The following is a 120,266-nucleotide window of genomic DNA, read 5'->3' on the forward strand; positions in this document are numbered from 1 at the left end:
TAAGCATTTACTGTTGAAGCTTTTTTGGTATTCTGGCACATAGTAATATGTTAAATAACGAGATGTCAAGTGGAGGGATTTGCTACTGCTGCCGAAGAATAGCAAATTACCGATATCCTTTAAATCTCTTACCCATTTGTATGACCAAGATGTCTCCCAAGTCAACAATGGAAATTTCCAGCATTGAAAGGGAGAAAATATTTTGGATTTTACTTTGCAAAAGGACATTTTTTCAATTGTTTCACATCATTTTACTTGATTGGCTATTGAAGTAACACCTCCAGGAGAGTCATTATCCATCCAACTACACCCCGAGACTCCCCGGGCTCCATTCTAAAGATACCCATGTGATTTACGCAGCAGATCGATGATCAATGGGTAAGAAAAAGAGCCGAGGACTGACCTACAGGGGCCACCGCTTTGCCTTTGTTTCCGCCGTGCTGTTGGAGAGGAGACAATGAGAAGCACGAATGAGGAAATCTTATCACAAAAGATGTCGGTCATGTGACATATTTCCTGGGGGATAATTGTACTTTGTGTCCCGGTGGCCCACTTTTCCTTCGTATTGATGCTTTTGCTGCACACGAACGACAAAACCGCTGCATCGCATGTTACGGCCTTTTTCAGTCAAATCCATTAGCAAAGGTTCAGAGCTGTGGGTGAGAGAGCAGAATATCCTCCTTTGAGGAAATGTTTACTCTTTTTCTGTTTTAATTGTGTGAAAGGTCTCATCAAATTCGGTTTAATGAAGATCCTCGGGTTTCCCCATTTAATCCGAGCCTTAAAACCCATACCCGCACAAAAGAAAAGAAAAGAAACAGCAACCGAAAACAGTATGCATATAGACACGGGTGAAGTGGTGAATGGCCCATAGAGAACATTCGCGTAATCTTCAGGGCGCCAGGGCTGACTCAAACCCGACTCGGAGCCGCTGTTGCACAGAGAGAGGCCCGAGGACAGTGGCGCATTTTCTAAATCCCTGGTAGACACAGAAAGTTAAGACAAGCAGTGCTGCAGTAAAACAAAGCCCGACCCATTTATCTGAGCATCCCACACAACCCCTGGCCCAGCTTCCAGGCCCCCCCCCCGGGCATTCGCAGCCACCAAATCTTCTGGCAGCCCACCGCCGCAGATATTGACAAGGAAAGAGCGAGAATCCCACCAAGGAATTCTGAGCTGGAGGGGCTGACTTCCCCCCCCAAAAAAAACATGAGCTCTCCATTGACGGAGCACAATCAAACACCAAAAGTGTATGATATGAAATAGCATGTAACCATTATCACTTTGTAAATGGTCCGCCATTGATTTTTGGCTCTTTCCCTGAACTTATCCAGCAAGTATCTTGTGCCGCGTGGCATTACGAGTTTATGGATTGTTGGACAAAGCCCGGCCTTTGATGAGCATTTGTACTCTCCGGAGATATAGAACGTGGTCGACATTCCATCAAGAGCAAAAACGCCTGTTTGAAAACAAATAAAAACAGGGCTCTTCTCATCATTAGATCTAAAGCACTTAATCCTGCGGAGGCGGCTCTCCTCTTCCGCTGAAAACCTTTTCTTTGTATCCGTCACATGTGGATTTCCTCCGTCTGCATATCAAGTTGCTGATGCAAACTTCTCGAGTTTGAGGGTGATCTTCACCACCGTGGCCTTCTGTAGGTCACCCAAAGGGCCCAAAAGTCAAAAGAAGTCTTGTGCTCCCAAAGAAAAGAGAATTCATTCTACTATCAAATGTTTTTCCTTTTTTTTTTTTTTTTTCCTGAAAGAATTCCACTTCTCTCATACAAGAGCAAGCTTTGAATGGAAAAACCCGGGAATCTACTCCGGCTGAGTGAAAAATGGATCTTGATTTATATCCGCATTTTTTTTAACTGCCAAACTAATAAAACATGGAAAGGGACAATAAAAAAAAATAAAATCACCCACGCACACATAAACTCGAGCTGAGACACACCCCCACACATCCTGATCCTGGGTAATATGTGATGTGCCGCTGTAGCTCCGAGGGCTCTGTTTCAGTGGGTATAGACATCGCGGCAGGGCCTTGTAGTCACATGGTGTATTTTTCAGCAGGCGTAGAGACACTTTCATTGTTGTGTTTGCTCCTCGCAGAAGCTCCAAGGCTCCTCTGCTAGACAACAACAATGGCCTCGCTGTTCCGTCTCATCTGCGTTCATGCCTGGTAAAAGGAACATAAAAACTTGTCCCCCCCCCCCCCTGCCAGATCCTGCTTGTTGCCTTCATATCGGCACAGTTAAGGCACAGAGGAATAGTTTTTCAAAGTGTCACCGTTTAGGGCATGGGTTTGGATGTCAGCTGCTAAATGAATAAATAATGTGCCCTCAAGTTGCACTTGATGTAGTGGGATGTGATCCGATACGACTTTTCACTCAAGGTAGCTAACGTCCAGATGTTAGAGGGAAAGCTCCTCCCCCCCCCCCCCCCCGTCAGGTTGTTAATGAAACATGGAAACAAAAACATTACGAGGAATTAAAAAGAAATGACGCAGATGGCAGAAGTTGCCTCACGCTCACATACAGCATCTACAGTACGTTGCTCGCGGCTCCTTCCCCTGCAAAGTAGGGACGGGGCAGGAAGCGGAGACACCGCTGCAGCCCACAGTTCCCACTGTGTGCAGTTTCTGAAGGAAGAGCAGACAACCCGAGGCCAGATGTGCCTCCAGTGTTTGGATGTGGCCTACTTCTAAAGCGTGCAGTCATTAACGTGGTGTTCTACTCTCTTTAATGTACACAAATGGGATTTTAGTTCAAAACCCCTTAGCTCTGTATGCCTGGTGTCTGTGTGCCGAGTGGTTTCCTCCCACTAAATTCTGTGCCGTAGTTCCCCCGATGTCAATGTGTGCCAATGGCGTTCAGGTAACCTGGATCTGTGCCCGCCCCCCCCCGCCCCCCCTGTATGTGTGCCGCAGCGTCTGAGGGTGTGCGTGTTGGGCATTGTAGTGGCCTACTCTTGTCTCATGGACTTTGTGGTGCCCGTGTGTGTGTGTGTGTGTGTGTGTGTGTGTGTGTTTGAATAATGCCCGGCGGGAGACACACACTCTTTGTGTGCATCGTCTAGGACTCAGGCGTCAGCAATAATATGAGGGCAATCGCTCCTCTCCTCTCTCCTCTGTGTTGCAATGGCATGGGATATTTCACAAAATCAGAACTCATGAATCCATGAGCCGTGCTGTTTACTCAAAGTCACAGGTGCGTGGATTTGTGTTTCGGGTACCACCGTGGCATCGGTCACAAGCTGGGAATGGGGGGGTGTGCACAGGTATGTCCCCGTGCACAGTGATCTGGGGCTCCATTCGAGAATCTTTTGCCTAGTTTTGGCAATAGTGGAACGGTAACACCGGGCCAGGTACGACCCGCTACTCCCTATCGTGGCAAATAGACCTGTGCATTTCCCAAAAGGTTGAGGGTGGGGTAAAGAGGGGGGGGGGGGGCAATAACAAAAGATGCATTACCTAATAGATTTGGCAGAAATGCAGAGTTCAGAGCGGCCTGATAAAGCTGGGTTACAGTACTTTAATCAATCACTAAGAACGCGAGCCAATTTAGGAAGAAGCCTGACATCCGAGATGAGGCTTTCAGACCGGATTAGAAACAGTGAATGGAGGGTGGACACAACCCGCCAGGGTGAACCCAAAGGACGGGAAGTGTCCCCTCCTCCATGTGCCACATCGAGGCGCGTTTCTCCTCCGGCCCACTCAGCCAATCCCGCACCGCTGTACATTTGAAAAGCCGTGCCCCTCAGTTACACGAATGCAGACGAGTATTAGTAACAAGACAGCTTTGGTCGTCTCCGTTGTTTACTCCCTCCCTTCCACAAAGGGCACTGTCATTTAAAATGTCCCTCGAAGCTCATTATCATCCGGAGTCTCCGGCCTTACTAATAAAATCTAGAATATCAATGTGAACTCGCAGTAAAGCGAGGAAGACGGCTGCCTTTTCTAAACAGGCAACTGGGAGGTTCACACACAGCTGCTTTTTTTTGTGTTGCCTCCAGGACAACGTTCTGTTTTTATTTTTAACCTCGCTAAACCAATGCTGCGATCGGATTTCTAACACTTAGATATTTTGACACCCAATTCAAGTCAAAATGTCTATATTAATCTGACTTTATCTTCCCAATTTTCAAAATGAATTTAGCTGTTTCCCAAAGCTTTAGGATTCCCTGAAGGGATATAGCCTTGAGCTTCAGCCCTATAGTCCTGGATCATTGGAGAAAACAGCCACAGGCTGTAATTCTGCTGGAGAAAGGCAAAGTTCAAATGTGGGGAATGATATCATCTCACTAATCCCTCCACATCTCCTCTAAATCAACCTCTGAATGAGCCGGTACAAGGATGAATAAAGATGTAAAATGCCTCAACCGCATTTGCATATCCGATTGTCGCATGTTGTAGATGATCATGTTCAATCATCAAATATCCTTTAAATGAAAGCAGCCAGGATTCAATTTTTCATTCTCTTCGTAGCTGTTTATTTAAATGTACGACTGAGACGTCTCTCCTGTTTGCTACAAATAAAATAAAAAGCAAGCCGTTTCTCTGAAACAATTTCCATCTAGTAGTAGTGAGTATTAAAATGCGCCCAAATAGCTCCACGCCTCATATTAATGGCTGAAAGCGCCCATGTGGCGCGGCATGTGTTTGCTTGGTTTTTTGTTTACTCTGAAGATGAAGGTCACCCCCTCATTAGTGCTGCGGCCTCCTGTTTTTGATGTTGTGATATACATAGTAATCAAGTGTGGCTCACATGGGCTGTTTACTGTTGACCTTTAGTTAAAAGCACATCACTGTCGGGTCGGTTCGAAACTTAATTATGCTCCCATAAAACTTCAAGCATCGTGTACCGGGGACTGACCTCATTTAATCTGTTGTCATTGGGCCACAGCAACCCTGTGCTCCCTCGGCAAACAGGGCCCGCGCCATAATGCTCATGAATCCATTATGCCTTTTTTTTTTTTTTTTTTACATAAGAAAATAGACGGCGAGAGGTTTTCGCTGTGTCAAGCGCACTCGTGTACGACTCGGGCTTTCAGAACTTGTTCAGAAATCCGGCTTGTCACACAACAATACACTTTGGCACCTCTCACTTCTCTGCAACTACCAGGCATTTGCATGTCAATAGCATCAGTCTACCGCTGTCATTTTGGCATTTGTGAACGCTCTGAAAGGGAGCCAGGTAGAGTAGTCGAGGCCCCTGAAAGGAAACATCAGAATAATGCGTCGGGCGTTGCCGGCTTCATTAACACTTTGCTTTCTCAATAATCATCTTTGGACATTTGATCACCGCGTCGCTCGCGCTGCATGTGCAACTCGGCTTTGAACATTTTAAAGGCACGTGCCTCAACGTGAGAGGAGAAGCTTCCCCACTTCCGTATGTGTTGCAGCACACTGTCATACTTTTAGATCGGATGAAATGAACAAATTCCTAACACCGTATTTTACCTGAATTTGGAATCGCTCCGTGTTTGCACATTGCTGTAACTGCTGAAAATGCGAATACACCTAATGTGAATGCACCTAATACTTTATTACCTCATTAATTTTACCGGCAGCATCTGGGTCATGTCTCTGCTCGGAATGGGTATTGTACTGTGGAACCCTTTCATACTGAACGATAAAGCTGATGTTTCAATTTTCACCGAGAACTGCCACCTACTTACCTTAAATTAAAGCTGTTATTTTGCGTATTAGGGCGTATTAGGAAATTCGTTTCCTCTGCATACTTACAGTACACATTGTACATTCTCACACATGCGCGAGGCAATTACATTTCATAGTCAAATAATTCATTTAATCATAATAGAAGAAGAAAATTTCAAATACAACTGGACATATAGATCTGAATGTTTCATCTTTCTCCGCAGATAACATAAATTAAAATGCGGTGGCTGAAAGTGGTGAATCACTCGCACTCATTGCAAGGCTTCAGTGCTTATTAAAATGGTGCATAGCTAAGAGTTGTCCTCAGGATGATCAGCTCTTCAAAGGCCTTCCCTTTGTGTGCTTTCTGAGGAGACTTCTGTTTCTGCTTTAGTTTCTGCAATGGGTGTAGCAAGACTCTTTTTTTTCTCTCTCCACTCCGGCAGGAATTGTCTATTGTAGATATAACTGCACTTAATTACCAACACAATTCCAGTTATTGATGCATATTGAATGTTATTAACTTCAAAGAGAATCTAAATCACGTCATCATCAGAATGACTCTTCTGGCCCGCAGGAATTGTTTTATTCTCTTTAAATAATTTCCCACCAATGGTCGCTGCTCTTAGTTGCATATCGACTCTCGATACCGGCTCTTCAAATGGTTATTGAGGCTAAGGACCACTGCGTGGTCTCTTTGACCCAGAGGAGAAGGTCCAATGCCAGCCATGGGGGCTGATCCATCTCTGATGTTGCAATGCACTGCCGATGAACTTGGAAGCCTGATTGTGAGAAATGAACTCTGTGTTGTAATTACCCGCCGGGCCTCAATTAACTCACAACAAACCATTCGTTCAACTCTATATGTTTGCGAGGTGTTAATAGCTGCTTTAATAAAATAGCCCTACTCCCATCCCTCTGTGAGTCCTTTGGTCCCGCTCATCCACTTGGATTGACTTGTTCAGATACACATTACATGATTTTGAATAGAAAGACTGTTTTTCTCAAATGATATTGCCGTTAATACCGAGCCCCAATCAATCAGTGTAAATGTTAAGGGTGTTTTCTTTCCAGGCAGTAACTCTTGATAAACTAGCCTCCACGGTGAGCTGCAGGAGTGATGCACTCCAGTCGACATTTAAAGTGATCGTCATAAACTTTGATTGGCATCGCGTATATAGTGGCACGCCAGCGCTGTTCAGGTTCCTTTGCACTTTCCGGAATTCCATAAGAGATGCATCCCAGAAGGCAAAAAAAAAATCCATCCTCCTTTCAACTGTAAGCCAGAAATTGATGTTAGCGCTGCGATGTTATACGTGCTGTCCTCACCGCGGAGGAGATGAGAGGAGCTGCTTGAAATATCTCCCGAATTCTCTTCGGTAGGCTCGAGTATAACCTCTCCAGGAATTCAATCATGTTTCGCATGTTCTCCCCACGTCTAATCAAATGTGTTGCCACCTCACCCTTGTGGGGTGATACGACCGACCACACATGACGTACAAATGGCGTACCTTTTAAAAGCTGCCGATCACACACACTCGATGATGCGCTTGATTAAAAAGGCTCTTTTTTCCCCCCATATGAAACACACAGAAGTCATCGAAAGTCTGGTCCACTCATTTGTCTTTGATACACATTGCTGTCATTGCAATTTAAAGGGGTTTGAGCGTTATTTCACGATATGCATTTAAACGCTCGACTCCACCATGAAATGCAAATATTCATAAATACAGGAAGGAATGTCTATATTAACAGCAGAATTTATTTTACATCAATATTTTTGTTTACAGCTTAAAAACAAATAGAAGTGGGATGTTTTTTCTTTAATTTAGTACTATCTGGATGTCAAATACTGTAACCTTTTCTATGCTACTGTGCTGGTTCATGAAGGCATGTTTGTTCATTCTAAATTAAAGTGTACTGTCTAGACCTGCTACATACAAAATACCTGACAAGATGACTTCTATTATAATCTCATGCTTTGTTGATATGTTGAATTGAATTAACAGTCCTGTTAATTCAATTACTGTAACTGTCAATGTAGATAAAGATATCCCCAAAATGTTTGTGTAACACTGATGTTGACATGCAACAACACAGCCTTGATGTTGTGAACCCGTCTTTAGGTGGACTCATCTTGTCCATACGTACTATTTCAACGCTCCACTCGTGGTGCTGCTTCGTTAGCACCACACTGGCCGTGCGTTGGCACGGTGATGGAAGGGGCTCACAGAGCGCCTCGTCAAAACAACCGATCCCACCCTTCAAACGGGCAGCTGTGGGAGGGTGGGTAATGAGTACGGCAAGTGTAACGCCTTAATGTGTTTACAGACGGCAAGATTAGAGACGGACCCAATACGTGCCCCTGTGGTTCCTCTAAGAATCCCTGTGGGCTGCTTGAGTGATTAGCTAGAGGGTTTTTTTTTACACTAGGAGTGTCTAATGGGATGCTGCAGTGTATTGATAGGAGTGTCTTTATTTCATATATATATATAGATAGATAGATATAAGCTCCCCAGTTATTTTGCATCTAATTGAGTCAGTTTACTTTGATTAACATCCCTATTCCCCCACATAACGTCTCATTACTGCCTCCACCACATCCGACCCTCGGAGGCATGCGGCACCCACCCGGCAAAGAGAAAAACATTTGAAGCTCCTAGGTGTAAGGACGGGCCGCTGCCTCAGCTTCCAGCTTTTAGAACTTCCACATCAAATCGGTCCCTTTGTTGTTTCAGTTCGCAAAGAGCAAACAGTTGTCTCAAGCGCCGGATCGCCGTTATTCATCCACCGCGCGGCCCTTTTGAATTCATGGCCACACCTGGAATCCGTCTTCATTTCGCTCACCTCCCCGCGTTTCCTCGGCCCGCTCGGCTGGTAATCACACTCGCGGCGCGGCATTTATCCGGCAGCCGGCGGGAAGGCGTGGAGACGGGCGGCGGCCACGGGGGGGGGCGGCGGCGCCTTTGTCCTTTGACGTCACCCTTTCTCCTACTTTAGAAATACGTCAACATCGGCGCGGTGATTAGCAGTCAGGAACGCGCTGCGTCTTTTGTCCTCGATTTTAATGCCAAATCTCCCAAAGTAACAACAGCTGCACACGGCCCCCGTCTCGGGTGGAAAAGAGCAAAGGGAAGGAGAAGAGTGAGCCCTCATCCCTGACTATTACAGCGCCGCTGTTTCCCAGCAGGAGCCATTCGAGGCTTTCGCTTTGATTTGACATTTTGCGAATGTTGTTTCTGAAACATGCCATTCTCCTTGGTTTAATGTGGTGTTCGTCAGGCCCCCGGGAGCCGTGCCCTGTGTGTGTGTGTGTGTGTGTGTGTGTGTGTGCACGTTCATTATTGATTGCGCCGTGCTGAAATCCATGTTTGCCAATTCGAAATAAACACTTGTAAGCAGACAACTCACAGACGTATATATTTCCAACATTATTGACACGCAGAGGGCACGGAGCAGTCCTATCACCAGCTGAGCTTGTCTCCAAAATGGAGCCTTCGCACTCATGTAGATTGGTGTCCTTCTGGTGCACAAACGGGGGAGGGGGGGGTGAAGACACTAAATTAAGTTTTTGCCGTCGCCTCTCACATTTTAATGAGTTCAGCCGAGGTAACCGCCCCGGGTGCACGGGTTTTTTTTTTCTGTCTTCTGCTTCTCATCTTGTTGCCCGTCTCTTATCGTTTCCATAACGGCGCTTTCAGCCTTTGTTATAACGTAACAGGACGCACTTGTAATCAGTGATTGCCCTCCCTTGGGTCAGGGCGGCTCACTTCTTTGGAAGGTAGACGCTCCGGAGGACGGATGCAGCCCTGTGAAGGCTTTTGTGTTGCGGTCGTAATATAACAACAGCGGGGAGAGTCAGAAACTCGGAACCCTTATTGGTTCCTTTTTTTTAAGCGAGTCCATTCAGCCTCTCTCGGAGGGATTTCGGGGCGTAGGAGTACATTTGGTTCTGTGCTCAGACTTTTATTGCTATGCACGGATCTCTGCGCTGCAGGAGAACAAAGGGTCTTCTACAATATGCACGGACCAAAATAACGATGATATTTTCTTCTAATTATTGGGTCTGTACGGGGGACAACTTGCGAGTTGTAGTGATGTTTTTTAAAAATGGCGATGAAGAAGAATTGGACCGGCAGAATCCCGCACGTCATATAAATCTTGGACCGGAGAATTGGGGAGCACTGTGTTTAACGGCTTGTACTTGGTGGAGTGCTGTCTGGTATTAGGGGCTAATAACCTCCCTTAGACTCAGCACCTCTCTCTCCTTCTTCTCTCCTCCTTCCCCCCTCCTCCTCTCCTCCCCCACCTTCATCACCCCAGTTGTATTTATTGTGGGCTGCAAGGCCGCGGCGATGAGACGATCAATATTTCTGGGATGATGAGGGAGAACTCACGCAATCCCTCCCTGGCTCCCCCCCCCCCCCCCCCCTCTGTTCCTCCCTTGGCAGTGCTTCAGCAGGTAGAGAGATCAAAGCAGAGAGGACCTCTGAGATGCTGTTGGAGGAGAGACAGATGAAGTCCTCTGTGCTGTGTGTCCTCTAAACACGCGCACTTTATCACACTGTCCTACGTCCTTGCTGTGTCCCGATTAAAAAAGTTTGACCCGCCGTAGTTTATCTCCACAGATATTAGTGTTATTACACTAATTCTGCGGCTGTGTGTGCAGAGTTAAACACGAATGGCTTCGGTTCAAATCGAAATTGAAAATGGCGTGTCTATGCGGAATGATAATGTGCCTATCTCAGAAAAAAGAATACGTGAAGCTCTTGTAGGTAACAACTGTGATGTGAAGTTTGAAACAAGTAGAGTTTGCCCATGAGATATTGTTCCCATCCCCAGGTGGATGTAGTCCAGCCAAGAAAGTCATGTCAAATGAGAAGTATTTATATTGTTATTAAAGATCCATTTATTTATTTTATATTGAGAGAAAATTGTGATTCAAGGTCGGTCCTCTAAATTGGGCATTATGTATCGCTGCTATACTTACAATCACTAGTATTACTGCAAATTTGTTGTTTCTGAAAAACACTTCAATCAATTCAGTTCTGTCATTACTTATTGCAGTTTTTCTAACAAAAACAATAGTTCAAGAAATAGTCCATTTATAATAGTATAACAGTTTTACACTTTCTGACTTAAATGGGCTATTGTTGTATCCTGGATTATATAACTAGCCTACTCATGTGTGATGTAATGTCAAAGTTGGTTTCTTAGAAATCCTGTTTTGTCAGTAATTCTGACATTGACAGGTCAAAACGACACAATACCCTCGAGCCTTGACTGCGGTTGCCATGGAGAGGAGGCCAGTCTAGGGCAGCAAATTCAAAACACTTCTTTTAAATTCTTTTAAGTTTCAGATTGTATCCTCAGTTTTCTTAATCCAAAAATATTTCACTTTTACTGAAGTTCAAGCCTGATTTTTCTTGCCGCAGCGCTGAATCGAAGTCGTAGTAACTCGATGTTTTTCAACACAGCATTTCTATCAAAGAAGCCGATATTTTCTTAATCTCCTTTTAATTACAAAATCATTAAGTGGAAAATGTCATGCAGTCCATGAAAAAAAACAAGCTTCAGGTATTGCATTATACCGAAAGGTGATATTTAGGGAATATTTAGTCACTGAAATACAGAGAAGAGGTTATTGCTAGAAATGTATTGGAAGTAAACAGGTAGCTTGAAGATATGATGCTGTACGGTTCTTAACAACAGCTTACCAGTACTGTACAACCTTCATGTAGATGAGATTCAGTCCAGACTTAGGTGTTAAGCATAATTCATTATCTGGCAGCAGAGTGTGTTGAACCGTTTGCATTTTGCTGGTGGGGTTTTGTTGTGTTTTATGGGGGGGGTTTCTTAAATGGGTCCATCCAGGTTCAGGCTGTAAAATGCTGTTATATGTGGCACTGGTTGACGCTATCATAACCATATATATTTCTACTCTGATATAGTCTTTCGAGTGCGGACCTGTCTGCTAGGTGTTCCACTCCTGCTGCAAGAATCTTGGTGAGCACCGAAGAGTCAATGTGACTATTTTGCATTTCCGAGCCTTTGCCAGCCCCCAGCAATGCATGCCTTTTAGTCCCTGGATTGGATGTGGATGGCTTTTCGTCTATCATGACTTAGCGGGTGCTCGGTGTGCCGAGTCTCTTGAGGGATAGTCCACCGCACACATTTTATTTGCTTCCATGTACGACCTCCAACGTTAGGCTTCCTGTTGATCGAATGGGAAAGCTGCCCAGCGATAACAGCACCTCCAGGAATGTCGGGACTGCTTCCTATCAGTGGGCAGTGGTCCTCTATTGGCCACTGATACATTATAAATCATTTACGGTCATTTTGGAATGCAATATCCTCCTCTGAATGCTGGATTTTCTTCTGCCGTTGTTATTACAGCAAACACTGCAGTCGGCGCACAATGCTGAGGTGGACCCTAAGCCGCAGAAATTGAAAATTGATCAGGCGGTGGTGGAAGGTGTTGTCGCCGGCACCACAGGTCGCCCCTGGGACCGTTGATTAGCATTTACAACGGTGTGGCGGGAGCGGCTGTAGATGCTCGTGCTGCCTGTAGCTACAACTTTCCCTTTCCCCTTTTCATCCTAGAGATCTGTTGTAGGAGCAGAGAGGGAGACGCCATGTAAAGTCCACCTTGTTCATGTCTATTCCAAAGGGAAATGCAGCATGAAATTAAGCAGGCCATGCTTTTTATCATGTTATTATGTACTTGTGAATGACTCCTGCTTTCCCCCCTGTAGGAAGGATCCATTCCTCGCCATCTCTTTGGAAATAGATCGTAAAGTTTGTCTCGAGGTTATTTATGAGGCTTCAGCACACTTAGTTGAATCAAGTGGGTGTTCTTTTTTTCAAATGAAACCACATTTCTTTGTTACTATTTCCTCACTGCAGCTCTACAGAAAGAAACTATAACCACTTGACTTGAATCATCCAGACGGCCAAATTCTCACATTCGCTTCAGATAAACTTTGAGAAAATAAATTACTTTACTTTATGTCTTTGCTTTCCACCGTCAAATCCATAGTAAGCACGATGAGCTCACACCGATGTGTCAGCACCAGCCAGAGCAGATTTGGTTTTCATCTGTTCACCAGGAACTAAAAGAAAAGAAGAAAAAAAAAAAAAAGGCAACCATGCTCATTTTGGCACATAACGTTTGTTTTATGACAGATGAAAACATTGTTAAGCGATTCTTTAACTATCATCATAAACGTCGGCCTTCCAAAGGAGACAATGATTACCTACGGCCATTTGATGCCTTTCACATTTCACTCATCCCATTAGCATTATTAGAAACATCTTGACGATTTGCCCGGCAGTTAATTGCAAAAATACAAGACCAAGGCAGCTTCTTGATTAACAGGATTGATGATGAGAGCTCTTTCATGTGTATGTGAGCTGTTTTAATGTCCTAACAGAGAAAGACCCCCTCAATGAAAACGACAGTAGCTCCACACTGGTGGGCTGTCAGGGAAATGTCACTCATTCTCCTGTCCTCTTCTTCCTCTTCTCTACGCAGCACCGCACTGAAGATCTGACGGAGAGAAGGACCTGCACAACCGCGACTGCTTCTCCTGCTTCTCCTGCTTCTCCTGCTTCTCCTGCTTCTCCTGCTTCTCCTGCTTCTCCTGCTTCTCCTGCTTCTCCTCACCTGCAGGCCCCGGCAGGCTCCAGTATCCCAGCTGATGACTCTCTGCCAGGTGGCCGGACTGCAGGGCTGAGCGAGGAGGGGTGGGGGGGCGGGGGTGCGGTGGGGGGGGGGGGGGGGGGGGGTGATAGTGGGATCGGGTGGGGCGAGAGAGGGGGGTGTCGCCCCGGCTTGTATGGTTGCTCATTTACAGTCACACTCGCTCTCTCAAGGACCATGCGGTTCTCTCCAGGGAGGGGTCGTCTCCCCTCGCAGAACTGGCTCGGGTCCCACACCGGCCTCAGCGCCGGTCTCAGCGCCGGCCTCAGCGTGTCCCTGTGGCTGTTGAGCTTCGCCTGGTGCTTCCCGGCCGCCAGAGGCCAGAACTACAACCCAACTGTGAACACGCAGTATGGCAAACTCCGAGGGGTGAGGGTGCCCCTGCCCAGTGAGATCCTCGGGCCGGTGGACCAGTACCTGGGGGTCCCGTACGCCGCCTCGCCAGTGGGGGAAAAACGCTTCATGCCCCCGGAGCCTCCTTCCTCCTGGTCGGGGATCAAGAACGCCACCCACTTTGCCCCCGTCTGCCCCCAAAACATCCACAACGCCGTGCCAGAGATCATGATGCCGATATGGTTCACCTTCAACCTGGATATAGTCACTACGTACATACAGGATCAACACGAGGATTGTCTTTATCTAAACATCTACGTTCCGACTGAGGATGGTGAGTGCGTCGAGTAAACAGGACCAAACCCGAAACCTCGTCCCCTGCTATTTCTGCCTCTTGCCTCCTTCTCCCCTCTGTCGCTCCTCTGCAATTTTGCGTCACCTTGGTAGTTTTGCGCCGAGCATGACCTGTCGTCTGGCGCATGCCGTGTCTGTGTCCGTCATCTCTGCCACCCACCTTGACTTGATCCTTCATTTAGCCCTTTCATCAACTCTCCCTTCCCATGCCACTGTTAGAGGTTCCTCTTTTGATGACTAAATGACTTATTAATACGACCAAAGGAAGAAAAAAAAAAGAAATCTAATCATACAAAGAGCAGATTGGAAATACTCGGTGCACTTTCCTGCCCTCACTGTCTTGACTGTTCTGGGGAGATTAGCCATTAGCGATTAGTAGCTTGCCTCGTAAGGGAATGATCTCCTGCTGTAGGGTTGGTGAAATATTCTGTCTGGTACACGAGAGGCCCGTGGCATCAGCCTGACCTATGTAAGACCCTTTACTCTCCTGGCTTCGTCTGGTTTGTCCGTGCACAAAGCCGAGCAAGAGCAGGTTTTGTGCACAAGGCAAATAATAGATTCGATTCAGATGTATGACGTTGACTCTTTTAAATGGTTACACTACTATTTCACCTCTGAAGGAGGCCCACACAGGAAGAAAAAAAAAAAAGGCTCGAAATCGTAAGTGCTCTGATAATCAAATGGGCTATGTCAAATTACACTCACTTACTAGTCACAGTCAGATTACAATGTGGACCACAACACAGTGGAAGTGTAGCCTGTGCCTGCTGTGTGGCTGTAATGGGTCTTAAATAGAAGTGCATGTGAATATGGGCTTCCTGTGTCCCAGGATGCGGCAAATTCATTCCACCACTTTGGAATATTTCTGAAGCAACACCCCAGTTACTTTCTCAACAGGTCCTCTGTTGTCGTTCTCGTTGTTGATGATGACTGGGAGGGTGGAAGGAGGAGGGTAAAGAGGTGGTGGTGGTGGGGGGGGGGGGTTCTGACTCAGTCTGAGTTGTTGCATGTCTAATGCGATCTTTTCCAGAGCTCTCTGTTATTTTGTAGTTTTTCCATTCATTTTACAGTCAAAAGAATATCCAAGGAATGTGCCAGGAAACCCAACAAGAAAATGTGTAGAAAAGGAGGTATGTAAAAAAAAAAAAAAAAAAAAAAAAAGAGAAAGAGAAAGCCAACGCGGATCAAAAGAAAGGAATTGAAAGGGTGAAAGAACGGAAATGGAGGATGGGGGCATCCTTCCCCCCAAGCCGCCAATATCAACACCTGTCCACTCCCAGATCAAAGTGCTAATTGGGATGAACGTGGGCCTTCTGAGGCAGACCCACCGTGACACAGTGACGAGTGACGAGTGACGGGTTGCGTTGTGTCTGTGTGTGTGTGTGTCTGTGTGTGTGTGTGTGTGTGTGTGTGCTGGAGTGTGGTTTCGCTATGAACATGTGTCAAGGACGAAAATTGCGGGTCTCTAAGTAAATAATGACCCGTTGTCGAACAATGGATCATGATGTTTAATAATAACATCGATATTTATTCCTTTTTTGGGGGGGTTGTTTAGCTTGTTCATGTTTAAAATGTAATCCTCTTTCATTCAAACACAACTGTTGATTAAATCAGAGGCATGAGTGCTGCGTTGAAAATGTGACTTGGTGCACAAAGGACTTTAGTCACGTCTCAGACGGCTCTGACAGCACTTAAGACACCAGCTTATTGGAAGTATTTGTCAAAAATGACACCTGAAAGCGTCGGCGTCTCCGCCGCTGATTAAATTTACACCAAAAAGTGGAGGGTCACCCTTTCTCTTGAATTTATGATTCACACGTTTTTCAAACAGGGGCTGGTGGGGTAGTCTATTGCCATGACAGCGTTCATCCATCCACGTGGCACACGCTCGCAGCCCACGTCGAAAACAACGGTGCAATTTCATTAGCGCGCGGCTAAAATCGGATTGTTGGTGTAACCACGGAGGGACGATTCTCACTGCCTTCCCGGAGGCAAAAAGAGGGCCTTGCGAGTGTGGCCCGCGGACCAGGAGCACGTCTCGCGTCTCTGGCTGCGAGGCCTCTGCTTGTTGGTTTCCGTGGAGGCAGGAGGCAGCTTTTGGCCCCGATCGCACATTCTGTTTCGGTAAACCAGTTTTATGTTGGAGAAAGACTGGCCCTCCAGGCACATCTGCTTCCGAGTTAGTCCCAGTTGTGGAATACACACAGAAATATCTCTTCAATGCTCTCTGTCCACGTGGAATTTTTCAATTATCTCCCCTGTGTTTGGTGATGAGAAAATGGTTTATGATGAGTTTTCTATGTTGGTTTTGTCACACATTATTGTGCAGAAACATGATTGCTGCATGCTTCCTCTGTCGCTTAAAACCCAAAGGTTGCTGGAAAAACTCATTTTTTTAATTTCAATTACACCATTTTTCTAAAGTGCTTTGACTAATCTTGGCTTATGTTGTATTAGCCCTACGAATTAAGCATAAGTTAAAAGTTATCTTTCCAGGGCTTTTTGTAGTTAAATTCTTGTTTTTTAAATGTCACTCCGAATGGGTAACAGAATGAATAACTGTTAGCTTGTTAAACAATTTCATGTGTTTTCTATTCAATGCTTTCTACAGAGACTTAAGGCAGTAGAGTCATACATCCACTGTGCATGTCAAATACTGATAACACCTACACCACCAATTCTACAATCCACATATCAAACAACGGCTTCTCTTGGAGTTACAGCACAACGGTTGTGTTATTGTTGCCAGGCAACAGTATGCAGTTGTGACATGAGCGGAGTAAATGGCCCCTTACCGAGAGTGAAGCACCTTTGTTGCACTGTTGATGCTTATCAAGTGAGAAAGATAATGTACGTCACCACGGACCTCGTGAAATACATTACATGAGATTTCTCCGTTTCATGAGACAAGAAGCCAGTGTGCGATGGTTTGTGTAGAGCTTGTGTAAATCTGGAGTACTGGTAAGAACGTATATGTAGAATTTGGTTTTCAACTCACTCTGAGATTGAAAATGATTGTCAGAGTCCACCTTACAGTGCTATTACACCCTAATGGACATCGTGGAGCCACTTGTGCTGATATCAAAGATGTGGATCATTTCCCTCTATTAAAAAAAGGAGGAAAGCTCTTAAAGCTCAGAGTCCTGTCTTGACAAAAGATGAAAGACACACTCATTCACAAAATGATGGAAGGTTCAACAAAAAAGTGTAGTAGATGTATCTATTTTTAGTATCGTGAGTTGGTTTCACAGCAAGAGATTTTTTTTTCTGATAATTTTGCTTAAATCAAAAAAAAAAAAAATAGAAGTCAACGGAGCATTTCAGAAACAAATTATTGTTTGCACTGACTAAAATGCAATTTGGATAATGGCTGTCCCTTCTCCCTGCTAGAATAGTGCAGCACGGCGTGTCCAAGGCGCCCCCGTAGGTGGGCTCGTTTGCAGGATCAGCACCGCAGCAGCGCATGAGTTGACAGTGATTCATGTTGCTCTTACACTTAGGTTTGGTTTGGTTTTGTTCCAGCGATTCAGTCGTTACGGACCCCGTACAGCGACTTCAATGTCATCTACGCTCCTTTCCATTTCTGTGGCAATTTCTGCACCTGAAGTGGCCTCATAGTGCAGGCACAGAGCAGCCGATGTCGAAGCCTTGGCTTTTATCTCTCACTCATTCTCACCCTGAGTGAGAGAGCACGGTGGAGAGGAGGGGTAATGATGTGCAAGGTTACAGCTGAGCATTATTCAGCCTCGGAGTGCTGGGTTGTCAATTTTGTGACGATTCAACTTGATGAGGTCAATCGTTGTCTTTAAAAAAATAAGTTTGACATTGTCGAGCAGATCGACAGACTTTTTCAAAGAGAGCCGCCACGTTCCCGCCGCTTTTTCTGGAGAGCCTCGTTGACGTTTGGCTGATGCGGTGAACTGGGCTCGTGCAAATGCGAAGGAAAAAAAAAAAGATATGCACGAGCTTTTACAGCAGCCTCTTTCACCGTCCGTAGCGCTCTTGCAAAAAAATGTCCTGAGAGTCCTTCAACCCGGTCTCTCTAAATTGCACAGCCTCTGAGAGACCCTCCGAGATCACACTTCCTGACTCCTAAATTCATCCCATCGTGGGTCTATTTGAGATAAGTGCGACAGAAATCTGTTGTACATTTTGGCTTGATTTGGACCACTCAAACATCATTCTTATGCAGCCCTCACAGGCAGCCGTCTGCCATGTGTTACGGAGCCCGCTGCCAGCACTGAGCGGCGCCATCCGTTGCCAAACCTGTAGATTAAGCATCCCGGAGCACAAACACTGGACGTTTTTCCATCTTAACAGATGACCCCCAGATGCTACAGAGCGCTGCGAATGACAGGGCCCCAATCCTCCGGGCCACGCCAGTCGGTAACGCAAGCATGCTAATGCCCGGTGGTTGGCCCGACTCAAGCCCGCTGAGCGGCGGAGGGGGGGGGGGCTGCTCCCCCCGGGCGCCGCCGAGGAAATCTGTACGCCAAAAAAAAAACTTTCCAAGAAGGCGAGAACAAATATTGGCTCGTGGGATGTGAAAACAGAGCAGATGTCTGCTTTTGTTTGACGGGAAAATGACTTGCGTGAGCTCCTGTGATCATCTATCTGGGACATTTGGGTGACCGCAGCGAGCGAGCGGGGAGGGGGGGGGGGGGGATGGGGGCTGTGACCGGCCACTCTTAACTTGAGATGCAAGGCGCGACCCAAGCAGGAAGTCCCCATTCAGGAGCCTCACGCCGCTGTGCTGTCCAGCTTCCCCAGTCAATCCGAGGCTCAATATCTCTCTTGTTTATCCCCAGCTAAAAAGGAACAGAGGACACAGGCTGTGGGGTCTCAGAGCCTCGTTAAATTGAAAACACAATGTTAGCTCAGGTTCCTGATCCCCTTATTTCAACTTAACAAACATCTCATTTGAAGCCCCGCGACCTCAAGGTTCTGTACAAATCGTCATGTGATTCAGGCTAATGTATTTGGTGTGTCTGGGATTTGGCGTTGAGGTTTAGTGGTCCAACGGATTTGACTTAAACAAATAATAATAAAGAACATTAACTACACATTTAGTTTTTGAAGACAAAAAACAAACATTGTTGCATCCCTGAGACTCAACCCGTTGTCTGAGAACATTTGTGTACTGATTCCTTTTCATTATTTTAATTGTGCAGCATTGACGTCCGTGTTTGCTTTCTTTGAATATTCTCCTGTTTTGCTACTTTTTCCTTGTTGTTTTACCACCACCAACTGCGTTGAGGACTCCATACCTGCATTGTTCTGCTTGGGAAACCCGTAATGATCCGTTCAGTGTTCACTAACTGCTGTGGTGCAGCACATATTTAAATGACAGTTTTGTCTCACGGAAGATTAAGAGGCCCGAAAGCCCGGTGAGACTTTATTGTTTCTGTAAGATGTTTGTTCAGCACAGGCCCTTTTTTGTCACTATGGGGAATAAATGGTTCATTAAGGATGTAGAACAAAATAAGACGACCCAGTGAGTTCGGCTGCCACCCTCCTCGGTAACCTGTGGTCTCCGTTAAACACGGCTCTGTGTTGCCTTCTATTTCGTCCTCTTTTTTTTGTATTTTGGGGAACAGCTGAAGCACAGTGTGAGTTTTGGCTGTCCTTTACTGAAGGATTACAGCCTCCTTAACCTTTTAGCTGCATTCTCCATCATTCTCTCTTATGTGTCCCTCCCAAGCTGTTCCTTAACCTCTACACTGGGAGACGGATTGAGAGGGACGGAGACGGACACAGAGACAGAGACAGAGGGACACAGAGAGCAGAGAGAGAGAGAGAGAGAGGGAGACGGATCCCAAAGGTCTGAGAGAGAAAAATGGTCACCTGAGGATTAGAGACTGAATATAACTGCTCTAAATGTTCATGGCTGCAACATTTCACATTTCACTAAGTCCCTTTCCACATTCTGACCTTTCTGATATTTAACTCTGAGGCCCATCTATTGTCAGCGATCCTTTCTCCAGCAAAAGAAAGGCAGTTAACATTCAGCCTTTCCACGATGTATTGAGGGAATTTAGGATTCATTCAAAGAGTCTCTAGGGTCGCACAGCCCTTTGTGTGTGTGTGTGTGTGTGTGTGTGTGTGCTTGTATTTTTAATGTAGAACTCTACAGCCAAATACTTGCATAATTTGTTTGGATTTTGAACCTTTAAAAGCCTTTATGTAACAAGTAAACCCACCAAACGCAAGTCCATTGAACCTGATTTGATAGATGCAACAGGTTTCTGTTTTTCTTGTCGTGGAAGGTGAATAAAAGCCGCTATTCTAGATGCTGTCTGTTTTTAAGAGATGGATAATGTCAACTCCTTGGCAACACAACTTGTTGATGCATTGTAGTTCGATTCAGTCGAGGTCAAATGTGGGCATTTTTTTTTCCCGCTCCTACTCCTGGATCCGGCATTTGAAGATTGTCTGCAGGCTCGCAGACAGCAGAGTTCTAAGTGACAGAGCTGTGTGGGGCACTCGGTACCACCGCTGTTTGTCCATGTCAACAACACAGTGAGGCCAGAACACCCGCAACCACCAACATGCCATAAAGAAGCCTGTTTCAGCAGGTGAGGGGCGCCTTGGTTTGGGGGCTGGCTGTTATTCTGTTAAAACATTTCTGTAGGTTCCCTTGAAGCCCACCGGAGACATCTGGTAGCTTTTAGGCCAAACGATTAGGAAGTCGCCTGCAGCTGACCTTAGAGTTACTCTTTTGATTTTCTGGAACCAGCTTTTTTTTTGTTGACGACGTAAACACAGCCCAATAAGAAAGTAAAGGCAGAGGGGCGGGGTCCAGAAGTGATGAATGAGGGGGATATACTTTTTGTCTGTTCATAAGAAATTGGTTCAAGCTGGTTCTGCATTTAACAGCAGTCACTCACTCCCTACACGGGGGGGGGGGGGGGGGGGGGGGGGTGGTAAGACCTTGTCTGACCCTTTTGCTGCGATGAGATTTGTTCATCTTTAAAGCACTGTACCTGCCAAAATCTGACACAGAGGCCATTTTTAGACTGACAACAACACAGCCCCATTATTCAATTCAACGAGATCTCTTTGTCGGGAGGTGTGCCAAATGCCGAGGGGCCCCCGTAGTCGACACGGACTCCAGAAAAGTAGAAATTGGCCCTTTTGTTTTGGCTGCAACGTAATTCATCGCTGCGCCAATTAAATGCCCGCTTTTATATACGTACCTCGCGCGAAAGATGAAACATTCTAAAAGTTGTTAAAGTCCGCCACCAGAAACAGATGCAGAAAATTCTTGAATGTCGTACATTGTCACACCTTTTAAATACATTATCACACCTGGCAAGCAATTTACCTGCAACCCTCCGCAACGTCCTCCACAACGTGCTGTTGCAACATCGGTCTGAAAGGCTGCTTCTGTCGCAATAGTCGCTGTCATAGTAATATAATTATGTTTGCTTGTCTGAAGCTCATATTGCCTCCCATACAGACTGCATTATTCAACATGCCCATTCATTCGCCTGGACAAGGTCACCGCACAGACTGTAGAGTCAACAAATTCAGGCTCTCTCCAGTTAAGGAGCATGAATTTACTCAGTAAATGTCATGGGACCCCACCCCCCCCCCCCCCCCCTCCGCCTGTTACATAATACATAATAGATTCCATCTTTCAATTAACAATGGATGAGGTGGTCAAACAGAGAGGTGCAACTCATTAAAATATGAGTTGTTTAACGGGTGCCTGTGTCAAACAGGCTGGCTTGTCCATATGAAGGAAATATAAAGACTTTGTGACTTTTAAAGTATCAATATATTTAACAATTAAAGTTGTTGTAATTCAAAGTGCATCATGGGACCCGGGATGCAGATATTGGCCACTTGGCCTGAATAATCCCCCACACTGCCCTGTTTTTGCGTTATCTTCTATGGTCCTTAGTTACCCACAGCTTATTTAATTGTACTGTGCTATTAGCTGTCTTAAGGAACAGGGCAGTGTTCTACCCCAGGTAAATCTGTATCCCGATTAATCATGTCCCGTGATCAATATATTTTGGAGACGACGGCTTGATCAACAGCCACATGATGACGAGTTTATATTTGTTTCAACGCTTTGGAAAACTCTTGGCACCTCATGAAAATAATGAATGTCTCAGTAAATTCCAGTTAGTCAGCCCATTAGATTTAGATATTAATTTGTATTCATAGAGGCCTAATGACTGCACCACAGGAAAAGTCCAAGGTCACAAACATATTAGTATGTCTCATGTTAAGAATCGCTCAGGGGGGAAATGTGAACTGACAGGGGTGGTAGATGATGTCAGGGTTAGTCCAAAACTGAAAAATAACATCTTTAAATTGTCAGAAGATGATCAATTGTTGAATGCATAGACCGATGGCTTTAATCAACTAGACCAGACAGCATTTCAATCCTCGGGGATTGCTCTTTGTGGGCTTTACGTGTGATTATTTAGTGAGGATTTATGGATATGCAACTAACCAGTTTGGAATAGTGTGCTTAGTTGACTGTATTTGTGCACGGTTACATGCGCCCAAAGGGCTTCGTACTTTCTTACCAACATGTTGCGCGAGGACGGCGGCATTTTACCTACTGTTTAAGGCAACGAGACACGCTAAAGTGACTGCACACGTCACTAAGTATACATAATACACGCAGTCTTATGACTTATTCAAATCTCTACCTCCTCCAGGGAGGTTGCAGCACTTTGCGTTTTTTATCTCTTACTGCATTCAGATTTTTATACTCTTTAACTTGCCAGTCACCAGATTTTCATTGGTTGTTCCCAGACCTACGTTTAAGATTGGATTCAGCGCTTAGGCCTGATGTATCTAAAATGTAAACATGAAACTGCCAGTGGTGTATGACTCTTCTCCAAATATGCAATGGTATGTTTAAGTTACCTCATATGTTTTGATTTGTGTATTGTATATCGGTTTATAACTGAAATATGAATAGTATATTATTTTCCTCTATTTGTATGTGCTGAGAGTGTTAACGAGAAATGCCCTTGACATGTCAGCTGTCAAATTTTCAAATGGGAAATGTGTATTGGAATTAACGTTGTATATTGCTCCCATGTGGTCTCAATTACTGATTTTTTATGGATTTTGCCATCTGTGTGTTGTCAAACATGCTATTTTGAATTTCCCTGTGCCTCTCTATGTCTCTCCCTGCTTCAATAACAGGGGCCCATGCAAAAAAACAAAGCGAGGATTTATCGGATAACGACGGTGATGAAGATGAAGGTATTTTCCATGGTGAACAAAGATGGTGCATGACTCTTTTTTTTTCCCCCCCAAAAATGATGCTGTTTTCTGATCATTTATGGTTTTTGTTTCTTTTTGCATATTTCTTTCTTTATTCAGTTTCTAATTGCGAATGCAACCATCAAGCCCCCCCCCCCCCCCCCCCGTCACATTGTAATCTGTAAAACAATGTCGTCTTCGATCAAATGTTTCAACTGTGTGAGTGAATGTGAAGTCTCTTGTGCAGAAGCATCAAAATTCAATCAATAGGTTGGATGTTTGGCTTTCGGAGTCAGATGGGATTCGGTAGCTGTCAAGATAACCGAGCCCGGATTGACTCATTTCTCCCACGGTGTCTCCAGCAACTGTGACTCCGAGGGGCCGAGGCAGCGGGGAGAGTCCCTCCTCGACGCTTGGCCAGCGGCTGTCTGTGTGGTTGGAGCAGCACTATGAAGCGAAGGAGCCGTTTAATATCAGGAATGTTCACCGGGGTCCGCCAGCAGATTCAGACGAGGAGCGGCAGTGGAGGAGTGCTGCTGGAGAGGATTAGAGGCGAGAGGTGTTGAAAACGGGAAGTTGCTGCTCAGCAGTCGCATTGTTCGCTTTCCATATTTATCTTGGGATATTCCTGGCTCAGGGTGGATCTCGGGCCGAGATTAGAACCAGAGACAATTCTTGTGCTGCAACAGAAACGGCTTAAGTCCCTGAATCTAAATCAAACCCCTCGATAACGCCCTGCCCTTGTCTCCCTTTTCCACAGTAGGGCAGGTGATGCAAGCATGATGTTGGGTATCAAGATAAAGCCACTGATGCACAGTCTAGTTTTGTTATCGACGGATTGGCTTTTTTTGCAGAACGAGTGTGTATTTAGTGAGAAAGATTGTTGTGTCTGTAGCAAAGTTGGGCGTTGCATCGTGCGTTGAGGCCAAAACGGAGCATCTTCCGGGCATGAAAAAAACGGACACATTAGGTCCGTTTTGGATGTTGGCTTTCTTAAACCCGGCTTCGCTGCGGGTCCCGCGTCCGGTTGTAGAGCAGCTGTAGCCCGGCTGGCCACGCTCCTATCCAGATGTTTGAGGGTGCGAACCCGAAGCGCCTTCTCTTTGCCGGGTGGGCTCGATCACAGATCAGTAAGCGTTGCCATGGCGCCCCTTTGACACGCAGGTGTTCCTTCATCCAAGCCCACGTCGAGCTGTTGAAACCGATGCCAAATTGCCTTCAGTCCTCGTCTTGAATGCGCGTACGATTGCACACGCGTGTGTATGTGTGTCTTCCCCCAAGCAAGCCCACTGTACGTAGCCCTCGGTCCGTTCAAAATTGCTGACAAGTTCGGATCCCTTCGTCTGGCAAGTCTTCGCATGCGCTCACGCCGGCTTGGTCTCCAAGCTGTTGCGCAAGACTCGCCTCGCTGAAAATGTGACAAGTCTATTCTTTACTGAGCGCAACTAATGCTATTTACAGAGCATCACCACAGAGGCACAATACAGTCCCAGCAGAATCTCTGCCACAGTGCTGGAACTAATGCATGTGTGACAGAGTTGGCCATCAATCCCCAAACATGATACAGAAGATTTGCGGCATTCAGGGTTATGTGTCTGTTTTGATGTGACATGAAGTCAGTGTTCACTTACATCCTCCTTATTCCCCCCAAAGAGGCCTGTTACCTCTGTGGGGCTTCACAAAGTCCCTGTAAGCTGTCTGACACACCACCACACTCACTAGTGGTTGTGCTATCATGGCGGGTAATAGCCATCTCCGACAGTGAATGCACTGCACGCACCGCTAATAACATTTAAACATTTGTTTTCAAGTTTAAGGCCAAGTCGAATCAGAATACAAGCAGGGCCCCACCCCCCTCTCTCTCTCTCTCTCTCTCTCTCTCTCTATTTAGCTGATGCACATCGTATCCACATAGCAGAGAGCTGCTGTCTTGTCTTGTTTCTCTGTCGAACCCCCTCCATCTCTCAGTCTGTTCCTCCCAACATCAACATGCTGCCTCAGTTGGCAGTCTGTCCATCCTTGGCTCGTTTCCTCCCTACCTCCCTCCCTCCCTCAGTGCACCATATTTGAGCCGCCCTCCTGCCATGCTGTCTATCTCTTTCTTCTATTCCGCCCCTTTGTGTGTCTGATATTCCATCTAAGCAATAGTCAACCGCGACCCCGCGGCAACTCCAAAGTGCACAGAAAAACTCGCCCTCGGTAGCACAAACGCGTGGGCCGAGTTGCTGTGATTTACATCGGCCCAACAATCAGGACTCAATTTTACAGATGCAGTTATTGCCCAGTGAAAAAAAGGCTTTCAATCCCCCTACCTGCTGTTGTTAGATAAAGGTAGGAATGTAAATAGAGTGAGTCTCCCAGGTGGAACATGGCAGTGGCGCCGAGCTACTGTTGCCCAGTGTGAGGCAGAAAGAGCCAGCCGTCCCTACTCCACCTCTAGAGTGTCTCGCACCACTGCTGCCTCGGCCCTCTCCCACTGATGAAAAATAGATGTGTGTGTGTGTGTGTGTCTGTCTGTCGTTTGGCACTCTGAGACTGCAGCTCTAATCAGGAGGAATGCCTCCATCCCGGGGTGAGTGTGCACACACTCAGACATGTACACCCGCATCCTCTAAACCAGTGAGGCATGCGCGTACACACACACACGCGCGCACACTCGCACACACACAAACAATGCTATCGTCCAAGCTTCAGAAGCATGCACCGCATAGCCGACACGCATACATATACACGCACATTTACACACCCACCTCTCCGCCGCTGCTGTGCCAGGGAGCAGAGCTGAGCTCCACCTGCCTGGGAATTACCATTAATTCCATTGCACAGGCCTGACTGGATCCCAATCCAGCAAAGCCCTCAGCTCAGCTCAGGCAGGCTGGAGACTGGTGAATCGACAGTGGGGGGGGGGGCAACTCACACACCATTCACCCCGTTCTGCCACTAGCCTATTCTCTGTGATGTGGCATGAATGAGGAATCATGCCCCTTTGACGCCCATTTATGCAGAAATATTTGGAATTCTGCTGCTAAGCTCTGCCGCTAATGGCGGATCCACAAGGTTATAATTTGAGACATTTCAATTGATGGGGTGACCTCAGGCATTTTTTCTTCTTCTCACTTATCCGCCCCCCAAAAAAAAGTGGTTCTTTTGAAAAAATCAAGAGAACCGAACAAGTAAAGAGTTTTTGAATGAGTTCACTCCAAGTATAAGGACGGGTGTGCTGTCCTCAACCCTTTCTGTGGGTTTTCACGGTATAACGTCAGCTTTTGTGGCTCGCGATGGCAGGCTTCAATGAAAGACTAAAGGGTTAGATCTCGTTCACTCGAGGAGTAAACAGCTGTCTGTGAGTCTTAGAGATGACAGCACCTCTACAGCCTCCTCCTCTCATCTAGATCCTGGCCAGCTGTAGGGGGCTTTGGCTTTGTTTTACTCCGTGGTGTCTATCACCACCTCTCCCCTTGTCTCTGCGCTCAGACCTACTTTCAGAAACTATTGCCAACTTCACATTGGAAACCCAAACGCACCTGGTGAGGCAGCAGGAAGTCACCTTCGCACAAAGGTCATTCCTCCCATTACTTGTATTGTGGAGATGTAAAGATTCACAGCAGACATGCACACCTTTGCACTTGTCGCCTTCTCCCATAGCCAATGCCATGTTGATATTTTCTTTTTTTTTTACACGTGTCATACCTCAGTGGCTCTCAGTCTGACAAACTCTTAACTATAAAGCGCTCTTTTCTCGCCCATCCCATCACTTCTGAGAATATGCGGGCTCTGATGCAACAGCGTATTTCTTTCCCCCCCCCCTTGTGTCTTATTCCTCAATTTTCCGCTGGTCTAAGACAAGAAAATGTGTTCAGAGTTTTCCTTCCCTGCAGCCTCGGAGACCTGACCACACAGTGCTAACTCATTTGATTCAACCAAGGGAATATTAGGCAGACATTTGGTGATATTCAGAACACTGTCAGTGACTTAAAGTACAACAGCTCAAACTGCTGTAAAATGCGCTGTAATTACACCGGCTGTTTCGCAGGGGGCTCCCCAGCTGAACAACACACACACCGCTTCAAATGTGAACATGGCCAGTAATGGACTTGTCATGAGTGAAGCGTGAAGCATGGCCTGACAAGAGCACTACAGTAGGGTGCATGTCATGTCCTGCCACATCAGGACATTGTCACCAACCCCCCCCCAAACTCAGACCTCACTGATAGCTGCTGACAGCCACCATGTTTCACCAAGTGTTGACACAGTGAATGCCACCGACACTTGCCTTTGTCCTGTCCCCATCCGCAGTGTCAAGGCCGCTCCTGGGGGGCGCTTAATGTCAGATATACAGTATGACCAATTGGGTTTTTTTTTTGAACCGAGGGAGAGTCAAAGGACAAAAGGTGGAGGTAGAGTAGGGGATACAGCAGCATCACTTCCCTCCCACTGACACTCCAATCAGACCAGAGCCACTGGGATGCACCTATGAGAGGTTTTTCCTCCCAGGGCCTGTTCAAATTCTTATTCTTAGGCCAAGTGTTGCCAATGCAGTGATCCTTGGACTTCTTATTTATTTCTTCTGTGATACAATTATTTGCTGATTATTATGTGTGTGGAGTGTATGTCAATGTATGTTTTGTGATCCAATTGAGCAAAACATGTGAGAGAGAATGATGTGTTATCATGAAATATTTTTCATTGCACATCAGCTTTCACCCACATTTAAAGCAAACACCTTTTCGTTTTGTTTATTTGTCCTCTTTTGTTATTTTCTTCAATTTGTGCATGTGATTTTATTGCAAATATAGTTGTGTGTGATTAATAAACCTACTCCTGTTTCCTTCCTAACACAGAGCACTGTGCTACATTTAGATGCTGTTATTTTGGGATACTGTGTTGGTGTAGCGATGTGTTTTCCTCAGAGAAGTTAGTGAATGAGGATGCCGCTTTTTTCGAGGTAGTCACCTGTTACACCAGATTAGGCCATCCACCGATAAAGCTCTCATGTGATTGGTTGAAGAGAACTAATCCCCCCTGGTTGCATCCAATAATGCTTTGCTGCTACCCACATGTGAGTGTACCTAGACAATGTTGTTATTTCTCACTTCAAACCAAAGCCCAATTGGGATCCGTTGCTTGAATTTCTTTCCTCCGACAATAACAGAACTCCACATGACATCTGTGTGACTCTGCCCACATCAGATCAAGACAATATCTAGATTAGACCAAGTGGAGCTTCAATGTTTTGTGTCGCTCTCTCAAAGGGATTTAACTGTTGTCATGGAGACCTGATGTGAATCAACAAAAGAGGTGACTGATAACATTGACATGACTAATCTCTTTTTCTTATTTCTGCCCTCTGCTCCGTCTTCCTCTATGTCAATCCCCTTGTATCTGTGGTCCATTTGTTTGAGTAGCTTGAAAAGGATATACTGTTTCTTTCCCTTTTTCTCCCCCTTTCCCCCCCCTGTTTGACTGAACCTTTCATGCTTTCTCACCCCATGCATCCCTCCCCTCCTCTTGTAGAAGATAAGTGTGTGCATAGAGAAGTGTCAGCCGTAAATTGCATTTCACTGTGTAGCTCTCTCAGATACCAGCAAGATAAAGAAAGACATAAATAAGGCCATATCGTATACAAAGTTATGGCTTTTAAACGTAACAGGGCCATGAATAACCAAGGGAATAACAGAGGAAAAAGAAGAAGAAGAAAAAGGGAATCAAGGCTGAGCTCTGCTACAGAGGTTGAGGAAAAACTCTACTCTCTAAATGCATTTAAGCACTCGTCCTCGGCGTTAGGCATGCTAATGTGATGGGGTGCATAACGACGAGCAGTGCCTGCAGATGGGTGCAGATTGGGCCGTGCAGGATGTGGTCTGCCATTAGTTGTTCCTGAGGATTTTGAATTTTGGCTCTCAGTCACCATGGCGACTGGAATACAATACCACCATTTTGAATCTTAGCCCGTTGGTTTCTCCCTTTTTTCTATTTTCTCTCCTTTTTCACATCTTTAGTTCTGTCTGCTCTTTTTTACTTTTCTCTCTTCCTTCCATTCTTTTTTATCTTTCTTTCTTCTGGTCTGTCTTTGTCTCTCTCTCTCTCTCTCTCTTTCTATCTTTCTCAGTCTTTGCCCCCCCATGCTGCCTCATTCTCACCACTCTCACCGCTTGGGGGAGTGTAGGGAGAGGGAGATGAGGGGGCAGAGAGGCAGTGAGTTGGACAGAGATGGAGGGAAGGCGGGAGAGAAACAGGGAGAGACAGGGGAGAGTCTGTGAGAGAAAGCGATACAAAGTGAGGGGAAGGCGAGAAGCTGCACAGAACAAGGGGGGAGCAGGAGTGAAAATGAGAGAGAGTTTCTTGTCTAGTCTCTCAGCTCCAGCTAGGCCAGCCAGTAATTCAGTCTATTCCTCAAACAGAGGCGTTTTTCTTTGCCCCATCCTTTTGGATGTGCTTTATCTGGCTGCAGTGTCGCCCCAGCTGGGTCTCAAGTCCTGGATACGGAATCAAATAAACAACATTTCCCCAAACCTAGAACACAAACGTAAATGCCTACAATGCCAAGCGAGACTATGCAAATACCTTGTTGCACAGAGATTGGCCTTCGTAAGAAGGAGGCCCCTGATAGCATTGTGTAATTAGCCGGTGCGGTTTTTTCCCTTTCACTGTCAAGCTAGATTAGCCTTATCCCCGGTTAGGAGATGTGTCAGTGTACCTCTCTCTTCATCCCCCCTAATGGCTTCCTGCGTGTCTATATTGGAAAGTGTGTCCGCCTCCTGGGAGACGACACAGAGCCAAATGCGGCCCTAATAGTTCGGTTCATGATAAACAATCGAACCCAGTAAACGCAAGCCACATTTTCAGCTGAGCTGGCCAATTACTATGATGGAGTTGGGTTGACACGATGACCGGACATTCGTTTTGTGTCTCAACGAGCAGATATGAAATAACATCGCCACCATTTCTGCGAGCAGGTAGTAGCGGCTGGTATCTGAGAGGCGATCGTCAGCTTGTCTGTTTGTGGCCACCACGCGCTGTTATCTGCTGTATCTGAGTGTCTGAGCCGACCCCTCGAGTGGACTGGGTGTGGGCCGCAATGTGAACGTGTTAATGACGGCCGCTCTTGCAGACATACGAGACACCGGGGCCAAGCCTGTGATGGTCTACATCCACGGAGGGTCCTACATGGAGGGGACGGGCAACATGATCGACGGGAGCGTCCTGGCCAGCTACGGGAACGTCATCGTTATCACCCTCAACTACCGCGTCGGAGTCCTCGGTAAGCAAGCTTTTTCTGACAGATTTTTTTTTTCTACTTCAACCTCCTCCTTCAAGGACATCTTTCTGGGCCGCCTTTGTGGGGCAGCTAGGTGTGATGAGCACTGCTGATTGCCACACACACTCCAAATAAGGCTGAAGGGAAAACACAGCATACATGTGCTTCTTGTTGATGTGTGTATCCAAATCAAAATTATTGAGTGTGTGGAATGTGGGTTTGTTGTTGTGACTGGGGTTTAGAATAAATTAAGAAATTATTGTAATGAGGTTGAAAAAAAAATGATGAGATGGGCGTGATGCTGGAGAGACGGAAGAGGGGGAAAGAGTCTGTTAGAGGGAACGAGGGCTTCTCTCTCCGAGTTGCAGTTGGTCGCGGATTGACTCACGCAGCTGAATCCTCTTTCAGGATTGTGTGTGCGTGCGTGTGTGTGTGTGAGAGAGAAAGGAGGGGAGAGGCAGAGAAAAAGAGAGAGAGAGAGAGAGAGGGTGCAAAAGAGAAGAAGAGTGAGCTCCATGGAAACAGCTGCAGCAACACAAAATGGAGTTTGTTAGAACACTACCCAAGCTTTGTAGTGTTTCCATCCATCCCTTTTGCCTCCTCACAATTTTTTTCTTTCTTTCATTGAGGGTGGTTGTGTTCTGAGTTCAAACACTTTGGAGACAGGATACTATTCCAGAGTGGTTGTCTGCATTGGTGGAGAATATTGCCTCAGATGTGGACGTTCACCGACTGCCTTTTAATATAGAGGATATTGCATTGAGTCTATACGTGATGATATTTCATCTTTATTCAAAAGTTCCCTATATTGCTTTTGTATTCACAGGTGTGCTAAGAATATTTAAAGCAGCCGGATGGTCATGTTCAATTTTCCAGGCCTCTTATTTTTCATACGTTAAAAAAGATTTAATTTTTCAGAACCTCTAAAATATATGAAATTAACAATAAGTGATACGGTGCCAGAACTAGACTATTGTTTTCTCTACAGGGTAAAAAGGCAAAAAGAAGCGGAGGTACTCATTGCTTATGCTCATTGGTAGGAGTTCATGAAACTTGGTGCTGAATTTGGTGCTAACAAGAAAAACAGAGAACATGAGCAGCCTTATCCTGAAAAAGAAGCACAGCCTTGCTGCATGTTGATGGCAAGAGGGTGACTGAGGAGAGGTGCCTCCTTACCCTTCAGGCCATTGAGATGACTGGTGCGGTTGACTCACGCAGACACAACTTAATTAATCTTGAGACGCTCTTTTTGATGGAGATGAGAGCGCTGCATCCTATCGATTTTACCCACCGCAATCGCTCACCTTGAACGCCGCGCGTCGCTTTCCCCCTCGCCTCCCGTCACTTTCGTAGCAGTGTCACTTTTTGTAGCGCGCCAATCAGCCTCCAGGGCGGTGAGGCGGTCGGGGGGGGCGGGGGGGCGCCGGCTGGGCGTGCCGCCACGTGGCCGCTGCTGTTGGTTTAGCTGAGCGCGTAAGCCAAACACGCTCATGATCATATTTCTTTCATGGCACTTCAATTATGAGTCAGATGTTTCTTCTCTCGTTGCCACATTTCACTAAATGTCATTCTACATGCATGCACACAGACCCCCTCCAACCCGCCACATGCAAGCACTGTGAGCATGCGTGTGTGAGACACAGGCAAAAACAGTCTGCACACACACACACACACACGGGGATGCAGTTGTCTCAGAGACACGTGCACGGACATACACATGGGTGCAGTCTGCAAAGTGGTTAACCTCCCCAGCAGCCATTCTGAGAAATGAGCAGAGAAGTGATGCATGTAGCTGAACGATAATGTCCATCGCTGCGGCGCGGTCTGATAATCTCCCCGTGGTACGGCTTTAAACAGACACACTCGTACAAACCAAATAAAACCAAGGCCAGGGAGACACGATGGGCCAATTAACCCAAAGCTGTCTGAAGACTTTCGCTACTAAAGTGTAAATTGCAATAAGCAAAACATGAAAAAGTGTAATTACATGTCTCCGTTTTATTTTTGTTTGCAGTTTCCTTTTGAACCCCCCCCCACTGCCGCTAACAGTTTCAGCGTTAATCTAGTCTAGACATGCATTAAGTGGAGTAGATTAGAGGATTGTGTTCGACACTTGCATTAGCAGCTGCACGGTGTATCTTTGGGTCATCTGACAGCTAGAAGAGAGCAAATACTCCACTTCTTCTTCTTCTTCTCCTGAAGGACTGTGCAGCAGCACTCCCTTCATTTGTGTATTAGAAGAAAAGAAAGTCAGGGGTTATAATTCCACACTGGGTGATACAGTTTAATGTAGAAATGCTGAATAAATAAATGAATATTAATGAAAAAATGGACGCCCTTTTAATTAGGCTGCTTAAAGGGATGAGGGAATAATGAAGGCTGAGCGAATTAGACAAGATAATGAGTTTAAAGTGAAAACAGACAAGGCAACAAACTACGCTTTCTGACACTAATATACCTCTCCCACAGTCCCTGGGCAATCTGAATACGCCATTAATAATGCAGTAAATACCTTAGTCGGAACGGAAAACACAATAATCTGAATATTAACTCGTTTCTCAGAAACAATAGGCCCAGTTCTATTACGTAACAACTGCCTTCACTAACAGATCTCTGAAAGCATTTGTTAAAACCAAGAGCAAAGATATTCTCACCAGCAACAAATTGGACGGAATCAAAATAAGAGGCATAAAAGGTCACTGATAAATGATTTATTTTTCTTTGGCATTGGCGTAACTTTGACATTTTTGCAGCGGCGCTATTGCTAGCTCTGCAGGGCTTTTCAACATTTACACACAATAGAAGATGGTCGCAGCGGATCTAATCTCCATTTCTGTGAGTTTCTTCCCAAACGCGGATGGCGGCTTGATGACGTACAGTGAAACTAACCCACCAGCGGAGGGGAGAGCAGAGGTATCACAATGGAGTAAAACTGTATTCGGAGACCCTGGGCCACTCACAGCTCCAATTAGAGACGAGTCCACTAAGACCCCGGTGCTGTTTTATCTCCCCCCCGTAGCTCGTAGCCCTACGCTGCTGTACTGGTAATTATTGCTTCAAAGGGTGGACCCTCAATCCTCCTGAGGCCCCATTTGAAAACTTTCATATCTCAACCTTTCACTACTTAGATGAATGAGACTTGATATCATGTTTAATCTTTTACTACTGTTAACCCACCGCAGTGTGGTCTTCCTTCGTGACGCGGTCCTGGTAGGACTCGGCCCAGGTCCTGGTAGGACTCGGCCCAGGTCCGTGGACCTGAAGAGTTTGGGTTCCTGCTCGTTGATCTCTATGTGTGTGTGTGTGTGTGTGTGTGTGAGAGAGAGAAAGAAAAAGTCATTGTGTGTCCATCTCCAAGTGTGTGACTTTTCTAGCACCCATGTGTGTGTGTGTGTGTGTGTGTGAGAGAAAGAAAGAGACATTGGTAGTCCATCTCAAAGTGTGTGACTTTTCTACCACCCATGTGTGTGTGTGTATGGCGTGCACGTGCACGTGCGCGTGCGTAGTTGCCGCGCCTCTCTAATGGTGTGTAATGAGTCCCAGTCAGAGGGGAGTATCTTGTATCACTGCTCTTTACAAATATAATTACTCACTGGCTCTCCGGAGCATGTCAATTTCCCAGTCCGATTCGTGGGAGGGGGGTGGGGGGGGGGAGGGGGGAGGGGGGTTACTTAATTAACTAGTTTTAAAATGCATTAAAAATGAACAAAGGCTGCCTCTCGTACCAAAACTCAAGGTGAGATTCCCCCTCCTGCTAAAAAAGGACAATGGTCAAGTACAGTTTGCACTTGTGGAGAGTTCCACGCGGTTTATTTGTGACCTTTGATGGCTATCTCCCATATCTGTTTGATCGGGGCCGTTTTATGGTGGCACCAGCGCGCAGCCATGGACTGTCCTCGGAGTTATTCAGGCCTTTAAAAGGATAGTTTTAGATCCAATCGAGAATAACCCTCAGCCCAGTCTCTGCGCGGATGTGGGAGCATCGCTGGAGCAGAAGCCCCGGTCCTGGGGCAGCAGCCCCGGTCCTGGAGCAGCAGCCCCGGTGCTGGGGCATTGATTGGTTCAGTTGCCCCGAGTTATTCAGTGTGTGGTGAGTGACTTTCTTTCCTGTTCCTCTCCTAAAGATGGTTGGTAATTCATCCTGGGATTTGGGGAGCGGCGGAAGGATGTGTTTGGCTGTGTGTGAGCAATATTGCCGAGCAAAAGATAGTCTTTCACACTATTTTGTAGTTGTTTTTCACTTACTGAAGAATTGCTGCGAGGTCCACTGAGAGCTGGAGAGCGCTTTGTGCTCACGGCCTCCTGACCCAAATGCTGCAGTCTGCTGGATGGGGCTTCGCTAGTAATAGTACAGGAGGACGGTTTAGAATCATTGGCCCCATTTATACTTGTCACTTCATCTGTCTTCTACCCGGATTGAGTCCAAATGCTCCACTTACACTTAGCCACGTACACCCGTCTCGGTTGGCCGGATCTCGTCGCACTCCTGTGCTTTTTCCAAGCTATTCAACCCCCAGTGCATAAGGAGATGTAATGCACCTGAAATGCTTTAAATGCAAGTGCTCTTTAGCAGTTCTTATCGCACCCGTTTGAATGTGGGAAGTCTTTACATTTAGTCGACAGAACACGCAGAATAAGTTGTTGTGGTGTATTTCTCCCTGATGCTAAATGCTCTTGGCAGCACGATGTCGGCGCATCATTGCATTCATAAAAATCAGCCTGGATGCTTTTTGATTATATTTCTTTAAGATAAAACGCAGAATATAATCTGTCGGGGTTTCTCTAACTTGTCACGTATCGCAAAAGAAGTGTAACTGTGAGTTAGTTCAGCATGTGTCTTTGGGTGAATCCACTCAAAATAAAGAGGCTCCCTTGGTAAGTGTCTGATATATGAGCTTGGCGCCGGGCAGAGGAATTCTACAAACAGTAGGTGGAAGAAGAAAAAAGGCGAAGGCAGAGTGAGTTCTCTTTGTCTTCTCTTACCAGGAAGAGAGCTGAGATGGATATTTACTTGTTCTCATTGCCATTTGGATGAATTCATCCAAATTAAGCAGAGAACAAAAACATTTATTCATCCTATTAATGTCAGGGAGTGAGGGATTGAAGTAATGGTTTTCATGCTCCAGTCTGCAGCCTCTTGTTGATGTTGCTCTCCTACAAATCCCTGCCAGGAAATTAACTCTTAAGCCGCTCTTGCCAGCCACGCTGCAACCAGCGTCTGGCTCTGCGAGACGGGGCCCAGATGGGGCCCATTGTATCTCATCGCTCGGCTCTCTTTAGCCGCCCCGCAACAAGATGTTGGCTTTCTTGCTTCAAACTCTTAAGTATTGATTAATAAAGTAGGAGTATAAAGGAGTGTGACTCAGTTCATTTTTTTTCAATTAATTAACAGTACTTAGACGAAGAGACCAAAATGTTCTTCATCTTTCAAAAATACATAGGGTGCGTGTCATCAACTTTTCATGAATTCTTTTGTTATTTCAGTTTTTGCACTTTATAATCATTATTCCTATGTGAAATCCCCAGTTCTCAGTTGCGGTCATTTCACTGTGGTTTGATTGGCTCACGATGCAATCTGCAGCACATCCAGAGAGTGTTTAATTTCAAATGCCAGAGACCTCCCTGATTGAAAGAATTTAGTCGGTTGTTGAGGGAGGGGAACCAATCAAGACTAATTGTGTTTTTGCACACTAATGGCAAAGTGCAAACTTTAGAACTGGGTTTCTCGCAGCATCGCCTTAATTAAGAACTGTTTTAATGCCGTTAGACATGAAACTATATAAATAGGCGTTTAGAAATTTAACAACTTATAGGTGCTGTTTTTTCAGCAATAGCCATTCAATGAATTACCATCCGTGATGACCTCACTATACAGTAGTTTAAACTCCATGTGGCACAGTCACCCCTACTACCCACCCTGCGTGACTCTAGGTTTTTATTGAAGAGGCCATGTTCATTCTTCTTGGAGTGACTGTGTGTGTGTGCTCTAACTTAAATTATCACAAATAAAGTGGCAATCTGAAAGTTTTCATTTAGATAATAGCCAGAGGAAGAAAGGAAGAAACACAAGCTGGATTAACATTACGGACCAATGATGAAAGTATTTCAATATTAAGGTTTTGCATCTTTAGCATGTCATTCCAGAGAAAGAGAATACTCTAAATACTTTAACAAAATTCCATTGTTTTCACCCAAATAGAAGTGATGAATTGACCTTGACTGAAATACGGCTCACACACATCGTCTCATAGACCAAGAGCTTTATAGAACTGTTTTTATGGCTTTTAAACAGCCTGTTAACACATCAATTGACAATCTTCATGCAGTATATGAATCATCAAAAACACAGGCATTAATTCATCTTTACTGTGTGTTTAATATTTTTGATCATTCGCTCAAAGCGTAAAAAAAACCGCACAGTGCGCATAGTACAAAGATTCTCTAGTAAAACCTACCATGAAACACAGTATTAAGGTCCTGCTTCCCGCTGTGACACATCCTAATGCTTAGTGACTTCCCAAATCAGTAAAAACTGCTTTAGTGTAAATAAATGGAACTCTGACATTTCATTTCATCAACAAATTGTATTATTATTTCAAATATTTCTTCGTTCTTCAGCATCGTTTTTGAACTCTCTTTTTTCCAATCACCCGAATACCTTTTTATATGCAAATACTAGAAGCGACATGTTGCCACGCGTTGTCAGGACAGATCACAGCACAGACATGACTACTAAACGACTGAATGACGTCAGGACAAATCTTGACCCGAAACGAGCAGTTATGGTGCTGCTTGATCCGGACAAAACAGAAGAGGGAATTATTGGTTCTGTGGTTCAGTGAAGGAAACTGGCAGTCAACACGAAGGCACCAGGTCTTAACCCGAGCCAAGAAGCAAGGAATCTGGGATTGATTTTTTTGACTCTTGATGATTTTAACTTGAGGGGTCACATGTGAGACCGCTGCACAGTTGCACAGCTCTCCTTTCTGGTCAGTCCACCAAAAGACTGCTATAAGCCAGCTACAATAATGAAGAATCCCAGCGAGTACAACACACAGTAACGTTCTGCCCTTTTTGTTTTTACTGATTCCTTGATAGCTTTCGTATTTATTTTAAAGTTAGACACTTTGTCTGTAGCTCTGCTAATGCTTTTTGTTTATTATGTGAGGACCTTCAGATCTGGCCTCTATGTACTGGTTTATAATTGTATTATTTTGTATTACTCAACCACGCATTATTTATCTTGAATGTGCTTTTATGCCATAATTTTCATACATCTTTTTTATTTCTTATTTAATTTAACTAATTCTATTTTAGCACTATTTCACTTTACAAAAACCACTTTATTCAGTGTTGTACTTTATATGGCGTGCACTAGAATCTTCAGCTTCCTTTCAGTTTTCAATTACTATTTCTTATGTTTTTATCCTGTTTATTTGTGTCAGTCATTCATGAAGCAAACTTGATTTATTGATTGATACCCAGGCACAAGACTCAAAGGAAAGAACCCTAAAGTCACCCTGGGGGTGTAATCGACCTGCTGTTACCCGAATGAGCAGCAGGCACAGGAAATGCAGAACCAGACGTGGTAAATTACCGCATTTCTGTGTAGTGGATCTGTTTAAAATATATTCTGGCAAAACAAATATCTAGATATCTAATACAATGTTTTTTTTTTTCCCCAAAAAAATCACTGGCATTTTTCACTCACAGCTGTGGAAAATGAATTTGCTTTTATTGACTTATTGGCTACATGTGCTAAAACGTACTAAATTATAAGGGAGATACGAGGCAAAGAGAGTCTGAAAAGAAATTAGTCTATTAGAATATATTTTTTTCACCTTTCATTGCTCAGAAACAAGTGTTAAGATTTTATCGATATTGACTCAATTCCAACTTTGACATCGTCCGTCCAATCGCTGCAGAAGGACGTACTGATTAATTACTTTTTCCATTTTCTATTACCATGAGGCATGCGTTATCTTGAGCGGCTGGTATATAAAATACACTTTGTTTGACATGCTGTCTCTAAGTTGAACCACCTGCTTTCAGTGTCATCACAGCGGCATTGTGCTAAAGTGTCACTATTGTGACTTGGACTCAGATTGCTGATGTTTTTTTGATGATAATTTGTCCTTTTTTTTCATCCTACAACAAATGGAAACAGGAACAAAGCTCATTATATTTCCTAGGCATGACATTTTAGAAAACTGTGACATTAAGAAATCAATTTCTATGGTACAGTAGTGATTTCCACTATGCAAAACCAGCTTTGCCGTGGCACTGGCCTGAGATTTAAAAACATCTTTAGATTATCGCAGCGCTTCCACCAAAATAGCAGATATGCATAACACACACTGCAAAAAAGGCCACTCTAGAAATAAGCCAAATATTCCTAAATCTAGTCAAAGGATCTTGTATTGAGCAAAAAAATCTGCCAATGGGGTTAGACAATTTGACTATGTTAGAATTCTTAAAACTAGAAAAAAAGTCTAGCCACTGAAAAATCTTAATGTGTCTAGAATTTAAGCACTCAGCTTAATACAAGCAATTTATTTGAGACAGAGTAACTCAAAATGAGGAATTTAGGCTCTAAATTAGCTGACCATTAGAATGTATATCTTCAAATAAGTAGCAAAAATCTTAAAATAAGCCTTTTGTTAATTTATTTTAGCTGACTTTAAGAAATAATACCTTGAAGTAAGGTTAATAACTTGCCAAAAAAAAGTTTATGACAATATATTAAAACAGCACAATGAAACCAAGTTCGATAGTCTCAAATTAAGTCAACAGAAGCATCTTGTTTTAGCATTTACTTCTTTAATGCAGTTCTTTCTCACTCAACAACATGTGTTGCATCCATCAATCCCCTCACTGAGTCCAGGACCATCACACCAATACCAAGTACTTTGTTCTGAGGCTGGAATACCTGCATATTTTCAGTTAGAATAAAAATAAAACGTTTCAGCTGGAATACTGACAGCAACATATTTTTCCTCGAACAGAAACAATTTTCTCAGAGTAATGCACTTACTCATTAAAGGACGTCCAATGACATCAACAAACGCGGCTAACGAGTCTGACTCTCAAACTGAAAAGAAATGTTGGAGATAGTCAATCACTCAATGAAGGCCCTCCACTCGGCAATGGCTTTTTTGTAGGAAGCAGTTGAATCTTGGTCATGCAGGGAGTCCTGGAGAACCTCAGTTTGCAATACTGAGAGCATGGTGGAAATGAACTTTGGATAAGTGAGGTGCAGACAATAATAATACCCCAAAAGGTAAAGGAGGCCTTCATCAAACTTCTTCCTGTCAAAGGTGGTCACTGGTGTGTTTCCAATTGCAATCATGCAGTTATCCCCACAGACGAGCATAACTGGACAAGCCACGGGCCGCTTGCTCAAGTACGTGTCTGGGTTCTCTGAAGCCTAGATGACAAGAGCAGAAGTTTAGGAAATCACAAGTAACACAAACCTGCTCCTGGACTAAACAGATAAGTGCATATCGCTCAAAACCAACATGAAAACACATAGTAATGTTCCTTTTTGTATTTTTGTTGTTGTTAGTAAAATGAGCAAGGACATTAAAGGCGAATTATGGTTGTCCAACTTGTAGCTGTTTGTCAAAACGGATATTTTCTATGTTGAATAATTGTGATTTCAATAATGACCAAAATAATCATGTTTTTTTTTTCCATAATCAAGCAGCCCTAACATGGTGTGCATGAGTAACTGAAATTATATACTTCAAGTCTCACCGTAAGGACATGGAAAACCGCGTCGCTGCATGCGCCTAGCTTCTTCGGTGGCAAAGTGCTGGATGGAAAGAGCAGTGGCAGGGCTCTGAAAACAGCAGTGGCATGTTCCACTTTTTTGACAGAAAGCACAACACAAGGCAGTGTGAATAACCACTCATCATGAGATCTCAGAAATATATACGTGGACAAATCAAGGTATACAGTGATCTCACCTCCATCCAATGTTTTAGGGGGCTTCATCACTTTTTTCATCACCCCATAAAATTGGACCTTTGAAAAAAAGTCGTTCCATCTATTCCTCATTTCTGAGACGTAGTGGGCATTGTTTGGCTGTATTATCCTTTGCAACTCATCTAAGACCTGAAAGACATTAACAAAACAAAACCCAATGGTTATAACATAATGCCCTTTATTGTGACTATACAAATGTACAATAAGAAATAAAATCAACTGCTTTTCCAGTGCACAGTTGAGACACTACATATGAAAAAATAAGAATGGTTTTATATACATTGTAATTTGCTGTGTGGTGGTGAACATAAGAAATTGTTATTTTAAAAGGCCCCTTATGGCCCCAAATCTGTATCGAAAGCTATACAAAAAGGTAGAAACTTGATACGACGGGATTTACTTACATGATCCAAGTCTTTGAAACAAGAATAGGCCTCCAGAATCTTGCTGGGTCGGTCTTGCTCCTTTAGAGTGTCAGAGGTTATGAAGAGTCTTCTTGACTCAAACTCCAAGTTCAGCAAATGGGTTACTGAAGCTTTGTTTGGCTTGTTGGACCGGCACATCTGTTGCAGTGTCGTGTAGTGCCTTGCCTGGGTTTTCTGGCTGTCTAGGACGTCGCCCGAACCACCTGAAAGAATAAAAATAGAGGGTGGGGTTAGAGGGAAAAAGCAACATTAGATTTCTTAATTAAGTAGGAAGACGATAGCAGGTAACAGGACTCAGTCCTGGGATGACAAAAGTCAAAAGATTGACTAATACTTTTGCAAGGCAATTGCATTTCCCATGGACTATATTTTCTTTTGTTGGTAGATTTAGCATAGCAATCTCTCCCACACATCTCAAAATTAAAATGCATCACAACAAGTGTATTAAGTTAAAGATATAGACTCATAACTGTTATTCAGGTGTTGAACTGGGGTGCTGGCTCTGACTGGGGACTGCTGAAGAATGACCGTAGAAGCACTCGAATCCCCGTCGTAGTCACTCGTTGTCATTTCCTCGATTTCCTGCCGTTGTTTCTTTGCAGGAGGAACAGCCTTCTTTGGGCTTTTTACATTTGAAAGCCTCTTCATGAGCTTTTTGGCAACATACTCCTGCCAGGTAAAAACAGTAAACATTCAGACAATGTTTTCACAATCAAAAGGGGAGATAAAAAAATACATACCCAGTGTTGTACCATCGGATAATACTCCACCAACCGCTTTGCCATGGCATTGACCTCTGGTTTGGTGGGATATCTGGCATCTTCTGTAGCTCTTGCAATTGCGATCATATTACACATGGTGTTTCTTATGAGCCGGCAGAAGAGCTCCTTAGATAACTCCACAATGTTCTCAGTCCCCATCCGTTTCTGCTCAAAGTAGGCACGTCGCACCTGTTCAAGTTCACTGTCTGTGTAAACTATGAATTCCGGGCTGGACATAACCACAAACTTAGAAATTTTGGGCTCTTCTTGTGAAAGACTACTGCCTCCAGTCACTGATGGCAGTGGTAGTTCCGCAGCAGTCTCCACCTAAAATACATTTACATTTAGATATTTCATAGGATAACTTTCTGTCATAATATATTACCACACAATTAGTTTTGCTCTTTGGCCCATCCAAAATGTAAAGCCCAACGACACCCTTGTGCAATAGCACTAAACTGTTATATAACAGCAAATCTATGTACTTATTTCTGCAAAAGCCCTGAAAAAACAAAGATCAAGCTGAAGGACTTACACTATTGTTAAACTGACTAAACGTTTTGGCTAATACATTTTAAAATGAAAAGATTCATAAATTGATGGTGTCACATAGATGTATGGACGCACTTGGATGCACTGTAGGCCATACTACATTTGATCATAGCTTAAATTAATGTGCATAACATAGAACTGACCTTTTTATCTTTATTTACAGCAAGCCATATTGCCCGCCGCCTGTGAAAGTTTTCAGGACCAGGAAACAGATCGTTGATTTCATCTCGAGAGAGGGAAGGCAGTAAGTCTTCACCAATCCTGGCAGCTATAGAAAAATATACAGTTAGTGCCAAGATACTGAATACTGAGCTTTTCAATTATGGGCAAATTTGATTTGATTTTGCTCCAGTCAACATTTTCCCAGTGCTAACACAAAAATGTTTTTATATATGGTATATTTATTAAAGCTATATTAATATCAGAGTTGCTATTCGGTCCGGTAGATAACGACCGTTAAGACACCTGTACCGTATCTACACGATTCACGTACATTACCTATTTTGAGTTGAAATGCGGCGGTTTGGGCTCAATCGCCGTTTTGAAAACAAAATAGGTGACCTACATGAATCGTGTAGATTCGATGAGAAAATGTTTTTAGGGGGGGGGGTTACGTGTGAACAGGTGCTTAAGCGCATCCTGGACGAGCGCCGGACGATGTGAAAGATTTTAAATAATCAGGCCGGCCCGGACCCTCCGCACGCCGGGTGCAGCCGTTTCCTGCCGTGTCCCAGGTGGCTCTTCCCCCTCGCCGGTGCACCGCGTCGCTCCACCGAAAGTTGGTTCGAGCGGATTTAAATGAGCGGGCGCCCCTCGCTCCAGATAACGCATCTTATTGTAAAAAAATGCATCTCGAAATTAATCAGATTGATAGTTTAAAACACATGTGTCAAACTCACAGCCAAATCCGGCCCGCCAAGTCATTTTATGTGGCCCGCAAGTGCTTTTCACATACGTGAAACTCGCGGCCCGCCGGGTGACAGCCAGCGCGCACTATGTTACCGAAAGTATCGGTACCGGCAAGTACACAAATGTAAATACACATACTCGTATCGGTTTGGAAAAAAAATGGTATCGGGCCATCCCTAATAAGAATATCTTCAGCCATGCTAGCTAGCTAACATGGGTTTTAGCACACAGGCCAACATAGCAAGGTAGGTTCAAAAATAAAAACGAGTTTTAGGAAAAGATGATTTAATATATCTTACCTCTTAGTGTAGCAAGTGCAACCTCGTCCAGTTGATCCATTAGCTCAACCGCAATTCCTAAAACTCCTGCAGCAAACAAAATGTAGCTGCATTGGAAATCCAAAGACTGCCGTTAAACGCTGCGCGCCCAATTCTCTACACAATGGCGCGACCACATTTGGAATATACCATTTTCAGGGTAGGGCCAGGGGTGCGGTCGGCCGAAACAGCTTAAGTTTGCCCCGTTTTCCTAATAAAAATTATTTTTACTAAAATATAATCAATATTAAGCCCAATGTATGAGATCATTGATTAATGACTGGTTGCTGCTCTTATGAGACACATATTTATAGACACTTTCCCTTGATGAGTATATGTGATAAATCAAACAGGTCGCCCCAAGGGGACGCTACGCTTTGGCGTTACCCAGACCTGTGCGTGTTTGGGAAGTGGGAACAGGGTTGTTTATCTGCGTCAACAAGCCAGCTAGCTTAGCTAGCTAAACTAGAAAATCATGATTTGGCGTTGCGTTATCTGCTTTGTTTTTGTGGGTCTAACCCTCAAATCTTTATTGAGTCATATCAATTCGGCTCATAGTCGTAGTCCAGATTTCCGTGTCGTTTGTGGAATCGATGGTTGTAGCAAAGAATATCGTGTCTACAACTCACTTTGGTATCATATTCGAAGAAAACTCAAGGGGAGGAAGAAGGATGGACACCTCGAGACTGGACCGCACATCAGCGATGGATTTAAACACTAACAACGTGTGGGCATATAGGTAAATCACTATGCGTTACTTAAGTGAGCGGTTTTCAATTGGTGAGGCGCGCATTGCTCAATAATATGTAATTTTAATTTAATAATGATTCAATGCCGCCCCAAAGGCGTGCCAGTATACGGGGAATGCTTTACAAGTTTGACTCGTGGATGTTTTAACGTTAAGTGCTATAATATATTGCACTTAACACTGAAAAAGAGCAAGGTTATTTCCGGTGTTCTGTCGATCTATGCTACCTATCGGTTCTGCGCATGCACAATTGTGGTCTGATTCCCCGCCCATAAATCTATGCAACCTAGCAGGTCGGACATGCGGTAAAAACACTGAAATATTCAATAAATATACATTAATAGAATATCAAAATATGCTCCTTATCTCCTGACAGTGCACATGGAGTGAGTAGTGGTGCAATATATAATGATTGTGTTGGGGGAGCATTATTTGATAGGGTATATTTGTCTATCAGAATACGCCACCACTGAAATATTCAATAAAGTATCAAAATATTGTCAAATAAGCATATGATGTCAATACTGTTAGAGTTATGCCTCTATGGGATTCAGCCTGCCTGCACAATTCGAAATGGGAACACATAATAATTCATTATTTTGATAGGGAAGCGCGACTCGATAGACCCTACCATCGATTTGCGCTACGGTAGCATTTTTCGACAAGGCAGCATAGATCGACAGAACACCGGAACTAATGATTTACCAATGTTTTTGAAATACTGCCTTAAATGCATGATGTCAAAGTTGCAGTAGGCTATGGGCATATATGATGTGAGTTGTTGTAATGTTTGATCCAACCCTTTCCTCAGTTATTTTTAAAACCGATACCTTTCATTATTCTAATGTAGCAAAAGTATTTTGATGCACAAAGACTTTTATAAGTTTGGGCCCCTGCTCTTCTAATATTTTCATGTCCACAAATACAGGCCAACTAATGCAATGGTGGAAAACCGAGAGAGTCCAGCAGAAAATGTGGTGGATAACGTAGAGCGACCAACGGAGGATGCAATGGTGGAGAACAGAGAGCAACCCTGTCCTGATCCTGTCATCGGCGAGCATTTTGGGGCTTTTGACAATTCAGTGTCATTGTACTCTGGCTTTGACAACAGCAAACTCACCTCTCCACGGCACCCTACTATGTCCCAGACATGTGACTGTACTATACAAACAGCTTTGAACATACCAGATTTGCCAAGTGAGCCTGCAGATGGCCCCTCTAAATCACACCAATCTGAGGTATGCATGTAAATATTTTTCTTTAGCACACAATAACAATCTTTTCTAATGCTCCATGTATCTTCTTGTCATTTGATTTTTCTGGGTATATTGTTGTTGGTCATGGTCAGTAGTTCATATTTGATCTTGAACTGTAGTTGGCCCTAGCAGCCCCCTGCTCCCATACAATCTGCCAATACTGCGATTATAGCAGGTTCATTTCCTCACACATTTGACCAAAAGATGCTTGAACATATTAGACGCATCTGATTTGACTGTTCTTTTTTAAGGATGCCTCCTGCCAGGACATTCTGACCAGACAAGCTACTGCTATTGTGTTGAGTGCAAGAGAAAGACACCATCTTTCGCAGGTCTGTCCGCATGCAACATTAACATAATTTAGTCTTTGGTGATCCTCTGCAATCTCAAATCTGATCATTAAATAATATTTACATTTGTCTATCAACTGTCAAAGCCTGGAGTGCTCTTGCTATAAAGCTTACCTCTCAAAATTAATTATAGCCTCTCTCAAGGGTAGTTCATCTGCATTGATAATTTTTTCAGTTTTGCTGTGCATTTAGTCTGTTCCCTTTGCAGCTTCTTTTTACTGTAATACAACGGACATCTCTGTAATGTTTTATTTTTTAAACATGTGCATTTTCTTTTGCCCAACACAAATTAGATTTTGCATATTAAATTAGACATGTATTTGGCATTATGTTTAATTGCCCCATCATTCAATTGATGAGTGAATTGTTTCCCCTTTTTAAAAAATAAATATTGTAGTTTACGTTCCTCTAAAATTGCTCATTGAAAGGGTGGTGCAATATCTGGCCCTAAAGGCTAGTACAAAATGAAAATGTTTTACATTGGACTATTCTGATGTAATGTAATTTGCATCTGTCCTTTTGGCCCTGTTTTTCAGACTGGTGTGAATGATGTTGTGGCAGCAATGCAACAGTACCAAGCTTTGTTGGTGACCAATCTGAGGAGTCGGCTACAAAGAGTATTCCATCAACATCAGGGAAGTGAACTTGAAAAGGAGGCTCTGGCAGTATTTGACCAGTTGGAAGATCCGTTTGCCTCTGTTTCAACAACGTACAGGCAGGACTGTGTGATTAAGGATCATTTCCATTTTGTAGAGTCAGAGGAAGTTATTGTTGGGTATACTGCTTGCTTTCTTAAAAAAGGAGCAAAAAGAGTCCTCTCTACCAGACCCAAATGTTTTCACTATGTTCCTCTGATCAAAAGTCTGGAACAATTATTGTCCCATCCAAAAGTCCTGTCAATGATAGATGAGCCACAGAAATACAGAAGTGGCTATTTGTATGACATTACAGATGGTGAATTCGTGAAATCACACCCCTTATTTTCTGCCCGGCCCTCTGCCTTACAAATAATCCTTTACTCTGATGACATTGAACTTTGCAATCCGCTTGGGTCTCATGCTTCCAAGAATAAGTTGGTAATGTTTTACTATACACTTGGAAACATTAATCCAAAATATCGATCAAAACTGGCTTCGATTCGCCTACTCGCCATTGCAAGGAAGAGCCAACTGTCTGAATGTGGAGTTGATGCAATTTTGGGACGGCTTCAAGAGGACCTGGTAAGGCTTTATGAAGGTGTTAGAATTCAAATTGGGAATGGTGAACGTGAAATATATGGAGCATTATTTTCGATTTGTGGGGACACTTTAGCTCAGCATGAGCTTTGTGGTTTTAAAGAAGGTGTTGGTTTTGCTTTCAAGAAATGTAGGCAATGTGAATGTACATTTGAGGACATGCAATTGTATTTTGATGAGGATTACTTTGAAGAAAGAACAATAGAGAGACATATGCGGCAGTGTAGTGATATTGAGAAGGCCAATACGGAGTGTCTTAGAAACAGTTTAAAAACTACATTTGGGATCAACAGAAGGAGTAAACTAGTAGAATTCCCGGCTTTTAACTTGATCCAACAAACACCACAAGACATCATGCACGTAATACTGGAAGGCATTGCCCCATTAGAAATAAAGTGTGTGATGAAACACTTAGTACTTTTAGGGCAACTTGACTTGGATATTTTCAATGGTGCATTACTTGCATTTCCCTATTCTCCACATGATGTCAGAGATAAACCAAGCCCTATAAGCTACAGCACATTAGCATCCAATGACAATAAATTAAAGCAGTCCTCGGGCCAAATGCTTGTTCTTCTTAAAATTCTGCCATTTTTAATTGATGCAGTAAAAGGTAGTGAGTACCACACAGTCATTCTTGAGCTGATAGAGATAGTTCATATTTTGTTTGCTCCTGTTATTAGTGTACAGACTATCAACACATTAAAATCACTTATTGAACAGCACCTAAAACACATGAAGAACCTTTTCCCAGATAACAACATCACTCCAAAGCAACATTATTTGATTCATGTGCCATCTCAGATTAAGCAACTGGGACCAATGGTTCGTCATATGTGCATGAGATTTGAATCAAAGCATTGCTTTTTTAAACAGTGGGCTTCAAAACTAAACTTTAAAAATGTTTGCAAATCCTTAATAAGGCATAATCAAATGTATGAATGTTGTCAGAATGTAAGTAGTTCTGAACACCCCATTTTTTCAAATGATTGCACATTGGGACCAAAATCAGAAATAACAAACATGTCATACTTAAAAGAAAAAACAAGAGCCTTCCTTGGAAATGATGAGGTTAACCATGCTGTGTCTGTAAAATGGATTAATCTAAATGGCAACAAATACATACGGGAAAAGTCATTATTTGTGTGTGATGTTAATTCTGATCTGCCCGAATTTGGACTTTTAAGAAATATCTATGTGATCAATTCATCATTGTACTGTTTTGAGTTCATGCCGTACAACACCATTTGTTATGATAGAGATTATATGGCATATCAAATCGAGATCCCAAACTTAGCGCAAGCAACGGAGCTTGTATCTGTTGATAACCTTGTAGATTTCACTCCATATTACAGCTTTACTCACAAGGATATAGTCTATGTCCCAATGAAATATTACCTCAGGGATGTGATTGAGCTGCACAAAGCCTCATCTGATGCATTGTAAAAGGCACTGTTATTCTGTCATTACAACAGCTGTTGCTCAGATATACTTGAAAAGTTAGACATTTTATGTTTTTGGCTGTATTTGGCTGTTGAATACAATTGTTCTTAATCAAACTGCATACTTTCATGTTTGAAATAAATTGCTGTCATTTCCTAAGATTCTTAAATTGAGAAGTTGTGGAAGTGGTCTCAATCTTAAAATAAGGACGATAATCGTATTGCTGGAATATTTAGCAAAATATGTCCACACCTAGTTAAATTTAACTTGATATTAGTTGGTAAATCTTATTAAGAAAAATTAAGATATATTTCATCAAAATAAGACAATTTTTCTGATGTGAAAAATGCTTGGCAAGATTCTTATTCTTTTTAGACTAATAATAAGAAAGAAAATCTAGATGCAAGGCTTTTTTACTTTCTTAAAAATCAGTTTTTGCAGTGCAGACATCAAAGAGCTCCCCCGACCATTTTCTTTCATCTGGTCAAGGGGTCTCATGCAGCATCTCATGTTAGAACGGAGCACTTCAGCCAATATGAAGTGCACAGATGCGACGGTGCTTCACTGAAAGAAAATGTCAACCTCGTGTCAGTGTTTGTGGTTGAGAAGCTTTATTGATGGATGTTTTGACCTTTTACTGCCGGGGATGGAAGATGTGTTTTTTTTGTGAAGCTTTCTTTTGCATCCTGAACCTTAATAAACATTATTTTTATGTTTAATCACGCAAAATCTGGAGTTCCGCGGGAAGAGATTGGCGTGTTCGACGTGACGGAAAGACGTCTCATATTTACGCAGCATCCGTCTTGCAGGGATGTGGAATGGTTGAGTAACACAATATTGGCATTTCGATTTCCACGCCAGTAAAATATCACCTAATACTAATTCAGGTGTAGCGCTGCAATTTCCAGGTTTGACCCTTTGTGCCAAAAGTTTTACATATTTTCGAGTGGTCCTTAAATTGAGTGTCTTTGAGTGTGACTCATAAAAAGTACTCAATAGGCAATTCATAATGCAGTCCATGCACAGCGGCAGGTGTTGCCAATGTAGTGATTAAGCTATTTCCCCCCTTGTTTTTTTGTTGCCGAGGCTGTTTACTTGCACGGATAGACATTTCAGAGTTTTGTCAGAGTTTTTTCTGCGCCTTTTCTTTCAAAGCCAGATGCCCTTTTAATAGCCACGCCACTAAATCCCAAAATATATTCGCACCAACAGAGGCTGTTGTGTGACCTGCTATCCTTGGTGGTGTTTGGGCTGGTTTATCACCAAGCTATTGCGAAATGACCTTGGTTTCCAATGGAAGGTCACCTCAACTGTTTATGCGTTGTTACATAGAACATCGGCTTCGTGACATCAGCACCCTTCACAGTGGAGCTGTTATAATTGATGTGTCATAATACTCCCCAGGGTCACACAAAACAACTTAAACTAAGATATCTGAACACATCTGAAAAGTTGTAGCACCAAATCCTGCAAAACCAAGAACAACCCAACTCAAGTACATTTAGGGCTTAAAATGCAACAACAGAAAATAAGTATTGAAGTTTGTGTGATGGTAGCTGCTAATTATTATTTTGTTTCTCCGCTGAGAAATCAACCCTCGGAATGAAAATCAATTGAATGAAAACAGTGCATATGATCGTACGAGGTCTTTAAACAAATACCTCTGTCAGTAGATAACACAAGCGAGATGTACTGTATACCCGAAGGTGAATATTTGTATATCTGAGACTTATTTAACTTTAGTCTATTCCCATCTTGCATCGGGGCTTCTTGTTTATGGCGCCGGAAAGATCTATCAGCGGTGATTCATTGCTTGAATGCTCGGTTTTGCTCTATTCTCGGGGCCCGAGGAGGGAGTCTGCGGCTTCTAATGGCAGTCCTGCTTTTCTTCTTAGTGCATTTGTCCTTGAGGGAGTGTTAACTTCACAACTCCAAAAGCAAACACACACACACACACACACACAAGCACCTCTTTCTCAGGGCGGTACACGTACCGACCTTATCGAACGGAAACCAGCATGTACCCCTTGCAGATGAGCCCACTTACTTTCTCAGCAGCATCGTTTAGGCCAGAAGAGGGAGGGCGGGGGGCGGGGGGAGGGGGGGGTACAGGGAACATCAGGAAGGCACAATTGGTGCACCATGAGGAGTGTCCTGAGACAGGAATGATGTGTGTGAGAAGATATATGCTGGTGAGACAGGTGGAGGTACTTGCTTCTCGTCTTGTCAAGGCATTAATCATAGCAGCGGCCGTGCCTAACCGCCAAGGTCAGCGTGCCTTGCAATGTGTGGCAGGCACAGAGCACTGCAGCAGAAGGGCTCACACAGGCGGGAGGCGAGAGTCTGGACAGGGTGAGGAATTGACAAAAGTAGTCCGAGAAGAAAAGGGGGAGGAGAACATAGTTGGTTTAGCGAAGATGTCAATTGAGGCGGTAGGAGAGGAGATTGCCAAGCAAGGGTAGGTGGACGTGTTAGGATAATGGAATGGAGTGGGAGCAAAATAACAGCATTCAATGATGCACTTGTACAGTGGGTGGAACCGTTCAGAGTGGGGGTGGGGGGTGGGGGGGAGTTCGGGAGGGACAGAACTTGAACAAGGTCTGGCCACAATGCTTTATCACACCTCTCGAGTGGGAGTTTGGTATTATTAGAACAGGACAGAGGCGAGAATGAATGCACATTTGGCAAGAATCGTGACTGCTTGGAGTGAAAGTTGCCAGATGATGAAGGTGCTGCTAGTGATGGAGACTCCATATCCAGATGTCCACTGTAGTGCTTCCACTTAGAAACAGAGTGTCCACATAAGGACCACACTAAGCAAATACAGTAGTATTACGACAAGTTCTATTAAACCTCAGGCAAGTACCATCCTTCTCTCATTGTATAGGGATTTATATGGTGTTGAATGTGCCGTAACACGCATAAGGGAATTTCTATTCAACTGGCGATGAGGAAACTATAGTCATTTCGTCGGGGGTGAGAACAAGAGGTGCTCTTTGTCTTTACACTCTGCAGCGAACCGAGACACGGCTGCAGCTCAACTTCAAGTCCAGCTTCATCTCTGCCAGTATTTTGGAGCCTCGATTGGTCTATAACTGATCCAAGTGGGATTTTCCCACCATCTCCTTTGCCCGTCTATTCCGTTTCAACCCCAGAAATGAGGAGAGAATTAGAACACACTGGAAGGGCTTTGTTGTGTTAAGCCAGTGTACAAGGATTTTTTTTCAGGCCCTCTGCTTATGTAACTTTTGTAGTCATTTCAGGTACGGGGGGGGGGGGGGGGGGGCTGTACCTGCCTGTAGGCATCATTGTATGAGCCTGATTAGTTGTTGTTTTTTTTGTGTAGAGAAACTAAATCTGACTTTTCTTCAAGGTCAGTACTGGTCCTCTAGAAATAAACCCGCTTGGTCCAATGTGCAAAATTACAAGGGAATGGTGGCTGACTGGGAGACTCAGAGTAAGACAGAAAAAACACATTATTAACAGTGACACAAGAAATAACACATTTACCTTCCAATAACTGTACGTTAGGTGTCACATTATGAGGCTGATCAGTCAAGGTAAATATGTAAATATGAAGCATCAATCTCCTGCAGAACGCATGGCTGTCCATCAGAGCTTGAGTCGGGAAACACCCACAAGCCCCATTTCAGAACCTTGTGAAGCGGTCGTGGCATCCTGTAATTTAACTTTGGGTAGACTATGCTACACTGTGCACCACATTCATAGTTTCTGACTTTAAACAACGTCGATGTCTATTCTTTGCCCATGCAAATATTGCACCAGAATTGGCAACACAAATAACTTCAAAAAAATCAACCTAATCAAGGAACTCTCTGGAGTGGAGGCTGCGCCGCTTTCTCTAAGACGAAGTAACTATGATTTGTAACAACAGGTTACGTATAACGAGCTTCGCAGGAGGAAAAAAAAAAAAAAGGATGAGGCTTTTCAGTTGAAGTAAATCAGTCTCCTGCTGCGCCATCCCCGTCCATCAGAGCGTGAGTCAGCCCCGTTTATAATTATTATCATTATAAATAATAGTGCAGTCAAAAGATTACAAAATAATATGTATATACATTGATAAAGCACCGAGTGTCCATTTTCCAGCATAGCAGAAAACCGGACCCTCATCCTGACAGAATTTGGTGCTTTATGACCAAAGTTCCAAATGTCTCATTGTTGTGGCCGAGGATTGATGTGTTTGGATTTGAATGTAAAATAGAAGAAGAACAGCAGCAGCCAGAATCACAGCGTGTGGATGAACAGGGGGTAAAAATCATGGTAAACAAAGTAAAATGCCGTCACAAAAAGATTCAGATTCAGCAGAGAAAGCTCGGTGCATGAATATAAAGTCAAAACGTCCTTTAAAAATTGGAGATCTTCCCATCAAAATGAACTGCTAGCGATGTTTACATGTTGAGTAGTTCTTCTATTTTAAGCTTTTGTCCCTCAATTTGATTTGTAATAATTATCATAGGATCATTTGTTTTTCAAGGGTTCGTTTCACCAGCTAAAGAGCTAAAAAAAAAAGCCTCAATGTGTAAGTCACAGTAAGACTGTGATGAAATGGAACATTATGAGCCAGATATTCTATCTTGGATTAAAAAATATAAAAGAAAATGAACATAGCAAAATGAAATACTAAGCTATTGAAATTTAATTAAAACAAGGAAGAGAGGCCAAATGACTTCCTTCAGACCTCATATTGTTGGATTTTTTTTATTTTTTTTTATTTTACAGTGTAAATGCTGTACTGATTTTTTTAATCAACAGCAGGGCTTAATTGAGATTAGTCCTGCGAACACGAAAAGACTTTGTTCCTCGCAGGCTACAGAAGTTCAAGGCATTCTTGTAAATATCATGCTGGACTGATATGAGCGAATGGCAGTTTTCTCATGAATAACAGAAGCAAAGCGTGTTGGTAAATCCTGAATGTCTTGTTGGAGTTGCGTGGCTTCAGGTGTCAGCTGACATTCTCTCCGTGCATCTGCCTGTCAAAGCCCTCTGGAGCGCCGTCTCTCTCTCTCTCTCTCTCTCTCTCTCTCTCTCTCTCTTGCTCAATCTTTTCAATAGCTGCACTTGAATATCCTGCTGCTCTTGAAATGTGTTATGAAAAAAAAAAAAAAAAAAAACACCTCGCCAGCTTTGTACCAAGCTTCCACGCTCATTATATTCCGCGATACCGTCTGTAACTTTTTTTGTTTACGCAGATATGAGCCTCGACGTGTTTTCCCACATCAAACCGCATTAGTTTCCATCAACGCTAACGCGACGTAGCAGGCTAATAAAAGCATCAGTGAAGGGTGCAGCACGTGGCAGCCGCTCAGGGAAGGCTGCTGCGGAGGGGCGGCTCTCGTCTGGATGGGGAGAATAGTGGGTCCTGCTCCCGTATATTGGCCAGGAGCCCACGTGGGTTTTGACCCCCATGCCACTTGTCCTTTACACTCACTGGCTGCATGCTGGCGAGTTGACCTTTATCATTAACCCTGCTGCGTGCTTGTCATTTGAAGTCTTTATTATTCACGCTTCCCTTTGGGTACATTCTATATGTACGAGGGAGCATGGAGGGGGGGCGGCTTGCACATTTACACTCGGCAATTACGCCACTTAGCTGCCGCTCGGAGAGAAACCAACAAAGAAACGGCAAGCAAAAAAGAAAACATGAAACACGAGAAAAAGGGGTGAGTTTCCAGTTGTAAGTTTCTCTCACATGTGCAGCGACATCGCGGCTTAAAGACATCCTCCTTCCACTTCATCTCAAGAGGCACGCACATGCCTTTTTTACTCCTGCACACACTCACATGCGTTGCGCATGGTACCGTGCTTTCATCATTCATAAATGCAAACAAACTGAAACACCAGCTGCAGATTCTATAGTATGATGGATTCGCCTCATCTCTCCCCCACAGTCACAGTTTGTTTCATCCAGCTGTTGCATTTGTTTTACTTTGACGTCCAGCCAGACGAGGGGCCCACACCGAGGCGCCGTTGATATCTCCCCGCCACTCGTCTTTTTTTTTTCCCCCGCAGCGGTGGCAATCAGCAGCCATTCTAATTAAACTCAGTTTGCACTTGAAATGCTTTAAAAACACGTTCAAACACTTCCCGAAACGACAACTGTTTGACGGGCCGCGTTGCTGCTTCCCGTCCTGCTCGCAGGTGATAAGAGCAGCGGGCGCACCGAGAGTCGGGCGGGGATCCATTTTTCGCAGATTGCCTGCGCGTTATCGAGCCGAGTCCATCCACGTCACAGACTTTCGTTATGATATTATTCATGAGTGGGGTTTTTTTTTCGCCTCGATCCCACAACCATTACATCTTTATCACAGCTATTTTCATTATCATCTGGCTCTGCCACTTACCTTCACTCAACCTCATTCTGCCGCGTGCCAAGTCAGCAGTCTGCTGCTAAAAGTAATCCGCCGCCTTTACTGATGTGCTGCGATACAGCGGCTCCCTCCTCGTCTCGGCGCCGCGGAGCCCGGGCCCGCAGGATGTGTCAAACGCGCGCCTCGCGCCCCGCTGCAAAATCAACCGATTGTGTTATACATCCAATTACGGTGTTTAGGTGCGCTCTGATCGAGGCATTTCCATTTGCAGGTTGGGAGGTCGAATATCAATCATTGCATTCGGAGCCAAATGGTACCGCTTGGTTGTGCACACTGTTTGCATGTGTTTGTGTTTGTGTTTCTCCGAGCAGCCTTGCATAGCATAATACACAAAAGTTAGTCAAGGACAAATTGCCTGAATGCTTTCGCCTCCCAGAATTTCCCATCATTAAAGATGCAGAGGAATGCCATCGTAAAATACGGGTGGAAAAAATGCAAATGCGTGCTCTTTTTTTTTTTTTTTTCATTTTTGAGCCTGTCTGAATCAATTGTACAAACCAGCGTGATATTTGATGGCCTGTGAGCTCCAATTATTGGAACAATATTATGGCTGGGGTAAGTCAGCGGCTCTCCTCTAGAATTACAATAGTGTTTGGAAGCTATTTGTATTGGTGTTAGTCCTTCAGGGGCTGGAGAAGGGCATACAGCTCAATAACTCAATTCTTAACAATTAGCCCCTGGCATGTCCCCCAGAAAACAGCAGAGCGAGGACTCTGGTGAATGGAGGTAGAAAGCAAGTATAGAGATTGTTGTTACAACCCCCCCCCAAACGGCATTGCATAAGAAGTCGTGGCTCTGCTCTCTAATCATACTTGCCCGCTGATAAGATCCTAGTTGATGAGTGCCTAATTCTTCATGGCTCAGCTGTTTAGGTGGCTTCTATTTTGTCGACATCAGCACGGACCTCATCACAAGCACCAAGAGCTTCTTGTTGCATTTGTTGGAAAAAAACTAGACTTTTCTCTAGGGTCACCAATTATTATTATTATTATAACAGAAATATTTCAAATGGCACAGACCTCATCACTCTCCATTCTCATTAGCAATGTTGAAGGTATTGTACGGTAATCAGAAAGGCTCTTGGATCCAGCATAAGACCTGATCTGACACAGTGTGGGCCCGCATCCCCACCCCCCCTCCTCCATGAAACACCTCCACGGCCGAGGACCCAGCAGAGAGTGACCTTGGACCGGGGCCGACCTTGCTGCATCACCGCAGTCTGATGTTATTAGATTGTCCAGGAAGGAGAAAGGTTGAAAAAGCACACGCGGCCCGTCTCGCCTTTCATTGGGTGTGGGTGCACTTTCAAGGGGACGGGGAGAACAAATAGAGCTGTCTGAGGGTGTTTGACTTTTGTGTGCGCCGGAGCAAAAGTGTGTTTGGGTCTTTGATGTTTTCCGTGTGTGCATGTGTGTGTGTGTGTGTGCGTGCCCTGACACGCATAAAACATGACTCACAGACAGATATGGAGGTGGCTTTAGATTTCCCCTCTCAAGGGAGGGCTCCCGTGCAGAAGGGGACGGCACACAGCCGGGGTCCTCCTATAGGGTCCGGGGTGGGCCGCGCCGCTGAGGTCCTGACTTGTAAAGAGGTCATATCTTTGTGAAGGGTGCCCCAGAGGCCAGCTGGAACAATTATGATAATGTGTTTCTGGGTTAGTGGAGCACAGTTACAAGTCTGCTTTTGCTATTCTTTTGCCTGACAGTGGAGGAAGAGGAAGTGGCTTTACTCCGGCTTTGTCTGATTTGTGTTGCGATATCCCTGCGCTGGAAACAGCAAGCCGAATGCTTTGTTTGAACGGGTTTACACTCGCAACAATGCCATAGATTTCCCAGGCTTTTACTTGATACTGTATATTCTAATCTCGCTCTCCCCATCTCAGCAGTCCTTAAATCTGCAGTGACAATATAAATGCATGAGCAGTAACCCAGCTACATGGAAGTCAAACAAGGCGCACATTTCCCATATGCACAGTACATTTGGCCATTAACCATTTAGAGTAATACATAGACGTGAAAATAGACCTCGGTATTCCATACATTTTTAATGAAATCAAAAATACTGGGTGTACAGACTCCAGTATATAAAAACACACGTGTAACTCAATTCGTTGTTGCTGTAACACACCCGTGAGTCTAATGCTTCCATTGGAAGCGAAATGCCACGGGCTATATACCTCCATCTCACTCGTGCTTAATATCAGTAAACAAGTTAACAGCGCTTGACAGGGATTCAAATGGATATTGATTCCTGAGTGGCAGCAATTCAATGACACAGATCATATTAGTTGAACTGTTAAAAGTGTCCGACCATGTACGTTAAATTGCGATTTAATGTCGCGTGTCAGCGTGGTGCCTGAATCGTACAGGAACCGTGTCTTTGACTTACTTGAAGCGTTAAGCTCACCAAAGCTGGCTGTTCGACAAACAACAACAACAACAACAATATATCGAGGATGCTACGGGGCCTTGGTGAAATATGAAAGGGCAAAGGCAGGATGAGTCAAACCGTGCCTGTGCTCAGCGGCTCCAGCTGTCGTATGTTGTATAGCTGAGAATATGGTATGAATTACTACATATACTGCTTTAAGGGCCTTTTGAAAACAGATTATCGACTGACTCAATCATTTTGCAGGGTTGTATCACAACAACTTGAACCTCCTCCCACCATCATTTTAGAGAAGTATACCCCCCCCCCCCCCCCCCCCCCCGGGCAAGATCATCCTGGGTCCTAAGTGTATGGTTTGATATCGTAGTTCTGGTATCTACATGCATTCTTTCCTAAGGTAACATTCTTCATGCAGGAATTGCGAAAGGCTGACTGCCTGCTTTCACGTGCTGCGCATTTGCATTTTAATGTCAACCCCCCCCATTTACATTTAATAACAATGCCACGGGGGTCAGAATGATAATGGTAATGCCAGCAATTGAATGTGAATAAATAGTTTGGAGAAAAAAAGGACTGCGAGGCTTTTAATAACAGGGAAAGTCTCACCCCTGTCAGATAGAAGGCTAGAACACATTTTCTATGCAAACAAGTCAGGGTCCAGTGCCATTTGCTGGTGGCACCACTGCTCTAATGTCCATTTCCCCCCATGTTGTAAAGGGCTAAATTAGCCTCCGCTGGAGCCCATTTAGCTGAATTAAGGAGCCTAGGAAGGTTAGACTTACATTTCATTTGAACTTAATAGACATTAAAATAAGGATGCTTTGCTGTGTTTGCTTACACCATCAGCCGACACTTTCAAAGTTAATAAGAACAAATATCCAGTAATTTTTCCTGAATCCTCATCATCCAGGAGCTTAACAGGTGGCCGTGGCAAAAACATCTCAGATATTCAATATCTTTTTGGCATTTCCCCAAATTAGGCCTCCGCGCCACTGTATGTTTAGCCACTGAGCCGCCTCGTTAAGTTAAATAATGAATGAATTGCGTGGTTAATTATCAAAACGCTCACACTGCTCACGAGCGGGACTAATGCTTCGAGCCGGTTTAATTAGAGCAGGATCCTGCCACTCAGGGCTGTTCCCCACGCCAATCAGGCCAGGTGCCATGCTCGGGCTAGGGGGGGGGGGGGGGGGGGTGGGGGGGCGAGATAAGGCTTTTACTCAGGGGCTTGGTAGGGAACAAACCTGCCACCGCTGCAAGGGTCACCACAGGAAGCAGGGCTGCGTGATTTTAGACCACAGGGTGTTACTCACAGACAGCAAGAGCCGTTAAGCGCCTGTCTCTTAACGTGGGAGCTGTTGCGGCGTGGTTAACCCATCAAAGAGAAGAGGAAACTATTGTCATCCGCGCATGTCTTGATAGCACCACAGAGAGCGTTAATGGACATTATATAGGATTATCCACAACACAGCCAGTTAGCAGACGCTGAAGTGAAGGAATAGACCAAGGGTGGACGAACGGGGACGATTCGATCAAGACAATTGGCTTTATTTCCGCTCTGCACCTGCTAACCGTTTTTGCCGCTGATGCTATCGCCGAGCCAGAGGGGAGGCTGGAGCACCGGGCGAAACAAGATGTCACGCTAATAAGATTCACAGTCCTTTCTTCCATTAGGGCCTCAGTCTGTTCCTTTGCCATTAATGGCATTGTTGTCGGGGTCAGTAATCCGACCTCGTAACCTCTGGGCAAACTGACTCTGGAGGATGCGGAGTGGACCACAAAGTGTGTTGCGTGAGCGATGGCGAGCGGGGGGGGGGGGTAACGCTCGCTCAGGCTCGGGCCTGGACTCGGGAGAGGTGACATTGGCCTAGACTACCCAGAAACTCCACGGAGCAATCTGTATAATGAGTGCTCTTCCCTCTGACTGAGATGGCTTGTCATTCCATTCATACGCCGTGGCTCGATGCATCCTTCCCTGCTCGACTCAGCCCCGTTTAAGCCTGGGGGGAGAAGAGAAGACGGTGCGGATGTCGCACACACAGAGAAAGATTACATGGGGAAAAGAGAACATGTACTGTTACTGTTTCAATTAAATAAATGATCACAAAGATTCAGTTGCTTTGATAATAATATAGGAACAACATAGTACCCATATTATAGTATATTGTATAGGAATATAATAACATGAGAACAGATCACTTCCATCAGGTTATCTTTTCTTAAATGCTAACACACACCCTGCATATTTGGCCAAAATTGGCTACACTTTTTCTACACAATTTTGTCATGTTGTTGTTTACACTGATGAAACAGTCAGCAAGTGTACTAGCCAAGCCCATAGGCCCCATGCAGCATGCAGCCACGCTTTGAATTCATAAATGTCTGCTATAAAAAAACAAAACAAGAGGAACTCAATTAAGGGAAGATATCTGCTGGGGATATCATCAAATTAGGTGACTGACAAGCCCTGAAATCTGGAGCATATAGCATTTTTAGTACGATAAAACTGTCCTTGGAAAACAGGGCGTGCGGTGATGCTCGGCTGATAGAGAAGGACGAGAGCATAGCTGCAGGGGGGGGGGAGTCATGTACGAGCACTGTGACAATTTCTCCCGACAATGTCCCGTCGTATTTTTGCTTCGTCAGCATGCTCTTTAAAGCAGGGATGTCGTATTTAATCAAATTACCTGTGAGAGCTGCTCCTTCCTTTATTAATTTATTGAGGCGGGGTTGAGGGGCGGCGGGGGGAGGAGGGGGGGGGTCGGGTGAGGGTGCGCGGACGAGCTCCTTGGGGATGAGTGTGCTTGTGCTCTCTGAAAACGTGTAGCAGAGAGGGCCGAGCTAACCGGAGCTGACAGCGGCAACCGCCCTGCTACGCCACCGAGCGAGGGACCAGTCAGCTTTCTGCGCTGTGGCCCCCTTTAGGGGAACAGTGAGAAGTCATCTGAGACTCCGGGACGGGAGCAGTCTCTGGTTCTTCTGCTGTTCAGAGAAAAATGGATTAGGTTTGAGTGTAGATGTCGATATTTAAAAGCTGAGAAACAATCATATTGTAGTGCATGCTTTATGAGGTATTAATTCATAGTTGGTGTCGTAGCTTCAATGAATGACGGTTGGCAAAACCTCTGCTTGGAAAAGCAAGCAGATTTAAAAACGAAAAAAATAATAATTCAAAATCAGATTTAGTGTAGAGTTTAATTACACTATTATCAGTGTTCTGTCCTACATCAAATCCCCCTTTCTGACAGGGTGCCATTATCTATACTACCTTTGAAACCACAAGACTCCTTTATGAAAGAGTTATTTTAACTTCTAGAATACATATGGTGAATCCAGACTAAGCCTTTAAACCCTTCAACTATGTATTAACAATGGGAAGCATAGGAGGGACACATGCCCAATCACTCCTAAATTAGTGCTCTTGATAACGATGTATCTGGGATATTTCTACGGTTATTTTTAAAATCCTATGTTGCATTAAAGCTTATTTTTTCAATGTGGATAAAAAATATGCATATTGCCTGTAATTTAGCTGACGCTTTCATCCAAATTAGTGCTGTCAGTTAAACACATTATTAACAACGTTGATACAAACCCGTTTTAACGACGTCAATTTTTTCACGGTTTTTTTGGGGAGGATGGATGACTGTTGTCTGAAAATGTCAACAGGCTCGTCTGTTTGAGTAGCTGAAAGCAAAGAAGTAGTGGGCTTAGCTTTTATTGCTTACCATCATTGTTTCTGAAGTAAGAGGCCTGACTGCTTTGTTCACGTCAAACTTGAAAAAAAGAAAATCTCATCTATGGTTTAACTGCACTACAGGCTGAGCCCTTGTTTACCTGAAATGTGGACTTTATCATTTTATTTTTGTACCGCCCTGTTTGACAATGTTGTTTTTGACAGTAAAATAAAACATCCACTTTTCCATGTTGACAAGAGCATTAAAATGAAAATAAAATTATGGCAAAAAATGAATGAAGGGACATTTAGAATAAATTCAAATTTGCGATTAATTGTGATTAAATTTGAGTTAACTATGACATAAATGTGATTAATATTTGAATCGTTTGACAGCACTAATATATACAGTATATATACCTATCTATCTTCGGGCCCTGGGTTCACAGTGCGTCTGGCCGGCCTACAGGGCGCGTGGAACGAAGCCGCGGTGACATTTTATCTGACGGTAGCTCCTGTGGGGTCCGGACCCCGTTGCCGAAACCATCAAGTAGATTTCAGAGCGATGAGGAAGGGAAACGAAAGCCAAACAAACAGAGCCCTGCCGCAATCTCCCAAGCAGTGCAGACGAGCCCAGAGAGACCCCCCCGGGGAGCGCAGGAGGCTGAGATGAAACGGAAAGCCAGTTTGAACTTCTTTGTTGTTGCCGGGAACCACGTGCTTTAGTGCTACTAGATTAAAAGAAAGTTAAATAAAGTACTGACTAACTTTAGCTGTTCAAATGGAGAGACCGTCGCTCAGAACAGTACTTCAATATAAAATGAAAGGGAAGAATACAAAGCAAATATGTAATCTTTTATAGGACGTGGGTACAAGTGTCTTTTGTATAGTGCGAGCCCCTTGTGTCACATGCAACAATACATGACAGGCACACTCCCCCTATTGCAGAAGTGTTATGGTAATCACACACACTATTTCAAAAGCTTTTCATCCATTTTGTATTTCCCACTGTTCTCGGGGTGAGAGAACAGGCATGTTTCATCAACAAAGGAATATGTGAAGCCAAGCACCCTCTCAAGGTACCAAGGTAATACATTCTGCACATGTACAAACGCAGTGGCGTCACGTTCTAGGAGAGTGGAACTCATCCCACCGCCAATATCGACATATCAAACATGTTCAGTGTTGGTGGGCATTGTTAACAAACCACATAACCACAGGTCGTCTACTTTGATTTCTTCTCAGGTACACATCGCCTTCAGATTGCATGGTGACGACCGGTGGTCTTGATCACCGCTCATAGAAGGGCTGCTTCATTGACACTCTGACAGATGTGTAGAAGTCTAATTAAATGTGTTGCACAATGAAGTTACTTCCCCCTGTAAAACCTCTCTCTAGGGTTGGCATTAACCCCTCAACGTTTTCATAGGCAGATGAAGAGATACCCACAACTGAAGTTAAGCTGGAAATGGAGCTGGAGCCCCTGGAGGCCAAGATTAAATCCCAAACTCACTGCTCCAGTGTGCACTGCATAGCCCAGTTCAGCCTTGCATGGCCCCGTCTGCCCCAGCTTACACCAAAGTGATCCACTTGCACCATCCCAACGGAGGATGATCGCAGTGGAGAGAGATAGAGATCAAATGGAAAAGGAGGAAAGGGGAGGCAGAAGGAGAGATGGTGTGGGAGAAGAAAAATAGGTTGTTTAACGTGGGGGGGGGGGGGGGGGGAGGCGAAGTGGAAAGTCCGCAGCACAGTGAAGACTTCCAGGGTCAAAGTTCACTCAAGACGGAAAGGACTTTAAAATGAGGCTGACTGACACCCCCCCCCCCCCGTGTAGATGACAGATCCATTAAAATCCTCCTGACTCCATTTGTTATTGGTGTCAGCCTACAACAGCGAGGCCTTTTGTACCTGAGCTCAGCTAGTCGCCACCACTGCTCAGTGTGGTGGCCAGTGCAGATCTTATACCTCTTTCCACACGAGAGCGGATACGTTCCATTACCATTGACCCAAGGGACTGCTCGCATAGCCGTCGCTCCGGCACTTCATTAAATTGATGTTGTGGGAACACACACAGGCAGCGGCCAATCTTTAGTTGGTAAACACGCCCAGACCCTGTGCCAGCTCCAACTGGCTGGTTGGCTGGCCGTCGACCTGGGCAGTATGCTTGGCTGATAATATGAACGGTAATGAGTGACTGGCTGCTGGGATTTTAAGAGAAAGCACTGTCATAATTGAGTTAGATTAATTAAAGGAGCTGCAGTGCGTTCTTACAGATCAATGCATCTTGTTGCAGGGCTCTGCTGTGGCTAGAGGACCCAATGGGGGGGTTGTGTGTTTGTGGCCAGAGTGTATGTGTTTGTGGGTGCGTAACCTGCAGATTGTGGGTTAGGTGGGTTGTTGCGTGAGGAGCTAATTGAAATGAGAGGCGATGTGCGAGTCTCAGCCAGCATGGCCGTTCCATTTGTCAGGGTGACATCACTGCACTCACACCCCATCCATCTCGAGCCGGCGCCACAGAACCATGCTCCTCCTGGTGATTAATATCCATACCTCCCCCACCGCACTACATACACCTCCTCCCTCCCGCTCCCGGACCCCCCCCTCGCACACTGCTGCCGCTGCTCCACACATGCTCACCTGCAAACAAACACTCGCACACACTGTTCTCTGCTGGGAGCCCGTTCGTCTTCGCTTATGCACAGAGTGGCTGCGCACTCACGCACATGAGTGCCACGGTCCTCCCATTTACTCCCTCACACACACACACACGCACACACACACACACACGGCTGAAGCCCAGAGCTCAGACAGTCACACACACACACAAACCTCTTAATTGTTCCATACACAGACTGTCCTTGCTGGTGGTTCTAATTACTATTTAATATTTTACACTAGTGTTTATTGAATTCTAGCTTACAATATGACATTACTATACATATTTATGTTTTTAAGCAAAGAGCATCTTTAATTAATGTCTTATAGTGACTGCGATGAATATAATTTGGTATAACTACATAGGTAATTATTGATTAATTTTGGTAGGAAATAAAGGCAATTGTTGATTTTACAGAGAGTTGCACTTGCAAGTAGCATTTGCTGATTGACTATGACTAAGATGGTGGCATGACAAAACTTAATTCTTATATTCTCCGGAAATATTACCTTCATGCCTGATAATGTCCATGTAATTATTTTCATTTCGACCGATTTAGAGCTGCAATTTTTGGCAGCAAAGCCAAACCCATTTGTAACTGTTGTTTATTTAAATCCCTTAAAACCTGTTATGTTATTTCATTATTTTAAAAGGTTAACTAATCCTTCATATCTTGACACACTTGTTTTTAGGGAACGTTCCAAAGTGTTCCAAAGTGCATTTTTTCAGCCAACGATTTTTTGTGCTGTTATTAAAAACAGATGACAGTTTGTGGGATTGAGAAAGAAGCAAAAAAAAACAACATTTCAGTTTCCATCATAATGGAGGGAATATGTCATCCAGTGCAATGCTGTGTCTGATTTATTTGTTTTTAATAGTTTTTAGCCAGCAATGGAGCTCTATGTCACTGTTGTGGACCAAGTTATCATGACACAAGGAAACAGGTTTTCTTACTGCAGAAGGGTTTATTTTTCCAAACAATTCTCAATGAAAAACATTCACCAAAAAACAATTAATGGACCACTAGAGCCCCAATTTAAAGACACCATAGCCTATGGTCTAGCACTGCACAGATTCCCCTTCAATTGTCTTCCCAGCCAACATTTGAGTGACACATATATAGTGGCTGACTAAACCAACAAGCTACAGGGTGGGGACAACCCAAAGATATGACCCACAACCTGAACACAAACCCACCCTAATTCCCCCATCCTGTCAAAGTTCTTGGTATGGTCCGGGGGGGGTCAGGCCACTCGGATAAAAGCCAACTTCACCCTCAGCTTCACCTTTTGCCCAACCAGGAAGGGGACTCGACCAGGTAATGTCATTGTGGGGCCGTGGCCGTCAGTCACATCGGGACAATATATATCCAAGGTTAGGTAGACAGACAATACTTTTTATTTTTTAATTTGTAGTGCGAACACTATGTATACGTATACAATTGCGGTCATCACTGTCAATCGAGTTCAAATCGGAGCCGTCTACGTTTGGCAGATTTAAAGTGCATGTTTCCTAATCCTTGCTTCTCCAAAATTCGGAAAGGGTTCTATATCAGAACACAATCTCATTGGCAGCAGCATCCCTTTTTGTTGCCAGATATATATTATATACCCCTCCGAAGACAAATAAAACATCCCTCACATGTTCCACACCACAGTGCTAAACCTCAGGAAAACAGATGTTCATTTAAATTCCTTGTCGTTTATTTGCAACTGAAGTCGGCAGGCTTTTACAAATGCACAAATTTAGGAAGAAAAAATCGAATTGGCTGCTTGGGCTTAGTTTTTTGAAGGAGGGGTCCATCAAAACTAAACTCATTACATCCAGCTATCAGGGGTGCCGAACCTGAAGAGCCGGGCTTTGGTGATCTGTTAAATGATGACCTCTCTGTCCTACTCCTCTCCGCTGATGTGCTTTGCTAGCTGGCCTCTGATCTCTTCAGTGGGATTGCATTGCGTCACTGCAGAGGCCCGGCCTCCCTGAGCTGGATGGTGCTAAACTTTCTCACCATGGCCTCATATTTCATCACCCCGGCTGGCTGTCATGTTTCCCACCATGCCTTTGAACTTGTGCAGCCACTGGCCAAGAAAGCAGATACACCCTACCGTGTTTGGATAAAACCAGTATATTGAGAGTATATTGTACGAATTTATATATTCTTTTAAATACGAGACTTAAGTCAGTCATCTTCAAAGCTGCTTATCCTTCATGGATGCCTGGATTCAATCCCAACCAACATCGGGGGGGGGGCGAGGTACGGGGAACACCTTGGGATGGTCGCCAGTCACTCGAAGGGCTGACACGGAGACAAACGACCATTCACGCTCACATCTCCACACAGCTACGGGCCATTTGGAGTCAACCCATCAACCCGATCCCCAGAGCATGCCTTTGGACCGTGGGAGGAAGCAGGAGTGCTCTGAGAGACCTGGGTGGAGTCAAAACCCAGGACCTTCTAGCTGTCTACATGAGACTTGAGTAAAGGCAAATTGTTATTTATGAACAATCTGCCTGCGATGCACGTTCCTCCAACTGGAACCAAACAGCGGCTGGACCTCACTGTTGTGACTGCGCAACACCTGCGTCTCCCTGTCCCTGTCCCAATGTCGCCAGATGAAGGTGATGAAGTGGTATTGAGAAATGAGAGCTGAGGAACCGGATTTGAGCAAAAAGGAGGAATGGTGAAAGGGAAGTGGGATGGAACGCAAAAGGAAAAACTGAAGAGCAGACGATGTGTGATTGATTGATTGAGTGGCCTTCAGGTGTCAGGGCTCACACACACATCCCAACTGCTCATTTGTAGTTGCTGCCCGTGTTGCCGTTCGCCAGGGCCCTTGAATGGTGTCGCCCGACCGCTGGGACGCGTCAAACAATCCGATTTAAGCAGCCCCAAAGTCACATGTCGGACAACCAACAGCTGCCACGTGCACAACCGGCACCGCCGGCAGTGTCTGTTTCTCATCCCTGTCTACTTTAGCAGGGCCTTGTCTCTCCGTACGAGATCCAGCTTTGAGGGGCTCAGTTGTGCGTCGGGTGGACTTTGTTGTTCGTGCGGCGCAGGTTTTCCCTCTTGACATTTTGTTGTTTGCTGTATTTTTCTCCCTAGAGTGCTTTGTTGCACACAAACCACATTTTCCATCCGAGTGGCTCTGTCTTTATACGGCAAGAACAGTGTGCGTGACGCTGATACATCACGCTGGCCCACAACCTTTTCAGCACGCGCACAATGTAGTCGTGGTGTTGGTTCATGCTCCGTACGCCTCATCCATCTGTGTCATTGTGCGCACTGGGGACGAATATTTAAGTTTCTGTTAGTCATTGGTCTATTCCCATTTGTGACCCACACTTTAGTGAGCTTGTTATCATTCAGTTTGAGCTCGCCCAGTGTCGGGGGGGGGGGGGGGGGCAGGCCCCTGACACATGGGAGGACTTGGTTTCCTGTGTGATATTTCCTTAAATTATTGATTCGTGGTGAAGCTAGCTGGATTCAGGGGCTCATGCATAAATTCTTTTTCAGCATTTTTTAGATGCTGCTATTGTGCCGTCTTTGGTTTATACAGAATTAGGGAGGATAACAATCAAAAAAGTTTTATTTTACTTTCCCCCAAAAGTCTATTTTCTCTCCTTCGCCGGAAACAGGGGTGCGGTGTTGGGTAAATGGCCTTCAGTGTTCAGGCTGCCATAAAGAGCCTTTCTTTTGCTTGCCTGCGCTTCTCTCTGCGTTTCTGTACGTTTTTCTCGCTCTCCTTGCCTCCGATTTAAAACGGGAGCTGTACACCGATCACCTTCATTCACCCAGTTTTCTTTTATTTCCGCTTCCTCGTCTGGCTTAAACCTTGACCCCCCCCCCTTCTTGTGGGAATGACTCCCCTGTGTGGAGGACGGCTCGCTGTGTATGTCCCTTGCTCATCGGCTGCATGACACACAGGCCCTTTATGTGGACCTCCTTCCCTCCTCTGCTCCTCATCCACACCCCAGAGGCTCCCATTCAGCCCAGGCCTGGCTGGGGGGGAAGTTGGAGCTCTTTTGTAGTAGGGGGATTCTTAGGGGAAGCTGTCAAGGCTGCAACTGTGTGGACCTTTATTTCCCCAGAGAAGAGGAGGTGGTGGGGGGGGAAACGATAGAGGGAGAGGGCAGGAGGGAGACGAGGGGGGAGGGGGTGGGGGGGGGCACCAATGGAAGGTTTGGACACAGACAGCCTTGTTAGCAGGCTCCCCACAAAGTGGAAGAGGATGAGAGGGAGAAAGCAACGGGGAGAAGGCAAAGTAACAGCGAGGATGAATGGAAGCCAAAAAAACGGTTACGTCATCGCTGTTATTCCCGTCCTCCTCCTTCTCCTCCTCCTCCTCCTCTTCTTTTCTCCTACTCCTTCCTTTCCGCTCTCTCCATTCGTCACTATGTAAGCGAACTCTTCAGCTCAATAACAAGCTTTTTGCCCTCCCCGTCACCCTTCCTCACCCCCTTCTCACCCTCCGCCATTACTTTACACACATTCCATTATCTGGGAGACCAGGCTGAGAGAGATGTCTGGGGTCGGAGCGATCATTATCATCACCTCTCCCCGCAACACTCTGAGTTATAGTCCGCCGTACGGGAAACAGACATTTAAATCATAATCAATAGAGCAATATCAATGCCTAGAGGCATGGCTAAAGGAAATCACTGCCGCCGCTCAGGAGGAAGCGGAGACGCGTTGGTTTAGGCCGAGATAGCGGCGCTCGCTTATTGATAAAATACGATCAAGCCGCAAAGATACGTTATGCGGCATCACGCCCCGGCGCTGGCTCTTTTTTTTTTTTGGAAAAATAAACTCGCTTTCGTTGATATAATGGCGATGCTACGAATATGGCACGGTGTGTGAACGTGTGTAGATTGGGGAAACGTGTTGTATTCGAGTGGGCGATCTCCTGGACTCTGCTGCTCGCGTATTGCTTCCAGGCAGAGAGGAAGGACGCTGTCATGCTGCATACATGAACTAACCCTCTGGTCATGCTAAGTCCTCCTAAGGGGCGGGGGGGGCTGCACTACAGACACACAATGTTTTGTCCGGCAAGGGCGATGCAAGGTGACAGGTGCGACCTGACCCGGACTGCAACCCGAAGCACGGCGACCACTGCACCGCTCCGACTGGGATCAGGACTGAGTGTTGGACTCTGTGATGCCCACGGTGAGAAAATACCAGGTCTCCATAACGACGGTGCACCTTTTATCGCCGTCGAGGACGAGCCGCTCCAAGCCATGATACAAACATACAAGTCCTAGTTCTAAGACAGAGCACAGAATCCCTGTTATTAACTGGTGGGTCCAAGGACATCTATTGGGTTTCACATCATATCCAAGTGGCCTGGTTTTTGTCTAAAGTACTGCGTCAATTTCAGGTGCTTTTGGTTGGCAAGACTTTTTTCTTCTGAAAACGGTTTTGTCAACAGGTCTCATGGAATGTGTTTTGCATTTGATATTCCAGACGGATTAGCATTAAGATCAGTTTGGGGATCACCTTTTCTCCCGTGTCCTTCAGAACAATGTAAGACATTGGCGTTCCACCTGAAGGTGTAAGGTGTACATGTGTTTTGGGGTGTGTCTGAGTGTAGAATAGAGAACAAGTTCTGACGTTAAAACAAATCTTGTTCAGTTTTCTGATTTGTATTTTTCTTTATTTTTTATTATTATGTTCAAGGAGCAACCTGTACTTTCTGAAGTATTTCTAAATTTGGAGTTCTGTTTTAGAATAAAGGGTTGGATATTAAAGCTTTTTAATGTTTTTTTTTAATCCGATTCAACGATTAATCAGAATTATGCTACGCACCATGCTAGCCGACAAGCCGCATAAGTTGCATTGGGATGCTCGCTCCTTCTGCCTGACGCACGCTCCCGATTCGATTGCCGGATGTTGCGGTTGAATATTTTGCAGTTGAATATTTTAACGTTGAAAAACATTCAGATACATAATTTGAATGCATAAATATTCAGTGCTAGAAATCACCTTTTTCTTTCAAAATCCGATGACACAGATCTCACATGTGACTCACATGTATTCTAAACTTTGTTAAAAAAATAACAGCTACAATTAATAATGCTGCAGAGAAAATTGAATTAGCACAAATTGATTTGCATGCATATAACTTTCAAAGTATCAGATCAACTAGATCTATTTACTATTCAATTATAACTTTACGTTGGCTAAATTAACTCGGAACACTGTAATTGTGTTTACTGTTTGTAAGAAAGTTAATTGGTCAGATCATTTAGAAGGGAATTTGCAAATCGATTTGAGTTCAGGCCGCTAACAAAGATGAATATAATGTGATTACAGCTCATAATGAAATACTTATTGTTAAGCGGCACCTAGCGCATTAAAACTCTCAATTTGAATGTCGGGTTGAGTAGCGAAGTCAAGCACATAGTCAGCCTGACCAAATAGTTCAGAAGCACTGAGCTGCTGCCCAGAATCCCAAGGTCCTGTGTGGGAGTGAGCCGTGAACAGATATGTGCTCTGCACATCACGGCCCAAGCCCACGCAGTGCGGATGAGGGGATCATCTGCCAGATCTGTAAATCTACTGTATTACACAATCCCTGATGATCGGACATCTAGACAACTCAACCCAGAATATATATATAGAGTAAAATGTGACACATCTTTTTAAGTATTCAGTTCCTGTACCTTGTTTTAGCGACGTAGACTGAAAGCACAGAAGTTATGCAGATGACTAAAAAGAGCTCCGGAGAACGAGCAAAAAGCCAACGGTCTGCTATAAATGTAAAAAGAGAAATAACCCTGCCTAAAAACAATTACTTTGCTATCTTAATTGCTTTCCAAAGAAAATACTTCATGTCACCTTTCCAATTAAAACATAACCAGCAGCTATTTTTTATATATTTTAAAATGGTGCCTGCAGCATGTCTTGTTGTCTAAGATATTGGATTCCACCTCTACATTTTAATGACCAGTTTCATTTATAGATGCAGGGCGATCAACACTGCTAAACAAAAACAAAAGAACATCCCCAAATGTTCAGAACATAGAGCAGGCCTTTATTCTGCACACTTGGGGGTCCAACTCCAATTAGTTACCAGTTCTCATTTAGTAATGTCTCGTATGTCAATTCAAAACGGATAATGTTTTGCCATATATTTTCAATTAGGCCAACGGTTGTTGCACAAAATGCGTTTTTTCATGCCGGTCTCCTGACATTTCTCAACCCATCTGACACACACTTGGTGAAGTGTGAACCAATTCGCAAATGAGGGTTATTCTGGGAGAGTCACGTCTCTCCTCCCACTCTCCACGGCACCCGGGAGAGGGTTGTAAAAGCTGTTGTCCTTTAGTTATGACGGAGCGCGAGTCGGAGCCGCATGAGGAAAAGAAAAGCTCTTGGAGTCCTCCTTTCTCCTCTCTCCATCTTCCTCTGTTCCCCCAGCCTGCCTCTCTGCATGCGCCCTGCTACTCTGTCATCCTCAGGGGTGTGTCTGAAGGAGACCATCTGTTGATCCATTTGTCTCCTGCTTTGCTTACTGTGCCACCGCCTCTCTCCAATTGGTGATCAGGCCTGGCCTTTCCCCCCTTCCCCACCCTCTCGGTTGCTGCCAACAGGCACTCGGGGGCGCAGCGGGGGGGGGGGGGGCATGAGGCTTTGCCCTGTGTAGTCTTTGATTCCCACAGACAAAAAGAAAGTGGAAATTGGGACATGGATCCTTTGACACTAGAGCAGCTGGTGGAACTCGGTGTTTATCCAAAGTAAACGAAGCGGTCCTGACCCGATATAATTATTTATTTATTTATTGCGTTACTGATATCCAAACTATCCATTTTTTCCCGCCAGGACCGGGACACAGAGAGTTTATGATTATATGGGGCACAGCCTATGAAACAGATGTTGTGCCGTGGCGCTGAAGGAGCGTCACTGGGGGCTTCCGAGCATTCACCGCCAAAACAGTTATTGCTTGTGAAGCGCCGTCACTGAAGAGAGAGGGGGGGGGTCCTGGTTTCCACGCACGTCTCTTAGCTGTCACCTCGCATGCATGTTCAGGGGTTTGATGGACACCGAGTCCACCTTGGGGACTTTGGGGATTGCTCGCCTTTTGATCTTCTCCCACGACTCTCGATTACCCATCATTCAGCGGGGCTTAGGCCCCCGGAGAGCAGCTGGCGAGAGGGTGGTGTGTTAACATGAGCCCGGATGTACCCGAGAGCGACTCACCGTCCGGCGCGACACGTCACGCAGCAGATTACACAGACACGCAGGAGAATGTGCGCTAATAGGGCTTGTTGTGAAGGTTCGGATCGCAAGTATGTGGGACTTCAGAGGGTGGGAGACAATCGAAATGCGTCAGAGCAAGGTGGTAACTCTGTTAGGATATGCAGTGAGGTTCCAATCCGACTTGGCAGCATCACCATAAAAATCTTGTTATCACCTTTTTTTTTTCCTCCATCTGTGGAGTTTTCATAGATTTCTAAGATTTTCATCAAGACCGCTCAATGCATCCGATGATGGGTGCTCACCCGGGGAGACATGCCATCGATTTCCATTAAGGTGCAGATGACATGTGGTCACACGCGCTCCTATTTTACCAACAGCCGTGTCATGCAATAAGTCATGGTTTCAGCAGTGCTGTCAACCCGTTTTGTTGTTCTTCTCCACATTTGCGTTGGGGTTGGTTTCTGTGGAGAACCGTTTCTGCTGCAGGCGCAGCAGAATAATTATCTGTGGTCTATTGCACATGCAAGTTTTCACTAATTCCCCTGAATAAGTGCGTGTGTGGGTGTTTGTGGGGGGGGGGGGGGGGGGGGGGTAAACAGACAACAACCTTTTTGGTTCCATTATAATGGATTTTACTTTTGGGCAAATACCTTTTTGATTCATCAGCCGTCTCTGGCTGACTTTTTCCTCTCCCTCATTGTCTGTGTGTTTCGCAGGCTTCCTCAGTACCGGCGACCAGGCTGCTAAAGGGAACTACGGCCTCTTGGACCAGATCCAGGCTTTAAGGTGGATCAGCGAGAACATCGGCTTCTTCGGAGGGGATTCCAACCGCATCACCGTGTTCGGTTCTGGCATCGGAGCTTCGTGCGTCAGCCTGCTCACACTCTCCCACCACTCCGAAGGTACGTTAGAGCGGGGATGAGAGATCGGGGGGCGGGGGGGGGGGGGGGGGGGGGGGCGTGGCTGATACAGCTGTGGAGCTCGTGCCGGCTGTTGTGTAGGCCGCCTTGATTTATACGAAACTGGCGATGCAGCCAGAGAGGTATCAACTAAATGCATTCTACTGTACTGCACAGCATAGCGAATGCTTTAGGAGCAGGTGTTTGCGTCGAAATTATTGTAATGTTCATTACCATCCAGAACCAGAAGATCTTGATGTACTCTGCTGGTTTGCTGGTATCCCTCTTTGTCAGAAATAAACATGTCGCTGTAATGTGTCTTGATAAGCAAGACAAATAAAAGAGGGACACGCTGTACTGGAGAGGTTTTAGGGGCATGCTAAATGCACACACTTGCTTTGTCAACAATGTGGTTTATCTGCTGGGTACTTCAGTGCTACTGCTGGATGATTTACTGCCCTTGTTGGCCATGTCTTCAATACTGGATGCATACAAGAATTAGGATGGGGCCTGATTCCTTATTGGTAGGTTCCTGCAGGAAGTGCTTTTGCTTTTCACGAAGGAGCTGGTCCATTTACATCTGCCCATGAATGCAGCCTGCAGAGCCAAATGGACACAGCATCATCCTTAAACTGAAGTGATTAGTCAGTCCTTATTCGTCCTTACTCTTTAAAAAGCTGGCTTGTCTGTTTTCCGTTAAATTGATAGCAGTGTTGTGTACAACTTACTTGACAGGCGTTATGATTTTGAGATGTTGTTGCTGTTTATTACACTTTTCATGTTCTTCTACATGGTGGAAATGGGGGTGATATTCCAAATGGGAAATCTTTTCAGTAAGCCAGACTCACAAAGCCAGCTGGTGAACGTGTAAGCAACCCATAATCATGCTGCTTTGGACACGCATGACTTCAAAATCTAACACAGGGATCTGCATGCGTACATCATACGTATAAGGGAATTACATTAAGCAAAGCACTCTTCCATGAGATAAAGAATTGGGCTGAGGAAAACTGACTGTGGTCAGGAAACTATTAAGCTGAATACTCACACACACACACACACACACCAATGCTTAATATATACTTCAGAGTCTCGACACTGCCGCAGAGAAGGATTGTGGAGGTAGCAAAAAGCAGCACCTCCTGAAAAATGTGCCTTTTGCTACAGCCGGGAGAACCTCACTTCCTGTTCCAACAATAATCTCCTTCAGTAATCCCAAGCCCCGGAGCTCTGCCTCGTCAACTCTTTCATCGGTTAAATCACGGCCATGGAGTTGTGTTGGACCAAACTTATATGGAACTATTGTATTGAGCCAATGAAATACTTTAAGTCAAATACCGCCTGGAAAAGAATTTGAAATTTAAAAAGAAGTGACAAGCTACACACGATCCACCCTGAATGCCTGCGGTGAGTTGTAAAAGTTGGTAACAACCCAGTGTTACCTGCGTGCAGACACATTTTATATCCCTGTCAGCAGACTTTATGTTCTTGGATTTTTGATTTGGCCCACGAGCATCGGAAAGAGGTCATTTGAGCTGCTCGTCTTCGGTCCCTATTACAGTGCCAGGGATTTGTAATCTGTTTTGCATTTCCCAATTTGCATTAAAGTGTTACTAATTGCCTTGATTTCCTCCGATGAATGATGACTGCTTTTCGATTGAATTTTTACCATAAATGCCTTTTTTTATTCATACTCCATAATGTTACGCTCCATGTAGCATGGTATTATACTGCCAGTGAAACCATCTCCTCTGCCTCCCAGTAAATTGGATATTACCGGGTCTGTTTTTTCCCCCTGAATTGAAATGTATGCCCCACTGATGGGATAAAAAAAAAAAAAAATAACACTAAAACTTGAAGGATTCTTGCAAATTGAAACAGGAAGCCTTCTATCATTCTATCATTCCGGGACTCTTGCTGCGAATGTTACCAATGCCAATCGGATTTCACACAGTCTCTCCCGGAGCACAGATTGTCGTAATTATATAAAGTTTAGGACTGGAGTGGGCTGCGGGGATGTGACAGGAACTCCAAGTGAGGAAATGTCTTTTTGCACCTGCTTCACAACCTCCGCTCGACTCTACCCCCCCCCCCCCCTCCCGTCTTCCTCCTCCTCTGTAGTCTTCAATGTGGAGATGCAACCTGGTAGGACGTTCTCGTTGCCAAGACAACGCAGTAAACATGAAAGTAATCATTGTCTGGATCTGCTTAGTGGCGAAAAACAAATAAATTATACACTGTGGCATGAGCACACCTGGTTTCAGGTGACTTGTAGCAAAGGATTTGTGTAATCATTTTCTATCTGTGTTTTCAGACCCAGGAAGAGACTCTTAAATTTATTTTTCTACGTTGCTCTCTGAATGGAAATTAAGTCGGGAAACAAGATTGTTCATCTGCAGATTCGGGCTTTTCATTTCCACTTGCTCCGAATAAAAATTCATGCTCTAGGAATGGAGGCAGTGGTGCCATATTGAATGTGGCTTGTTTGAATTCGGGAGTGATAATGATAACATGCCATGGATAGGGCTCACGAGAAAAAAAAAAAGAAAGGAAAAAAAAAATTCTTCCCCTGCTGCTCCAAATGCGGGATAACGAGGCCCGGCTAAAAAAGAAGTAAATCACCGGTGACACAATGTTCTGAAGCTCCCCGGTGTGTCGGTCTATTTAATGACAGTATTCCCACTCTTACTGTATACAGACTGCCATCCCTGCCTAAATGACATAAAATGTCCATCTAGACTCCCTTCATGCCTGTTGGTGGCGGAGCGACGGCTTACTTCAGATGCTCCGTGCTCCTCCTGAGGCCTGTTTAATAGGCTGGATCTTCCTACATCAACCGAGCCCTCCGGCCTCTCTCTTTGATTGCCTGCTCCTCTGGCCTTGGTTTGCGTCTCCGTGTGGGCAGGCCCGTGAGCTCCAGTCACAGGGTACATCCATCAGCCTCCCCCCCCCCCCCCCCCCTTCCCCTTCCCCTCCCCCTCTGGCCTGCGCGGAGGTTGGCTTGGACAAGGCTCTCGTGAGGGCTGGGTTTTAGACCCCCGTTTCGTGCCCTGCATCCTCCGTCTAATCTCCTCCTGACTGCACCCATCTGTCTCCCTGCCTTCACACACAGTAAAAGCATGCAGGGGGGGGGACGCGCGCTTTCTCTCCATGTGCCAGTCTTACTCCCTCCCTTTCTCCCTCTCCGGGTTCCGGCTCCCCAGTCAGTCAGCATGTGTGGTGTGTTGCTATTAATAAGATGGCTGCCTCGGAATGCCATGTGGCGAGCAATCTAGCCGCACATGGGAGATTTCGGAAGCAGGATGGTCATTAAAAAACGCAGTCCCTCTCAGCAGGAGAGTCTTTTTGACCAGCTTATTAAATATGGCCCAACAGTTGTGTTTATCATAAATGAAAATCTCTGTCCCTATCTTCTTTTTTACCCGGGCTTCAAACAGGAAACGGCCAAAGAAGTTCAGAAGCAAGGACATTAGTCTGTTTCATGTATTATCTCTGTGGCATCATGCAGGCAATAATTGAACATGCAGATTTGTCTTTTTTTTTCTTATCTCGTAATAATCATTATGATGTAAAATGGTAGATAGCGTGCCTACACTTGAAAAGAATGCCATTAGTCGATGGCTCAGAGGTAAATCACGTATTTAGCTTTAACCTGCAAAAAGCCTGCCGTAGATGTATGCACATGTTTCTGTGTCCTGGCTGTCCGTATGCGTGCATGCCAAAGCCTCAATTCGCAGAGCTCTTGGGAGGGAAGGGCTAGTTGTGGAGCTACTGAAGGTCGTTTGGTTCCTTTCTTTTTTTCCTTCTCTTCCTGTAAGCAATCAGGATAAAAGCTCCACTTCTGAGGAAGTGCTCCCCTTTTAATGGAACGTCTTGGACATTAAAGACAGCTAGTGTGGAGGATCCTTCATGCCAATGTCAGCTTTCATTTTTATTAAGACTTCTGGGTTGTTGAGGACCATAAATGTTCATGTTAAATGCTTGGCTTTTATTGCAGCAGTGCAATGAGTACCAATGCTTTTTAATGCAAGACCACCACCTGGCAAACACCTAAACCTCTTGAACCTTGGGCATTAAGAGGGAAGTGTGACAGGTACTGTTTTCAGCTACAGGTAAGACATTTTGGAACCCATTTAGTGTGAAGGATAACATAGAGGTGATCGAGTGAAGGAATGCATTGTGGGATGCGTATAAATTGAGAATTGAGATGAAAAACAACATTTTTCTTAAATCTGAAATGTTGCTCTGTTGATGGCTGCTCTTCATGTAGTGAACAACCTACTGTGTTTTTTTTTGTTGCACAAATTCATAAAGTCTTAGAACGGATGTGACTTGGGAGTCATTGATGTACAGCCTCCCTCTGCTGATTGGACGAGAAACTCGCTTCTGTTGGAGTGACTTAAGTGTGAGGCTGTGATTACAGGGAGGTACAAACCGCTGTGTCCCTTGTAATCAAGTACTCTATGTATAGTGAGTAATCTGAAGATGGCTGCCAAAGAAAAGCTTCAGAGCTTCAGAAATTTTGAAATGCAGGTATAAGATTATAGCTTGTTAAATAGTAGACCATTATTATCTTTATGATATTCATCCCAAATACATCCAAATGTGTCACTGAGTTTGCGCTGATACATCTTTTTTTGAAGTGGTCAGTGATCGCTAATATACTACACCCATCACATATGGGCAATTGATTTAAAAAAAGCATTTCTCCCCCATGTCACCACCTCACTATGGAAGACACTTCAGCGTTCCTCTGTGGTATGAATATATATATATATATATATATATATAGATATGTATATATCTACTGTATATATATATATATATATATATATACTAGATACTGACAGAGAGGCAAATAAGTAGAAGTGATGAAAACCACAAGAAAAATGAGACATTTGTAACATGTTTAATCATGGGTTTAGGCTGAAGATACCATGATACGCACCTCAAATGAATCAATTATATCAAGTGCTTCATTAAGCAAAATGCTGCCTCATTATCATATTTTCTGATATTTTTAGTATACCTTGATTCCAGACCAAGGTAAAATATATTTAATGTGCTCATTTTTATTTACGTCTAATTTAATTTTTCTGTAAGTTTAGTTTTCATTCAGTTCAAGAAGAAGCAAGAGAGTACTAATGACATTAAAGCTAATGCTGTTTAAAGCAACTACGTGTACGTTTTTTAGAGCTAACTGTGGATGACACAATAAGATTGGTCAGTAGACTGAGAATTGTCTGAAAACTACTTTGATATCCAGAATACCATTTTGCTCAGTTTATTGATTATCTTGTATGCTATATATATATATATATAATATTTTGTTGTATGATAGCTGAAAAAAACAAGCAATATCCATACAGCAACTTGGCCTTTGAAAAATAGCCCTCTTTGTAAGAGGTTTCCTGTGTTGTCCGTCATTCAATTTCACCACTTAAATCAGTGTAAATGACTACTATGCCTTTTCTGTCATGTATTTACCTATTGCCTATAAATGAGTTAAATAAGACTGACTACAATGTTATAATATTGGACCTGGAATCAATCTCCCTGTGTCAGTGTTGCTGATACAGTGCTGCTGTTGTGGGATTGGGAGCCTGCATTGGCATCAGCCTCTAACCTCTGCTCTGACAGAAGGTACCATGTGCATGCAGGCTCCTAGTGGTCCTGAGATGGAACACTAGAAATAAACTGTTAAAGTGAGCCTACTGGGAGTTGGGCGGGTGGGTTGAGCTTTGAGAACTTGTGTAATCATTCATTGCCGCATCTTGAGATATCGACGAGGTAGTCCGAGGCAAATGTAAAATGCTGCTCCCAAATTACCGTAAGGAGCGATGAAGGAAGCCAGCTGGCCATATGCATGAAGAGTGTGGAAGTGTTACTTGACATCACTGCTTCAACTGTAATGTTATATCTCGCTATGACCTTTGAAAATAACAAGTGTGGCTTTCTTCTCCGAAACGAGACCCGTGGGAGGTTCTCCTTGGGGAGAGGCCTACAGGGCTGCACACCCCCCCCCCCTCCTTAATGCCCTGTGCTGAGCTCCCCTCGTACAGATATGGAGGTGTGATCCATCCGCATTTGCAGTGGACTTAATTTATCTGGATCCAGGCATCCCTGTAGCAGACAACCATCTCCAGTTGAGTTAAAGCATCAAATAAAGGTACCTTGCAAGAGCCGGATTGTGAATTGGAGTCACCTGGAAAGATAGCTCCACATCCCTGGGATGTTTTTCATACACGATTCAGCTGCCATTGTTGTGCAAATGCATAGTGCTTGAGAGAAACCAGGGGACGATTGTCGAAGTTGAATAGACCCTATTTCGGAGATGTCAAAGGCATTCAGCAACTCGACACTGTAAAGTTACATGGGTGTTTGGGGCAACAAGAATGCCTCCATCTCGAGCTTAGATTTGGCTGTTTGCTGAAGGGTGTCTGTGCATCTCAGGGTGTGAAAAAGACCTATACGAGATGAGAGAATGGGGGCGCGCGTTGTCGGGTTGCCGTATTCTTCCACCTCGATTGACAACAGCGATAATTAAACCAGGGGGATGCCATCTCTCCGGAGCAGCAACGCTTGTATTTATTTACGCTCACTGTTGGCCTCTGTTGTCTGCCATACAGTGTGGCCGTCATTGTGTGAAAAAAAGCAAACTGCTTTTAACACGTGGCATTTTCTTTAAAACAGCAGCGTTTTGACTTTTTAGAGCACAGAGAAAAGAATTGGCCATCAACTAAAAAGCATTACTCTCTTTTGGACTCGTAAAAGAAAAAGTGGAAACGGCCTAATTCAAGCGGCTGAGAAGTTTTTTTTTTTTCTTCTCCTAACTACTCAAGTCTGCGAATAGAAAATTAAGCCAAAGGAGCGTTAATCAGGTGAAAAAAACCGAGGCCCTGCAGTGCAACGTGGGCCGGAAGGTGTGTTATTGGGTTAAAGGTGACTCCACCGAGGTCAGATAGCCAGTTTTGGGGGTAACGCTCGAGGAAATAATATCCAGTTGAGCTTTCCATCAGAGTGAGGCAGCTTTACCTATCCCCAGCCAGGAGAGAGCAGAGGAATGAAGAATTGACAAATGGCCTGAAAACGGTGAAGGCAGTTCATTCAGGTAGTCCAGCCATCAGTCTGTCTCTGCTTGCAGCAGGTAGTTGAGCCTATAAAGCATGGAGTTATAGGCGTTAAAGAGCCGAGCAGCAGGTCAGAGAGAGAGAGAAGCAGGGGGATAATTGAGTACTTTGGTAAATCCGTGCCTCCATCAACCGTGGGGGTATCTCCGAGCATTGCATAGACCCGAGGCCCCCGGATCCACAAACCTTACAAATGGGCGGGTTTGAGCGACATGTGGCACACACACATGGGCTACCTCAGCAATATTCTACAAGACAATACGGCGAGCCCCATCTGGTGATGCTCTTGGAATCTAATCGCGGGCTGATGAACGAGGCGACTACAGAACACGTCATCTGTTGGTGGCCTGCAATCCCCAGTGAAGACGCTGGCAAGTCATTATTTCAGGTAGATGCCGTCTATGAATCATTCTTGATAAATCATTGCCAAGGGCGCATTCATACACCTCCTAATGGACAGTGACAGTGGAATGCTGGGTGGGGGGGGGGCGATGGCTGCAGCTCCTGGACGGCAGGCTGCCGTTCTTTGAACCTGCTTTAGATCCATTAAACCAATAACTGAATCATATTGCTCCCCCCCCCCCCCCCCCCCACACGACTGTCTCGTCTGCTTCCTCTCCTGATTGGTCGAATGGCTTGATGGCGGTTTCTCTCTCCGTTTCCCTGCTAGCGGCCTGCATCTCTGTGGCATTTTGGTTTAGCTTCTTTTCCCTGTTGCTCAAAGCCGTTTCTTTTCTCCCAGAACTCCCCCCCCCCCCCCCCCCCCGTGTCTCTCTTTCGTCTTCTCACCATGTCTCCCTCTCTCTCTCCGTCTCAGTCATTCTCTCTCTGGCACCAGTGTAAAGCATCCATTATAGAGTGATGCATGGGTGTCTGTGTGAGTGGGAGAGAGGGACTTGGCACTCCTCCTGCCCCACCTGCAGAGGAAGCACTGACAGCTGAGCATTGGGGGGGGCTCATCTCTACCCCTCCTCCTCCTCCGCCCATCTCCACATCTCCACTGACCTCCCTCCTCCTCTAACACCTTCTCCCTCGCTCTCTCTCTTTCTCACCCTCCCTCTATTCCCTGTTGTTCCACACACATTGGCCCACCGCCCACCGCCACTCAGTAGTTTCCCTTTTGCTATTTTCACATTTCATCATGTCCGTCCATCTTTTCTTTTGCGCCATCATCTTCTTCACATTTTTTATTGGTTTCAGTTTTTTTTTTTTTTTTTTTTAAACCCACAATTGAGTTACGTTCCCTAGGAAACAGAGCGAGACAAGATGTGTTGTTTAAATAGACTGGTGTTTTTCCACGTTTGTATGCCAGATGAACAACTACAGCTTAATTAGCTGAACTCTGCCCCTTAGTGATGACCAGGGGCGCTCTGTGTTTGCTTGTTGTTGCTGACAGCTCACCTCTGCGGCGAACCAGGTCAGTTGTTCCGTCTTGGTACACTTTTTCATCCCCACTGAGAGAGAGAGAGAGAGAGAGAGGCGCTCGATGCGTCTGCACGATAACCGGGAGAGAGTCGCGCCACACACCGTCTCGTTCCTCATCCATTTCACAGGTTTGCAGAACATGTGATTTATGTACATCTACTGCAGCGGGAATTGAACATTACCAGATTTGATAAACTATTTCTGAATTATCTTTGGAATGTATGACCAAGTCCTTACTTAATTCTGGTATAACCACTTCATCTGCAGAGAGGATAAACTACTTACTGCATGATTACAGGTATCCAGGAATATATCATTCTGTTTACATGCTACAGTCTGTAACATAACTGGTTCTTTTGGCCGAGTGACGTGAAATATTGCATGAATGAAAAAACATCAGTCCGACTACTTTACTGAATGGACTGAGCTGGTGTGATATTGTTGGTGAGGGACTATGACAAAGTGAAGGAGAGAATGGAATCCATGTATGCCATCTGGATACCTCTCATTGACATAACGCTGCGCTAAGTGCACGCTTTGACTGTTCACTACCTGTGTGAGTGCGTGCGCACACATGCACACATGCACTCACCAGCCTCAGCCTGCCTACCACGACGTTCAATTCTGAGCAGAGCAAATGAATTAGCCTTAGCTGTGAAATTTGCATAGTCTGAGCACAGTTAAATCCCCAATGAGAGGAACTTCAGAAAACATGCTGACGAGCAGAAACCTCTACTATAAAGGGCCAACATTGTGCAACCTGACAAAAGGACTAAATCTTTAGCTTTCAGACCGCAAGGCTGTAATAGATTTCAGCTTAGAGAGTTAACATATACTATAGATTCTTTTCAGTGGTAAGAGGGAGTTTTCCAATGCGAATGCAACTGTCAGAGGGATATATGGCAAAGGTGCTGTTTCACAACTTGAATTTCCTTCCCCGGGATAAGAACCTCAACGTCAAGTAGGAGTGCTCGTATGTGATTAATTTCTGGACAGAAAGTGCACCAGCAGAGTGAAGAGAAGAAGAATTTGAAGTCTGAAATAAATTGCACTTGACAACAAATTAGGTTTTATCTTGGGTGCAAGGGTTCCTGAATTCTTTCAACAATCCACGTGGCTCCGTTTGACAGCAAATGATTAATATACACTCATAGCCTTAATAATAGGATGTTGGATTATTAACAGGAAATATAATAAGCCTGAGCAGCACTGGGATTCCTCATGAAGATTTGTGTACGCCGTTTCCTAGTCACATAGAAATCTGACTAATTATTCTCCATACAAAAAAATGTCCCAAAATACCGAGCTGTTGCATCATTATAAAAAAAACTTAACTATTGCTCTAAGGGTTTTGCCAATTTTTGCAACAACTTAACAGAAAAGGCCTTCAATGTGTTTGTTCACTGCAGACCATGAGTACACAAAGGCCATCGCAACACCGAGGTCAGGTGCTTGGTTTTTTCTGGGAATTTAGGCATTTCTGTTACCCAGTGCGGTTCGTTCTATATTAAAAAAAAGAATAACGAAAAGTATAACTCATGGCTATTTTACAAGCTTATTCCATATCTCTCAACCAGAATTTTTTTTCTTGCAAGACTGAGGGTAGAGGAACACGTTGAGAGATGAAATTGCCAAGCTTTAAATTATGGGTACGTTATTTCAGGCAGGTTTCCTGGAAACAATTACATAATGTTGTGCTATTATAAGTAAGATGGAGATGGTTGTTTTCGGCCATTACAGTTTAATTCAGTATAAAAGTAGCTGTTTATTTTGTGGAATAAATCTCTTAGAATAATTTCTATTTCAATAATGAACGTGCTACATTCTCATTTTTAGAAAAACAAACACAAACCATCACAATCTTTTTTAAGTTTCTCCATTACGGGTCTTTTATTGGTCCGAATTTTTTGTTTTCATCAGATAGGATTTGGGTAAAAGCAGAGCGGTAGCCCTAGTGTCAGGTATCAAGCAACAATAAAAAAAAAGAGTTGCCAACAAAATTGATTATGCAGCCTTAAGGCTTTTATTGTGAAGCAGCTGCAGGAAGTGCTGAGGAAGGGTTTGCTGACAAAGCACAGAAATTAAGTGGATCAGAGAGGCTGCTGTCTGTTATGAAAGGTATGAACAAGGAGGTTGGTGTTCTGTTCCGGTGCCACTCTTAAGCTAACAAATACTGATTAAAGCAGGCACTGGGAAAAAAAAGAAGCACTTCCTTCAAGCTGTGCATGATGAGCATTTTAGTATTCAACGCAGTGGCAAGCGCATAGCTGTGTGAAGAATGAACAAAAAAAAAACGAAAATGGGGTAGTGAAGAATCTTCCTATTTTCACAGTTAAGCACACCTTGCTGATTGTTGCAAAAATATAAGTGAACTTTCAGTATCAGAAGCTCTGATGCAGTTCCACGTTCAGAGGAGCCGTTTTAATTTAATTCATGCAAATGCTAAACTGGCTGCTCAACTATGACTTAAGAAAACCTACAAAGCTAACGCACGTCTCATTTGAAGGTGACCTGAGCCCTTGTCAGACAATCACTCCTTAACCAAAACAAATGTGTTTTTTTTGCTAGTCAAACGTAATGCTGTGTCAAGTTCATCAAATGAAAGAAAAAAAAACGTTGCTCCTGAAACATTTCTCTTTAAGTGAAGGCTGTTGGGAGAGCGCCGCCCTCCGCAGTATTTCACATGTTGACATACCCACATGGCATGCCACTAATCTTGATTGATGCCCACCACTGCAAACACTTCTTGCACTGTGGAGGATAATGAAGTGCAGCAATGCAACATTTCACTGAAATCCTCACAGTGATCTTTTTTTTTTTTTTTATCCATTATGAAAGGCATCATGGCCTCTGTTGTTTTGCACTGGAAAAAAAAAACAATGCAAAAGAGTGTTCAATCAAACACAGAGCCGCACAGAGCCCCCAAAATGTCTTTGTTTGCCCATTGTGCTATTCTTAGGGTTCCCCTTAGATTCACCATCTAATTGGAGCCTTGGCTGTCTTTTGGGGGAAGCTTTCCACCAAGAAGACTTTCTTATGAGGCCTGTGAGTGACTGAGATTCCCAGTCTAGGTGTCTCTGGCAATTCTGCCGCCGGTCCCGAGACTCCTGCTCATTGCTGAAGGCTTCATTAGCCGGCGATGGGAGGTGGCAGCAGAGAGAGAACAGCTGTTTAGCTAACCACTCTCATTGTTAGCCAGCCTTCTCCGTATGCCTAACTGCCTAAATCCGTCCCCTAGCTGCTAATAGAATGCTCATTAGGAGAAGGGAGGGAGACTCAATGGGAGACAGCGCCACTCTGCTGCAGCCCTTCCAGCTTCCACTACTCCTCCTCTCCCTCTGGTATCTAAGGGTGAATAAACTGCCCACCAACCCCACCTTGAGCTCTCACTCTGACCTCCTGAGAAAGATGAGTGCTGTGTGGATACCGGAGTTCTTTAAAATATCTTTTTGGATGTATATTGTATAGTTGCTAAATACTTCTCTTTTTTGTGGGTTTTATATTCCTTGTTATTTCATGTACTGTGTTTTTGTGATAGAGAGCGCATGTAACCAGAGTCAAATTCCATGTGTGCATAAGTGATGGCGGATAAAGATGATTCTGATTCAAACCCAGAGGACAGAAAGAGTTAGTTTGGTGTGTAGGTTTTCTTTCCCCGAAGCAGTACGGTTTTAAATTATTCAAACACTGTAGATTGTTCTGCCGTAATTTGTCAGTTACCCAAAAGCACCAGTCTATTTCTCTGTGTCAAAACTGATGAGGCTGCTGCGGAGGAGGAGGAGGAGGAGGGGGGGGAAGCTGCGACATCAGAGCTGGCACTGTGAATATCTGATGGTGTTTATGGAACAGCTACAGATCAGAGCCAGAAACCCTGCACCCTTGTCACAGCCAAAAACCCATCCGTGGCTGAAAGAGGGTGGCCCGTGTTTGATTAAGATTCTGACAGGAAAACATGTTACCGCGGAGGTCCTTCGTTGAATCAACACGGGCCGGTTGCTAGCGTTTCCGGTGGCGAGCGCGGGCAAACAGAGTGCACGTGGCATGGGGAAGGGGCCAATGTGTGGCAGAACTGATATGCTCTGAGCTATTTACACTCAATGACGGCAACTGTAGATTCTGCTGTCATGCAAAAATGTAGCAGGAAAATAGTGTACACAGAATACCAAATACTCACCTGTGAATAAGTGTGGCCAATCACCACGGTAATGAAACAATGCTCCCGTTTGTAGATGAATACCTTGTGGTAAGATTATAAACGTTATATCTTTTAAATCAGGAAAACCTAATGATATGTTAGAAGAACTGTCAGACTGTGCACACTGTTGACCATTATGGTAAATGATTCAAATCAATAGGCTGGAATGTTTTTATGTCAAATCTGAAGTTATGTAATAATTTGTGACATTTGGAAAAAAAGACATGCTGTCTGGCTATTTTCCTTAAACACTTTCTAATTGGATTTTTCCTGAAAAAACATAATGAAAAACTACATGATAGTTAAATGGGATAAACAATGATATGGTTTCAATCCAAATGACCCACCTACTCGTTCAAATGTATTTTCATATTTGAATGAAAATACCTAGGTAAACGTAGGGAAACAGATTAAAACCACGTGATTACATCTTTAATCAAATGCCACTCTCATGCAAAACAAGTTTACGGTTGGGATTGACAATACAATCGCAACTGATTGACTCAAAAGCTGTTTATCAGCCAGTGAAACGTAATGGAAAAAATAAATGTAACATATAGCAAAATAGCAGAATGACTGACACTTCATGGTATTAGTTGGTTTGTCAAAACAATAATAAAAAAATATATAATACCTTTTTCTTGTCCATTTCTCAAAAGTCCCACAGGGGTGTTAGTTCCAAGCATTCATAATAACCCACAAAATTATATTTAATAATTGTAGTTTTTCCGATGAAATCTGCAGTGAATGTGATGGTTTCAATAAAACCTTTGATCAGCTGACGGTTTGATCGGTTGTTGCGGAGATGAAGCCGTTCACAGAAGAACTGTGTTGCAATTTGTATCTATAGCTCATTAAAGACCATTTGCAATTCCATGGGTGAAGTCCCTGTCATTGGGTTGAAAGCACCTGAAAAAGCAATTTATTCTACCTTGAGGTTTTCTTTGTCAGATTTAAATTTTTAACGTCACCAATGAACTTCTACGTGAATAGAATGATCGTATACTTATTTTAATTATCTGTGTATTCACCGTCATTAGTGCTTAGATAATGGAGTTTATTGCTGCAGCTCTTTTCCCTGCAAAGGGGCCGCAGGGACACACAGATGGACACAGTTCTTTCTGAAAAACCAAACGCCGTCCTATATTTAGCTCAGTAACCCAATAGACAATATACATGATGCCACACAATTCAAGTTGTCATTCAAATTGTTTTCGTCATCAATCTTTTTGTTTCATGTTGGAATGATGTGAATCAAAATCAAATAGATCAATTCATTCATTCAGTCTGCTGAGATGAAATGTCGGAACATCTCTGTTCTAGATCCTTACATCCATACATGAACAACCTTCTACTTTTTTTTAAGTAGATATTTTGATTTAAAAAATCTCTCGTCACTGATATTATTAACAATGGCTTTGTTCTGTTCAAGTGTCCCATTATGTTTTGGCAGCATTATGAAACGGAAAGAGATAAATGGAATTCAGTCTGCATTCATTTGTATAATTTACAATTAGGTTTTTCCTTGTGTTTCATGTCCTAAAAAAAGCCTATTCCAATGAATTGTCAAAACGCAGGAAGACCTTGTCAGTACCCCAATCCAGATCATGTGATTCAATTCAAACTAACATGAATTAATACATTTTTAGAAAATATTTGTAACATTTATACTGCAAAAGTGAGCTGCTGCAGTTTGATATAAAGATGAACATTTCCCTCATGCTGAGGAGCTAATCGTCACGGTGCAGACCAGACCTCTGTGTCCTTTCTTTATGTGGTGATGGAGGCTGACAGTGACGTATTCTGTAGTAATGGCAATATGCACACCAATGCCACTCTGAATGTGTGCAGGAAAAGAATGTCTGTGGGTGAGATATGTGTCAAGTGTTGTGACGTTAGTTGCTGTTGAATATGTGTTTGCTTGACATTGAGAAAGTGAAGCACGCCAGTATGCAGCCCAACTGATCGACGAGCATACTCAGTGTTATGCACACACACACACACACACACACGCATAACTCACATCGATACTGCACAAACATATACATTCTTGCGCAAACACTGCAATACAACGGCTCAGCTCTGCACAACAGGCAGACATGCAGACACACACACACACACACACACACAGTCCATGTGTACATGTAAGTCCACATATTCACTCACTCCAGGGAATTTCATGTGGCTGCAGCTGTGTGCCTGCTGCCACTGGCAACCAGAGATACAACAGAGAGGAGGAGGAGATATGGAAATTGACGGATTTCAGTGAAAGGTATGTTACCATGGAAAAGAGGACAAACACATCAACAAGGAACTCGTGCCCTTTCTTAAAACAGGATTTTTTTTCTTCTTTGTCGAGCGGGGATGGAATAGATAATACAGATAATGTGAAGCGCACCCGTTGAGGCGGAAAGGCCCCTTTTGAATGCAGAGGTGTGTGAATGCACAAAGATCGACACAACGTGAGCCACTAGAAGGACGCTAGTTAGCACGCGCCGTCTCTCTGCCCTGGTGCACGATCCCTGCACCACTACTCCTCTGTAAGTTACCAACAAACTGTGAGATGGTGAAAAAACTGTCCAATAACTCTTTGGCCTGTTCGGAGCTTGACAGAAAGTCACAATTTTAATGCAATAGCTGAAGTGTTGCTGCGATAGGGGAATATCTATGGGCCTTGTTATTAGGTCGGCTGGTCTGAAATGGGTTTGACACGGCGCCAGACATTGAAATGTTTTCTGTCACCTCAGGTTGTTTTTTTTCTGAAATCTAAAATTCAATATGATACATTAGTGTCCCAAATGAGTCTGTGCAATAGATATTAATTGCTTGTCCATTACAGTTTGTGACACTATCAATCTGTTATCAGCTGTCTACCCTAATGACTGAAATTAACTGTCACTTCTCAATATCAGCAAAGTCATCTTTGTGCTTTATTGCCTTCATTACAATATTAATTTCTTAAATGGTATCCTCGTGAGATCGGACGGTGCTTGTATCAAACGGCAACAAATAACAGGAATGTGTAATGGACTTGAGGAAATAATGGAGGTGCAGCCATATCGTGGTTTCCTGAGGTCCATGTATATTTGATAGGGCCTGCCAGATGTGGCCTTGGATATGTGGATGTGTATCAGCAAGCAATCTCTCTGAGCTCACAGAATTAGATTTCATCTCAGGCCCCAGATCTAATACACAGACTTATATTTACTCACAGTTGCAGAGCGTCATAAGCCAATATGACCCGGTAGAGGGGTGGCGGAGCTGCACAAAATACAGTTAAATGAAAAAGCTTTGAGCAAACTGTTCCGAAAGCCATCAAAGCGTCTAAGCCACGAACTAGCTTAGAAAGGAGTTGTTTTTCCACTACGAGGGCTTGAACTGCCTAAAGCCCTTAGACAAATAAAACATACCAGGGTTTGTCATTGTCTTAGACAAAACATCTTAAATTGTTATATACGTCTGACAAACGTATTTTAGGATGATAATATGATAATAATTGCGTCAAATCCCATTGATGAATATGTGGCATGTCATATTGCAGGGGTGTCAAACTCATTTTATGATTTTATGTTTGGGCCAACGCAGGGGTCTCCGCACTTTTTTGGCTTGCAAGTTACTTTTCAATCAACTTTGTAATCCAAGTCATGATGATCTACCCCCGCTTGGGCAGTTCGCCCAAATGATAATAATTACGAGCAGTGGCGGTGACCGGCTCCCGTGGCTCGACATCGGAGGTTGGTGCAGTACCGGAACTCTACAGACAGAAAGTCAGTAATACAGCCATTGAAGAGTCCTCATTGGTCTCAGCTCTGTACTGCTCGGAGGTGTGGCAATGGGCGGCGTTTGGAGGTGGGACCAAGAATACACAACAATGAGCACATGCCAAAACAAACAAGGATGACAGACATATGAGGGAAGGAGACTTTGGCGGAAAACCGAGGCAAACGACAGAACGGGTCAGACAAGGATCCTGACAGTACCCCCCTTAACGGGAGCCTCCAGGCAACATGCCACCTTTTGTCCGGATGCAGCCCCCAAGAGTCCCCGACTAGGGTGGGATCAACAATCCTTGAGCGGGGTACACATTGGCGTGCCTCCGGACCATACCCCTTCCAAGTCAAGGAGAAATTAGCATTCCCACATTCGCAGTGGACCGTGCCCGGTGGGGGGCTGCGGTTACCAAAAGACGATTGGCTCGACACTTTTGGGAAGGCCACTGCAACATGAGTGCCCCCTCTCTCTCTTCACTTCGAAAGACGTTGCGTTGAGGCATCTCTCGACGCGAGTCCCTTGGCCCGACGATGGAGGTAGGCAGATCTTCACGCGAGTCCGTGGCTCGGCGTCGGATCCAGGTAGGCAGATCACGAAGCGAGTCCTCCGGCTCAACGTCTGAGGTAGGCAGATCACGGTGTCAGTCTCATGGCTCGACACCGGAGGCAGGCAGGTCATGGTGTAAGTCTCGTGGCTTGACACCAAAGGTTGGTGGAGTACGGGACCTCTACAGACTGAGAGAGAAAGTCAGGAATGCACAAGGACAGGCAGTGGAACTCACAAACTGGTCTTGGAGAAGAAGACAAATCAGACCGACAACACAAGCCTGCAGGACAAGGGTGGAAATACAGCCATTGACGAGTCCTCATAGGTCTCAGCTGTGTACTGCTCGTGGGCTCGTGGCAATGGGCGGTGTTTGGAGTTGGAACCAAGAACACACCGACAACGAGCACATGGCAAAACAAACAGGGATGACAGACACATGAGGGAGGGAGACTGTGGGGGGAAAAACGGAGGCAAAAGACAAAACGGGTCCGACAATGATCCTGACAATGAAATGGTTGTATGAGTCATCCAATGCATTGAAATGCCTGTGTCTTCCTCACAGTGAATGCAAAGTCACAGTTAGCATGCAGAGTGCTATTTTCTTATGCAGAGAGCCTTTGCCTGCTGTGAAAATTCCACTGGAACAATAGCACCCACTAAGCAATTTTGAGTCTCCTCGCTAGTTTCTTTTTTCTTTTTAACTTGCTCCTTTGCTCTTATCCTCCCATGACCTCCTTGTTTTTTCTCCTTCCTCCTTACTCAGTCTTTGACACAATGAGAATAGATGTGTGCAGCCTAGTCCATCCATACGACTGTCTGTTTGTCTTGCTAAGATGTATTTTCTAGTTTGTAGCGCTGACAGATGTGTAGTCAGCACGCTTTTGTTCAGAGAAGGCAGAAATGAAGGATCTCAGACTGATGAACACTTTGGTCAACACATTTAAGTCTTTATTAGTTAAGTCAACATCTCAGCAAGCCAATTTAAAATATAAAACATTTGAACAAATTGATTTGGATTAGCTTTGCAGCAGATCGATGCTCAGTGGATGAATGCTGAGTTCAGATAAGCTGCACAAATAGCTCTTAATTGTTGGGATTTCCAGCTGACTGGATTTGCCCAAGCAGAATTACTGGGAGCCGGCGCTGCCAATGGACCTACAGTACAACATGTCATAACCCAATTGTCTCAATGTCCACTTTCAGTTAATGGCTATTGTGATTTAGTAGTGTGCCACAGTAATTGACTCAATGGGAGTTTACAGTATGAAGAATGAGGCAGGGGAGGCGGACACAGTGCTCTCCAGGGATGTGCTGTTGTGACAGTGCTGCTATCCCTCAACAGTGTTTCTCCACTCCAACATGCAAGCACGAGCGCACACACACACACACACACACACACACGTTCAATGAAGGCACACACACAGCAGCCTTTTACTGAGCAGGTAATCCCACAGTCAGGTGCCCGGGATCACATCCGCAGCGCAGTCCCATCCCATCCTAAGTTTCCCTCTCCATCTTCAATGCATGCCCAAGATTGAGGGCGAGGCGAAGGGCAGCGCGTATCCATTCTATTTTGGTCCGCTGTTTGCATGGTGTGCCGGCATGAATTAGACCGAGCTTGTGTGGTTTCTGGCCGGGGGGGTTACTGGCACAATGGGCAGAGCAGGGAACAGTGGTGTCAGGCGCTGTGAGGGAGGAACACAGAGTGTCACAGGCACAGCAAGAAGAATATGTTTACTCTGTTGGTAGCCTGGTCCCCGGCCTGGCACGTTCATGCTTTGCACAATAGTTAATCAGCTCGGACGCTACTGCTGGCGTGACCGAAGACACTAAAAGGCTTTGGTGTCAGGAGGACTGTTTCTAATAGGAGGTGCACCACGTCTCCGAGTGGGGTGCAGGAATTACAGCACATCCAGGAGGTGTCTTCTCCGCTTCATTAATGGGGGTTTATATTGAAGGAGTTGAAAAAAGGTTGCTGCCTACTGTGTGTGGCGCCTAATGAGTTATAGGAGTGTGCAGGTGTGTGCGTGCGTGTGTGTGTGTTCATGCATGTTTGTAAAATGTTACGGGTGGGTTGTAAAATATACAGTACAGTTATTATATGTTGGTATTTGCTGTGAATCTAGAGCACAATTGGTCTATAACAATGTCTATTTAGAGGCTGCACAAGTATAGCTGAGCGAATGTGCATGCCTTGCATGTGCATGAACACCATACACATTTGAAATGTTTGCCTTTGTACGTATTGTACAATCAGATGTAAATGTGGGACGTCCTTTTCTGAACCAGACTGAAGGGCTTGTAAGCAAGTGATCTTCTATATTGGAAGACGGTGAAAAGGGCCAGGATAAGCATGGCTTCCACCCACCTCCTGCCTTTGGCTAAGATGTGTGTATCCATCTCAGTTTCACCTCCTGTACCCCTTCAGCTCACAGCTAATCTGCTTCTGCAAGACTTAAGCACTTAGGCTGAGGTCTGTCTCTCTCTCTCCGTCTACCGCTGTCACTCACTCTGTATCCGCCCCTCGCTCGCTGTCACTCTTTCCTTCCTTCTTTGCTCTGAATTCCTGTGATTCCACCCAGGGGGGTGTACTCCCTTTGCAATAACGTGTCTGCGCCCTCTCCGTGGCTTTGCGTGGCCTAAAAATCAGTTTCAGCCATCCCATCTGGCTCCCAGAGGCAACATGTCGCCAAGAGTAAAAGCTTCCTATGCTTCCACATTTCATGGCTGGATTGTCATATTGGTGTGTGACTTATATCTTTGATCTCCTCTGCTTGACACATTTTACATCTAAATTGTACTTACAGCCTTGCTTCCTTGAAGTGATTGCACTTTTTGTCTTTTGCTGTCGCTACTTGCTGCATATAAAAAGTCACCAAGCGATGGGGCTGCTATACAAAGCACATGGGTTGTAAAACATGGTTCATATGCTGTATTTAGAAACAACAGGAGTCAGACGTTTGCACGGTTACTAAACAGCAGCCACAATCCTCCTATGAAAACCAGTTTATCTGTGAGCTAAAGGCACTTCCTCCCAGCACGATGTTCTGCAATCTATTTGGGGACACAGCAGGAGAAGAGAGAGGAAATCAGAAAATATCTTTAACAACTTGTCCCATCTAATGAGATTAGCAGAGTCGCTTACACAGTCATGACATGGAGATACACACAGATAACCCTGTAATAACTCATTATTCTTCCCATTTCCACATCAACGCCTAGTCAGGGCTGGCTGACGGTGCTTCTTGTTGTGCGTGCACAGCTATCGGGCCAATCAAGGCACTGCAGTAATGTGGAGTGAGCTCGATGAATATTGCTTCGAATGCCACAACACAAAGAGAGCTAGCAGTTGAAGGACACGCAGATAGCATTCTCTGCTGCAGCATTAGTGACACATGCATGAGTGCAAATGGAAGAAATCACCGTGCGGGCTCTCTGTTTCTCTTGGTTTGGCAGGGAGGCTGCGAGGGGAGAGGAGGGACAGGAATCAATTCGGTTTGTATATGTGCAGGCAAGTGTGGTTCTGAGAATAAACAGATAACTTCCCCCCAAAAATAAACAGCCTCATGAATGCACTAAAGGGTGTTCACATGATTTGAGTGCACATCCGATCAATAATGATAGAAAATAGTTTGAAACTTTTAAATCTGGTAGTGTTTCCTCCATCAAAATGTTTTCTACTTGCATATTTGGTGTGACTTCTATGCACAAAGCCTGAATATACTGCATGACTTTGTCATTCACCAAATGTCGACTACAGAGAGGAGAGCCTGTTAGCACCCTGCAAATAAACCCACTTTACCATCAAATGATTGTACAGAAAAGCTGCCCTTACTTTCTGTCATGACGTTTTTTAAGCAAGTGGTAAGTGAATGCGTCCATGCCTATTCATGCTTTTGGTTCTCTCTGTGGGCCTCATAATGGGTTGCGTAGGACTTTCAAATTTCTAAAATAAATAGCATTGTTATCCAATTACTCCTATTTCTAAAAGTTTAGAAAACAACCAAAGATTACTTGACATTTTGATTTAATCTGCTTCACACCGTACAACAACATGCACTTATCCTAAATGTCCGAGATGCAGATTGGTAAACCCCTGCATACGACAATTCTTTGGGCTAAAATACATTTCCGGAATTAGTTTAAAAATACTGTCCGACTCGGGTTTGGAGTGCATGCATGTGACTAGCAGCCAGATTGATGATGTTGTGAAGGAGCAGAGGCCCCGTTGTGCTCTGCGTGCAGACCGATGGAGGTCAGGGTGCGGAGAGTATGGTATTGACCACCGGATGTCATGTCGTGATTAGTGGGAGATATCACACTCACCGGGCCTCCAATACACATTGATCCTGAGTGCGGCCTGTCAGTGGGGGCATTTTTCTCCTCCTCTCCTTTCCTCTCCACCCATTTTGTCTTTTTTTTTTTTCTTCCCGCCCCATCCCATCCTTTTTGGTCTTGATTTCCCCCTCCCAACTCTCTCTCTCTCCTCCGTTCGGCTTTTCCACCCCCCACCCCCCCCCCCCCCCTCTTCCCTCCATCCACCACCAATGGATCAAACTCTTTATCTGGCCTAAGCCACAGCCTGCAGGCAAGCAGGCAGTCTCTACAGAGGCTGGAGCAAAAGAGCAACAGCTTCAAACAACATTATATAGGGCTGGCATCGAAGCTTGTCTCGTACTGATGCATGAAAATACTGGCCCCTTGGACACTGTCTCTATGTGGACATGATCAAATGTGAGTAGGGCAGTCCTTCTGTCTTGAAGCCCGATGCTCTTCACTTGTATGTTGCGACACCACCTACTGGGATGGAAAATGCACTTAAGTTTTGTAAGAATTAGCCAGTAGTTTGCTTTTGTGCTCTAATCCATGCAAACAATCAATTTCTGGGATGGAGACTCATTTCCTCTGGCAGCTATCCTTTGTGATCATTTTTTATGAAATTGGTCCAGTGGAAATCTGGTTCACGGGAAACATGGGAAGCCAGATTACAATAAAAGAGAAACGAAACATACAATGAATTTTAAATAGTGAGTACTTTTGGGCCATTTTGTTTCCTTTTTAATTTTTAATGAAATAACAGCGCTGCTTGGATTCCTTTGTATTTGAACTTCGAGTATATCCCTGCAGCCCGAGGGAATCCAGGAAGTGAATTCAAAGGCACTATTGTCTCCGAAAGCAAATCATTGGCCTTTTCATGATTCCATCCCCGCCTTCGTTGGTTTTGAAGTTGACGAGTTCAATGTTGTGCAGGGATTTTTATGAAACGGAAAAACAATGTAGGTGTTGTTTCAGTTCTGCCAGACCAATGTGAAATTATCCATGGACTAATGCATGATCACACCAGAGGCACTTGTGTTTAAGTGGATGCAGCCTGTTGTATTGTAGACTGTAGCCATGGAGACAGCAGCTTTAGGCCAAAGACGTATAATTAGGCAAAAAGTTCATCTCCCAGCTGGCTTTAAATATTCCAGCTGGGAATAAGGTACTATATATATATATATATATATATATATATATATTCATCATTTAGTTAATGATTCATGGAGGAGAGTTACAAAAGAAGGGGATAAGAAAGAGAAAATGACAAATAAGAGTGATATAATAAGGAAAAAGAGGGCGAGCAACACTTGAGTGGGTCCTACTGCCTGCTAGCCTGGTTTGACTGCAACAGAGGGAGCTCTGCACAGTCCGGGAGTCCGTGGAGATTTGCTTACAGTGAAGTGATGCTGGAGGTAAGATTGCTCGGAGGATTCAGGCTCTGCTGAACGCGAGCTTACGTCTGATAATCAGCAGGGAGGGACTCAGCGTGGTTCCTCAGAAATAGGCTGAGAAGGAGAGGGACAGAAAAACAGAGCAGAGGAAGGATTTAAAGGCGAGGAAAAAGCATGTACAAGATCTAGGAGTTGTGGGGGTGGGGTGGGGGGGGGGGGGGGGGACAATGTCCCTGTATTCATGTTATTTCTCTCTCGTAACGGCTTTATTTGTATGAAAAGTATTCCGAAGATTTTGCTGCTTTGCATATATACAGTATATACTGTACATGTCACCTTCTAAAGTCATGGGGCAGGCTGTTGAGAAAACAAATCACTGACCTTTAGAATTACACTTGACTAATCCAAACTCTCAAGGTCATTTACCAGGCATCTTGGTTGAGTTGTTCTCTTGTGGTCGACATTGTTTGGGTGTTTTTTTTGTCTTTTTTCACATTAATATCCTGGCCCGACTGATAAAAATCATTGCATGTGCTTCAGTGATTTTTGCCAGCTGTTCCAGATTAACTTTACTTTACGGTGCTTACTGGCATGACCACAAACAGAACCTCCTTGTCCATTGCCCCGGCCTGAACACTCATGCCTGTAGTTTCCATGTTATGAACTTTAGTTTGAGCTTTCTTGTGTGTCGGGGCATCCTGACCATCCTATACGGTTGTCACCGTACCCTCAAGGTCAAGCTTTTTTTCTTTTCTTTTTTTTTTTTTTTACCCCTATCAGTTGTGAATTACCTCCGCAGGCTACTCGGCCAATCCAGGGCCCGAAATGCATGCCCCGTTTAACGGGTGTCCAGTGAGAGGGCAGCGCGGTCGAGGTCGGCAAACCGCAGCGCGGAGGCGGCTGCGGAGCGACGTGGCGGCATTTTAGTGGGGATCCAATGAGTGATCACCTCGGAGCGCCAGTCATAATTCAGCGTGACCTCAATCTGCCAGCGACGCTGTGGTTTGATGGATGTGCTCGCAGTTTGGATGTCGGATTCTTGCATGTCAAACACCAGCAGATAATGACAGGGGGGGGGCTATCTGTTGCTTTTACAGAGCGAAACATGCAAGATATGAATGCGATGCACATGTTGATAGTGTTGTGTCATGGCCTTGGTTTTGCCGTTTTTGGGGAATGTGAGTTGATAGCTGAAGACAAAACAATGTCACAAATGAACCCCTAATATGACGATGCCCGTCGTCTGTTTGTCCGTTCATCATCTCTGACTTATCAATCCACGTCAGCATGAATATGCGTGCGTGCACACGTGCACTTACACAGACGCGACATGTACACGACCCAGTGTGGATAATTAGTGGATTCCCTCAGTGGGTGAGCGAGCCTGTGTTCTGGTCTCCTCTCTCCCTGACCTTCCCTCATTAACTTCCTACCACAGTGGGGCTCATCACACACAGCTCTAATGCATATTTTATCAGTCGGGTGACAGCTCTTGTGCGCTTGATTTATACGTTTCTCGACAAACAATAATATGGCCTGAGTCCCTCGTCCTCACTTTAATCAACCGCAGCGGGAAATAGACCTAACGTTGTTGACCCGGCTGCAGGCCCCCGGGCAGTCGGCCATCTTTGGGTACAGGCGCTCACCGGACCAAGCTCGGTACTCAAGCCACTCTCCTCAATGACGGCCAAACCGATTGGATATATTTGACTGTGTGTCTGTCAAACTCGCCTCGCCAGTCACACAAACTGCTCACACGTTTTCCTCTAGAAACTACATCACACTACTATCAAAGCCATTTAGAAAGTGTCTGTCTGTCAGCATTGGGATTCTGGACAGATTCCCTGCAGCATGACTGGCCTTGTTTGCGCAGCGCAATCTTCAGTTGAGATGTGAAGAGAGGCAATACTACTAAAGAGCGGGGGGGAGGAGAGAGGAGGAGGAGGAGGAGAGGGGAGGGATTGCAGGATTAAGCCCAAGCCCCCCCGCCCCCCCCCCGCCTTTCTGCTTCCGAGCGGCCATCTTTCATCTTGCGGCTGCTCCTCTAATGCTTTCAAGTGGGTGAAACCCTCGACATCTGCTCCCGCTCCCTGGGAGAAGGCACCGGCCACCGTCCTGCAGAGACGCATTACGGCAGGACATCTCGAAGGTCAGCCACCTGGCAAGGTCACGTAGGGCTGACCAGCTCTTCCATGTAGAATGATGCCGAAACGTATTAGAATATGTTGTGAAACCTTCGTTGCCAACAGATGCCGCATTCAGACTAAAAGAAATCATTGTTGGAATTCCCACGTTGTGGCTGATACCAGTAAACACTGAAACATCTCACTTAATTCACCCAGACCCATTAATTCTACTTACTACTTGCAAACAAATAAATGTAAATGGCTCTGTAAATAAATGCTTCATCTTTGCCAAGAAGAAATAAGCCCGCTTCCGCCTCTGATTAAGAATACCAAAGTGATATATCTGGCACTTAAGTCTGCTGTTTACCTCGTAAACACAAAGACTTCAACGCAGTCACCCACAGTGACAATGAAATATCACAAACTGGCTCCGCCTGCCTCTGTATTTCTCTGTTAGTCTTTGTGGTTTGCATGTGTGATCTTCCATTGTTTTTTTTTTTTTTTTTAATGTATTTTATTTTATTTGTACCATTTATGAAGCATTTCATCTGCCGCGGCTTTCCGTATCACGGATTCAGTGGAACTTTCATGACTTGAGCTCCAAAGCAGCGAGGTGAAGTGGCCTGTGATTTTCTGTGAGATTGGTAAAACAGCGTTCAGGATTTTGAAAACCCAATCGGGGGGGGACGGATGAGTGGTGCTGTCAAACGGAGACTGCGAAGGCATCGCCAGCGACGCGGGGGGAGGGGGGGGGAGGGGGGGGAGGGGGGGGGGCCCAGAGACGGAGAGCGTGCCATGTCACCTTTCCTCTACTCTCTGTAAGGAGGAAGGAGGATTTTTTCAAAGGAGAAGAAATTCAATTATTGCTGAGGAAATGGTGTTTGTTGTTTAGGATCTGTTCCTTGTGGTGAAAAGTCATTGAAGATTTCCTCCTTACTGCACTGCGACTAAAACGTAATTTAATGTGATTAGCAGATTTGTTCGCCTTCGTCTTTGAACCCCTTCCGCTCCCTTTTTAAAGCCCACTCACGCACAAACACCAAGCTCTTGCGTAGCTTTGCATAATACATTGTCTTTTGACTCTTAGTCGAACACAAGTCTGTGAATCAGAAGCACTAAACTGTGGTGTTTTGTTTAGCTTTTTACAGCTTTTTGACGCCTGCCACCATGTTGCATTGTATTGGCAGGTGAATGTGTGCAGCTCCATTCCCTCTGCATATGTGGGGAGTGGGAGTGTTTTATTTATAGCAAATCCACCCACAAACTGTAGAATTTAATGATCTTCCAGGTAAAAATTATTTTTAACTTGTGCGAGGCATAACTGATGTGTACGTAATGACTGCAGAAAGGAGCATCTGTGTCTATAATTGCAGTGTTTAGGTTCCTCCATTTCAAGCTACCTTGAAAAGTGTATTAACAGGGGGGCGGGATGTGCGCAGGGTTTATATGTCAGAGAACACTTTAATTTGACTCTTACTGCATTTCATACGGTACGGTTTAGTCCATCCTCTTACTTTTTGAAAAAAAAAAAAAAAAACACAGTCAAGCCACATTGGCAGCATCTGCCTCTTACAAACATTAATATTGATAGAGCATATAGAGATTGATGGATAAAGGGAAGATGACAGCCAGCGTACTGATTTCCCTCTCTGTCTCAGGCTGTCAGAGGGACCAGACCATCTGCGCGTTCATTATCACAGCCATGATTCCGTTATTGTTCTGTGTGGCAACAAGGACTTGTTCTGCCTGGCCTCTGATTTTCTTTTCAACTGTGTGGACTGTGACAGACTCCCTTTGGATCGTAGCAGCAACACAATTACCCATCGTGCAGTATTGCTCACCGCTGAATTATGTTCCGTCGATCTGACGCGCTGAACGTCTGAAGTGTCGTCTCCTCCTCTTGTGTCCTTGTGCAGGTCTGTTCCACCGAGCCATCATTCAGAGCGGCTCAGCCCTCTCCAGCTGGGCGGTGAACTACCAGCCGGTCAAGTATACACGTCTCCTGGCGGAGAAGGTCGGCTGCAATGTCCTGGACACCTTAGACATGGTGGACTGTCTGAGGAAGAAGAGCTCCAGGGAGCTGGTGGAGCAGGACATACAACCGGCCCGGTACCACGTAGCCTTTGGACCTGTAATCGATGGGGACGTTATCCCTGACGACCCCGAGATCCTGATGGAGCAGGGCGAGTTCCTCAACTACGACATCATGCTGGGGGTCAACCAGGGCGAAGGGCTGCGGTTTGTGGAGAACGTGGTGGACTCTGAGGACGGCGTGTCTGGCAATGACTTTGACTTCTCCGTCTCCGACTTTGTGGACAGTCTGTACGGATACCCGGAGGGCAAGGACACGTTGAGGGAGACCATCAAGTTCATGTACACCGACTGGGCGGACCGGGACAACCCGGAGACCCGGCGCAAGACGCTGGTGGCGCTGTTCACCGACCACCAGTGGGTGGAGCCTTCGGTGGTGACGGCGGATCTCCACGCTCGCTACGGCTCGCCGACCTACTTCTACGCCTTCTACCACCACTGCCAGAGCCTGATGAAGCCTGCGTGGTCGGACGCCGCCCACGGGGACGAGGTGCCCTACGTTTTCGGGATTCCAATGATCGGTCCGACTGACCTCTTCCCCTGTAACTTCTCAAAGAATGACGTCATGCTCAGCGCAGTGGTCATGACCTACTGGACCAACTTTGCCAAGACTGGGTGAGTTGTTTTTTTTCCATCAGTTATCCCAATTGGTATTGATAACGACACTGTTTATCTGTAACGGTACTCGTACTTCAATCAGCTGTAATCCTGGAGAAAATCAGTGAGATTGATGGCCGGTTTTAACGAACCATCAGTCTGGACCAATGCAGTGGGATTAGTGGCACAATTTTAGCACGTGTGTGATAGGGAAAGAGAAAGAGAAAACATTTGTGTGACCGTCGGTGTCATTAATGTCACAGTCAGAGCGTAGCGGTGCATTGTGCTCTCGTTAATTCTCCTACGCGAATAAAGGCTTGAAGCCATTCACTTACCTTCACTCAGGGTGGGATTGTCTTTAAGGTCGACAACTGTTCTTATTATTAAGTTATAAGCCACTTACCCACATTGACCAGCAAACAGAAATCGGTATATATTTTAATTGAATAAGGCGTGTTGGACTGGCTGCACTGAGGGTGGAACTTTGGTCAGAAAGTAAAACACGGGGAATATGTATCAATATATTTCATGTCATCGCACGGTGGCCAAGTTACTCAAATAAATTCTCCACCCTCTTTAAACTGTCTGCTTTACAGTCCTCATGATGATGTAAATACAACAATGATGGACGTCTGCTATGCAAAATACCAGCAAATTGCTATATGTCAGTAAAAAGTAATATGAATGAATGACATTCAAATACTGGATCATTGCAGTACCATGAATAGAGAGTATCAGGAATCACTTATTACTTAGTTACACTTATTTCTGATGTTGTGTCTAATAATAGTTCAGACATTATTTATCCTTATTTTAACAGCATTACTTGCAAATTAGTCAAACTAATGATCACAGCATTACAAACTTTTTATAAATATAAAGTCACAGAGAGGAATCTCTGCTCTGTTAAAAGGACGAATGTCCCACAGAAAATAAGCTGCAGGAAAAACGCAGGTCTACAACGGATGGTCTAGGACACAAAAGGCATTTTTCAACTTGTATTTTTTCAGGAATCTTTTTTTTTTGCCTTTGACTTCCTCGGCCCTATTCTAAAAACCTGAGACATATTGAATCTCAGGAAGATAAAATGATCCTCCCGAGTGTGTGCTATTTGTGCTTGACTGCTCGTTTGAGTTGAGCATGTGTGCACGGCTGCCTGCCTTTCGCCATCCTTCTGTGTGCTTGTGTGTGTGTGTGTGTGTGTGTACTTGGCTGGAAATACTATCCACGCTCTATTACATCAAGGCTCAAAAGACACAGAGACTTATCAGGGAGACATATCAAACTCTTGCCCTCAGCGGTATCGATTCCCTCAGCGTGGACCCAGACGATATGCCGTGGCCTGGGTGAGTCCCGCTCCCCACGATGCTCTATTTCACCCCCACCCATCAAAAAGCCTGCCCATTTTGCACGGCCACTGGTAATCAGTTCAAACAACGGAAATTTAATTTGACATTCCCCGTTACCAGAGAGGTATTGATCCCTTCCTGAATGGGAAGCGGTCCGAAATCTTTTTTTTTTTTTTTTTTTTTTTTTATCTGTCTCTATATCATCTGCTGTCCAATCAGGGGGCATCTACATCTTACATCTGTCTGATAGGCTGAGCGCCGTGCCGCCGGCTCTGCTAGTTCCTTGAACCGCTAATGGCAGACTAGTGCAGATGGACTGATGTGGGCTCCTCAAGGAAAACACTGCGGTCCATCAGTGATGTTGGGACAGCTGTCTCCTTTGCCTCCCAGGGAACCATCTTCTGTCAACAAATACAAGGCTGCAGTTTGTGTGCAGATGGAAATTTCTTTCATGTCCTGTCGAGAATATTGTATGCTGTTAAAATAAGTGTGTTTCATTTTAGGGAGAAACGTTTGAGACCTATATACTAACAATGTACGGTGCTTTCTTACACGTTACCACTCCAACCGTGACCTGCAAAAGTAAAGATTTGTTTTCAAAAGAAACGCCTTAAAATATACAACACAGATCCATCCCAGGATTTAATAATAAAAAATTGTTCTTAATACTTAAGAACCTTCATTATGAAATTGTAATTGAAAGTTTAAGTTTTAAAACTTAGTCCTTTGCTTTATCTCTCATTCAAATAAATAAATAAATAAATAAATTTGTCCTGCTTCACTGGAGAGCATTTAGACTTTTTGATCCTTTGCAGCTTCCGTGTGGAGCTTACAGTAGTTGTGCGGAACAAAAAAAGCATTTCTCCAATTGTGTCTGTCGTCCTCCTCAAAGCCACAAACCCCGACTTCCAACCCCCCCCCCCCCCCCCGTCAAGCTGATAGCAGCGATGAACACACCGCCCTCGAAACCGTTGCGATAACCTCCTGCTTTGTCCGCTTATCAGCACTGGCAGAATTATAAAAATGCTGAGTTGAACAGTCCAACATCTGCCAGGATAGACAACAGGGTCAGCAATGCCTGAAATCCGTTATCCATTTTCCACTTAACAAGTACTTGAGCAATAACAAAGGCTGTTGTTCTTAGCTTTTCTGACGGAAAAGGGTCACGTGACGTGGGTTGGACAAATCGGGGAAGGACAAGTTGTGACGTCTAAGACCCAATCAGGTGGCGAACACGGGTGTCTACCTCATCGCTTTAACATCTGCATGCGGCTACGCACACTGCGAGTAAAAAGCTGTAGTGTGAATGTAGCAAAAGGGATGTCTTTTGAGCGTAGTTGTGTATCTGTAGCCCACGTCGGTTTTTCCAGACGCAAACGCCATTGGTTTATTGAGACAACAGAAGCAGAGTTGCAGGAGAGCTCGAGCCCACACCATATAAAGCGTGTAGTGTCCCCCCCCCCCCCCCCCCCCCCCACGGTGTGCCACCCTGGCATAATTCCAGACTGGCGGATTACATGCAGACCACAATTAGGCACTCGGATGTTAAAGGGTCCAGGATTAGATTCCAGGATAATTGAAAACGCTGCCATGCTGTTCCAAAGGGTAATTCTCCCGCCTGCCCGAGTGAAAGACTGCAATCAACCCCTCGGGGGGCAGTGGGTTGAGGATGTGAGATATTTCTCATAGATTCTGAAGCTCATCCTCCTCATTCAGAATGCACTAGGGGATGTAGATTCCCTCCCCAACACACCCCAACCCAGCCTGGCTCGAGAGGGCATCCTTTTGATTAAGACACAGTTGAATTCCCTTTCCTTCGCGGACCACCCAACAACCATCTTCCCTGCATCTGTGGAGCGGCCCTCGCTCCCCTCTCAGATGTTCGTAATGAACTGACCCAGATTGGACTTCCTGCCGCCTCTCGGCCTCTAAATCGGCCGTAGAAACATGCGTGACATGATGTTGAGACACTTGCACCGCATGTCAACCGTGTATATCATGGCAGCGTTGCCCCCAAAGCTCTTCCTGTCCCTGGCTCTCATGTGTCATCTTTGCAGGGCAAATCCCTGCCCATGCGCTTCTCTTTTTTTTTTTTTTTTTTCTCCATCAGTGTCACTGAGGCATAAAAGCATACAGAGAGTGCATGCTGTCAAATCTTCTTAGTGTGTGTGTGTGTGTGTGTGAGAGTGTGTGTTTACACTATGAGAGTTCAGGATGTTTCAGAAGCCGGGGATTAACTCGGCTCAGAGTTATTTTTCTGGCTGTAACATTTGTTTTACTATTGACAGGAAAAAAATGGACCGCTTTACCGCCACAACAAATCCCGCTCGACAGTTTCTCCAAAAGTTTTTCAGAAAGTCCGCGACTTCCCCACCTCCTCAAACACAAACGCAAGCACAGCAGAGCGACTACACACAAAGACAGCGGCAGAACCCTTCAGGAAAGGCGTGAGGGGGAAGAAAGCCGCAGAGAAGATCAATCGTCGTGTATCATTAGTAAATACGTGGCTCCATCTTGCTTTTTTTCCCTCCTGCTGGCTGGTGCTCATTTCCCCTGGTCTGCGTGTGTTAGCCGCGCCACATGCTGCGCAGGCCGATGCTAACTGGTTAAAGAGCAGAGCGCTGTCATGTGACCAATATTTGTCCCGCATTCTCCTCCGTCCGCCCTCGCTCTCGTTAATCTAGACACTAAAAAGAAAGTCTACTCCTGCTTTACACATACGACATGAGCTAAAATATGCAGTATTGATTGCTTTGTCTTTAGTAAAAATGGCTGTCGACCAACCAGATGCGCAAAGAAGTAACTACAGTGTGTCTGTAGTGCAGTTAAATGGCCAGTGCTTTGATTTATAACCCTTTTTAAGTTGAGCTTTTTTTTCTCCTCCCTCCTGGGTTAACAATGCATACCATCAACTGTTTTTCCCGTTTGACCTCATTCGGGTTACTCCTTCAACCCTTTTCGCTTTTTTCTCCAGCTGTTTAGTAGTTACGTCACTCATCCCTGACCCCCCCCCCCCCTCTCCCTCCCCCCCTCCTGTCCTTTTTCCAGATTATCCACGGTTTTATTCAGCTTCCTTCGTTAGGACCGACTCAACCTGTACCGTCTGAGTCTGTGGATGCTTGGTATTGTGGAACAGCACAGCCAACTAGCTACTCCATTAAATAGCCACTCACTTGATGGGAGATTTGTAGCCAATATCCTGATTTGCATTAGAGAAGGTAAGGAAGTGGCGTGGCTTGTTAAGGGGCCTGTTCGCCATTGATCGTTGTCCATGCTGTGTGCTGAATGTAATGAGAGGAGGACGGCAGGGAAGAAGGAGAAAAGGAAGTAGATCTGCATGTGTATGTTGTTTTTTTTAATTAAAATAGGGATACATACTAAATGTAAGTGAAATGCTGAAAACATTAGAAGATGGAGGTAGAAGGCTGCTAATTGGTTTACAGAGGGAGAACGGGGGCCACGAGGAAGGTGAGGGAGGTGTTTTGGTTGCTGTCACGCGTCTAATCAAACAAATCAATAGCATCCATAATAAGGATTGGCCCCAAGAGCTGTGTCCTCCAACACATCCGCACGCCCCAAAGTCACAGCGCATCGCCCTGCATCACTTAGCCTGCTGATCCGGAGGCTGCCATTAAATATGAACCAAGCATCACTCAGCCCCGCTGCCCCAGCATGCAACCACATGAAGGGTAAAAGAGCACAGGCGGATCACTTGCCCGCTCCATGACCAAAGGACCAAGTCTACAAAGACTAACCGATGGAGTGCATTTATTAAAAATGTACACAGAATGCAGCGAGAAGTGTTGGGAGCCTTCGTTTGGAGTTAAAAATGACATTTAGCCGCTTAATGTATGTTACCTGGGGAGTAGATAAGCAACTCCAGGGGATGAAGGAGATTCACAACAGTAACAACAACTATTTGATAACGCCACGCAAAATGAGCATCGGTGCCTCAGGACTCATGCATTTTCCTTGTTTTATATTGGTAGTTATATTCAGCTCCAAATTCAGAGACGCTGCGTGTAGTGAAAATAGATTCTTGTCTTTTGCCTTGGGGCACCTAAACGTGTCTTTTCAGATTTGGTGATGGCTAGGTCTATGATCATTCAAGCGCTTCAAATTACATCAGGATGAGAAGGGGAAGGAGGTACATGGGAAAAGAAAAAAGCAAGAAAATGATATTCATTCTTGCCCCATATCTACCTTTTACATCAGCGCGTGAAGATAGGGCTTAGAATAGGTAATGAGCTCTTCTTGTGGGAGACGTGTCCTTCATCCAGGTGCCGCAGCATCTTATAGAGCAGCTGTTTAACACTTACAGAATACTCTTGTTCCCATATCAGCCTGGAGAGGCTCGTCATCATCACTGCACGGCATGTACGGTTGTGTGAAATGTGACATGTCTCGTGTTCGAGTGCTGCGGGTTGTGTGGCCCCAGAGGTCAACAAACCATGTTGCGTCAAAAATACAAACACAAACATATATACAGACACACACACACACACACACACACACAGGTACACACGCCCACAGACAGGAGAGAACACACACAAACAAACTCCCTATTCATACATTCACATGAAAGCACTTAAACATGGCAGGCCAAGGTTAGCGGGGGTCAACAGGTCATGACAAGGGGGGGGAGGGGGGGGGGGAGACTGAGGACGAGAGGCAAGCGATGGGTTATAGTGCCACAGCCATATAAACACTTCCATTAAAACGCCTGCTTTTATGGGTGTAATAAGCCATAGCTCCAATGACCATCCGGATGAAGTGGGAGGTCTGACAGGAAGCAGACTATCGGCCAATGCAGGAGAGCTCCGAGAGCCCAACAGGACCCCGAACATCCCACGTATGTTCGTACGAGTCACAGCGAGGCATTTTCCCCCTCAGCTAAACGCATGCAGCGAGTTCTTTGACAGCAGCGCAGTGTTCGGCATTTCATCCTGTTTGAAATGTTTCAACGTGAAATAACAACCAAGAGGTTTGATTGGCAGATGTAATTTGAGGCTTATCAAGTTTTTATTTTACCCTTGACATACCTCTTCATTTTAGCTCGAAACGTATGAAAATCTTGAATAAGTGTTTTCATCTCGACAAAAACTCTTTATACTGCAATGACCCCTAAAATTCTTCAACCCATCAAGATCAGCCAGCTTGATAACTTATCGCTGTGCTTCTCTTTCGGGCCTATTTGTTGGAATGCTTTGAAGCATTCCAAGTATTGTTCTTTGAATTTTTATTCAACCTATTCTATTTCTTCCGTCGCACAATCAATGATTATGTTTCATTGGTTTTTTTTAGTCTGTTTCTGAGTTTAAAATAGTGTGTTTAGGGCTGAAGATCTAGAGTGTGCAGCATCGTCAGAATATGGTTGAAAATATATTGCACATCTGCCCTTATTACCACAATATCCTGATTCCCGATTCCTGATCCTGATATTCACTTTTCAGGCTCCATTGTTGGATCAAATGATGCCGTGCTTGTGCTGGTTGGAATAACGTGGCTGTGGAATCCCACAGACATATTTACTTTTGGCCTGAGGAGCCCGAGAGTGAGACGTCTGCTTCAAGGCCCCAATGGAAATCTGGTGACATATTTTTTTTAAAACAATACAGAAGGTACACGTTTTGTCAACTGCCAGCAGAGCCAACTGCATTACCGCACAGATATATAAACCTCACGGACACGTTGGGTAGAGTCTTGGGTCTCTAAAAATCACATTAATTTTTAGATAACCATTATAGTTTTGCGCCAGAGGACACTTGTTTGAGGTGTGGATTCTGTGTAAATCGCTGTCTCTCTCTACCCTTTGAGCCAGTCAGTGAACACAGGTGCTCCGTTGCCGTGGATACTCACACACACGCTGCTCCGTCTGTGACTCTCAGCTGATCCATGTTAGCGGGTTAGTGCAGTCTGACAGGACATAAAGGTATTAAAGTCTTCCAAAGGACATTTTGGAACCTTTTTGCACCCCCTCCCTTACATGAACCCCCCCCCCCATTTTAACCTTTCTAACACTGCCCTTTCCCCCATTCACAGATGCCCCCCCTGGCCATCTTCTTAACCATGTAGCTCAGAATGAAGCTTTTTTGTTGAAATACTTATTGCTCTTTTAAATACCACTACAAGAACTACTAACATTACTAGTACTACCTCTAGTACTACTACAACTGATACTTCTACCATTATTAACACTAGTACTACTCATTTTTTAAACTGGTATTAATACTAATAGTGCTACTACAAATACTACTTTTACTCACTACTACTAGTATTTCTACAATTATTAAAATTACTACTACAACTAGTAGTGACTCTGCAACTAACATTACTACTCTTACTTTTACAAGAAGTTCAACTAGTATTTATACTGCTAATAATTATACTACTATTAATGTTACGACAAATACTAATGTAATAAAATGACGGAATGGTATTAATACTACAGGGGATAATACTAGTTTTTCTACTGCTATTGAAACTAAAACTACTACTTCTCCTACTGCTAGTACTACCAGTACCACAATTACAACTACTACCAATACTACACTAATATTAATACCAAAAATATACATTTTGATTCATCTCAGCCTTGGTCATTTCTGTTTTTTCAGCAGATATTAGATATTACAAGTATTATATTCAGTACATTTTAGTAATATTTTACAAGTAATAAGCGCACAGAGATTAAATAAAATGTTGCTGTGTACACAATATTGGAGTTCACAGTAGAGACGGATAGATTGATGGATAGCTAGCTTGATGGATATAAACTAATACAGTTTGGGTGTCGCACCATTTTTATGTGCGATAATGTAACTGTTGCAAACAAAGTATTTGTACTTTGCTGTTACTTTTCTTAATGTATCAAATGTTCCAGGTCATTTTGTCCTCATGTGCAGGGAAAGAAAAATGAAGGATACATCTAAATCTTTACCAATTCAGCTGCACTACACAGTATTGTGCATTTAGGAACCAGTCGTTTTTGACTATAGTACATCCCACGTGGCCCAGTTAGGCTCGGTATAACGGCAGCAGGGTATCCTAGTATCTCTCACCACATTGAGCAGTAGAGGCTCATATCAATCTCTCCACCCTCCAGCTCACGGCAGGACTTCAAAGCCAGCATGCAGCCCACAGTTGAGCGGCGCTGGTAGAAATTGTTCAAAGGAATGTGGCCTGTTTACTATTGACTTTGCTACAATTACTCGAATATGTGTGTATAATTAGATAAGGCAGCCAGTTGTTCTCTAATGCAGCAAATCAAATTAACTAAAGATGCCACATTGATTTCTTTGTGTTCCCTAAATTATTCAGCTTCACTTGCAGTGAACCAGCCAGACACCAAAGAGCGTTTCTTCTTTCCTCCACACCACCGCTTCTTTGCTCTCTTCACACACCGATGTTGTTTTGTGAGATCCATCCATTTACCTTTTCAATGTTTTTGCTGTAACAATTGGGCAAATAGACCCTCCTGAAAAGAGAGCCTTTGCAGTATTATGGAAATGCTTGAAAATTCCCATTAACTGAGATTGCTCTGATTCCCCCCATCATTGTTGTCAAGTCTGTGCATGTATACTTGTGTGAGAAGGACAGGAAGAAAGGGGGACAACGTTTGCTTTTCAGTTCGTGTGTGTGTGTGTGTGTGTGCGTGTGCTGTGAAAGCTGATGAAGCACGCAGCCTGCAGACAACCACGTCTCAGGCTGCTCCATTGACGTCCTGTTCTCTGGCATGTTGCACACGGGGAGATCAATATGACCTTACCTCCGCAGCCCACTCCTTTGAAACTTAATTACTGATATTCAGCTACAAAGTCATCATAGCCTGCCTGTCAATATTCATTGGGGATCATTATGGGCCTAATAAAAGGGGTTATTTACGGGCTGCTCTGCTGACACCGGCCCAGGTCCAGGGATTCAGCTCAAGCCATCTCAATTTGTTTTACCTCTCTCTCTCTCTCTCTCTTTCTCTCCATCTGCCTCTCTCTATCTATCTCCCTCTCTCCCACCTTTTCCCAGAAGCATTGACCTGAAAAGGAGAAAAAAAATGATAGCAGAGGAACGAACAGGAAAGAAGATCCAGAATGAATTCTTCTGGCATGGCTTTTAATTCTCTTGGCTGTGTTTGGAGTTTTTTTTTTTCAGCCCGTGCCAAAAAAACACTGTAGGCGCCATTTCCCTAGACCCCGAACTGAAGTTGAACTTCAGCTTCTGCTTGCCGTTGACATTGCAATCAGGCCCACAAAGGGATATTGCATGACATTTAGAGAAATATTGCTCAGATTCTTGACTCCTTCCAACAATATAGTTTTAACTCCTCCGTTTCGAAATCCATTTTTTTTTTGTGTTTTCAAGGCTGCAGCGCCGTCCTTTAGGTGCTTTCACAGAAAGTCATTTCACCAGTACGAAAAGCTAAAGCAATGAGCCGCAGAACTCCCACTCCTGACATCGCAAGGCGGCAATGCAACACAGAGTTGTGTGATTGAGGGGCACTGCTATATGTTAATTCATTCAATAAATCAATAGCCTTTCTGTAATTGAAATGGTTGGCCATCCGGTGTTGAAGCAACGTGTCAAAGAACTGAAAAGTTGAACAGTGAACTCTGTGGATCGGCAGCAGTACTGCATCCGTAGAATCTCTCTCACTCGCACTGCCCCCCCCCCCCCCCCCCCGCTCTCACGCATCCCCCTTTTGTCTCTCGCTTCGAGCCTCGCGCACACACACGTCACAAACATCCTCGTGTGGAAGCGCACACGTGATCCTCTGCAGTTCCCTCTTAGTGTCTTGATTAATGCGGTCCACTTTACACCAGTGCACGGGATGCCAGTGCACACTGTGCCTTCCCCGAGCAATTAGCAGAAGGGGCTCCACCAGCATTGGATTATCAACAACAAGATGCCTCCTGACGCGAGCCCTAAAGCCTGCTGACTTATTCATATGTGTTTACTTTAAAAGCCTCTGCCCTGGTTTTTTTTGTGGGTGGGCTTCATCAGAACTGAATTTAGAACAACGTCTGGGGTGAGAGGAACGGGGGAGGATGAGACCGACATTGAGACACATAATGCCCACACCGAAGACAAAAAATAGTGTATTGGTGGGGAGTAAAAGGAAATCAGTTTCTGTTGATACAGCAACAGAAGGTGTATTGTACAAACCCTAATCAATCAATACTGATGTAGCCTGTAGCGTGTTGCTGCTGTGCTTTTGCTGTTGCCGGTTTTGCCCAAACAGGAAACATTTTCCAGTGATGGCTGAGACAGAATGTACGCTACGACGGATACTGTTCGGTTTTGTTTTTCCTTGCGCTTCATATTCCCACATGAGTGTTGGAACATGAATAATTAAATGTAGCGTGAGAATCCCCTTTAACACTTTATCACATCTGTCAACTGTCTTTCCGTAGGGATCCCAACAAGCCAGTGCCACAGGACACCAAGTTCATCCACACCAAGGCCAACCGCTTTGAGGAGGTGGCCTGGTCCAAGTACAACCCCCAGGACCAGCTCTACCTGCATATTGGTCTGAAGCCACGCGTTCGGGACCACTACCGCGCCACCAAAGTGGCCTTCTGGAAACACCTAGTGCCCCACCTGTACAACCTCCACGACATGTTCCACTACACCTCCACCACCACCAAAGTGCCCCCGCCAGAGACCACCCAGAACACCTTGTCCACCAAGAAAACCTGGCCCTTCAACACCAAGCGGCCTCCCATGTCCCCGGCCTACAACAGCGAGGACAAGGACTCCTGGGGCGACGACGAGGAGACGGGGCCTCTGCTGGTGGAGAACCAGCGGGATTACTCCACGGAGCTCAGCGTCACTATCGCCGTGGGAGCGTCGCTGCTGTTCCTCAACGTGCTGGCTTTCGCAGCCCTCTACTACCGGAAGGACAAGCGGCGGCAGGACTCGGGTCACGGGCAGCCCAGCCCGCAACGGCAGACCACCTCCAACGACATTGGCCACCACGCGCCCGAGGAGGAGATCATGTCGCTGCAGATGAACCAGACGCACCACGAGTGCGAGGCGGGGAACAGCAACGAGGGGGCACTGCGCTTGGCCTCGCTGCCCGACTACACGCTCACCCTGCGGCGCTCTCCGGACGACATCCCCCTCATGACCCCCAACACCATCACGATGATCCCCAATTCCCTGGTGGGCATGCCCAACCTGCACCCCTACAACACCTTCACAACCGGCTTCAACTCCACCGGCCTGCCGCACTCCCACTCAACCACCCGCGTATAGCTTTACGGAGGCCGCGGCGCAGCCGGCACAGGCCGTGGAGGAGGAGGCAGCTGTGGGGTGGTGGTAGTGGAGGAGGAGGAGGTGGAGGTGGAGGAGGAGGAGGAGGAGGTGGAGGGCGAATGAACGAACGAACGAACGAACGGAGGAGAGGATTGTGTTTTATAAATATCACAGAGAGGGGGAAGGGCACGAGTCGGATTAAAACGTGAAGAGATTTAACTAGACTTTTACTACGAGGAGAGTAGCTGAGAGCTCTCTAGGGATGTCAAGTTGTGCAGAGCTGCCAAAATCAAACTGCTTTCCTTCTCCTGATCAGGAGAGGGGCTCTTTCTGCAGTGTTTTTTTCTAAAATAATCATTTTAAAAGCCTTTTTAAGCTGACTAAAGGAGATATCAACACTTATCTCGAATTCATAACACAAACAAAAAGAAGTGCTTTTTATTTCCCATCCCTTCCTCCTGCAGGAGACACATCTCGAACAATGGCCTCTACGTCAATATTCGCAAATGTTCTTATTTGCTTCTTTGTTTTTTCTTTGGATGCCTTATACGAAGCTTGTTCTTTTTTTGTCATTATTTCTATTCCCTGAGACTATTCCAAGTGGAGTGTGTCAGAAACCGATACGACTCAAGGATGAGAGACTGGAATCCAGGATGGGAACCGAGAGGATATGCAGATGTAGAGATTTTAACTGCATTTTCAGCAACTCATTTTGTTCTCTCTGTTGCGTACCAACACAACAGCCACACAAATGGCGTTATCCTCCTTTTTATCTGCTAAATGATTTGTCGGGGACAGCTCTTGCCGGGAGATGAGAAGGCAGAGATAAATACTATGTTACTGTGATTGTTTTGTTGAGAAAAAAAAGTGCATCTTTTACGGCCCATTTATCTGTTAAGCTATCGGATATCTCCACAGAGTGTGCACGTGCACATGCTGCTTCGAGCACCTTGTGTGTGTGGTTGCGTGCATGTGAAAGTGATTTCTCCTTCCCTGCGCGCAAGCGTGTGTTTAAAATGCCAAGATTACAGGAAGAGACTCATCGTCGCAACTTGCAAAAAGCGGCCGTGTGCGCGGGCGTGCGTGTGTGTGCGTGCGTGTGAGTGAGAATTCGTATGTGTGTGTGTGCGCGACTGTCGTTGCACCTGTTTTTTGTTTGTAGGCTGTATAATGTGGTTTTTCGGGAGGGGGGGGGGGGGGGTCCGAATACTTTCTCATGTTGTTGATTTTTGTTCGCCACCAGTAGTGTTTCTGCTGCGTCTCTGGGTGTATGTCTTTCGCGAAATAGCACTTTGGTTATTTTCAAAGTTATATATGTTTAATTTTGCTTAAAGGTTATAAAATAAATATATAATTTTACGTGTAAGAGAAAAAAATAGCTAAAGATTCAACTGAACTAACTGACATGATTCCATTGAATTTTTGAAGAGTTTCTCTTCGAAAGCAGACAGTGGCCTGTTTGCACTGAATAAACCTCCATCAGTGCACACTTGTATTTCTTTGAATATAATATATAAATATGGGCATACATACATATATGTATAGGGCTCCCAAAACAAAAGACTACAAAGCACCAACACAAATAATTTCAATGTATTCTTGTTGTCATTTGAAACATCCTAAGCCAAGATTTCTCTAGGTGTCTTTGTAAGAGCTCTATATGTATATTTATGTATAACATATTTAATATTTATTTATGTATACCAGATGCATACATGCTGATTGTGCCATGTGCCAAATTAAAACTGTAAAAAATGAATAATATAAAGTTTTACAAAACTTGATCAAAGTTCTTTTCTTCCCTTTTATGACTTTTTATTATTTAGTTAAAAAGAAACATTCTTCTTGCAGCAAGTGCAAGTCACCCCCCCCAGGACTTCCTCTCTTCCTCCCCCTCCCTCACTCCTCTTCACTTGCCGAAAACCTTTGAGACAAACAGGCTTGGGGGCCTATCTGCACACATAACTCCAGATTTTACTGTAATTCATGCAAAGCAGGGCTGCAGCAATGGGAGATTGTGAAAAGATTGCATTGATGTACTCTTATTTTATCTTATTATACTTTATTCTTGGGGAGAAAACTGGAGTTATTGATACTGCAAGTAGAGCTGACAGTTTTCATCAAGTGTCCTGGCGTCGCACAGACCCGTCTCCTGTCCTACAGTGAAGTACAGGACCGAGACCTGACCGGAGATCCTGTACCAGTGTTGCAATCCTTAGATGGCTCATGAATATGTAGAACTCAACATTTTTTTGTCAAGTATTTCACAACTACTTCCGTAGTAATTACAGAGCAGAGCGAGGAGCAGCAAGAGAAATGGTTGTCTGAGTGAAATTTCTTGGAGACTGATCTATGGAAGTCGACTCTTTTTGCTCATCGTGCCGTATATGCCCCCCCCCCCCCCCCCCCCAAATCAGCTTTAACTGAGCATCAGCCATTAAGAAAGAAACAGGCTGGTTTCTACCTGCAGCCGTCTCCCACACACAGAAACATGTGTGTGCTCATGTAAGGAGAAGGCTGCGCAAATAATGACACTTGTGCGATGTTTGCTGGCGTGATGTGAAAAGTCCCAGAAAAAAAATGTCTCTTTTTTTTTTTTGCAGAATGGAAGTTGAAGGAATTTAGTTTGTGAAGCTCCCAGCATTGAAATATTAGATTAAACTTACAATATTGGCAACCAGCTGGTGAACAGAGTGAAAAGAGCTCTTGCAAATAAGCAACTGTTTACTTACTTAAATATTGTTGTTTATTTATTTTAGTGACCCCCGACCCTTGAATATCAATCAAAACGGCCCCCTTCTTTTGATGAGTGGTGGGAGGTCAGTTTCCATTGGCTCCAGCTCACACCCACATACTGTGGCACGGAGCTAAAATCGAGTGGCTGAGTATCAAAGGGAAGAAACGTCCTGAGAGGGCATCTTGTTTTTTTTGCCATGTAATTTTCTCATATGCTCTCAAATTGGCAGAGGTGGACCTGGTGGCCTCCAGGACTCTGGACCAAGACCAAAGGGGGGGGGGGGGGGGGGGGGGGGAAGACCATATAAAGTGCAGTGGTGTGGTGCAGTGATTTAAAACAGGGGTCGAACTCGTCTAGCAATAAAAACCTGAAGGCAGGATGAAATTAGACCAAACGGCACATGACAAGAACCACCACACGTAACGTAGCGCAGGCGAGAGTCGGAGAGAGCGAGGCGCGTTCCAGATGTATTTACAGTTCAGTGAGTGTGTTTTGGAAATTCAAGGATTGGCTGGAATACCCCGATGGGATTTGAGACTGCCTGCTGCCTCGACAGCATGGACGAGAAAGCCAGCCTAGGAAATAGATGTGCCAAATTACACAGTGCCACCCGCTGGGAGAGAGCTACAGGTGTGTGTGTGTGTGTGTGTGCGTGTGTGTGTGCAGAAATTGAGAATTTTATTCTAGCAGGGCAAACGTGTTGTTACCTACATTTTCTCTCATCCTCTGATTCGGCATCCATGCTTTCTCTTTGTGTTTGTGTGTCTCGTTCGTGGTTACTCTTCTCTCAGCTTCCTCAGACAAAATGCGATCTCTCCGTCTCCGCCTCACACACAACCCACCGGCCCCTCTTCTGTTCATTCTGCTCCGTGAGTGCCGTAACGTAGACGACCTGCATCGCTTAAAGTCTAATTGTGTTGAGTTACTATGTCTCTCTGCTGACTAAGATGCTAATTAAGATTACCTAATGGGAAACCAAGTAGAACCAAAACTCTTGTAGTTTAAATGTAAATAGCCTGTTTTTCTCCAATGGGCAATCACTCTGTTTTCTGTCAAAACATCAAGAATCTATTATGTGAAAAACACACTCTGAGCAATTTTCTTTTGTGCCCACAGAGCATAGACAAATCACAGACATATTTTCAGGTTTTCCTAACAAGGGCCAACCTTTACTGGATCTTTCTTGGTGCCATCGAACCCAGATACTCAAATACATTTTTCACCAGAAACTGGACTGATTCTGCTAAATATTTAAAGCGAAAATATACATTGATAAATCTGTTATCTCAGTGTCAATGTACAGATTCTTAAAGATTCCCTGTTGCTTCTATGTTTGTGTCCATAGAATGTATTTATAATCTCGCAAACTTGAGTATTCAAAAATAAAATATCTATTATTTCTCTATCTTATTGTGGTTTTCATGAATATAAAGCATGATATTCAATTTTGCCTGACCTGAGACCAGGAAGTTTGGCGCTGATAATAGTGTTTTTGTATATTTTTCATCCAACAAGATGTTAATAGAGTTTTGCAATCCAAGAGAGCATCTTTGTAATCACATAGCCTTTGTTCTAACCTTTTTTTTCAATGTTATTTTCAACAAATTCATCACCAGACCTAAACCACCAATGAATTCATCCTGCTAACAAGTACTGACTTTCCAGCCAGAGGGCTTGCCTCTGTGCCAGTGAGCTCATTATTGTCCGAAAACCTTTTCAAAACATAAAAAACAAGAGCCACACTTCTGCATGTGGTGAAATATTCTTTAATAACATTGAACAAAGAGCTCTTTCCTCCTCACACAATAGCAAAGCAAAGAGCCGTTGCATGCTCAGTCTGCCCAACGTGTAGCTTCTGTGCATAGAAGATGCTGCAGAGTTGTGTCAAAATAAACGACATGAACACACAACGGTGTGACTGTTCTATATGTTTTTAATAGGTTTTGGAGGCCGATGGTGATCTGCGGCACGGAAGCTACAAGCTGTGGCTCCACAGACAGCACTTGTTAAACACACTGCTGTGTATTTTTTTCTTTTAATGGGATGCGTTGGGAAAAAATAGTTGGTAACACCAACCTGGTCCTTAATGCAGCTTTGGGAGCAACAAACCATAGCCGCATTGTAAGTGAAACGAGCTCCAGCGTTGAGTACTGTTCAACAGTAAAGGGGGCTGTTTTGTTTTTATGGGGGTCTTATAAAGAACAGCAGCAGCCCATAGTTCAACTAGTACAAGCAGTCCCACCTGCAACTGGCCTAAAGCTGCCTGTCGACTACATAATGATCTGCCCCCTGCAAGACGGATGGCCTTGAGATACCAGTGAGGCTGCTGAGACTAAAGCGTGCACGCTCTAAGTGCCTGCGGGAGAAGGCAACAAGCACATTTTAAGCATCTGCAATGGTATCTATTGTTTCCTGTCCAGGAAACCCTGTTAGCGCAAAGTGCTGCTCGACGGCTAATTCTTCAGACCTGTTAGTCCAGTTTCCGGGGGGGGGAGGATCGGTGAGGAAGTTCCTCGCCAAAGATGCTCAACTTGCAGAGTGCTTCATTCCTTCAATAACTGCGCTCCTTATTGACATAATTACCTCGGAGATGCAGAGCCATTTTGAATAGTCGTCCCCAGCCTGCTGAGGGCCACACGTGGTTGGCTATCTCCTGGTTGCATCAGCTGGGGTTCACCATCAGATGGCAGGCCACTAATGCCTTTCTCAGATGTAGCTTTCTTGTGGCAGGGGAAGGTTGCGTCACTGGACCTTTTCGTGTGAGAACTTCCCAGCCTTTGGTGCCATAGAAACAGAGCAGAGAGGACTCCCCGGAGGACTTACCACAAGTATCTTATCACTCAGATCAATCTACAATGACTTTCACTGGCACCAATTTGATCTTAAGTTCTAATCCAGGCTACAAGGCTTTTCACAGATCTTTCAGATCAAATATACTGCGAGTTTCATATCAATATCTGAGCTTACTCTCTAAAGAAATGGGACTATTTTATGTGTGAAAACTACTGGAAACATCCTTTGAAGTTAATCCTGTTTTTGCCCCCAGAGGCAGAGACATTCATTCGTCAGTAATGCCTAAATGTTAGTCCTATGAAGTGAATTCTCCAATTTTTGCTGACAAATTGAATAGATGATTGCATGGTCATTTTTCAACCCCAATAGACCCAGATATTGTTCAAAGTTAATTAGAAAGTTTAATGAATGTCCAACCTCAGGACATTTTTACAAATGTATTTCTTAGAATGCAATAGTTTTGGTGGTGGGAGCCTAATTTGAAGCTCATCACATCTCAACATGCTGGGTCCGTTGGCCTTAAGTCTTTATACATACAAATTGGAAACTAAGACTTTTACACACCTCCTTAAAAAAGATTTAAAATATTTTTTACATTATTAGTTGTGGTATAAAGATAACAACTAATGAATAAAATAAATTATCAACCAAAAGAAACATTTCACATTATTAAAAAGCAAGAAATCCAGCAGTCTGGTTTCCAAAGCCCACACTCATGTTTAAAAATGTCTATTCCCTCTTCTGTAACTAGATGTGACACGTTGCTTTACTCCCTCTTCTGACTAGTGTTCAATACATAACATTATTTCAAATATGCTCGGTTCTTCTTTTATACAATGAAGTCTGAAATTCAAGAACTCAAAACAGTAAATTATATTTTGCCAACAATGGGTTAATACATAGAGTAAAAACTTTGATTTACGTGAAAGCAATTAATATGTTTCCATTTAACGTTAAAATGAAAGAGTGGTGATTAAGTTCTCTTGAATGAGGTGAAAATTGGCCTGTAGATATATTTCCATTTCATGATTTATAGAGGACATTTGTTAACGTTTCCTAACCCTTTAAAAGTTTCTTTCAGAACGATCGTTTTTGTTTACACTGTAGAAACAAAGCAGAAAAACTGTTTTGCAGCATCACGATCCAATAATAATTAGGAATCAAATCCCCCTTTAAAATTAGCCAAGACTGCTATATTACTGAAAGTAGTGAACCGACCAAACCATCATCCAGGCGATGATGATTGAAGGACACGTGACTTTGAAGTGGTGTCCAATGAGAGATACTTTTTCACTCCAGGAAGTAATTTCCTTTTTCAAGCCCCAACTCTGCTTATTGTGAATGAATGAATATTAAAGCATTGATCAGGCCTCAGCACCCTAGTCAAAGATAGAATTTGACAATTGTTGGTTATGTGTGTGTGTCTGTGTGGGGGGGGGGGTGTTAGCCTGGACCATTTGGAGGCGTCGCTTGGCGCTCTCATCGGGCGGATGACAGAGGTCTGCGTCATCGAGGCCACGGTAGCTTCACTGAACGCTCCGTATCTCTGCTTCATTTACTCCTTGTTTGATGGTAACAAGTGTGTCGATTACATCTTCATTAGCCTGCTAACTAGCTTCAAACAAAGCAGCATTGTGTGCTGAGATTCTAAGTCGATGTGACATTTATTACCAAGAAGCCCGAGTCCAATGGTAGGAGCCAAAAGGGGCGTGGGGTGATATATAGTGCGTCTTCATCTACTCTCAAGACCATTTACCGAACCCATCATAACATTCATTTATTCCAATTTATCAGCTCACGGCCTCAGCTCATTCATTATTCACTCTGTTATCCAAACAGGGCGACCGTGGCTGACATATTGGCCTCTGACGTTGGAGCCCTGCCAATGGAACAGCGTTCTCAGCGTGACCGGCGGACGCCGGGTTTTCACGTTCAATGAGCGTCAATGAAGAGCAGAAGAAGTGCGCCGGCGATGTGGAGTGTCTGACTGCGATCTAACACAGTTACAACACAAAGAGGGGGAAACGGGAGAATTCGAATCCAATGTCTTTTACTTTCATCCTCGCTGCACACCGTCACATTGCCCCGCATTCTTTCACTGGGAACAGGAAGGGCCTCCCCTTGTGAAGGAAGTTCCATCGTGCAGTAAACTTTGTTTGTCGCCGTGCTGAACAGCTGTGGCCTCAATCGGTCATCCTCGCCCCTCTCTAAGTGGAACCGACAGCGCAGGAGAAGCAGGTTACTTTATGCCACCCCTGTGCATTCCCCCCCCCCATTGTTTGAACACTGTCATTTCCCTGTTTGGTCTCTGTGTTCCAATTATTCCTTCGTTGCTCTAACGGTATTGTCAAATTAAAGGCTCTTTTTCCTTCACCCCTTCACCCTTCTCTCTGGTCACCAGTCACCAGGGGGGGGTGAATAGTTGGTCCAGATTCAGAGCAGTGAACTCTCTTTTCAAAGTGTCTTTTAACGAGAGGAAAACGGACAGGAGACAGTGTCTTAAAGGTCCAGCCTTCCTTCCTTTGGCCGCTGCCGCTGGTATGAAGTCACTTAATGTAAAAACCCACTTTACAACTACTACGTTCCACTCGGCCTTGGCCATGTGTCTCTGAGCAGTGTCGCTCTGACAACAGGGAGGAAACACCTGTTTATGAACGAGACTCTGTGGAGTCACTGCTAAGCAAAATATCTGTCACAAAGCAGAACGAGCTCCTTCCTCCTGTTCAAAGCTGTCAACCAGTCAAAGCCCACCCAGAAAAAAGAATTACAGTCCGAATGAGCATTGTTTCTCAAACCACAACCAACGCACTT

General features: G+C 44.6%; 2 protein-coding genes across 5 annotated transcripts; one reads left to right on the plus strand and one right to left on the minus strand.

Annotated features, from left to right (window-relative positions):
• Positions 1-13,447: 13,447 nt before the first annotated feature.
• LOC119211439 (neuroligin-3) lies at positions 13,448-112,988 on the plus strand. Of its 4 annotated transcripts, XM_037462342.2 has the most exons (7): positions 13,448-14,027; positions 15,118-15,177; positions 23,222-23,281; positions 30,393-30,542; positions 72,551-72,736; positions 99,554-100,343; positions 111,082-112,988. In XM_037462342.2, exons 1-7 carry the CDS (start codon positions 13,538-13,540, stop codon positions 111,923-111,925), a joined length of 2,580 nt encoding a protein of 859 aa, XP_037318239.2. In that variant the 5' UTR covers positions 13,448-13,537; the 3' UTR covers positions 111,926-112,988. The 4 variants fall into 4 exon arrangements, with proteins under 4 accessions (XP_037318239.2, XP_037318240.2, XP_037318241.2 ...); XM_037462343.2 differs by lacking the exon at positions 23,222-23,281; XM_037462344.2 differs by lacking the exons at positions 15,118-15,177; positions 23,222-23,281.
• LOC119228889 (uncharacterized) lies at positions 39,209-48,881 on the minus strand. The gene is made up of 7 exons (XM_037488875.2): positions 42,408-48,881; positions 41,692-42,039; positions 41,422-41,620; positions 40,931-41,154; positions 40,508-40,655; positions 40,296-40,405; positions 39,209-39,966 (listed from the first exon to the last, which is right to left on the minus strand). Exons 2-7 carry the CDS (start codon positions 41,947-41,949, stop codon positions 39,658-39,660), a joined length of 1,248 nt encoding a protein of 415 aa, XP_037344772.2. The 5' UTR covers positions 41,950-42,039; positions 42,408-48,881; the 3' UTR covers positions 39,209-39,657.
• Positions 112,989-120,266: the final 7,278 nt, after the last annotated feature.

Source organism: Pungitius pungitius, chromosome 2 (assembly GCF_949316345.1).
Source record: "Pungitius pungitius chromosome 2, fPunPun2.1, whole genome shotgun sequence".
NCBI lineage: Eukaryota > Metazoa > Chordata > Actinopteri > Perciformes > Gasterosteidae > Pungitius > Pungitius pungitius.

Excerpts from the sequence above, each read along its gene's own strand:
- LOC119228889 (XM_037488875.2), bottom strand. The coding sequence starts at position 41,949 with ATGTCCAGCCCGGAATTCATAGTTTACACAGACAGTGAACTTGAACAG. Across the intron at positions 41,155-41,421 it reads AGTTCAACACCTGAATAACA|GTGGTTCGGGCGACGTCCTA; the intron begins GTTATGAGTCTA and ends TTATTCTTTCAG. Across the intron at positions 39,967-40,295 it reads CGGTTTTCCATGTCCTTACG|GCTTCAGAGAACCCAGACAC; the intron begins GTGAGACTTGAA and ends CTTGTCATCTAG.
- LOC119211439 (XM_037462342.2), top strand. The coding sequence starts at position 13,538 with ATGCGGTTCTCTCCAGGGAGGGGTCGTCTCCCCTCGCAGAACTGGCTC. Across the intron at positions 14,028-15,117 it reads CTACGTTCCGACTGAGGATG|TCAAAAGAATATCCAAGGAA; the intron begins GTGAGTGCGTCG and ends TTCATTTTACAG. Across the intron at positions 100,344-111,081 it reads ACCAACTTTGCCAAGACTGG|GGATCCCAACAAGCCAGTGC; the intron begins GTGAGTTGTTTT and ends GTCTTTCCGTAG.